General features: G+C 37.6%; 11 protein-coding genes across 12 annotated transcripts; 5 read left to right on the forward strand and 6 right to left on the reverse strand.

Annotated features, from left to right (window-relative positions):
- The first annotated feature begins 11740 nt into the window (after positions 1 to 11740).
- Positions 11741 to 12886, forward strand: LOC125231034 (39S ribosomal protein L4, mitochondrial). The gene is made up of 2 exons (XM_048136378.1): positions 11741 to 12506; positions 12625 to 12886. Exons 1-2 carry the CDS (start codon positions 11866 to 11868, stop codon positions 12839 to 12841), a joined length of 858 nt encoding a protein of 285 aa, XP_047992335.1. The 5' UTR covers positions 11741 to 11865; the 3' UTR covers positions 12842 to 12886.
- On the reverse strand, positions 12885 to 15035 carry LOC125231044. Its single transcript, XM_048136390.1, has 5 exons — positions 14793 to 15035; positions 14353 to 14694; positions 13802 to 13989; positions 13474 to 13597; positions 12885 to 13201 (listed from the first exon to the last, which is right to left on the reverse strand). The coding sequence occupies exons 1-4, from the start codon at positions 14908 to 14910 to the stop codon at positions 13565 to 13567; spliced, it is 681 nt and encodes a 226-aa protein (XP_047992347.1). The 5' UTR covers positions 14911 to 15035; the 3' UTR covers positions 12885 to 13201; positions 13474 to 13564.
- Positions 15036 to 15041: 6 nt separating this feature from the next.
- Positions 15042 to 18743, reverse strand: LOC125231054. Its single transcript, XM_048136400.1, has 2 exons — positions 17625 to 18743; positions 15042 to 15491 (listed from the first exon to the last, which is right to left on the reverse strand). The coding sequence occupies exons 1-2, from the start codon at positions 18610 to 18612 to the stop codon at positions 15394 to 15396; spliced, it is 1086 nt and encodes a 361-aa protein (XP_047992357.1). The 5' UTR covers positions 18613 to 18743; the 3' UTR covers positions 15042 to 15393.
- A 10497-nt stretch (positions 18744 to 29240) lies between these two features.
- Positions 29241 to 45026, forward strand: LOC125229746 (aminoacylase-1-like). The gene is made up of 10 exons (XM_048134680.1): positions 29241 to 29317; positions 29598 to 29718; positions 33898 to 34067; positions 35718 to 35889; positions 40205 to 40351; positions 40668 to 40738; positions 41009 to 41125; positions 42346 to 42441; positions 42992 to 43125; positions 43574 to 45026. Exons 2-10 carry the CDS (start codon positions 29637 to 29639, stop codon positions 43776 to 43778), a joined length of 1194 nt encoding a protein of 397 aa, XP_047990637.1. The 5' UTR covers positions 29241 to 29317; positions 29598 to 29636; the 3' UTR covers positions 43779 to 45026.
- Positions 45027 to 48305: 3279 nt separating this feature from the next.
- LOC125226309 (U4/U6.U5 tri-snRNP-associated protein 1) lies at positions 48306 to 65126 on the forward strand. The gene is made up of 17 exons (XM_048130251.1): positions 48306 to 48439; positions 48633 to 48684; positions 53346 to 53477; positions 55611 to 55783; positions 56138 to 56270; positions 57269 to 57374; positions 57781 to 57915; positions 59040 to 59153; positions 59747 to 59872; positions 60235 to 60312; positions 60978 to 61106; positions 61451 to 61538; positions 61952 to 62085; positions 62599 to 62757; positions 63548 to 63837; positions 64221 to 64452; positions 64732 to 65126. Exons 4-17 carry the CDS (start codon positions 55681 to 55683, stop codon positions 64855 to 64857), a joined length of 1953 nt encoding a protein of 650 aa, XP_047986208.1. The 5' UTR covers positions 48306 to 48439; positions 48633 to 48684; positions 53346 to 53477; positions 55611 to 55680; the 3' UTR covers positions 64858 to 65126.
- A 941-nt stretch (positions 65127 to 66067) lies between these two features.
- On the forward strand, positions 66068 to 69701 carry LOC125226051 (PGA biosynthesis protein CapA-like). Its single transcript, XM_048129884.1, has 2 exons — positions 66068 to 67615; positions 68873 to 69701. Exons 1-2 carry the CDS (start codon positions 66728 to 66730, stop codon positions 69047 to 69049), a joined length of 1065 nt encoding a protein of 354 aa, XP_047985841.1. The 5' UTR covers positions 66068 to 66727; the 3' UTR covers positions 69050 to 69701.
- Positions 69702 to 69847: 146 nt separating this feature from the next.
- On the reverse strand, positions 69848 to 72731 carry LOC125226067 (ubiquitin-like-conjugating enzyme ATG10). The gene is made up of 2 exons (XM_048129908.1): positions 72103 to 72731; positions 69848 to 70330 (listed from the first exon to the last, which is right to left on the reverse strand). The coding sequence occupies exons 1-2, from the start codon at positions 72399 to 72401 to the stop codon at positions 70129 to 70131; spliced, it is 501 nt and encodes a 166-aa protein (XP_047985865.1). The 5' UTR covers positions 72402 to 72731; the 3' UTR covers positions 69848 to 70128.
- Positions 72732 to 72853: 122 nt separating this feature from the next.
- On the forward strand, positions 72854 to 76784 carry LOC125226058 (spermidine synthase). Its single transcript, XM_048129896.1, has 5 exons — positions 72854 to 72991; positions 73190 to 73411; positions 73555 to 73680; positions 74998 to 75296; positions 75479 to 76784. The coding sequence occupies exons 2-5, from the start codon at positions 73208 to 73210 to the stop codon at positions 75711 to 75713; spliced, it is 864 nt and encodes a 287-aa protein (XP_047985853.1). The 5' UTR covers positions 72854 to 72991; positions 73190 to 73207; the 3' UTR covers positions 75714 to 76784.
- Positions 76785 to 76898: 114 nt separating this feature from the next.
- On the reverse strand, positions 76899 to 80700 carry LOC125226041 (interleukin-1 receptor-associated kinase 4). Its single transcript, XM_048129873.1, has 4 exons — positions 80330 to 80700; positions 80024 to 80190; positions 78974 to 79929; positions 76899 to 78702 (listed from the first exon to the last, which is right to left on the reverse strand). The coding sequence occupies exons 1-4, from the start codon at positions 80491 to 80493 to the stop codon at positions 78319 to 78321; spliced, it is 1671 nt and encodes a 556-aa protein (XP_047985830.1). The 5' UTR covers positions 80494 to 80700; the 3' UTR covers positions 76899 to 78318.
- Positions 80701 to 98405: 17705 nt separating this feature from the next.
- On the reverse strand, positions 98406 to 103953 carry LOC125227820. Its single transcript, XM_048132179.1, has 2 exons — positions 103759 to 103953; positions 98406 to 99003 (listed from the first exon to the last, which is right to left on the reverse strand). The coding sequence occupies exon 2, from the start codon at positions 98978 to 98980 to the stop codon at positions 98732 to 98734; it is 249 nt and encodes an 82-aa protein (XP_047988136.1). The 5' UTR covers positions 98981 to 99003; positions 103759 to 103953; the 3' UTR covers positions 98406 to 98731.
- A 16255-nt stretch (positions 103954 to 120208) lies between these two features.
- LOC125228748 (protein apnoia) lies at positions 120209 to 137270 on the reverse strand. 2 transcript variants are annotated; one of them, XM_048133425.1, is made up of 4 exons: positions 137090 to 137270; positions 127232 to 127407; positions 121536 to 121623; positions 120209 to 121505 (listed from the first exon to the last, which is right to left on the reverse strand). In XM_048133425.1, the coding sequence occupies exons 1-4, from the start codon at positions 137193 to 137195 to the stop codon at positions 121462 to 121464; spliced, it is 414 nt and encodes a 137-aa protein (XP_047989382.1). In that variant the 5' UTR covers positions 137196 to 137270; the 3' UTR covers positions 120209 to 121461. The 2 variants fall into 2 exon arrangements, with proteins under 2 accessions (XP_047989382.1, XP_047989375.1); XM_048133418.1 differs by having other exon boundaries at positions 120209 to 121623.
- Between the last annotated feature and the right edge of the window lie 6909 nt (positions 137271 to 144179).

Raw genomic sequence — 144179 nt, forward strand, 5'->3', positions numbered from 1 at the left:
ATATTCGATTTGTTAGGATTACGAAAACTATGAAATAAAATTTCTAATTCTTCGTAGTAAAATAAGTATTTTCATATTTATGCAAACTCTACCATTTTAGAACGATTGCATTTGTTTAACCTATGTTACGTGCCTTGAAGAAACCCTCACGACGCTCAATATTCCATATTCGGAACAGCGTAATAGCGAGTGCGCTACGCTCGCAAATCAATAGGTAGGTATTGAAAATTTTCGGTTGCCCCTTGTTAAACAAATAACTACCTATAATCATTTGTATCAGCTTAACCCTTAATTGCACGATTTTTTCTTTTTTTTAACAATTTATAGATATATGTACTAGCTTTTGCCAGCGGCTTCGCTCGCGTTAGAAAGAGACAAAAAGAGCCTATGTCACTCTCCATCCCTTAAAGTATATTATCCACTTAAAAAATCACGTCAATTCGTCGATCTGTTTTGCCGAGCACTGGAAAAATAATGAATAAAATCTATGCCCATTTTTAGGGTGCCATACCAAAAAGGTACAAAAGGAACCCGTCTGTCTGTCTGTCTGTGTATCACATTATTAAATATCTCGAGAACTACTTATGCTAACGCTTTGAAATTTGGAATACCTAATTATGAACATCGTTAACCTCTACAAACGGAAAGTATTATTTTTTTAAATTCATTAATATTAATTACAGAAAATGGCCAAAATGAAAATGTAAATTTTAAGTTACTAAATAGGTCAAGTGGGGTTTCGTTAGAAATAACTCAAACTGTACATGGGCGTTTTCCAAAACAAATCTCGAATATCGAATTTCACCAGATCTGAACGTGTTTGGGCTCATTCTTCTCAGAATCACGAGCTGATTCGATCCCGACGATAATAGTTATTTGTTATACAAGGGAGCAAAGTTGTATTTTAACCGAGTGTGGAATTGCAACACGAACTAGCGAATGAATTCTAGGGTTGAACTACGAGCTAGCGAATGGATTCCTGAGCGAAGCGAGTAGTTCAAAAATAGAATCCTGAGCGTAGAGAGTGTTGCAATACACACGAGGTAAAATAACTTTGCATCCCGTGTGTAACACATAACTTTTCACCTCACTAAAGCGAGGAAACACGCAATATAACCACAAAATTAAAATTTTGAAAAACCCCCGACCGCGATATTGTGGACCGATTTTAATGAAACATGGCTAAGAACACTCCCGAGTAACTCAGCTTTCAGAAAAAAAAACTAAATCAAAATCGGTTCAACACACACACACACACACACACACACACACACACACACACACACACACACACACACACACACACACACACACACACACACACACACACACACACACACACACACACACACACACACACACACACACACACACACACACACACACACACACACACACACACACACACACACACACACACACACACACACACACACACACACACACACACACACACACACACACACACACACACACACACACACACACACACACACACACACACACACACACACACACACACACACACACACACACACACACACACACACACACACACACACACACACACACACACACACACACACACACACACACACACACACACACACACACACACACACACACACACACACACACACACACACACACACACACACACACACACACACACACACACACACACACACACACACACACACACACACACACACACACACACACACACACACACACACACACACACACACACACACACACACACACACACACACACACACACACACACACACACACACACACACACACACACACACACACACACACACACACACACACACACACACACACACACACACACACACACACACACACACACACACACACACACACACACACACACACACACACACACACACACACACACACACACACACACACACACACACACACACACACACACACACACAGACAGACAGACAGACAGACAGACAGACAGACAGACAGACAGACAGACAGACAGACAGACAGACAGACAGACAGACAGACAGACAGACAGACAGACAGACAGACAGACAGACAGACAGACAGACAGACAGACAGACAGACAGACAGACAGACAGACAGACAGACAGACAGACAGACAGACAGACAGACAGACAGACAGACAGACAGACAGACAGACAGACAGACAGACAGACAGACAGAGACAGACAGACAGACAGACAGACAGACAGACAGACAGACAGACAGACAGACAGACAGACAGACAGACAGACAGACAGACAGACAGACAGACAGACAGACAGACAGACAGACAGACAGACAGACAGACAGACAGACAGACAGACAGACAGACAGACAGACAGACAGACAGACAGACAGACAGACAGACAGACAGACAGACAGACAGACATACACACAGACAGACATGCTATTATTAATTGCACAGAAATAAGTCAACTTGCGTTTATTACAATTTCCACTATGCACCCACCGACACCACAAAAGTTTCAAATTAAGGCTGGCAACAGACAGTCTTAATTTTCATAATCTTAAAAAAAGATTTGTATGCAAACTGACACTGACAAATTTGTACACACACTCGATCATGTACTGCGGGGCCATCGCGGCGTGCCGTGTTGCTCGAGTCAAGTTTCCAGACGCTGACCGTGCACCTAGGACCGTCGGAGGTGTCCCTGCATGGCAAGTACGGATCGAGCGTCGTATCAGCTCGTTTAGGACTCTCATTGCAAAGCTGATTTGCTTCAGGGGGGGTAAGAATCGCCCCCGAGTAATGCGCTTTGTGAACCAGGCGTTCGCGGGGACGGACATATGCCCCCGCGACTATTTGGCCAATGTCACAGAGCGCATCGACTTTCTGAAGCAGTTTATGCATGGGCAAACCGTATTCGCCGCTACAGAAAGCGTGTGGACCGATTCCAGCAGAATCGTCTTTTCCAAAGCGACCAAAGGAAGGTATACCGAAGGTGGGAGGAAACCGACAATCGTGTGTCCGACGTGCGGCTGCCGGATGCTACTGCCATGTCTGATTTCAGGCCTAGCATATGGTCGGTGCCCGTCGAGCATACGGAGGGCGAGTGGATGACCGTTGTCGAACGTGAGTGCGAGAACATCGAACCTATGGGGGCTATCACCATCAGCCCCGACGACGTAAGTTGTGCCATCCGTACAGCCCAGAACTGGAAAAGCCCTGGGCCGGACGGATTGCACAACTTCTGGCTAAAATGGTTTCGATGCTCGCACTCGCGGTTGGCAACGCAATTCCAACAAGCCCTCGAGCTTGGTTCTCTCCCACCTTCCTTAACAACTGGTGTTACCTTCCTGCTCCATAAGTCCGGTAGTACCACGGAAGCAAAAAACTACAGACCCATTACATGCTTGCCTACACTGTACAAGCTCCTTACATCCATTTTGAGAGCAAAAATTAATGCGCATATTGTCGCTAACAACATTTTGGCCACCGCTCAAAATGGATGTGTCAAATCGCCCAGGAAAAGCAATAAATCTGTGAGAACCTTAACATTTACCTTCCACCGAGTGAACGTACAGAATGAAAATAAATCGCACCTAATTCGGAGCCAAATCGGCGAGATAAAATTGAAATTGAGATTGGGCTGTGTAATGGCGCCATATACCTATTTAAGGCGGTGCTACACGCGAATTATAACGGTTTGCCACTCGATTCAATCGTAATTTGTACGATCATAAAAGATTTTGTGTTTTAACTATGTTCTTTTCACAGGGCGGGCAGTCTTCTTATTCCTTTCACCATATAACTCGAATTCCATCATACCTACATATATGAAACACAAGTGCAGCGCTACGCTATACACAACCATTTTTAGGGTTCCGTACCAAAAAGGTACAGTCAACCAATTGGAACCCTAGCCACTGTAGAACTATGTCATAGTGACGTTATAAATCAGATTGTAAGAAATCTCTTACTGCTTGTCATTTTGACATGGTTGTAGAGTGGCCTAGGGTTCCAATTGGTTGACCGTACAAAAGGAACCCTTATGGCGCCGCTCTGTCTGTCCGTCTGTCTGTCTGTCTGTCCGTCTGTCACATTACTAAATATCTCGAGAACTAGTTCAGCAGTTCTCGAAAAGTTTGTACAAAAATTAAGGAAGAAGTTAAATTTGTTTTTTTATATTCCTTTTTTGTTACCAAGATTTATTTCATGAATTGAGATTTCAGCAAGTTTTATTTGGTCATTCAGGTTCTCTAGGACCTATATTTTCTAAGGTTCACCCTGTTGTGGCATAATTTTTTTATGAATAATTCTATTGTGCATAATCGATTTAGTCATAATAGGCTTTGTGCATAAACTGCTATGGCATAGTCAAGTTTAGCATAATCTGTTTAGGTAGTCAGGGACCAAACGACCTCTTTTACAAAAAGTCGTCGACATCTCTTCTAAATACCTAAAACAGGTATGGATGTGTTCCTCGTTCTCTCCAGATTACGAATTGACCTGTTTTAGTTTAAGGAGGGGGGGACGGGTTGAGAAAAAGGGGGGAGAAAGATGGCGGCCGACCATCATAGATATTTATTCACATCTCGAGTCCTATGGCATCAATCTGTTCGTGCAAGGTGTCGTTTGAAAGCTTATTAAATCTACTTTAATTGTTTTTAAATAACTATACTCATAAAAGTAACCGTTTAAGAAATATTTGAAAATATGTGTTTTTTATCGCGCATGAATTGCACAAGTACTAGAACAAAAGCGTCTAACTCAATAAACAATAACTTTACCGCAATTGATGTCATTATAAAATTTTCGCGTCTATTCATGCTCTTTCTAAAAATATAAGTTTCATTGGTATATGATAATATATAACCATGTAATTACGAATTTGGCTTAGCAGGAGTCACTCTGCCCGGTCGCAGAAATGGGCGCTGACCGTAGTAAAGTATTCAATATTTTTGAGGTCCTATTTTACGGATCCATATGCGAGAGGTATCGTTTCAAAGCTAATTAAACCTACTATATTTTTTTATAAATAACTATAATCATAAAGGTAGCTGTTTAGAAGATATTTGAAAATATTTGTTTTATAGACCATGAGTCGCACAAGTACCTACTGGTAAAAAATGCTTCTTAATCAATAAACAACAACTTTTCCGGAATTGATGTTAGTATAAGATTTACGCGGAATTTCGTGCGCTTTCTAATAACATACGTTTTATTGGTGTATGATATTATATAACCAAGTAATTACAAATATGGTTAAGTAGGGGCCACAGCGCCCGGCCACGTATGGATGCTGACCGTCGCCAAATTTTCTATATTTTTCAGATCCTATTTTATTTAACAGGAATCTTTTGAAAGCATATTATGCGTACTATCATTAGTTCTCAATAATTTTAGTTGTAACTGTAGTAGCTAACAAAATATTTGAAAATATGCATTGGAACCGATGTGAGTAAAACATGCTTCTAGCTCAATGAATTATATTTTTTCCGCAATTGATATAATAACAAAATAAACGGCGAAATGTATGACCTTTTCAAATAACAAGTTTTGTCAGTATTGCATAAACAATTAATGTTAATTTATCCATCATACTCACTGCGCACCGTCATATAGGTACATGGATGACCATTTTCGTTGCCGTTTTCATAATTTTTAAGATTGTATCTTGGTGCATGACCAATAAACAATAACTTTACCGCAAATAATGTTATGATAAGATTTACAGGACATTTCATATGCTTTCTAAAAATATAAGTTTTATTGATGTATGATGTTTACAACCAAGTAATTACGAATTTGGTTTAGCAGGTGTCACTGCACCCCCGTGACGTAAATAGGTGCTAACCGTCGCCTAATTTTATGTATTTCTCAGATCCTATTTTAGCGATCAATTTGTGAGAGGTATCATTTGAAAGCATATTATGCGTACTATCGTTACTTTTTAATAATTTTAGTCGTAATTGTAAAAGTTTACAAAATATTTGACAATATGTGTATTTTCACTGTAGTATATGAATAGCATTCGCACTGATACGAGTGAAACATGCTTCTAGCTCAATAAATTATATTTTTCCGCAATTGCTATAATAACGAAATGAACCGCAAAATGTATGGCTTTTACAAAAAATGAGTTTTGTTAGTTTTGCTTAAACAATTAATGTTAATTTGTCCACCATACCCACTGCGCACGGTCAATCGTCATATAAACGGATGCCCACCGCCGTTGCCTTAATTTTTTCATCATTTTACAGATTTTATTTTACTGATCAATTAAGTATATAAGTAAATTCGATACGTGATAGATTATATTTATTATGAATATACGATTAGTGAAATAAAATATGAAAAATCATAAAAAAAAGGCAACAACGGTGGACATCCATTTATATGATGGTGCGCAGTAGGTGAGCTGAACAAATTCAAATTAATTGTTTATGCAATACAAACTAAACTTATTTTTTGTGTAAGTCATACATTTTCCGTTTATTTTGTTATTATTTCAATTGCGGAAAACTATAATTTATTGAGCAAGAAGCGTGTCTTATCAATGCTAATGCTATTCATGCACAGTAAATTACACATATTACTAATCAAATATTTTGTAAACTTCTACAGTTTCGACTTGAAATATTAGAAATAAAGATAGTACGCATAATATGCTTTCAAATGATACCTCTAACAAATTTATCACTAAAATAGGATCTGAGTAACGTAGAAAATTTGGCGACGGTCAGTCAGCACCCAATATCGTGACAGGGCGCAGTGACCCCTGCTAAACCAAATTCGTAATTACTTGGTCATATATTATCATACACCAATAAAACTTATATTTTTAGAAAGCGCATGAAATTTCGCGTAAATTTTATAATAACATTAATTGCGGTAAAGTTATGGTTTATTAAGTTAGAAGCATTTTTTATCGGTATATGTGCAACTCGTGCTCGAAAAAAAAACTCATGTTTTCAAATATTTTATAAACAGCTACCTTTATAACTATAGTTATTCAAAAATAATTATAGTAGGTTTAATTTGCTTTCAAATGATACCTCTTACATATGGATCCGTAAAATAAGAACTTAAAAATATTGAATACTTTACTACGGTCAGCGCTCATTTTTATGCGACCGGCGGAGTGACCACTACGAAACAAAATTCGTAATTTAATGGTTATATTATCACTTACCAATAAAACTTATATTTTTGGAAATCTCATGAATAGTCGCGTAAATTTTATAATAACATCAATTCCGGTAACGTTCTTGTTTATTGACTTAGAAGCATTTTTTACCAGTACTTGTGCGATTCATGCTCGATAAAAAACACATATTTTCTAATATTATGTAAACAGCTACCTTTAATACTATAGTTATGTGTAAACAATTATAGTAGGTTTAATTATCTTTCATACGATACCTCTCACATATGGATCCGTAAAATAAGACCTCAAAAATATTGAATACTTTACTACGGTCAGCGCCCGTTTATGCGACCTGGAGGATAACCCCTGCCAAACAAAATTCTTAATTACATGGTTATATATTATCATATACCAATGAAACTTATATTTTTAGAAAGAGCATGAATAGACGCGAAAATTTTATAATAACATCAATTGCGGTAAAGTTATTGTTTATTGAGTTAGACGCATTTTTTACTAGTACTTGTGCAATTCATGTGCGATAAAAAAACACATATTTTCAAATATTTCCTAAACGGTTACTTTTATGAGCATAGTTGTTTGAAAACAATTAAAGTAGATTTAATAAGCTTTCAAATGACACCTCGCACGAACAGATTGGTGCCATAGGACTCGAGATGTGAATAAATATCTATGATGGTCGGTCGCCATCTTTCCCCCCCTTTTTCTCGACCCGTCCCCCCCTCCTTAAACTAAAACAGGTCAATTCGTAATCTGGAGAGAACGAGGAACATATCCATACCTGTTTTAGGTATTTAGAAGAGATGTCGACGAAAATCGTGAAGGAGACGACTTGTGGCCAAATTGGCTCTAGACTATGGAAAATGTAAAAAAAATACCGCCCCCTCCCCCCCCCCTTGTCTCCGAAGTTTGCCGACGAAAAATTATGAAAACTTTACGAAACATTTTGGAAACTTTTTTTTTAATTAACAAAAAACTTTTCAGATTTTAAATTTCAATTTAGGCGTCATCCATATATTACGTCACAGTGTAAGGGGGGGGGGGGGGTCATACTAAATGTGACAATCCCTGTTAAAGGGATACAAAAAAGCGTGACATAGGGGGGGGAGGGGTCCAAAAACCTGAAATTTGGTGTGACGTAATATGTGGATGATCCCTTACCCACCCTTACCTGTATATCGTTCTTGAAAATTTTACGTAAAATATCTTCTTTAAAATAAAATAAAAACTGCCGAAATCGGTTAACATTATAAAGAATTACCCCTGAAAAACCAACATACTATACAGGATGCGCAAATTAGTTAGCGAATTCACCGAGAGATGGCGTTGTACACATTAATACTCATCATTAGTACATACTGTATACAGTCTTTAGTTATCTGAGAAACTTGAGATTTTAACTATTGAAAGTTTGTACGGATCCCTCGGTGGGCGAGACTGACTCGCACTTGGCCGGTTTTTTTTACTATAATGCAAAAAAATGTGGATTATTTTAGGACTTTTTTTATGCTGAATTTTTGTTGACCTAAACTTCAAAGTCCCAAAAAAGGGAGCTATAGCCGATCAACCCAGTTTGTTACAACTTACAAGAAAAGAAAGCAAACTCTCTATGGGACGATTAACATTAGGTTTATTCGTTGTCTGAGTACCCACAACACAAGCCTTCTTGAGCTTACCGTGGGCCTCAGTCAATCTGTGTAAGAATGTCCTATAATATTTATTTTCTTTGTATGTCTTTCCCATCACGGAACAATGGTATTCCGGACCTTTGGAAGGCGTGCGCGGGGCCGAAGCCAACGCGTAGAGGCCCTTTCGACACTTTAATGAAATGTAAGGGGTACACCGAGCGAATGTTGCCCTTGCCCGTATCATGGGACACACACAGAGGCAACACCCGCCAGGGTGTAAGGACTATTTGAGAGTTAATGGAATCTAAAATGAACTGGTCTATTTTGATGAAAGTGATGGACTAAATACTAGGCTATGGATAAAAAACCGGACGCCTGCCTAATAAAACGGTATCCAATTTTATTTCTGGCAGACGGTGACTCGTCCCCACAAGATGGGCCCCCACAAAAAGCGACATCCAAGATGGCTCAAGGGCAACACCGGTGTGAGAACTCAAGGGTGTCGAGAGGTGTACACCGCTTTCTGCCCAGTGGCTGTTAAGCCACTGTACCAACTCGCGTCTTATGCAAATTTTCACTTCCACCCCTGGGGCATGTATAGCCCTAACGACTCCACTCTGGACGGCCAGCCAAGGCAAGCCAGAGGTAGAGAGTACTGTCCCACCCACCCGCCTTACGGGTAACAGAACTCCCCAGGAGCACTCGGGTACGTGGGGTCGCTGTTCCCCAACAGCTCGCCACAAGCTGCCCTGCGTTGACTGATTGCACTGGTAAAACCAATGGGCGATGGGGTCGTCACATCCCTACGCCTATATTTATTATTATTATTTATTATTCGCGCCTGCATTTTTTTCATTTAGGTACCGCTTTTTACTAGGAACGCAAATGGTTATTTAGACAGACTTATGTTGGACAGCAGTATCATTCTAAAAGATTACATTTTAATAACAACAACAACAACCTTACCTAAGCTAACTTACCTTGTCAAATAATATTATCTTCCCAGCTTTATCAAAAGATTCAGAAGTGTGTGAAAAATAATATCACGTACCCGACTGTTTTCTACAATTCTTTAGCATCGTGTAGCCGCATCTTAAGGCGGAGGGAGTTCTACGGCCGGGAATGCCGTAATTAATGCCTCCACGCGACTGCTATGCGCACATTTCGCCGATACAAAAAATACCCCAGTCCTATAAACGGGAGAGGAAATTGCCATTTCTTTATCCGTATTATATATCCGGAAGCCATCGTATTTGCCACGGGCCGCGGCCGGCTCAATCTATTCCATGAAAGGTGTTTCGTAAGTAGGTTTTTACCTGTAACAAGAAAAATTGTTTTCCATTTACTTTAAATAGGTACATGTAAAACTAAGCATGTAAAGTAGGTATACTTACCTAATTTATGTAACACAACACATAGTTTAAGATAACGGTAGGTAGTAAAACTTCAATAAATGCACATATACATAAAACACTTCAAACAAACCATTGAATGTTTAGCTTTTTAATTAATAATCACCCATTCACCCTACGTATCAAACGTTCTTTAATATGGAGATTAGAGAATAGAATTTCTACATTCCATAGTTTTTTTTTCTCTTGTTTTTCAAACATTTTTTATTTTATAATTTTCGGCCTATGCCTGCCAGTGCCATTTTTCGACTAACGTTCATAAATTCATTCACAATTTACAAGTTGTTTATTATAATTAAATTAGTTTTTGAACTTAATAAATTACATTATGAATGAACCAAACGTAAACATGGAATTCAAGTGAACATGATTGAGTGATTAAAGTAGGTAGTTCTTTAAAACCTTGGTAAAGTTTCTTTACTACAAAATTTATAAAGCAAATAAAAATAATTAAACCCCTGTTTACTTTGGGTTTCGGTGTATTGTACTGAAACCAAATTTCATTCGTCGTGCACGAAAGCAAATAACTCGAATCCAAATTAATTAATCACGTCTCCTGTATCGGGGCTACACCTACTGGGCTACAACAGGCATCGGGAAAGCGCTTGTGTGCTTTGATCAGACAATTTGTGGAATTTTCCCAATTGAATTCGAACTATAAAGCGCTTTCGTGTGCGTATCGCAGCGCGAAGCCACGAACGCAAATCTGGCGTTGATTCGCAGATTGCTTACGGCAATGTTCAAAGTGCTAACATGAGACCCCACCGCACCGCGACCTTGTTATTTGTTTTCGCTCTCAATTACGTGAAAAAATTCCAAGGTGCGGTGCGGTCGTATGTTAGCTACTTTCATACACTTTGCCAATGGTAAAAGTGACACTTGGTTAACACACGACCACAGAATTACAGTTAAACCAGAATGAGTAGTTAGGTCAAAAAGTGTGTCCACATGAGAGGTCATTGTTTGGGCTGGTGTCCCTCTCGCACTTACTGACAATGTCAACATTATTCAGTGACGTCATCACTGTCATACATTGGGGATACCAGTCAATTTTCAAAGTTACTACCAAATCTACTAATACCCATTTGAACATATTTTTTAATTATACAAATCTTTGATTTATTGGCATCAAAATAATTACATTATAATTATTTTCCAATTCTTTGAAATATATCGAAACCCTAGTTTGAATATAACACTAAAATAATATAAGAAGTTATAAAGTCAGGTAATATACAGATAAAAATACTACTACTATGGTAACCTCATTAACACTGGCCACACGTGCGAGAGGGACACCAGCCCAAACAATGCCCTCTCATGTGGACCGTTTTCGCTAGTCTGATACGATCACCTTTCTGTCTCAGTGATAAGGTTCAATTTAGTATGGCAAAAAATGTGATTCCACAATCTAGTTTAATACTTCTAAATCTATGCACACGACCGGCTCCGCACCACGGTCGTCCACATACTATCCCTGGCAACACTGACATTGTCGTTTGGCTTAAAAGCCTCGTAGCCAGCCAGGCCGTAAAAAAAAATACTGACATTTGGTGTTGAGGTTATGTTATTCAATTCAATAATTTCTTTAATTTTTATTAAAAACGAATATGATCTATGAATTCTGATTTAACGCGCCTATAAACTTATTCGTCGTTGAAACTTAAAATGACTTCTATATTGTTAAATGCATTTAAAAACCTACATATTACAATTAAGCCTCAAATAAGAACGTTTGCTACAGCAAATGCTTCCATTATAACATCTAAGGATAATTCATTGACGGTGAGCAAAAAAGAGTGGAAGGTTTCCCCTCAGTACACTAAACCTCGTGAAGTATGGATTGAAAACTTGGATACAATCGAGGAACAGAAATTGGGATTGTTCGAATTACACCCGTCGGTATATGCAACCATGCCTAGAATAGATATAATTCAACGTAATGTAGTGTGGCAGAGGAAGTACCGGTGGGTGTCGTGGGCCCATACGAAGACTAGAGCAGAGGTGCGTGGTGGAGGGAGAAAACCGTGGCCTCAGAAAGGTCTAGGCAGAGCCAGACACGGTTCAATTCGCTCACCTCTGTGGCGTGGAGGTGGTGTAGTCCATGGTCCCCGCTCAGGCACAACCCACTTCTATATGTTGCCTTTCCATCTCAGACTACATGGTCTGACATCTACACTATCTGCTAAATTTGCTCAAGATGACTTACACATAGTCAAAGATCTGGAACTGCCCACAGATGAACCAGAATATTTTGCAGAGCTTATTCAGCAAAGAAATTGGGGACCATCTGTCCTCATTGTTGATGAGTAAGTTCATCTTTAATATTTATTTTAATAAATATTATCACAATATAAAGAGTATGAACTTGGGTGTATGAACGGTTGCATTCTTATAAATAAATAATATCTGTTTCTTTTTTTCCAGTACTGATTATGTATCAAGAAATATAACAGTGGCCACCGATGTCATGCCACATGTCAATATTATGCCAGTTTATGGGTTGAATGTGTACTCCATGTTGAAACATGACACATTAATTCTGACTATGTCTGCGGCGGAAAGAATTGAAGATCGGATTCTCACTCACTTGCATGGCATTACCACGGAGAGGCAGTCCCAGTATAAATTAGATCAGGTTTAAATACTATAGGTAAAATGTTAGTATAGAAATAAAAATATACAAATATATGGTATTTTTTATTTAATTCATACAATTTTACTAGCCTCTCTTAAAATACATTATTTTTATTATCTGATATTGTTTACCTTTACATGCCTTTAGCTTTACCTGCCAGTTAATGAGAATATTGACAGAAACCCGTCTATGCGCATTTTAAATGTAAGCAGAATTTTTATACATTTAGTCACATTTTTATATTAAAATAAGGCACTTTTATCATAACAATATACTTAAATTTTCTCAATGAATGTATCATCAATCACTAACTCCTTAGTTAGCTATTTACATACATATTTATTAAATACTTAACCTGAACTCAATAGGCTAGTTTCCCATACTTAAAATAAAATATTGTATGCAGTGCACGAAATAAAGCACCACATAATTAGAAGAAAAATATGGACAGTAGTTATATTTCTAAACAAAATTTATATTTAATAAGTTCAAAGTTTTTGAAAAAATATATAAAGTAAATGAATTGACCGTGACGTCACACCTCAGTATTTCAAATAAGGCATTCCATATTAGAAAACTTAAATTTTGACAGTTCTTAAAAAGAAGTTAGCTATTTTACTATTAGGAAACTAACCTATTGTTAAGAAAATAACTGGATGTCATTCCCAATTTCATTTATCCATAACTCTAAACTGTTATCCTCAGATAAATTAGTGTCAAAGATATTTGTCATTTATCCAATGCTTTAGGATTTTCCGGGATCTAGAACAAGACAAATAATATACAATATTATAATGTAATAAATAAACAATATTGTATATTGTTACGCTGAAATAAATCACTATTGTTGGGTCAGTTATGTTCCAAAGCGTGAAATATTCACCAGTAATTTACGATAATTGTGAATAGTACATTTGGAAAGCTATATTGCAAAAGACATGCCATTCCCAAAAAAAATTGTCTCACCTTGCTTATTTTATTCTGTGTTTGGATGGCACTACCAGCCATTTTCTGTCTTACACTCCACCTCAAGTCGGACCAGTTATTTTCACCGGGAACATTGGGCTTGTATTTCTCCCAAAGTGACGTGTAATAATGATATAGGGAGACAGGATCACATTTCTTCTTAGCTGGTTGTTTTGCTACTCTAATTACTGAAATTAACAAATTTGATGTTATTAAAAGTTAGGTTGATATTTGAAATTTTCATCTTAGTTCTAATAACTTAGACCTGACCGGCAAGCTTGGTATCATGATTACATTGCATCATTTTGTGCATCATTTTAGCACTCAAGCAAGAAAGTGCAAAAAGGACACATTGCCCCAAAAAAGCTACATTATCCCGTTTGCAGCCTGATCAAAGTCTAAGTCCAGTTCAGATGCTTCAAAATATTATTTGGAAAAGATAGTAGCTATTCTCATCCTTATGGTAAGTAACAAAGTGGTACCTTTGACACATATTTTAGAAGTTATATTTTTTGAAGTTATCATAGCACATTATTTATTACACAACTCACTATTATTGTTTGAGGTGGTAGCATTGGTTTTCATTTGGCTAGTAGTAGATTCCTTCTTCTCAACTCTGACACAAGAGCAAGCCCTTCTTAATGGTTTCTCCTCTGGCATTGTTTGCCGAATGTTTGGAGCAGACTGTATATTACGTACGTGCAATGCCTTCCTTCTAACCTGGCAGTCTCTATTACATTTCAAGTCTGCGCTGTCTGCTGTTCGAGATCTAATCCTGGATGAAAATGTACTAGCACTGTGTAGCCTTTCTGGACCTTGTGTCGGAATGTTTTCATGATCAGAAAAATTTGCATATTTCTGCTGAAGATCATATTTGATTAGTTTTTTTAAATCTGTAGAAGTAACAAAGAATGAGTATTAGTCAATATCATATAAATAAAAAAACAAAACCACTCATTTACTAGCAAAGATATAATAGCATCCACAATACCTGTGATAAAGTGTTTCAAAACTTCTCCGCTTATGTTTTGAATTCCTAGGTGATTAAGGTATTGCAGTACTTCCCTAGCGTCAAGTTCCGCCGTCAGCTTATGATATTCGTCGCCCATAACAGAAACGCTATTACTAGTTACTACGCTTTAATCAGTGCGTTAATTTTACAAATAACTATCCTCTTAATTCACAAAACAATATGAGCTGCATTATTTAACTGCAACGGTTATAAACACGTAACGCATTCTTTTTTTTTTTTTTTTTTGGGAATGGCAGCCTCGAGGGCCTTTGCCAAAGTCAGTTGAGGCGTTTTTAGTTATTCGGGTATTAACAGGAATGCCAACAGCAAGTTATAAATAAGAAATACGGAATTATGAAGAACTATTATCTCCTGTTTTGTTATTAGGATATATATATATATATATATATGTATAATTATAATTTAATGTTATTATGACTGATAAAATGACATAAAATGGAAATGAACGGTGTAAAGACTAATCGAAGTAAAGATGTGATATTCGTCGGGCGAGGTATAAATGGAGGGAGCAAATCGTACAAAGAAGAGGTTAATTTGTTACATTCAAAAAATATGTGATCTAGATTACCCTCATCCAATCCACATTCACACACCGACGTATCCTTAATACGACGTTTACATAATAATACCGGGTAACACGCATGACCCAAACGTAACCTGCAAATAGTAGAAGTAACTTTCTATTAGCATTACGATATCGAAAAAACCAGGGTTTTACGGGGATTCTTTCTTGAATTTCGGGGTAATGTGATTTTATGGATTGGCTAGATCGAGACCACTCAACAAGCCATGCATCATTAAGACTATCTTTAGCTATCGAGAGTAAATCATGTGTATAAGACCTAAATGATGAAAGACATCCATTGATTATTGCATCCTTAGCGCTCCGATCGACCATTTCATTTCCTGGAATTCCAGCGTGACTAGGTATCCAAACTAATACAACCATGATACCTTTATGAAAAAGCGACAACAAGAGGCGTTTTATCTCTAAAATAACCGGGAATTTCATTTTAGATCTAAACTGATTGGCTAAAATAGCCTGCAAAGTGCTTTTAGAGTCAGTGAATATGACACATTTATTTAAATTATGAGATTCTATATATTTAAGAGATTCCAAGATAGCTACTGCTTCACCTGTGAAGATAGACGAGTAAGTAGGTAATTTAAAATTCAGGATAACATTAAACCTAGGAATCCACACAGCAGATCCTACATAACCATGAACCGACAATCGGGAAGCATCTGTGTAAATGGTGACCCAGTTGGGCCAATACTCAGCGATAGCTTTATTTAACTGTGAGAGTGGAGCCGTCGTATTTTTATCAATTCCAATGTCAAGTAATATAATGGGTTTAAATATGATTGCATTATAAGGGGTTTCAAAGATTGGATTACGAATACACTGAAAAACGGGACAAGGGAGGTGAGTAAATTTGAGATAACTTTTTATTAAACAAGGAGGATCTTTGTGAGACCAGAACTTAGATGATTTAATTAACTCAGAAAGAACATGCAGTTTTGAAAGGAGAGGATGAGCAGACGATTGCATTATTTTAAAGAGGAATCTATCTGAGAGGTACTGTCTTCTTAAATGAAGAGGTGGATCAACACATTCAACTTGAAGGGCTATAATAGGAGAAGATTGCATTGCACCAATAACAATACGAAGGCTTTTGGATTGAATTTTGTCCAAAGAGTTTAATGCAACTTTATTACAAGGTTCAAGGAGAAAAGACCCGTAATCAAGATTACTACGCACTAGCGCATTATAAACTAATTTTTGACAGTAAGGATGTGAACCCCACCAGACACCAGAAAGGGAGCGTATAATGTTAATACTCTTCTCACACTTTTTAACTGTATAATTAATATGATGGATTCCAGTAAGCTTTGTATCAAAAATTAAACCTAGAAATTTAACTTTATCTGACTGAGGAATTGGAATTCCGTTACAAGCGATTGTAAAATCTGGAATACGTAACTTACGGGTAAAAGGAACAACTGTACTCTTAGTAATAGAGAGGGATAACCCATGATCTTCTAGCCAAATATGTAGATAACTTAAAGCTGAATTAAGTAAAGGAACCACATCTAGGATATTGGGAGCTGAAGCATACAAACATATATCATCAGCATACTGTAACACATTACAAAACGAATTAACTGAGAGTTCTAAATCATAAGTATAAATACTGTACAACAGTGGACTTAAGACCGAACCCTGGGGAAGTCCCTTCCATACTAACCTAGGAGAAAGACATATATTTTTTGAACTAACAAGAATGGATCTACATAAAAGATAATTTATTGTAAAATTTACAAGCCTTTCTGGAAAGTGTAAATCATGTAGCTTTTGCCTAAGACGAGGGAGAAGTACATTATCATAGGCAGATGCTACATCCAAAAAGACCCCCACCACGGAATGGCATTCGGAAAATGCAATTCGAATGTCAGTTGAAAATATGGCAAGACTATCCAACGTGCCGAGACCTTTGCGGAAACCAAACTGACTTTTAGGCAACAATCCTCTGCTCTCCGCCAACCATTCCAATCGGTTTTTTATAAGATGCTCAAGAATTTTAGCCAACGTTGATGAAAGAGCAATAGGACGATACCCAGATGGATCGTTGCTTAACTTTCCTGGCTTAAGTATAGGAACTATAATCTGAGTCTTCCAATCATCTGGAGGAATGCCTGATAAGAATATTTTATTAAGAATTTCCAAAAAGAACTGTTTTGAATCTGGACTGGCATGCAAGATGAAGGAATAAGGAATTCCATCCACACCAGGAGAGGAGTCCTTAAGATGACTAATGGCCGTCAAAAATTCTTCATAAGAAAAAGGTTCATCAAATTGATTATTTGAAGTGGACTGTAGAGAAGGGAGAACAGGTGAAACTTCTTCCAGAATAGGAACCGAGGGAGGAGCAAGCTTATCTGCAAATGGTTCGACCCACTCCGAAGGATCGTTTGATTGCACTTTTGATTCGGATGCAAAAGCACCGCGAAATCGGTTCAACTTTCTCCATACTGAGGAAGACGAAGTAGACGGAGAAAGACTTTCACAGAACGATTGCCATCCTTTTTGTTTTTTAACTAAGAGAAATTTAGAACAATCATCAGCAATCTTTAAGTAATTATCGTAGTTCTCCCTAGAAAAATTTAATGTTAGTAATTGCTCTGCACTTTTCCGTTTTCCTACAGCTTCAGAACATTCCGAGTCCCACCACGGAGGATAAGGAGTTTTCCTAGGACACTGTCTCTTTTGTGGAATAGAGCCATTAGCTGCTAAGATAATCGCATTCTTAAATTTGTTGTATCTAGCAGCAGCGTCCTCGTTACCATGATCATAAATTCGAGCAATTTCATTATCCAACAATAAACTGTACATAGGCCAGTCAGCCTTTGCTGTTTGGTATTTAAATCTAGGAGAGAAAGAAATAGAAGGCACAGGATCAGGGAAAGATAACAGGACAGGAAAATGGTCACTTCCAAAAGAATATGGAAGAACACGCCACGAGAGTCTAGATGAAAGTGAAGAAGAAGAAACAGAAATATCCACAGCGCTACTAGGATTCTGTGAAAAAGACACACGTCTTGTAGGGGAGCCATCATTAAGAACACATAAATTCAGAGAGTCAAATAGATGTAGAAAATGATGAGAAACAGAGTCACAATGATGAGAACCCCAAGACGTATGGTGAACATTAAAGTCACCAAGTATTACTAAAGGGGAAGGAACTGATGATAAGATATGCAAAAGTTCAGGAATCATAGCAGGGTGTGGATCAGGAATATAAACTGAGAGAAATGAAATGTTATTCACCCTCACAGCCACCACATTCAAGTAGTTACTATGAGAGGGAATAAGAAGTTGAGAAAATTTTACGGACCGTGCAACTAAGATAGCTGCACCACCATGCCCATCATTCCTGTCATCACGAAGACATGCGAAGCCCGAAACTCTAAAAATAGAACCAGGCTTCAACCATGTCTCCTGAACAGCAAAAAGAAATGGGTTAAATTTATTAACAAGATAAGCTATATCAGATTTTTTATTACGGATGCTGCGACAGTTCCATTGAACTATCGTGGTTAGAGCCATTATCTGAGAAAAATAGAGATATGAGATTAAATAACTTTTGACGCATGATGTTCGGTTCAACAGAGTTCGAATTGTTAACGACAATATCAACGAGAGAAAATACGAATTTAATTAAATTATCGTTTTTATTAACATGTTCATTGTTTAATGCACATCCATTAGGTTGCGAAGATACAGGTTCCCTAACAATGTAGTCATGGGCCCTCCTGTCGAAACCAGGGCTGGGCACAGATGGAGGTTTACGCGGCAAAAAAACAGTTTTGCGGTAAGATTGAGATATATTTTGATTGGAAGACGCACCAGGAACAGAAGTCGAATGTTGAGATACAGAAATACCATCAGACTGAACAACAGGGGAAGGAGAAAGAGAAACATCAGCAAATGATTTTCGTACATTTGGGTAACGGGCAGCAGCTTCCAGATAGGGCAAATTTTCCTGAGACATGGCTAATTTTATGTTACGTTGTCTATGATGCTCTGGGCAAATTTGATTTGTAGCACAGTGGTCCCCTGAACAAAATAGGCAAGTAAAGGTAGATTTATTACACGTTGCTCCTTCATGGTCTCCTGCGCATTTAAAACAACGAGATTTTGAACGGCACTGGACCTGAACATGTCCAAAACGACAGCAATTATTGCATTGGATTGTAGGATACAAATAGCACTCAACTGGAAGGCTATTATAAAAACAGTATACATGTGGCGGCAATGAACGGCCAGAAAATGTTACCACCGCAGACTGAGTAGGAATCCACTGAGGGACATTATTTTCACCAATGACCTTCCTACTCAATCGGCGAGCCTTAATTACTCGCCCAAAACCAGTAGGCACTTGAATGTTATTCACTACCTCCTCCATTGTCCAATCTGTTGCCAAATTCCGAATAATACCCATCCTCGTAAGATAGAATGACGGTATAATAGCCGAATAATTTGCTCTCGCTAACGCCGGATGCAACAAGCAATCGTTTGCATGCTGAGCAGAATCGAATTCAACCGAGAATCGATTACGGCCAATTCGCTTGACTCCATCCTTCACTACCCCGGAAATATTATTTTTAAATAAAAAATGTCCGAAGTTAATCGCTTTTAAAACAACGCCTGAGGCAGGGTCATTAACATTTTTTTGGATATGCAAAACAAATGGAGCAATATCAGTATCCGAGAATTTACTTCTTACAGTTTCAAAATCTGGGTGCGTGTATGTGGACTGGATAGAATCAGACGGTTGATTCATAGGGGCCTTTTTGATATTAGAATTTTCGACATTTAAAGTTATGTCAGCCCCACGTTTCAAAGAACGCGTTACACCACCATTATAAACGCCTGCATTATTTACTCCACCGCTTAAAGATACCGGCGAAGTATCCATGGCATCAACATCAAAAATGCCCCCGCCAGGGTCCGGCGGGTCGTTACTCATTTTTGAAAACTATAAAAACTTACCCTATATACAGGATCTAATAAATATATTATGATAACTAGATAGAATTAATGAAAAACTAAATAAATTATACAACAAAACAGGTCTGAAACAAAATAAAACAATTAATTAATTTAAATTTCCCGGACTTGCTACCAACAAAACCAAGATGGCGAACCCCATCATAACGCATTCAATTCAACGCAACCAAACGGCAGTGCGCTTGTATGACATTGACATTGACAGTTAACTTGACAGTTGTTAAGGCGTGTATGGGTGGAATGATGAAATTGACATTTTAACCTGAAAAAAATTGGTTGTCTGTAAAGTCGGTTTACGGACGGTAGTTTAACGTGATAACGTCAAACATTACAGTAGTATAGACAGGGGCGGTCAGAGTATAGCAAAAGGGGCCCGATTCTGGGACTTTTTTCACATTTTTTGACGTGACAACGTCTAATAACTCGTTACTATGGGCTGCATGCACGAAAAAGATGACGTCATTGTCCCGTTCCGCAAGCGAGAGCGCGGCACGAACGAGAGAGAGGCATGATCGGCTCGAGCGATCGGCTCATTTCGGTTCGTGCTGCATCTATCTCCCTTCCACTCGATCAGCCTAGCATAAAATATACACGTGAACTTAAATGTTTATAAAGTGAAGTGAAATGTTATTGTGATTTTCATGTGTGTTCAATACAATTGCGGCAATATAGAGGTAGGTAAATAATTCTTGCATTTGAAAATCTCAAGCTAGGAACACACTACGCGGACGTCCGTCGTAAATCGACCGCGGACGGGAATCTGGACAATGGAAATACACATAACCGTGCAAACTATCGGTCGACGGACGCGGACGTGGCCTTGAGCGCACGGACGTCCGATCGAAATCTGGCTTCCTGGATGTTTTGTTCCGTCAGGTCGCGGTCGCGGTCGTTTTAACGGACGTCCGCGTAGTGTGTTCCGTTCAATCTATACTACGGTAATGTTTGACGTTGTCACGTCAAACTACCGTCCGTAAAACGACTTTACAGACAACCAATTTTTTTGTTCTTATTTGAAAGAATGCATTAAAATAAGCATCTTTTATAAATTAAAGTTTTTTTAAAAAACCTACTAATTTAGGAGTTACAGCGGTGCAAAGTTGCAAAATTTTCCCGTAGCATTACTAAGGCGCCAGAGACAGAAAGCGATATCGACGGAGCCCCGCTTACGCGGGGCTCGTTTTCTGTGCAGTTTGGCCTTCGGCAGTTTGAAGATATCTAACGAACCTAACCTATACCTATATAAAAGTCGTCATTTTGTATCCTAGACCGTTTGCGAGACACGCGTTAATTTTATTAAAGTGCTAGTGCCATTTACTAATCTTAGAACTGAAAAACCGGCCAAGTGCGAGTCGGGCTCGCGCACAAAGGGTTCCGTAGCAGCAAATATAATAAACCAATAACTTAACCAAAATTACAGTTAAATCAACCTATCTCAAAAACTATAAGAGATACTTTGATCAAACCAAAAATCGTTGAAAGAGTTAATTAGCATGCATCACCTCTATTTTTTTTAGAATTTTATACCCCGTAGTTATAAAAATAGAGGGGGGGGGACATACTTTTTACGACTTTGAGAGCTGATATCTCAAAAACCGTTCACTTTAAGAAAAATGTTTTTTAGAAAACTTTATATCATTTTAAAAGACCTTTCCATTGATACCCCACACGGGTATGTACATCGAAAAAAAATTTTCATCCCTCAGTTACATGTATGGGGGCCCCACCCCCAATTCTTTTTTTTACTATTTAGTGTCATAATTTTGTAGCGGTTCATACAACACATATTCCCATCAAATTTCATCACTGTAGTACTTATAGTTTCCGAGTAAATCGGCTGTGACAGACGGACAGACGGACAGACGGACAGACGGACAGACGGACATGACGAAACTATAAGGGTTCCGTTTTTGCCATTTTGGCTACGGAACCCTAAAAAGTGCGAAATTTCACTTGATATTTGCCAATCGCTTATCGGTGAAGGAAAACATCGTGAGGAAACCAGGGACCGGAAAACCCCTTTTTAGGCTTAACTTCATCAATTTGCTTACCCAATCAATTTTCTTACTAAATAAAACGGTAAGCTTTTTTAAAGGTAACCTTTTAAAACGGTAAGCTTATTGAATCTGTTACTATGAGGTTACCATAACTACTAACTAAGTTAACTCCGAAACCCTATCGCGATAGGGTTTTTAAAACCTGTTTTCATTGAGTTATGGTAAGCTTTATCCGTTCCTTGTTGTCTTTCTACATTTAAACTGGTTTGCTATAGATAGAGCTTGTCTCAGACGCATGCACTCGAATTTGCGTAGTTATTACCATTTGACATGTACGTCATTTAGTTTCTGTATTTGATAGTACAATTATTGACCTACTCGTACTCATCAGTATATTATAAGGGAATAAAATGAAGTAGGTTTTTACAGCAAGCAAGGTTTTGTACCTACTTTTAGGGTTCCGTAGTCAACTAGGAACCCTTATAGTTTCGCCAATGTTCGCCATGTCTGTCTGTCTGTCCGTCCGTCCGTCCGTCCGTCCGTCCGTCCGTCCACGGATAATCTCAGTAACCGTTAGCACTAGACAGCTGAAATTTGGTACCAATATGTATATTAATCACGCCAACAAAGTTCAAAAATAAAAAATGGAAAAAAATGTTTTATTGGGGTACCCCCCCTACATGTAAAGTGGGGGCTGAATTTTTTTTTTATTCCAACCCCAACGTATGATATATTTTTGGATAGGTATTTAAAAATGAATAAGGGTTTACTAAGATCGTTTTTTGATAATATTAAAATTTTTGGAAATAATCGCTCCTAAAGGAAAAAAAAATGCGTCCCCCCCCTCTAACTTTTGAACCATATGTTTAAAAAATATGAAAAAAATCACAAATGTAGAACTTTATAAAGACTTTCTAGGAAAATTGTTTTGAACTTGATAGGTTCAGTAGTTTTTGAGAAAAATACGGAAAACTACGGAACCCTACACTGAGCGTGGCCCGACACGCTCTTGGCCGGTTTTTTACTTTTAATTTTTATTTATTTTGAACTTCACTATCAGTCTCATAAAAATAACTATAACAATGCATGTGCTCAAAAAGTGCGTTTACAATGCATGTGCTCGAAAAGTACGTTTTTTACGAAGCAAAATCGTGCAGCAAGTAGTAGGTACTTTTAAAGTAGTACTTTTCCACACTAGTTCTTTTTACTTTAAATTTTGAACTTCACTATCACTCCCATAAAAATAAAATAGCTATAACAATGTATGTCCTCGAAAAGTGCGTTTTCTATAAAACAAAATTATGCGGAAAGTAGTACTTTTCCGCACTAGTGTTTTTTACATTCCAATTTTATTTAAATTTTGAAGGCCACCATCCGTCCCAGAAAAATCGTTCGGAAAGTTGTACATTTTCGCACTAGGGTTTTTTACTTTTTTTTTTTTTAATTATGAACTTCGCTATCAGTCCCGTAAAAATAGCTATTATAATGTATGTGCTCGGAAAGTGCGATTTCTATGTAGCAACATTGTGCGGAAAGTAGTTCTTTTCCGCACTAGCGCTTTTTACTTTTCAAATGTTTTTAAATTTTGAACTTCACTATACGTCCCAGAAAAATCGTGTGGAAAGTAGTACTTTTTCAAACTAGTGCTCTTTACTTTAATTTTTTTTTATTATGAACTTCGCTATGAGTCTCATAAAAATAGCTATTATAATGTATGTGTGCTCGAGAAGTGCGTTTCCTATGAAACAAAATCGTGCGGAAAGTAATACTTTTCCACACTAGTGCTTTTTACTTTTCTTTTTTTTTACATTTTGAACTTCACTATCCGTCCCCGGAAAATCGTGCGGAAAGTAGTACTTTTCCGCACTAGTGTTTTTTACTTTTAATTTTGAACTTCACTATCAGTCCCATAAAAATAGGTATTACAAAAGTGCGTTTTCTATAAAGTAAGATCGTGCGGAAAGTAGAGTACTTTTTGGCACTGGTACTTTTTACTTTTTTATTTTATTTAGGACTTCACTATCAGTCCCATAAAAATAGCTATTACAATGTATGTGCTCGAAAAGTGCGTATTCTATGAAGCAAAATTGTGCGGATAGTAGTACCTACTTTTCCGCACTAGTCACTAGTGCTTTTTACTTTTAATTTTTTTTTAAATTTTGAACTTCACTGTCTATCCCAGAAAAATCGTGCGGAAAGTAGTACTTTTCCGTACTAGTGTTTTTTACTTTTCATTTTTCTTTAAAAAATAGCACTGTATGTGCTCGAAAAGTGCGTTTTCTATGAAGCAAAATCGTGCGGAAAGTACTTTTCCGCACTAGTGTTTTTTACTTTTCATTTTTCTTTAAATTTTGAACTTCACTATTAGTCCCATAAAAATAGCTATTAGAATGTATGTGCTCGAAAAGTGTGTTTTCTATGAAGCAAAATTGTGCGGAAAGAAGTAGGTACTTTTCCACAATATTCACTGGTGCTTTTAACATTTTTTTTTTTTTTGCTTTTAACTTTAACTTAACTGATGACTGGGACTGATAGTGAAGTTAAACTTAACTTCAACTTCACTATCAGTCCCATAAAATTCGTGTGGAAAGTAATACTTTTCCGCACTAGTGCTTTTTAATTTTCAATTTATTTTATTTTATTTTGAACTTTACTATTATAAGTCCCATAAAACCAATGTCTTTCAAATTCGAAAATTGTACTAACATAACTTTTAATTTTAATAATTACTAAAGTATTTTGTCTTATTATGTTTTTTTATTTACTCGCACAATGCAAAGTAAAGGATTGTTTGAAAACTTTGAAACATGTGCGCAAAGATGATTTCCGAAATTCCGACTCGTATCGGCTTATATGACACTCATCAGAAATCACCTACTTTCCGCACTTGTTGCATAAATAGCTATTTTGACATTTTTAACAAAGCCCAATTGAGAGGATGTTTTCAATTATCTAATCGTAAGATATCGATATAATTATTTGCTTTGTTCTTTCACAATATTTTTTTTAGTTAGTTCTTTACTAAAATTTGCTCTCGAGTATGAGCGTCTTTGCTGAGATGGTCCGACGGCCAAACAAAAGGTTGATCTTTAAAAAGCTAAAACTAGAGGTTATTTAAGTTAACTGTATCAGGCGGTAAAAGGGGTGATGTTGTTCCCTTTACCGAGCGCAGACTAATTGGGTTGAGGGTCCCAATAAGTCGACACTCTTATAAGATGGTGAGGGTTCAGGCCTGGCTTAACAGAACAACAACAACGATTCCAATTGGATTTATTTAGACAACACAAGAGTTACACGCAAGTTTACACAAATAGTCTTATACAATGTAGTCTAGTAACACTAAGTAACACGAATGCCGTGAGTGGTATATCTAGCACTGTACACTGTTGCTTTCACTGAACTTCACTTTGACTATGGACGCGACGGTAGCGGGTGTACCGAAAAGAGGTGACGTGACGAGACGTACTCCGAACCGGGCTCACGCCTTGCTAGTAGAAGACTCTCCGTGTGTGATCGGAATTGCGACCTTACGCCAAACGCAGGGGTTTACGCAATGTGTGATCGGAACGAGCTTTCTCCGTACTTAGCAAGGAGCTAGCTTAGGCCTAGAGTAAGGTCCTAGTTAGGAGCAGACTGGGATGTCAACTGATTTGGGATGTGCCCCGGCGGGCTTTTATACCACCCGACGGCGTGGGTGAAAGCGACGCTTCCTTCCTTCCTGCGGCGTGGCGTCACCCCGCGTGGAGGGGGTGTAACGGGAGTAACGGGACGCTGGACCCGCGCATCTGCAGTGGCCGGCCATCGCAATGTAGAAAAAATGGTGCGGTACCGTTGGAATCGGAAGGGCCGGCGGAACCTTCTACCTGCGTTACGCGTGGGAAACTTGGTCGTGCTACAGTCTCCCCCTCTGGATCCGACGACGTCCCGGCGAGGAGCCAGCACGAGGTAGCACTTCTTCTTTTCCATCGATTTTGCTTTTACATGCCCCTTGGGCTTCTTAGTCTTCTTCTTGAAGTTTTTGAGTGGCTGGAGTGGTGGTTCCGTAGGGGCCACCACCTCTTCATGATATAGCGCAAACGCTGCATCTTGGGGAGGTTTAATCTTCTCCGGACAGTCACTATTCCGAGTGACTATGCATGATGCGAGCTGACATTGTGACTTTACGTCAGAGCTATCTTGTTTTGGTGCAAGTTTAGCACGCTCAGCATGAGCTGGAATGACCACTGCTGGATCACGTGGCTGCAACTTCAAAGCTTCCTGACTATTCTTGTCTAATGCTTCTTTTCTTATTTCCTCTCTTTCTTCCGTAGAGGGAACTTGTGTACAGCCTACTTGAAGTTTTGCTGTAGGGCTTGGCCCTATTTCACCAGGTACGCTTGGGGCCCAAGAATATAGGCCAACGCTCTGGTCTCCTGGATTTGCATTTCTGCAGCAATTAGGACACTTGCTGCGAACGACGCCGGGTCTGCCGCATCCGTAGCAACTGATGCTAACCGGTGCTGATGGAGCAACCTTGCTCACATCTCCCCCTGCAGTTGAGCTCATCTCTTGTTGTTGCCGCTTCTTTGTGCGACAATCTGCTTCGGCGTGCCCGTTCTTATCGCAGTACTCGCAGCGTTGTCGGCCTGAAGTGTTCCGTTTATTGTTTGAAGGTACTGAGGCAACATTTTCTTCCCAGCTCGTCATCTTTTCCAATAGGATTTCTTCAGCGCTCCGTGCGAGTTTCAGAAGTTCGTCGATCGATTTGAAAGCGCTTCTTGGCACCATTTCCCGTATATTCAAGTGGAGCTGACCATAAATCATATGGAGTTGATGGGTCTCCGGTGGGATTGGTGCAGGCAGCTGGGCTATGAGTGCCCTCTTCTTTGCGACGAACTTCTCAGTGGGGGTTTTCGCATCCTGCTTGAGTTCTATTATCCTCTGATACAGGATGTCCGCTGGTATTTTCGGGGCGAATGCGTGCCGAAGCCGATTCTCAAAATCCGTCCAGGACTTGACGTCTGACTTGGCACCTTCCCACCAGACAGCGGCGTCTCCTTTTAAAAGGAGGGTAAGCCCTTCGAGAGCATTCTCGTCGTCAATGTTCTCGATTTTCTTGTACACGTTGATAGCTGCGAGAAAAGTCTCTGCAGCCTCGTTTTCGCCGGTCCCGTCGTATACTGCGTTGCATCGTGCGAATGACCCTTGTCTGCTTGCCGGTGCCAGAGCTGCGATGATGCGCTGGAGCTGTTCTTCGGTCATCGTGAGGGCCATCTTCGCTCTGTGTTGTGCTCGTGTTCTAGGTTCTGAAGCCAGGGCCACTTAGTTGGGCGCCAGTTGTAAAAGGCGGTAAAAGGGGTGATGTTGTTCCCTTTACCGAGCGCAGACTAATTGGGTTGAGGGTCCCAATAAGTCGACACTCTTATAAGATGGTGAGGGTTCAGGCCTGGCTTAACAGAACAACAACAACGATTCCAATTGGATTTATTTAGACAACACAAGAGTTACACGCAAGTTTACACAAATAGTCTTATACAATGTAGTCTAGTAACACTAAGTAACACGAATGCCGTGAGTGGTATATCTAGCACTGTACACTGTTGCTTTCACTGAACTTCAATTTGACTATGGACGCGACGGTAGCGGGTGTACCGAAAAGAGGTGACGTGACGAGACGTACTCCGAACCGGGCTCACGCCTTGCTAGTAGAAGACTCTCCGTGTGTGATCGGAATTGCGACCTTACGCCAAACGCAGGGGTTTACGCAATGTGTGATCGGAACGGGCTTTCTCCGTACTTAGCAAGGAGCTAGCTTAGGCCTAGAGTAAGGTCCTAGTTAGGAGCAGACTGGGATGTCAACTGATTTGGGATGTGCCCCGGCGGGCTTTTATACCACCCGACGGCGTGGGTGAAAGCGACGCTTCCTTCCTTCCTGCGGCGTGGCGTCACCCCGCGTGGAGGGGGTGTAACGGGAGTAAAGGGACGCTGGACCCGCGCATCTGCAGTGGCCGGCCATCGCAATGTAGAAAAAATGGTGCGGTACCGTTGGAATCGGAAGGGCCGGCGGAACCTTCTACCTGCGTTACGCGTGGGAAACTTGGTCGTGCTACAGAACCCTAATATCTCAGTAAATATTAATGGAAAAGAAAAAGTTTATATAACAAACATCCTTATTTAAACGTGTTCTATATGATTTATCACTATTAACATAGGTTATATTGTTAAAAAATCATCGTAAATGTTCTAAGTCTCTGGCGCCTTAGTAAATACTATGGGAAAATTCGCAACTTCGTACTGCTCTAACTCCTAAATAAGTAGGTTTTTCAAACAACTTCATTCTATAAAAGATGCTTATTTTAATGCAATCTTTCATGTTTTTAAATTACAAACACTTAAAAATGATAAATGAAAATTTTTAACAAAAATTTTCTGTCCTAAAATCGGGCCCCTTTTGCTTATACCCCAACCGTCCATACACAAACCACTTGCTCTTGCTTGGTGGCCTTGAGGAACGGGACAATGACGTCATCTTTTTCGTGCATGCAGCCCGTAGTAACGAGTTATTAGACGTTATCACGTCAAAAAAAAATCTCACTTCACCTCAAAGAATATAATACTCACCTTCACCTGCTTCACTGGTTTTCTTCAAAGAAAATATGTTATATAAATTCTCAAGACCGTTTAACCGGGTAAGTAAGTTTTCACATTAACCGATCCGATATCGGAAGTAGGACCGATATCCCATACATTGGAGGCGCCATCTTGGATTTTTTCCATTGAAATCCTTCCGATATCGGATCGGATAATGTGAAATGAAAACGGACTAAGGCTGGCCTTAAAACTGTCAATGTCAAATGTCTTGTTAGCTTGTTACGTCAAAAATCTAGCTAGATTCATCAAAGATTCATGAATTTGATACATTTATTTTAGAAAAAGTAAGTAAAATAATAAAGTCTATACTTTAATTTTATTTACAAATATTTATTCAATAAAAAGTGACAAGTTTTCTAAAAAAGTGGTTATTGTATTGTAGAAATTGTATTAAAATGAGTATTTCCATGTCACTGATATTAGTTTTAATCATGTTTTAATGGAACATAACACGAAACAAACAATACATTTATCACAGAGAGAAGCGTAGCTAATTTGTTATCTCTGAAGATGACGTGGGTATATAAGTTGCGGAGTGTGAATTTGCTATCATTTCTGCCCTAGGCCTCTGAATGAACACATTAACGCTACTCGGCTACAATCATGTCATACGCCAGTAACCCGGCCATCGCAAACTTTGTGGAATATCTGCAGATACCGAGTGTGCAGCCAAACATTAATTATGGTAAGTTACAAATATCACGTTATTTATTTAGAATGCAAACAGAACAAAATGTAAAGATATATCTTACACTTGTAACCTCCTTATCAGGAGAGAAGAAGCTCATTTTATGTTATTATTTTATATTGAGACAAAATGTACGACATTCTTATAAGTATTTGAAATAGGTGCAGGATGACAGAATACTTTTAATCTTATCAAATATTATTATCAATGTTTAATGTAAACTGTCTTCATACAGGTAATAAAATTACAGTTAATATATTTTAGTGCAGCATTGGAGGAGGATGAAACATTACTTAGTCAATTTATTTTTTTAATCAGTGATTGGGAATTTGGTTGCAAGTTGGGCAGAACTGCCTAATTCTTTGTTATTGTATGATATTGTATAAAAATATGACATACTGTCACATATAAATATTTTCTAGCAGCTTCAAAGGCAACACTCTAATTGTATCAACATGATATATCAACTTGATATATTGCGGTGGTCGCTCTCTTCAGCAAGAGCTCAGGGTGTTAGGGATGGGTTGGGAGGAGGTTACCCAAACTGCCCGAGACCGGAGTAAATGGAGAAATACGATTCCAGCCCTACACCCCATCAGAGGGTAACAAGATGAAAAGAAGAAGATTTGTGGTTGTCCAACCAAAACCCCGATCACTGTTTATAACAATAATCTTTCAATTGATAATTCTACAAGATCAGTGCTCTGTCCAGCTGTCTGTTGTGATTTTTCATAAGAGTCCATAATGGTTATTGACCAAAAGCTATTGAATGAAAAGACTAAATGTTCTATAGTGACTAACATCATCTAACATACAAAAAAATATTCCTAGTAAAAGATTTATTCTCATTAAAATGTTAACTATTTATTTTCTAATTTATACAATTAGACTGTTGAATGGTTGTCTTATTCCAGCTGTGTCAGATGGACAATACTGTTTTCAAAGTTGTATCATTGCCACACAAAGTAATAAATATTGGGTTGGTAAGAAAGTAATGAGCGAATCATAACCAATATTGTAATTTTTATTTAATTTATTATTTTAATCATTTATCAAAAATATAACGGCCTTCGTTATCTACTACTTGTCTCCATCGTTCTGGTAAAGAATGAATAGCATCGGCGAAGAAGTTCTTAGGTTTAGATTCAAAAAACTCAGCTATGTACTGTCGTAGATGGGCTTGATCATCGAACTTTTTTTCATTCAAGGCATTGCTTAGCGATCTGAACAATGCGTAATCCGTAGGTGCCAAGTCTGGAGAGTACGGTGGATGAGGTATCACTTTCCAACCTAGCTCCAATAGCTTTAGCCGAGTCACTTTTGCAATGTGTGGGCGAGCATTGTCGTGTAAGAAAAAAACTTTAGCATGCTGTGGACGATTCTGACAGATTTTTTGGTTTAAATTTTCAAGCTGATTACAGTATACTGATGCGGTAACAGTCATTCCACTTGGTAGGAGTTCCCAGTGAATAATACCATGAATATCCCACCAAACGGACAGCATAACTTTTTTCGGGTGAGGCTCTGTTTTTGGTGCCTCTATTCCTTTTTCGTTTGGAGCTAGCCACTGACGTTTGCGTGTGTGATTTATATATAAGACCCATTTTTCATCTCCAGTGATAAGATGGTCCAACCAGTTGAATGTGCGGCGAAAAGACAGAAGTTGTATGCAGATATCGGCACGGCGGTTTAGTTGATCTCTATCAAGTTCGTGCGGTATCCAAACACTGTATTTGTAGTTTTTTCCCAACTCGTGTAAATGTGTTTCTATGGTGACATGAGAGCAGCCAAACTCGGTAGCAAGAGTACGACTCGTTAGCCTCGGACACAGTATAAAACCAGTAATAACTCTTCTTATAAACTTCACGCCGCGCGGTGTGTCCCCCTCCCTCCCCTCGCATGCGGCGAAAACATGCGAAACTGGTGATTATTGGGCTGGACAGTCGGGGCCGCGTTTGCGCGCTGTGTTGACGTGTTGAGTTCGGGAGAAAATGACGTCAGCACCGAAGACATATTTTCGTTACTGTAGTGTTTATGGGTGTATGGAAAGTTCTCAAAATGCGGAAATGTCATTCTTTAGAATTCCTAGACACCCAGAAAAGTAAGTGGTTGTTATATATTTGCAGTGTTAGGTACATTATTGCTTACGTAAATGGCGTAAAAGTGAGATTTAAAGCTAGAATGACACATTAAAATCAATAAGGATTTATCTGTAACGACATTTAGGTAGATGCTGCGATCTATCTAGCTCGAAAGTTTGGTACCTACTTAAATATTGTGCAAACATCTATTCAAACATTTTATGTAAATATGATTTCGTCAGTATTTAAGAAACAAATACGTACTTGAATCTTTATTAGATAAAAAGGTAGAAAGAGCGTTGGTACTAGCATAGCGCCATACACAGTTACTAATACGAGTAGGACAGTAGGTACCTACGTTTCTAGTTCAAACGAATCTTTTTTTTATTGTGATGGATTGGGTGTATTCTAGAGAAAACATATAAAATGAACACTTAAATTAACGCTTTTGCAATTATTGTTACACAATCTACTATTGCGCGTATGAGAGTAATATATTTATAATGATTTTTTGTATCTTCAATACTGACTAATGTGGTGTCATGACGTGGTATTGTTATACTAAAACCTACTTACAGTTAATAGTACCTATTAGATTTACAACAACTTACATTGTACGAAGTCGATTATAGTAACGTTGTACAACCCTGCGTGACCTTGCGCAGTAGTAACGACCGCGCCGCCGCTGCCGGAGATTAACTACTGATATATCCTTATACTGTGCCTCGGATCTCCTTCAATTAAGGTTTTTAATTTGGCTACATCAATCTTCACCGGTCGACCAGACTTAGGTTGATCTGATAATGAAAAGTCGCCACTACGAAACCGCTGGAACCATCGTTTCGCCGTGGCCTCAGACACAACTTCAGGAGCAACACGCTGACATATATTACGCACTGCTTCGGCGGCTGAATGGCCAGACTGAAATTCATATAATAGTAAGCAATGCCTTACATGCACTTTTAATTCGTCCATTTTCTTCCTTATATTAGCTCGGCGACAGCTAGTGAATGACTGACGAGAAACTGTGCGACTCGCCCTTTATATATTTTCGACCATAGAAGATTCTAGAACTCTCTCAAAAATTTTATGTGGAATTCAATCGATCGCTCATTACTTTCTTACCAACCCAATAAATAAAAAAAATATATATATAGGACATTCTTACACAGATTGACTGAGGCCCACGGTAAGCTCAAGAAGGCTTGTGTTGTGGGTACTCAGACAACGATATAATATAATATATAATATATAAATACTTATATACATAGAAAACATCCATGACTCAGGAACATCTGTGCTCATCACACGAATAAATGCCCTTACCGGGATTCGAACCCGGGACCGCGGCGTAGCAGGCAGGGTCACTACCGACTGCGCCAGACCGGTCGTAAAGTTTATTTTTTTACTTATTTATACAAAACCATACACCAACGAAATACAGAACAGGACAGACAGCTATATAGATATATCTTATTTATTCCTGTCAATGATCAAGACCTAATTAGGTGGCGGTAACCCTCAGGATGTGCACCATTTGGCGTGAAGATAGGGCCAACATGCAACCAATTGAGTCTATCCTGGCACAATTGAATAATGAGAATAGTACTCACATTTGATAGTGTTAAGATAACTATCTCAATGTTCTAATACTCTATACTACTTCGCAATCGGCGATGTTTACAATTTTGTCACCTTCTTCTTATATTTCACATTCCCTGCCAGAGTTTGTGGCTTAGAAGTGATGGTGTTTGTGATATTTGTGGATTATAAAAGATCATGATTAAAATGTATCGGACCCAAAGAACAATCATTTTTAGATCTATGGAAGACCATATATTTTAAGTTCTTTCGTCGTTGTTAATCGATATATTATAAGTTCCTTCTCAGATTCGAATTGTTTCTGGCCCTTTCTGAAAGACGCCAACACGAAAGCTCTTCTTATTGACTTTACTTAGTTCTATTTTTGCGGCGTTTACCTATGTCTTGCCGGCAGCTTACCTTTACCTACTGTGTTATGTAGCGCCCCACACTATCGTCTTCCAAGCATCTGCTGGCTGTTTTATATATACCACGCTTCATAATCTTAATTCAGATGCCTGCGTCAGTTTCCTGAAAAAGCATGCGTCGTCGCTCGGCCTGGAATTTTTAGTTCACGAGGTCGTACCGAAGAAGCCAATCGTCATTCTAACATGGCGAGGCTCGGACCCGGCTCGTCCTTCGATACTGCTCAACTCTCACATGGATGTAGTTCCTGTGTTTGAAGTTAGTATTTATTTTCATATATTTTATGTGTTTTTTCGTTTTCTTTTAACCCCTTATTTGCCAAGAGTGACCCTGAAGCTTTAGTAGTTTCATGTGCTCTGCCTACCCCTTTATGGGATACAGGCGTGATTGTATGTATGTATGTATATTTTATGTATTCACCACCTTTTTTACGCTAGATATCTAAATTTTCCATATAAAAAAAGTAGGTCATGAATTGAAATTAGGCAAAACTTGTATTTTTAGTTGTCATTTCGGCGCCCAATACGCGTTCATAATACATAGTACTAAACGCCACTAAGAAAGGTATTTTCGAAAATTCCAACAAAAAATCTGATATAAAACTGCTTATTGCTCATAAGTTTACTTTTTTTCTAATTGATTTTTGATTCTCTTTGCGTCGTCCCATAAATCAGAACTCTGAAAAGATAACTTAATCTATGGTAAATGTGCATAATTATGACCATCGGAAGACAGGGAGAAAAACTGTGTCATGCTTCATGAGTTGATATGACCTTCCCAAGGGACGATAACCTCCCGGCTTACCTTGCCTACATTATCGCGATACGTGCTATTATTTATTCCGTGGCGGTACTTACTATGATTCCGAACCTAAGAGTATTATTTTTCCTCTCACTAGCTCGGAAACACGTGTTTTGTCCTTTAATACAAGCGGGTAAAAACGCATTTTATCCACTAGTGGGTAAAGTAATTTGACCTTGAATAACTTCAAATTAACTGCTTTAAAATTTATTAAAGTAGGTGAATCTAGTAATAAAGATGATTTACCACCTGTGGAACTACTGGAAGCAGTGATAAACGCATTTTTTGCGTTGTAGTTTCCTCGCTATAGTGAGGGGAAAAGTTTTGTGTTACACTCGGGTGCAAATGTATTTTACTTCTCGTGTGTTAAAAAACTCACAAGTTCAGGATTCTATTCTCGAACCACTCGCTTCGCTCGTGGTTCAACTATAGAGTCCTTTCACTTGCTCGTTTTTCAATTCCACACTCGGCGTTAAAATACAACTTTGCCCCCTTGTATAACAAATAACTATTATTATGCTCTATTGAGCATTTCATGAAATTATAGGACCGCGATTTTTTTTAATGAACAGTAGTAACATTATCGCCTGCTTTAAACGCCAGATACAAACGTGGCAACATTGGCAACTTATGAAATAAAATATTTTTCCCCTCACTAGCTCGGAAACACGTGTTTTGTCCTTCAATACCAGCGGGTAAAAACGTATTTTATCCACTAGTGGGTAAAGTAATTTGACCTTGAATAAAGTCTGCTTTAAAATTGATAAAAGTAGGTGAATCTAGTAATAAAGATGATTTACCACCTGTGGAACTACTGGAAGCAGTGATAAACGCATTTTTTGCGTTGTAGTTTCCTCGCTATAGTGAGGGGAAAAGTTTTGTGTTACACTCGGGTGCAAATGTATTTTACTTCTCGTGTGTTAAAAAACTCGCATGTTCAGGATTCTATTCTCGAACCACTCGCTTCGCTCGTGGTTCAATTATAGAATCCTTTCACTTGCTCGTTTTTCAATTCCACACTCGGCGTTAAAATACAACTTTGCCCCCTTGTATAACAAATAACTAGTGTTATACTTTTATATCAGGTAGCCAATGTTGTAATTGCAGAAAAGTTGGTCATACCCGCCCTTCAGTGCCCACATCGATAAGGATGGAAAAATCTTTGCCCGTGGCTCTCAAGACATGAAATGCGTTGGTATACAATACCTAGAGGCTGTTCGTAAACTGAAGGCTGCTGGGGTGCAGTTGAAGAGGACCCTTCACATTACATTCGTTCCAGGTGAGATCTTAATAAATAAACCCAACTGTACTATTTACTGTAGGTATGAAGGACCTCGTAAAAATTAGAAAAGTAAGACATTGATCTCGTTTCTGTAATAAAGTAGTAATATGTTGTATCATTTCTGCATGACAATTGTAAAAGCACAGGCTTCGTCAAATATAGTATATCTGTCAAGTAGGTTATTAACATATACTCATTAAACTCAAGTCATTTCCCTAACAACTGGTGTTACTTTCCTGCTCTACAAGTCCGGTAGTACCACGGAAGCAAAAAACTACAGACCCATCACGTGCTTGCCTACACTCTACAAGCTCCTTACATCCATTTTGAGAGCAAAAATTAACGCGCATATTGTCGCTAACAACATTCTGGCCCCCGCTCAAAATGGATGTAGGGTTGGGTCCCGTGGTACTAAAGAGCTCCTCCTCATAGACATGACCATTTGCCAACAAGTTCGGCGGAACAAGGGGGCCATCTCGGCCGCTTGGATTGACTATAAGAAGGCCTTTGATTCAGTGCCTCATTCATGGCTGGGAAGGGTATTGGAGCTGTATAAACTTGATGCAGCTTTAATATCCTTCCTGGCTGCATGTATGAGGCAGTGGACCACAGTCCTTCGTCAACCAGGAGGCAGAGATGACCCCACTGGCCCGCAGGACTTCATAAGGATTGAGCGAGGAATATTCCAGGGTGACAGTCTGAGTCCATTATGGTTCTGCCTAGCTCTGAATCCCCTCAGCACCCTGCTGAAGGATTCAGGGCTAGGTTGCCGGCTTCGGAGAGAGGGTGAAGTCATCTCTCACCTTCTGTACATGGACGATCTCAAACTATTTGCACCGAACACCCAAGACCTGATGGTGCTATTGAAAACCACAGAAGTTTTCAGTACCGCCATCAGAATGGAGTTTGGTGTCGATAAGTGTGCGGTTATGCATGTACAGCGGGGGAGGTTGTAAATTCAGAAAATTTACAACTTTCTGAGACGATGTCGTTCAGATCTATCTCTGAATCAGAAACCTATAAGTACCTTGGTATGTCACAGTCGTTGGGTATTGAGGATGTTGGCATTAGACGGTCGGTGAAGGAGCGCTTTTTCAGTCGGCTGACAAAAGTCCTTAACAGTCTTTTGTCAGGAGGCAACAAAGTGCGCGCCTTTAACGCCTGGGTAATGCCTCTACTCACATACTCCTTTGGCATACTAAGGTGGACACAGACCGAGCTGGACGCCCTGGATCGGAGGGTCCGGTCACTGCTTATTATGTATAGAGGACACAGTTCAGATAAGAAAGCACATCAAATATTTTATATTTTATGTTGTGTAGGTAAATTACATATTTAATGATATTGAGATTCATATTATCTTTTTCTTCTATGACAATTTGATATGTTTTCTCTGAAGAAGAACGACGTATTATTAAGCAATAATATAATTTATTGAAATTGATTTCCATAGAGTACCTAGTCTGTTCATATTCTTTGATGAATACTTTTGCATGTTAAATTGTATGTTGTTATTTAATGCATGTTAATTATAAGATGTAATGTTTTGAAAAGAAGTTGCCCGCCGAGTTTCTTGCCGGTCCCATAGTGGATACCCCCCTCCCAACTGAGGGGGGACTGAAATCTTCTCGAGGCTGAGGCGTAGGGTTAGAGCCGGCGTAGCTTTATTTGACGTTCATATGCGCATTGTAATATGCCTACTTGAAAAATAAATATTTCATTTTCATTTCATTTTCATTTTCACTTACCACACACCGTATGTTACACCCGCGCTCGTCTGTTATGAGATTGTACATCCCACGGAAGTGCGGAGGTCGAGGCTTCCTAAACGCCAAAAATCTCCACAACCGTGAGGTGTACAATCTCAGGAATTACTTCCTTAACAACGAGTGTGGGATGCATCGTGATGTGGTGGCAGTGGACGGAAACCTCACGCCGCTCTCCTTGGCGAAAGAGAACTGGCGCAAACCTGTGGTACTAAGTGCTGCGGACCGCAAGGCGGTATGGGAGAGCAAGCAGCTACACGGGCGGTTCTACAAGGCCCTCACGGGACCCGATGTAGACCTGCTCGCATCGGTGAACTGGTTACGATTCGGGGACCTCTTCGGAGAAACTGAGGGTTTTGCCTGTGCAATTGCGGACGAAGTTATGATGACGAACAACTACCGGAAATATATCCTGAAGGACGGCACGGTCGACATTTGTCGGGCATGCCGCCGTCCCGAAGAATCACTCAGGCATATCATTTCCGGTTGTTCTCATCTTGCTAACGGTGAGTACTTGCACAGGCATAATCTCGTAGCCCGGATCATTCACCAGCAGCTTGCTCTTCAATACGGCCTTGTGGACCGCGAAGTACCGTACTACAAGTACTTACCTGCGCCAGTTCTTGAAAATGGCCGTGCCACGCTCTATTGGGATCGATCTATTATCACTGACAGGACTATTGTAGCCAATAAGCCTGACATTGTGATAATAGATCGACCGCAACGCCGGGCCGTGCTCGTTGACATCACCATCCCCCATGATGAGAATCTCGTGAAAGCCGAGAAGGACAAGTCCAGTAAGTACCTAGACTTGGCTCACGAGATAACCACCATGTGGGATGTTGATTCAACGATCATTGTCCCGATAGTCGTTTCAGCGAACGGTCTCATAGCGAAGAGTCTCGACCAACATCTTAAGAGACTCTCGCTCGGTGGTTGGATCAAGGGTCAGATGCAGAAGGCGGTGATTTTGGACACAGCACGGATAGTCCGACGGTTCCTCTCTCTGCAGCCCTAACCACCGGCAGCTTGGGCCCTGCCCCGCTGCTGGCGGCACCCTAGGTTAGGTTTTTTATAATATGTTTATATTTTTTTATTGTTTTGTGAGTGGTTTTGTATTTTACTTTTATATTCGTATTATAAATAACCTAGCCTAAGATTTGAAAGAAATAAAGAGGAATAAAAAAGAACACAACTAAATCTAAAATAACTGTCCCTGGATCGTACCTGGCTCAAAAGTCCCAATTACTCCCGCTGCATTTCCCCGCTGAACTGCAATGGAGACCTGTTCGAGAGATCGCAGCCCCTCTCCCGCAAACGACGCACTATTAGTTCCCTGCCACACACACATTAGACATTGATTGTTTTGCTTACCCAGCTACAATCCACAACAGGTTCTACTACCACATAAAATTGACTTTTCAGTTTATTTAATCTTCTCGGTAATTTTTAATAGTTATTTGTTATACAAGGGGGCAAAGTTGTATTTTAACGCCGAGTGTGGAATTGAAAAACGAGCAAGTGAAAGGATTCCACAGTTGAACCACGAGCGAAGCGAGTGGTTCAGAATAGAATCCTGAACTTGCGAGTTTTTTAACACACGAGAAGTAGAATACATTTGCACTCGAGTGTAACACGAAACTTTTCCCCTCACTATAGCGAGGAAACTACAACGCAAAAAATGCGTTTTTCACTGCTTCCAGTAGTTCCACAGGTGGTAAATCATCTTTATTACTAGATTCACCTACTTTTATCAATTTTAAAGCAATTAATTTGACTTTCTTCAAGGTCAAATTACTTTACCCACTAGTGGATAAAATGCGTTTTTACCCGCTGGTATTAAAGGACAAAACACGTGTTTCCGAGCTAGTGAGGGGAAAAAGTTGTTTCAAGTAACTATAAAAGTACCGAGTTGAGTTCCTCCTTCATTTACAACATACATATAAAGGAAGCTATATATTATCTACATACCTAATTAAGATACCGCCTCTGGATATTTATTTTACAGAGCAATGATTAACTGCGTACTTTCATTGTTTGGAGAACAAATATTGTATCTTCGAAGATTAATAATTTGTCTTCGAGAAGAGCACCGTTTTGAGTATTGTAACTTTGTATAAATCTATATGTCAATCTTAGTACAGATGTAGTGCGAAAAGATTTGACTTCGTATTGTTACGGAAAAGTACGAACGTGTCATGCTATTTCAATCAGTGTCAGTACAAGATGACTGGTGGTGGTGGTGGTACTGACATTGACTGAACTAGCATGACAAATACGAACGTTTCCGAAGGAAACCCTTTACGCACTACATCTGTATATCTTGTATACATTTGGTAAATAAGTATTCACCTTGGTTTTGTAAATTTATCTATGATGTCATTATCTTTGTCTCTGTTAGTTATTAATTTCTCCTGCACCAACATACGAGTATATCATGTCTCTATTTGACGCTAGTTGCTTGGTATGCCTTTTGGAATTATGCCCGCTATTTGTACCTTTTTCTTTTTTAGTTGAAATAAAATTTAACTAAATAACTTTCGCAGATGAAGAAATTGGAGGTCACGATGGCATGATGAAATTCGTGCATACGGCCGAGTTTAAGGCTTTGAACGTGGGGTTCGGGCTGGACGAAGGCATCGCGAGCCCTGAAGAGGAATTCATCGTGTTCTACGGCGAGCGAAGCATTTGGCGTAAGGTTTTTAAGTTCTAACATATAAGTTGTCATAGAAACTATGCGAAAATAAAAGAGTCATGTAATATTACCGAAGGGAACTAGATTAATACATTCTGTTATTCTCTCATTTCTCACGTAATACGGTTGCGATGAAGATTTTAGAAGTGTAGTAGGTTATGCTCATACTCAATCACGGATTGCTGTGTACCTACAGCTTTTAGATTCTCTCAATTGTAGGAGAAATACGTAGTCTGTATTAAACCCTTGCAAAGCCTGTCGAATTAAAGCTGATTTTATTCACTTTAACAAAGTGTTTGCCTAATGTTTTTCAGAAATTCACGTTCATTGCCCTGGAACACCCGGACATGGCTCTCTCATTCTTCCGAACACGGCTGGTGAAAAGGTGAGAATGAATCATTTTTATTCAACTAGTCATGTTGTCCAGTTACCTGCAATAATTTCTCTCACTCTTATGGGAAATGAGATCGTGTCAGATACATTTGCGACATTCGTTGTGTTTGTGTCACACATTATTGCAGATTGTCCATCTCTGAAATGTATTGTCAAACAAGTAGAAATAGGCCCGATATTTATTTTTTCTATGCGATCATAAACCTTCGCATACATTTTTTGTTGAAACGGCTTGATATAATTTATTTCTTGTATTTTACAGCTAAGGTACATCATTGACAAGTTCATGGATCTGCGGGAACAACAAAAACGTATCCTGGAAAGTGACCCCAAACTGACAACAGGGGATGTGACCACGATAAATCTGACACAGATTTCTGTAAGTCTAATTTACAACTATCGTGTAGTCACAAATCAACTTTAATTACTTTAATTAGGCAGAAAAAACAAATGAACGGAATATAATACTGATATTTTAATTATATTATTATTTAATTACGTTTTGACCCGTTATACCTAGTCTTATGCTGGAGATTTTGAAGGTTATTTGGCCAATTTTTTTTATTGAATCGTTTTTATCAAAACTTTTAAAAAGTTATTGAGCAACATGCGATTTATTTTCAAGCTGACCACTTAATTGAAAATGGTAAGTGGGCAGAGGCTATTAGCTATCTAATAAAAGTAAAAAATTGAAACTCCTTTTAATGCTAATAAAATTGCACTCTTTTTGAGCACTTTTATTTTCATCTAGGCATTTTAGGTACTTGGGTGAATCAACTTTTTTTTGCCTGTTATTGCCACGGTTACGGTCCCCTGAGTAACGCTGGTTGATTATGCTACTGAAATTATGCAAGCATGCATGTAGTCCATGTTTGTAGGTGGCAAATTAAGGAAAGGGCTTGTTAACACCAGAAAAATGCATATTTGCATAGTTTAAATAGCATAATTTTGCATAAAACCAGCGTGACTCAGAGGACCGTAACCATGGCAATAACAGGCAAGAAAAAGTTAAAAGTAATAGTGTTTATTTGCTTTAAGTGTAGTACAATCATGGTGTTACAATATAATGGTTAATATGTGCGAACATTCAGACAAAAAGTCATGCAAATTTTTCCTTAATAACTAAGTTGTATCTTGACACAATGTTACTATAATTAACTAGGTACAGTAGATACTTACTAAGATAACATGCCAATAAACAAGATGACATAGTCCAGCAAATTACATTACAAATGATATTATTAAAATAGAAAAATGAAATGTCAGAAATTTGTACTATTATTAAACAATATCAATTATGCGAAACTAGATCAGTAATGGATTATTAATTCAAATATGTTTACAATTTTATCCAATAAGGTAATTATATTTACTAATCTTACTAGTTTTAATTTTAGGCAAGACTAATCTATTTGGGTATCTTGTGTTGAAGTGTGTTATTTCGCTTTTTTTTTAAACAAGTCCGGATGCTGTTTTACTAAAACACATACTTCAAAAATATAAAGTTGATTCACCCAAGTCTAAAATGCCTAGAATTTCTCTATATTACATTTGTCTTGTTACTTTCATAAGATGGCCAAATTACCTTTTCTTCTACAGGGTGGTGTGCAATCGAACGTCGTTCCCGAAAAACTGACTGTGGTGTTCGATATGAGGCTCGCTAATACTGTCGACCACGTGCAATTCGAGAATATGGTAAGATAACGACTGTTTATTTTTCAAGTAGGCATTTTACACAAGCTAAGTTGTTCCTTAACCTATGCCACTGGTCGAGCGAGGTTTAATCTCTCCTCAATCAATAGAATTAGACTAGAAAATATACTAAATTTGAATACAAATTCAATGCACATAATTAATAATTATGCTACAAAAATACTCGTTGCTACGTCACTATTTCTATAAATTTTCTCTTAAAATTTTTAGACCTCATTTAGATGACAAAACTGCAATGTAGTTTTTTTTTTATACCACGTCGGTCCGCCTGATGGAAAGCGGTCATCGTAACCCATGGACGCCTGCAACTCAAGGAGTGTCACATGCGCGTTGTCGACCCATTAGAAATTGTACTCCTTTTTTGAAGAACCCCATACTGTAGTTCATCGGAAATACCTTGGCATGAGCTCATTCCACAGCCGAAGCGTCCGCGGGAGGAAATTCCTTACATGCGAGTTCTTGCACCAACTAAATAAGCTACGGAAGCCTGTAGAAATAAAGTGTCTAAATACGAATGTCGGTTGTTCCTTAGATCAAACAATGGTGTAAAGAGGCCGGTGAGGGCGTGACCTACGAGTTTGAACAGAAAAATGACAAGGTGGAGTCGACCAAACTTGACGCCAGCAACCCTTACTGGGTGGCTTTCAAGGCTGCCGCCGATGAGATGTAAGTTTGCCAATGTTTTCATTTTTTCTTGCACTAGATGTGTCACTAAAATCGCTATACAATACAATACAAATACTTTTTATTGCACATCTCAATACAGGAACCAACATAGTAATATAGATCATACGTTTATTTATTAATATTTAAGTAGGTACAAATTAGTTTAGCATCTTATCTTATCTTAAATTTGCGGTGGCCCTTACGGATTCACTTCGATCCATTGGGATCTTTTGTGCTATTACCCCCTACGATCCTAAGATCCTTCAGCTATGATGGGCAGCAACAGCAACACGCTGAGATGAGGCCATTTCATGGCACTTCATTCCTTTTTGTTTGTGTTGTTATGTGTGATTAAGTAGTCCTGACTGTGCTCACGAATAAATTCTATTCTGTTCGGTCGATCACAGCACTCACTTCTAAATAATTAAATTTATGCTTTAAATTTCAGCAATATTAAACTGGACTGCAGAATCTTCCCCGCTGCTACGGACAGTAGGTACGTCCGCAAAGTTGGTATCCCTGCGCTCGGGTTCTCTCCCATGAACTTCACTCCAGTGCTGCTACATGACCACGACGAGTTTCTTAAAGCCGACACATTTTTGAAGGGCATTGACATCTATGTCAAGCTTATATCAGCTGTCGCTAACCAGTAAAACTACTATTTTCTTTGATACGCAAATGTTAATTTTATTGGCATGTACGTCCTGGCAAAAAAGAGTTGAAATTAAATGGCAACATCGTCGTGTCGTCTCGTTTTCTCACATAGATTATTAAGAAAGGAATGACACGACGATGTAGCCTTTTTTAATTTCTATTAATTTTTGCCAAGCTGTATTAAGGTTCATGTCACAATCAGTACACTGTCACAATCGAAGAGAAAAAATGCGTCTAGCAGATATTTCATAGATATCTTTGCTATGGGGTTATAATGTTTACAACGTGCCTTATTATTATATATTATAAATGTTATATCATTATTGGACTACTTATATTGTAGTAACTTATTTACATATTGACGAAATATTATTTGTTATTTTTAAAGTCGATGAGAAATTATAAGTTATGTAAGTTGAAAATGTTTTTACTCTATATTAATGATTGATTTCGTGCAAGATAATATTAAATTTAAAACTGACGAAGTATACATAATTGTGTATTCAGGAATATCAGGAATCACTAAATCTTGGAGCCGTTGACCGGAACATGTCAATCCGGCCCGCTAAAATGCCAAATTGTATACCTATATTTTATATTCGGGCCCATTAAGGGGGTGCGCGCGCACACGGGCGACTTTTTTGTCGCTCACCGCATCGGTCTGTGGGCTAGTATGAAAGTGCGCCCACGATGCGACGCAACTTTTCATAGAAACACACCGATGAAACAAAAAAGTCGCCCGTGTGCGCACTCTCTAAAACGAACAGTAGCCTAAACTGAGCTCTGCCCCCTGATGTTGAATTATTATTGTGGTTCATCACAAAGGGGTAAGGACAACATCTTCAAGTGACAGTTCTTTTCATTTCAAATTATAACAAGAAAAGGAAAAAAGTTCCTTATTTGTACTCTGGGTTTGACGAGACCTTTCTCTGTTGGAAAGCCACAGTTATACTCGACGTTTTATGTTTGTAGTCGTAAGAAAAAGTCTATTTTTTTAATGTAATTAAAAGCATTTATAATTATATTTTTGTACATTTTAAATTTGACAATAATACTGAGTTAATTGAAACCTTAATAACCATTTTAATTGATCGAAATGAAACTGCGCTGTTAAGTTATTTATTAATATATTTTTCACTGGTCTTCCATATAAGTATAACGAATTTTGTTCATATCATATTTAATGTTTTTGCAAGTATTTTATTTGTTACTGGTTTTAAATTTTATTAAACGATTTATACACCGTCTTTACATGAGTTTGATTTCACATAATTAACTTAATAATTATTAGGGATGTACCGACTAGTGATTTTGCCGACTAGGCCGACTACCGACTAGTCGGCGCTTGGGTGGCCGATTAGTCGGCCGATTAGACGGCTAGTCGGCCAGAACATAATTATCGACTAATTTCACCAGAATTTTTGAAATGTCATTTTTTGGGTTCTATCGCGCTTTTCATATTTTGTTCAGGTTTAATTCAATTCAATAATTTTATTTCGGAAAAAATCCATAGTGTTGGTGTACATTCCCTTAAACCTATGTTAGTTACATTTACATATTATTTATTATATCTAAAAAACTAAAACTATAATAAATTAAAATTATACACTATGGGGTCTGGATTCCATACGTACACTATCCCAGTGTCTCCAGGCAGGCAATTATGGTCGCTCTATAAATGATAAAACATCTGACCGTCCCTATCGCACTTACTAATAGTGCGATAGGGACGGCCTGATATTTTATCGTCTATCGCGCGACCATGCTACCCGTGCAGATAGCACAAGCAGGCGATTCCAACACTAGGCGCACAAGGCTGTTGGAGCTGTCTCGCGCGCGACGCATCAAAAATTAAAAAATGTCTTTAAATGTCTATGATAATAGTTATACACATTTTCCATTTTAGTAGTGGTCCCGCCTATGAAACCGATAGTCTTAGGTAGGTCATTAATTACTGTGATGATTACAGATATTTGTTCTTTTGACTAACAAAGGCATAACGAATACGTACATAATACGGCCATAAATCATCCGATAATTTATTTTTGTACTATTTTCCTATCATTTATCAAGCGCCGACTAATCGGCCTTTTTTGCCGACTACAAATGTGGCCGGATAGTCGGCTTTCCCGACTAGTCGGTACATCCCTAATAATCTTATACTTTTAAACGAGCAATTCTTGTATGTTTATTTATTTATATATACCGACGATCTCGGAAACCGCTCTAACGATTTCGCTGAAATTTGTTATGTGGGGGTTTTCGGGGGTGAAAAATCGATCTAGCGTAGCCTTAGATCCCGGAAAACGCGAATTTTCGAGTTTTCATGAGTTTTTCTTTCGCGTTAGTAAACGTAAAATATGGTCGTTAATTTCGCCGCGCGCGCATCGATTCCGCTTAGCTCAGTCGTACGAGGTCGGTACTCGGTCTAATGTACGCAGATAGATCGTAGGTGTCAGGGTTTCGAATCCCGGCCAGAAATTAAGTTTTTGTTTTTCGTCTTTTTTTTTGTTTTTGTATTTATAAGAGTTTTTTTTTATCTAAAGACGTGATATATTAAAAAAATAGAACCGAGCGAAGCTCGGTTGCCCAGATATTTATATAAATATAAAGTAGCATTGACAGAGGATTCAATGCATTTTTAGGCCACTCAAAACATTACATATAATAATAGATTTTAAAGGATTTAGTGCTTAGAATGAGACTTGAACTCGCGACTTCGAGATCATGAGTTGACTCCTTACAGCCTGGCAAAAAAGTAAAGCCTGACCAGAAATATGTGACTACGCGCCATATTGCGGAATTTAATTGAAATTATTTTCTTCGTACGATACTGAATAACAGCGCCCTCTCTTGACAATAGTCATATATTATGTACTAGCGACCCGCCCCGGCTTTGCACGGGTACTATACCTACATGTAAACCTTCCTCTAGAATCACTCTATCTATTAAAATAAACCGCATCAAAATCCGTTGCGTAGTTTTAAAGATTTAAGCATACATAGGGACATAGGGACAGAGAAAGCGACTTTGTTTTATACTATGTAGTGATAGTGATTTCTGGTCGGGCTTTATCAAAGAGCATTGAATCACTACGTTTGGGCTTTATGATGCTCCCATGTTTTAGTTATACTTCCGTGCTCCCACATAACCCAGACTATACGATCCATACTTACTAATATTATAAATGGGAAAGTGTGTGTGTCTGTTTGTTTGTCCGTCTTTCACGGCAAAAGAGCGAAGCCGCGGGCAAAAGCTAGTATGTGATAAAACATCCAGGCTACTAGACTAACACTTTTTAATTTCTATTATTTTATCGCCAGGATTTATTTAATTCTCTATTTGAAATTGCCTGATAAAGTCAGATGGTGGTGTGGAATGATGGTGGAATGCGATTTTTTTTGTTTCATTTCAGTCGATATTATAATATCGACATGCCTAATCGGTATTATATTATCGATAATCAGTCGAACTGGCCCGGCCCTTATTCCGCCATAGATTTAGAATTATTAAACTAGATTGTTTAGTTAGGTCAAAAAGTGTGTCCACATGAGAGGTAATTGTTTGGGCTGGTGTCCCTCTCGCACTTGCTGACAAGTTCAACATTATTCAGTGACGTCATCACTGTCATAAATTGGGGATACCAGTCAATTTTCAAAGTTACTACTAAATCTACTAACACCCAATTGAAAGTATTTTTTAATTATACAAATCTTTGATTTACTGACATCAAAATAATTATATTATAATTATTTTCAAATTTTTTGAAATATATCGAAACCCTAGTTAGAATATAACATTAAAATAAAATAAGAAGTTATAAAGTCAGGTAATATACAGATAAAAATACTACTAAAATGGGAACCTCATTAACACTGGCAACACGTGCGAGAGGGACACCAGCCCAAACAATGCTCTCTCATGTGGACCGTTTTCGCTAGTCTGATACGATCGACTTTCTGTTTCAGTAATAAGGTTTAATTTCGTATGGCAAAAAATGTGATAGAGCTGTCCCCTGTAAAAGGTCTTTGTATTCCGCTCTTCCGCTCCTTTCATGTACCATGGAAAATAGAGGTAAGGAGGAGGCTAACGCCGTGTCTTGCGTGGGCGACGGTCGCGCGACCGTCGCGGTCGCGTCTCATACTTCCATATCGACAAGGTTTGATTTCGTATACGTCGCATCGCCGTCGCGCGACCATCGCGCGACCGTCGCCCACGCAAGCCACGGCGTAAAAGATTGTTAAACCCTAAAACGGTTAAGAATTTAAAAAAAAAATTAAAAAAGATTGTACCTGCGATTGCAGCGACACCTATCTTTTCTTTTGTATGTGCACTTTTGATACATAAAGAGGTTGCTCCTTATCTCTATTCTTCATGCTCAGTACAAAATATACAACATGGCGTCGTTGTATTTGACAGATCAAACGTGTTGAAGTGTTGTGTTTGAGGCAAGTTATTTAATTTAGTGTTATTATCAGGCAATAATTAACGGATTGTTTATTTAAATCAAACAATTCAATATGGGTTCTAAAAAACATAAGAAGGAATCAAAAAAGAAGAAGCACAGGAGTCGGTCGCGGTCTCCTTTGGAAGGCGAGGAACGTGAACGTAAAAGGCACAGAAAACACAAGGATCGCAAAAAGGACCGCTCTCCAGACGGTTAGTTTCACTTCCACTATTTTATTTTAATGCGTCTTACGCCTTTGATCATCTCTTGTGCAGGACCAATAAAATTGTTATTGCGTTTCGAGATTAGAGATTCGTTTTTAGGTTGATTCTGTTCAGAGATGATAATTGGCGGGACGGCTTCCCCGTTTGACTTGATAATGGCATTGTCTGCTCATTATTTCAGACTCGGTGGCATTCGCGTCGGGCCCCTGCGCCCCGAGTGCCGGTGCCGGCAGGTGGGTACTGTAATATAGTTGTATTTTCTCTAATGTTCTTGAACTAGTAGTTCGTTATGTCCAAAATTACATAAACAGTTCATAGTTATGCAGCCCAATATAAATAAATATACCAGAGACTGGAATGAATGACATGACTAGTATGATTTATTTTCCAGTGAATGTAAACTTTGTCTGGAAGCTGAACTAGTCGCAATAAGAGATTGAAAAGCTTCATTAAGCAAGTATGCAGTATCATTAAATGGATTCTGGAATTCTTCAGAATGGTTCTTTCGACCTTTATAGACAAACCAGTCCTGTTTAGGTAATAAGCTAGGTTTAAATATTTAAATATTAGTCAAATGGACACAAACTGGTGCAGGCAGAAACTAGCACACTAACCGTAATATTATTTATTCTGTCTGTGGTTAAGTGTTGGTGAAACACCTCATATACGTTTCGGAAAGTAAAAGTAATATATTTTTTATTGCACCACTAAATGAAACTGATTTACAATGTTGATATAGTACCTAGATAAAGGCAGCCTTATTCCCCATAAAAGGTCTCTTCAACATTATGGTAGGGTAGAAAAATAAAATAAGTAGCAAAAAACTTTTGATGTTTATGAATTTTTTTGTAGACTTATCTTTCTCATGGTTAATAACCTGAGATACTCAATTTGGTTAACACTTAAGATTTACTTCAATACTGACTTTGCCATACAAATATTAGTCCAAATATTTGGTTCAGATGTTACCAAACTCAACTTCTGTTAAATATTCAGTAGCACAATAATTTGAAAGCTAAATTATTGTTGATGGTTATTATGGATTCTAATGATCCCATCATTAGTGGATAACTGAAGAAGGAGAAGCATTTGTTTGCATGGTTCATGGTTTTATGCATTGGCAGTTTCCAGTTTTTTACTAAACTGAACCTCTGCATGTAACATTTTTTGATGTTGAAACCATAAAACCATTGCTTGAATTCTCATTTGGCAACTAAAACACAGCAAGACATGTCGAAAAGTAATGTACTCACCTGGCTAATGTCCAGGCACAGAACACCCCACTAGAAGCCAAATGCAAGCGATATTGTTCGAGACGCAAATCACCAATCCTTGCGGATGGGACATGTCTATTATAGACAATGGTACCGGTACCAGTACTGTGGTGAATTTGTTTTGCAACAAATTATAATATTATAATTAAATTATAATAAGGCCTAGTTACCCTTCGGGTTGGAAGGTCAGATGGCAGTCGCTTTCATAAAACTAGTGCCTACGCCAAATCTTGGTAGTAGTTTCCAAAGCGGACCCCAGGCTCCCATGAGCCGTGGCGAATGCCGATGCCGGGATAACGCAAGGAGGATGATAATTGTGATAGCATCTCAATAAAAATCATTCTAGTAACTAATAACTAAACTGTGCATTTTTACTTACATTTACTAAGTTAAATAACCAACTAAATATTCTAAACTAATCAATGAACTAAATACCACTACAGACTCTACAGATTCTAGATAATTATTCACTATTACAAATCTGCTTTCTTTTATATTTCATAAAATGGTAGCACATGGTACGAACGGCAGTACGAAGTTCCCGCAACAGACATAAACTAACATAATAAACAATATTCAACAAAATAATTAATTTGACTTAACTGTGGAATGTTATTCCATCTTTTTTACATGTAGAAGTGTTAGAAGACTTGCCACACCACTTTATGCTGTAAGAGACCATTGTTTGCAACCAAAATTGATTATTTAAGATTTTTCCCGAGCGGACACGGACACTGTTAGCGGGTCGTATACTTGGGCGCTACTGATCGGTGTCGCACGCGTTCAAACTTTTATAAACCTGATTTGTCGTATGCTTGGTGACCGCGAGTCGCCCTGTAAGGGCCATCTTGTTGTATTGATCTGTGTGTCCAGGTGATTAGGCACTATGCCTGTCAAACTTACACTTAGTGCCCCAAACTGAGAAGACACCACCACTTTTCTCGGTCCTGCCCTACCTCTCGCCAATTCTTGACTTGGAGTTGGCACAGATCTGTCTCCACCATGTCTCTCTAACAATACCTGGGACGTCCAGCAGGTCAGCCTGCTCTTTTCACATTTTGATCCTCATCCATCCTCTCAAGATGGCCCAACCAACAGAGTCTTTAGTCTCTCCTATTATGTTAGGTTCAGCCACTAGGTCTTCGATTTGACTGTTCCTGAGGATTCTCCAGCTTCCATCCAGGTCTTTGTTTGGGGCCCAATATTTTTCGTAGGAAACCAATACAAGAAGAGACATGTCTTCATTAGATACTTGCTATGAGAAGTGAGAACCCACCTAATCACTGTTCATAACAACAAGACTTAATGAAGTAAAAAACATTTTCAATGCTGTAAAGGACATCATGATCAACCTGACAATAACAATGTTGCAGTTCCTTAAAAATAAGGTCTTTGCCTTTAATTATATAAGTAAATATAAATATGAACCAAAAGACTCACCATGCTGACTTGCTGAGCAACAAAAACAAATGAAGCAATTTATTACTCATATGGCAAGTTTACACTGTGTTTTATATTCAATGAGATGCAGCCTAAAAATGATTTGATGAAATGTGAGTTGACCCTCTCAAAAACTTATAGAAACCTACAGCCACCATCAAATATATTCTAGCTGCCCAGGTGCTCACATTCTCAGACAGTTAAATGAAAACATTAATTAAGTTTTTTTCGAAAACCTGTTATGAAATAACAATTGAATCATTTGTCCTGGCGTTTTGGCTGCACTCTTTGGAGCTTGGGTTTCTGGGCCTATATGGCAACTAAATTATTGAAGAACAAACCGTTGTTGTAAATCTTTTTTTGCCAAAATATTGAGAGCTGATCAAGCCAATGATGTGACAACAAAGATTTGAACACTGGTCTGGCCTAGAGACTGCATTGCGGAATTTACTGCGGAAAAATCTCTTCACAACACTGACTTCTATCTACCTAATGTCAATGTTAAAATATGCCGTATAACGGCTCTAAGACAGTGTAGATAACAACAATTCCGACTCATAAAAGGGAGGGGGGGGCGTGCGAACTCGCATGCGATTTTACTTACATTGCGGACTGTTGAGGTTACATAATTTTGCACAGCCATCAAATATCGCAATGTAATAAAACTCGTATGCGAGTTCTCTTCCGTCTAAATGGGCCCTATGGCTATGATTTCAAAATGACGGGCGTTTTTCCGAGCGCTGGTATTTGATTATTCTTCGATACAGTAACCCTATCAAAGTCTTACATTGGTTACCCTATTGATATGGAAACCCCACTCTGAATAGGCTTCATCCTTTTCATTGTGGTTTCCAAATATAATGTGGCGAAGATAGCTTGAATATTTACCGCTTACCATTTAATAGGACGTTCATATGTGCATTGTAATATGCCTACATGAAAATTATTTTTTATTTCTTTCTTACGTTTTTTTTTATCGTCAACACGACCCGACGCGCTCGAATTACTTTGTGTGTGTACGACTGTACGAGCAGCCATGTTTTTACCTATTCGCTCGTAAGGTGCTGCAATATTTATTTAATAACCCTAAGGACTACAAAAATCGTAGCGAAACCTTATTCAGGGTTTTTGATTATGGTTAGCGCTTATCCGTCTTCGAATTGATAGGTTTTTATTAAGAAAAACTATAAATACCCTAGCCACTACCCACTTGAGCCATTTTATTGGTCCGGTTCCGGTCCCTGCTCGGTAGTTATCGGGTTCGAATCCCGTTAGGCGGTAAGGGCATCTATTTGTGTGAGCATATCGTACATTATTTATTTATTCCTATTAATTGAATGGAAATAGTTTTATCACACTGAGTGTGACAGTCAAAGCCAGATTTCCGAGCCTGTGATTGGGAGATTGCTTGGACCAATCCTCTTTAAGCCACACAGAGAACGAAACTAGATCGCAAAACCCTATTATGCTGTCCATCTATACAAATCTTTGGCAGTTGACAACCATCCCCATTAAAGAAATTAAACGGGGACCTGTACAACAAGGTATACTAATTTATTATTTGAAAATTTATTTATTTATTTTTTATTCAAAACATGCTATTAATATAAATTATATTAAATGTCTGACCCCATAAAAGTATACCTATGGATCCATAAGAAAAACCTTTATACCAAAAACAACCTTCAAGAGATCCGCGCAACGGTTTTATTTTAAATTCTTCTTTCTCGGATCCTCATGGCTGAGGCTCGCGACCACATGAGGTCGTTGTTTAGTGCTCCAGAGCTCTCAGCTCTGGCAGAACCTAGTAAGGAAACTGAGTGGACTCCCGAACGGGGCATGCGGTATGTGTGGTGGATCCGATGCCAGCTGCGTTGCCTGAAACTCGTAGTTTCTCCTTTTACCTACTAAACATAAAATAGCGGGTGGCTAGCATCGAATGTGTTGTTCACACTGTTCTGCACACCGCACGCTTCGACGCAGAACTCAAGGGCCCATTTACTTGGTGCGAAAACTCACATGCCCTTTTCATTACATTGCGGTATTCGATTGGTGTGTTTAATTGTAACCTCAACATCCGCAATGTAACTAAAATCACATGCAAGTTCACGCTTATCAGCTTTAATACTGAATTAATTTGCTGCAGACTATATTCTTAATGCAATGTTTATTTGTTGCAGTTGAAGAAGTGCCAGTGGACTCTCACTTGACGGAGCGGTACGAGCCGGGCTTCGAGTCGTCGCCTAGCAGCAATGGCGAGCGAGAGCGAGAGCGCAGTTTGCGGAGGAGCGCGTGCGTGATGATCTCGTCAGGTATTATGTTGATACTTTCTCAGTCTTTTATGTCTCTTGTCTTTTAAAAAGGGTTTCTCGATAGTTTATCTATCTTGTCTCCTATGCGGATGCGCACCGCCAACGGGTGTAATGTTAAAACTAAAGAGAGTTAATAAGACATGAATACGTATGTGGATTAAATAATCTGATTAACTCAACAGGACACACTGACAATAAGGACTGTATCGTTAATTATAGGGACACAACAAACCTCGTCTAAATGTTGACATGTGCATAATTTTGTATTATTATGGTCCGAGAGTATGATCTGAAGGTATTGGTAAGTACTATTTGATATAAGAAGGTCTGATATTTTTTTTATTTTAGGGACTTTATGGTACTTTCATTAAGGTCTAGCAAATACATTTCGGACAACCCCTAATGTGGCTTAATTTGAGAATATCTCAAAGACTTTTTGTACGATTTCGACAAACAAAGGTTAATATGCTGCCAAAATATATTTTTTAAGAGTCCTCTTCATGGTTGTTCAATTGGGTACTTGCAGAATAAATGCGGTGAATTTATATAATTTAAAAAAACGCATTTTTGAGCAACGTTCCGGTTTGCCGTAAATTTTTGATACAAGCAGGATGAGAGAAATAGATAAAAAAATTAGGCATAGGCCAATGTCTAATAGACATTCATGGTGTTTGAACAGTGCCTAAACCAGATCGATATTAAACAGTGTATGATAGTTAAATTCGACATCAAAGTCGGAGTTAGCGTAAGCACCATGCCACATTCTCTAAATGGCCGCCATACACAGATCATGAACTTTATTTTTTTTAAATAACAGTGGCTAGACTATGTCTAGATATTCTGCTTTGTGGATCATGTGTCGTTGAGGTTCGCACTGTACAATTTTTTTTCGCAATTGTGTCGTCTTGTACGCACTTTGTGAATTTCTAGTAGCATTTGTCCGAAATCGTAATTGGTACTCGGGAGGATTAAGTCAATGCTGTCTAAACCACATGCTTTACGTCGAGTTTCTAGGACAAAATGCGTACCTTATTATGTGCCTTATTAAGCCCATGTCTTGTTATAAGAAAAAAATATAATAGCAAATAAATACGGCTACTCAAAGTTGTCCCCATATTTAACGATACAGTCCTTATCAGTCTAGCAATCCTACCGAGTCGTATTTTTAACCGCCTTCCAAATCTCAAGGGAAGGGGTTCTCAATTCGTCTGTATTTTTTTTTATTTTTTTTAATGTTTGTTCCTCGATATCTCCGTCGTTACTGGACCGATTTTAAAAATTTTTTTGATTGAATGTATATGCATACAGATTGGTCCCATTTTTCTCAGAACCCAGTTCTGATGATGGGATCCTGGAGAAATCGAGGGAACTCCTCAAATCTGAAAGGCATACATATGGTGATTTTTGTGGTTTTAAAGGAACAACATGCATTTACGTACGGAACAGTGACATTTGGTGCAGAGGAACACCTGATGATGGTCAGAATGGAACTCCTCAAATCTGAACGGCACACTTATAGTGACTTCGGTATTTTTATAAGAACAGCATGCACTTACGTCCAGAACAGTGACATTTGGTGCAGTGGAACTGCTGATGATGGTCAGAACGGAACTCCTCAAATCTGAACGGCACACTTATAGTGACTTTGGTATTTTTATAAGAACAGCATGCACTTACGTCCAGAACAGTGACATTTGGTGCAGTGGAACTGCTGATGAAGAGTGAGCCGCCCCTGGTTAGAGTTCCGCTCTGATAATCATTCTCATCTGTAAGTACTTCAGAATCATCCAAATTTCAAAATTGGTTCAGAAATGACGGAGATATCGAATAACAAACATTAAAAAATATACAGACGAATTGATAACATAATCCAACATTTGAAAGTATTTATCACCAGAACCCCAAAGGAAGGTGGTTTTTTTTTCTTAAAAATTATGTATGAACTAAGAGCTAGATACCTTGGAGCATTCATAAAAGGCCGCTTGAGGCGTTGCCCGCGGTAGTCTACTCCAAACTCTCAGTACCTTGCCTTGGCAGTCACGACGGCCGAATATCCGTTATCCCGCCAAACCACTATATCCGTTGCATCTCATCTCGATCTTTATATATTCTCGATATTCCCATTTTTTCTAGCACCCGCGAAGTCAGTTACCCGCGAGACAGTTTCTCGCGCGAGTCATCACCTCGCGCGGGCGGGAGCGCTATGGAGAGCGCCGGCGCCGGCGAGAGCCTCTCCATCGAAGATACTAACAGATTGCGAGCCAAGCTCGGCCTGAAGCCTCTAGAAGTTCAGGAGAAGCCAGATGGTAAGTACTAAGTAGTGGTAGCAACTGGGCTAGCAACAATATCCATTGGCAAGAGTGACTTAAGTTTTTTTAAAAAGTCTAAAGTACCAAAAGAAAGAAAGGCGACTGCATTCTTATCTCATATGGCTCTATAAAAATGGCTGATGGTTCCATCTTGCGGGCAAGCTTACCATCATGGCCGCCAGTTCCCTTAAGATCAATTCCCTTATGCTGTGGATCATTGGGCCCTCTACACGATCTGGATCACCTGCAGATACTCATTATGGCCTGTGCTGTAGAACTGTAGATGCTTAAGCCTTAAGATAGCGGCCGACCGACAAAACCAAACCTATACCGAGGAATGCTCTTTCACAGATGACGGCAAGTTCAAAGATGACTTGGGCGAGTTCTACCACAAGCCGGCCGCGAACCTCGCGCAGCAGCGGCGCACGGAGAAACTGCGCGAACGCCTGGAGGAGCGCAAAGAGAAAAGACAAATGGAAATGAAGTAAGTGCTTTAGTTATTTCCAAAGACATATGTAACTCCGTAAAGACAGATAAAGTCTAAAAAAAACGTAACTCAGAACCACACAGAAAAAGGTACGGTGGCCTAGATGGCGTTACACCTTTGGGGGACGCTCAGCTAGATGACGCTAATATTAATATTTGGCATTCTAACACATTACACTGTGATTACACATTTTACTTTGATAGTAACTCTCTATAATACTCGATCCTCCTTGGTTATTTCTAAGGATCAGGCAAGCACATGGCGGTTTAGCACAGCTTGCGTACTCGCGCGCGAATTCATACATCTAGCGCGACTTCTAGTATGTACTCGCGCACGAGAGCGCAAGTTGTGCTGAACCGCATGACCATTTATCTTGCGAGCGAGATAGACCCATGGCTCTATCGCCCATCGTGTTTTTCCTGCTAAATTGTTTTGAGTCAATTAAGTGGTTGTTCCAATGAAAACGAAAGCAGAGAAATAATGAAATATGACCCAAAAATCATTTTCATTTGTGTACTGCCATTTGTATATCTTTTCTGTAAGTTTTGATATACAGGCTGTATTTTGATAGCGGGTCAGTAAGGGCAGCTATGAGATCCCATAGTCCTACCTGAAAATGGTCTAAGGAGACCATCCATCGATATCAAATTGATGAAAAATGCCATTTACTGATTTTGGAAAAAACATACAGGGTGCGAGAAAAAGGGCATTTCAAATAACACCATACAAATTATATGGGAAAAGTTTTCCGCGATTTGTGACTTTTCTAGCCGGAATTTTTTTTGGTCCCATACTTTTGATCCTGGATAGGAATGGGATCGATTGGCGTCAAAAAAAAAAAGTTTGTCAAAAATGCCCTTTTCTCGCACCCTGTATGTTCTTTCCAAAATCTGTAAATGCCATTTATCATCAATTTGAAATCGATGGATCTCTCATAGCTGCCCTTACTGACCCGCTATCAAAATACACCCTGTATTTAATAAATTTATTTTCAGACTGCAAACAACACTGCTGGCAGCCGGCTCCGACGAAGAAGACGCGTCGGCCTGGGTGAACAAGTCTCGCGACATCGAGAAACAGAAACAGGAGGCTGCTAAGAGAGTAAGCAAAGCTTTCATTTCATGCTGTATACTTGGTTTTCAGCTTAAGATGTCCGAATAGTAAGAATAACTGTTGAAAATATTCAAACATCAGTAAAAGTCAAATCAACGGGAAACTCCCTATGTTTCGGAAATCGACGAACAGAACCAGTCTAGCTAGTCGCTGGCAGTAAATGTGTTAAGATTCACATAAATTAAAAAAAAAAATTATCGCTCATTTTTACCATGAACTCTCAAGAAGGGACGATGTTGTAACTTCACTTGCTAATATGCAGAGTATATTAATCTACCATGTCTAAATAAGCCTTGCCTCTACATAAAATAAGCCATCTCTAAATTAGCCACTAGAAATAATATTCGTTTTAAATTCCGAAGAAAATTGTAAAATAATTGTTTATTGTCACCAGGCGGCTATGCTGGACGAGATGGACGCGATATTCGGTGTGTCAGCCCTGGTTGAAGAGGAGGAGCGTGCTGACCGCTCTCAGGCATACAGTGCCTCTGCGCTAACGGGGCTGCGGGTCGCGCACGACCTTAACTCTGTGAGTATATGGGCCATTACTGCTATATTATTTGATTGGTTTACTGCTTTGTTGCAAATCTGGAGCCATAGGTTGGCAAATTCGTATTACCATTAGATTTATATGGACCGGGATAACCATAATTACCTTTTTGATTTTTTTTGTTTGTTTGTGTAAAAAATCGAGTGTGAATGCGACCAGTAGTAACGCTGAAAGCGAACGCAGCCGACGCGCGCGAAGGAGGGTAGATTGCGCGCTGTCTACGCAACTTTGACATCCACTCGCCTTCGTCAGTTTTCCGTGATCATGATGCACGCAACTGCGTCGAAATATCGGGAGCTCGACAAAAATCAACAAGGTAATCACGGTCTATATCCCGGTCAATATAAGTCTAATGAAAATAACCGTGAATCATTCAAAACTCTTAAATTCGTTTTTTTTAGTTTTGTTACCCTCTCGAGGAAAGGCTGCTAAATTACATCTACATGTAACCTCAAATCGCATGAGAGTTTGCACACTGTCTATATCAGCCTTATATTTCTGGTCGAGAAGTGTGAACTGCTTTCCAAGGCGCATAGCTCACTGGATCTATTTCGTACGTCGTTCTTGGGCAAGACAACGCTTCTTATAGCGACATCCCTCTCAAACTTCGGACGCATGCAGTGACGCCTAACTAGTGACGAGCCGTTTATAAATTTACATAATGTATAATGTTTTCTCAAACATGCCACACTCAACAAGCCCAGCATGTTTTGACGACCGGTCTGGCTCAGTCGGTAGTAACCCTGCCTGCTATAAGCCGCGGTCCTGGGTTCGAATCCCGGTAAGGGCATTTATTTGTGTGATGAACACAGATATTTGTTCCTGAGTCATGGATGTTTTCTGTGTATATAAGTATGTATTTATCTATTTAAGTATGTATATCGTCGCTTAGCACCCATAGTACAAGCTATGCTTAGTTTGGGGCTAAGTTGATCCGTGTAAGGTGTCCCCAATATTTATTTATTTATTTTCACAAGTTGTAAAGGAAGTTTTCAACATACCCATTTGTAAGACCATAAATTGATTTATAAAGTTTTGTAAATGTTATAAAATTATAAAAAATAATCTTAAACTGTAAATAATATAATATATTTGTTGAACAGTTGGCCGACGAACGCGACACCGTGCTGACTTTGGCCGACAAGGACGTGCTGGCCGAGGACGCGGAGGACGTGCTCGTCAACGTCAATATTGTGGACGACGAGCGCTACAAGAAGGTACAGCCGAGGAATAAATAATTATACTACTGTATATAAGACACTTCCTACTAAACGGGAGTTTGACAGCGATTCAGGGATGAATCTTCTTGTCCCTTCCAATGCATTGCACTGTCCCTTTCAGCTACTTCAGGTGGTCAAGTATTTGAATTGTCTGTGGTTGTGCATGTTGTGTTGTTTAACAATGAAGGTCGAGTTATGTTAACTTTTGTAATTGCTACGTAGCAATGCTGAGACGCACGGAGCCTGAAGCGAATAGTTACGCCCCACTGACGATACATTCCTGTATACGCTACGTTGAATTCTCTAATAAATGGAAACCCCAGCAAAAAAATATGTTAATAAAAAATTAAGCCAATATACGACCCACCCCACAGCTGGGCACAAGTCTCCTCACATGCATGAGAGAGATCGGGTTATAGTTCTCACGCTAGGCCAATGTGGAGTTTCGAAAAACTCATTGGTATGAGCCACCTCCATGACCTCCGCATCGAAAGTCGGGCGTCATATCCACTTGGCCAGTACCGCTTTTAATGTATATATTTTTATTTTATTCTTACACAAACGTATGAGCATGATTTTTCCATTCTCAGAACATCGAGTCCCGCAAGAAGGCCAAGACTGGTTACCAGGCGTACGACGACGAAGCCGACTTGGAGGCCGCTTTCTTGGGCCATCAGAAACCCGTGCTCTCCAAATACGACGAGGAATTGGATAAGGTAACCAAAACGATACTTATTTATATGTAGATTGATGATGATGATGATAGATGGAGCCATAAGTCTATAGTAATAAATGCATATAGTTGGCAAGAACCGATCTATGTGGCTGAATGTCTCATCTTCGATTCCAGGCCGTTTTTACTTATTTATTCTGTGTCGGGATGTACTATAAGTTCATTATACGCGATATAATCCAGTTTTATTTCATGAGTAACTATCGCGCTAACCGAAGACAGTATTGTTCTATGTTACTTATTTCATTTTATTAGATAAAGAATTTCCACTGAACACCAAAAGTTCACTAAACTATCGTTTTCTGTAACCAAAATTGTCAGTTTATAGTGTGTATTATTTCATAGGAAGCGGCAGAAAAACGTCGCGGTTTCGTTCTTGGCGACCACGCGGGCATCGAGGCGCAGCGTTTCAGAGACATGATGGTGAGTCGCTATTATATTATAATAATGCTTTTATTGACTTCGTGTAAAAGTCACTGTCGACGACTCATTTGAGAGTCGACAGATTTACATAATAATTTGTGTCTTATACGGAAGAAGTAAATGGAGTGCCGTAAATGGACATACTCGCAAGTTTGTTGACAAGGCCTGCTTCGCGGCACTTGCGGGCAAAAGGGATAGGAGGTACATAAGTAAACGTCGCAATCTGTTGCGAGCTTCCCTTGTCAACTCAAGTGGCAAAGTATATTAGCCACACACTTGACGAGCGGCGTGGGAAGTAGGCAGAAGCATAGTGTGGCCACGCTACTCGTCATGCCGTTCGTCATGCTCCTCGTAATGCCCACCGCTCCCTATTTTGTCGGTTTTTTGGCGCGAGTCAAAGGGCCGGTAACAACCTAGTGCGATTAATCGCGCGAGTAGGGCAGTGTGTGGCCGGAGAGGTCAACATCGCGGCAGCGCGAGGGGTATAGTGTGGCAGAGGTATATCGCTGTAAACATTGGTCTGTTTGTCTACTAAAAATGTAGCTTCTTTAATGTGAACTTCGCCTTACGAACTATGCTATAGTAGATGTGTAAAATTACATTTGACTTGCGAATATGGCTTGGTCACTTAGATTTAAAGAAGTAACGGCTAATCATTATTCTAGCGGGAAGAACGGCTGCGCGGCGGGCCCGACAAGAGGCTGGAGACACTCAAACTGCCCGAACTCAAGCTTGCCTCCGACTACCTTAGTGAGGCCGAGTTAAACGCCAAGTTCAAGAAGACCAAGCGCAAGGTAAGTGCTTTTTGTAAAGTCACTGTCGACATTTGTAAAGTTCTTAAGTAAAAGGTACCCACAACATATTAACAACGAAACTATTTGACTAACACTCACTTTGCTAAAATTAGCGAGGAGTAAAAAACGATGATAGAGAGAAAAAAGTAAATCCTGATGTTTTATAAAAACACGTTCGACACCAAGAACCCGCATACGTCAGTGTGCCCACCAGGGCACTCGTAAACTTTGCTCAGATGCCAGAGAACGGAGATGACGGAGAAAAAAAAATCACGACCGGTTTCTGACGTAGAGCGCCATTCCTTGTGAATGTGTCAATAAACGTGTTATTTGTGTTTCTGCAGGGTAAGATACGCAAGAAGGCGAAGGAGGAACCGATCGATGTCGATGATTATGACGCTTCCGCTGCACCACTCGAAACCGACGACACAGGTAAATAATGATATCAATTTTACTTTGACAACACTTACCTACATATTTGAGAATGTTCTAAAATCTAGTGTAATCTATTTACACGCTTCGAGAATTTGCTCGCGAGTTTGATTACATTTCGTATTTTATTGGTATGGTGAATTTTATGTAACCGTAACAGTCTGCAATATAACTAAAGTCGCACGCTAGTTCGCCCGTTCCTGATATTTTCACTACTTGGCGTTAAAAGGCATGTTGACTGTGAAAATAGCACGTGATTGTGATTGGTCTGAATAGGGTTACGCGGCGTGATGGACGGTCTAATGTTGACAATAACAATAACAAAGTTGTATAGCTGATCCAGTTAGTCTCCTATAAAGTTATTTCATAGTTTAAATACTTGATTTCTAGTATAATGTTGTTTGACCTTGCAGAAGTAAAGGTGGAGCAGCTGAAAAGTTCGCTAGTGATCGACGAAGACGAGGTGGAAGTAGACTCCGAGTTACAAACGGCGTTGGCTCGCGCGCGCCGCCTGCGCCAGGCCGAACACACGCCCATCGTGCCCAAGGTTAGCCACTTCTTCTTTCTAGCGCTATTCTAGAGAACCTGGGGTCCGCTGTGACAGCTAATTCGATAATATAGACGAATACACTACTAAAGCGACTGCCATCTGACCTTCCAACCCGGGTAAACTAGGTTCTTGGTGGAATTAGTCCCATTTCTTCGCGTCGGGTTTCTTCACCAAAACCGACTGGTAATATGTATATAAATGCTATCTCTCTTCCATATTAGTGCGACAGAGCGTCGATCGGTGTCTAGCGTCAACTATTGTCATTTCTACTATGCTGCCAGTTCTCTATTATTCCCTTTTCCGTTATAAAATTACTAGCTTTTGCCCGCGGCTTCGCTCGCGTTAGAAAGAGACAAAAAGTAGCCTATGTCACTCTCCATCCCTTCAACTATCTCCACTTAAAAAATCACGTCAATTCGTCGCTCCGTTTTGCCGTGAAAGACGGACAAACAAACAGACACACACACTTTCCCATTTATAATATTAGTATGGATACGACATTGTTCTCAGGTGGAGGAAATCCTGGAACAAGTAAAGGATGAGCCTGAAGAACAGGAGCCAGTGGACGGGGCCATGGTTCTCGACGCCTGCGCCGAGTTCTGTCGCACGCTTGGCGATATACCCACATACGGCCAGGCCGGCAACCGCGATCAGACGCAGGAGATCATGGTGAGTACCAAGACAACATAAGATGAAAGATGAGCTCGAAGAACTGGTGCCAGTCGACGGGGCCATGGTTCTGGACGCCTGCGCAGAGTTCTGTCGCATGCTCGGCGACATCCTCACCTGCGGCCAGGCCGGCAACCGTGACCAGACGCAAGAGATCATGGTAAGTACAAGACATATTAGGGTGAGGGAAAAACTGTAGGCGAGGAGACTCTTGGCGATATTTCCGCCTACGATCAGGCAAGCAACCGCGACCAGATATGCAAAAATGAGCCTAAAGAAGAGGAGCCAGTCAACGGGGCTATGGTTCTGGATGTCTGCGCAAAGTTCTGCCGCACACTCGGCGATATTCCCACTTACGGCCAAGCCAGCAACTCCGACGAGACGCAGGAGATCATGGTAAGTGCATGGCGACATAAGGTGACAGATGGGCTAGCTGACAGGGCCATGGTTCTGACGCCTGCATAGAGTTCTGTCGCACGCTCAGTGACATCCCCGCCTACTGCCTGGTACGCTACAAGTTCAATGAGACAGTTCAATTTTTAATCAAACTTACATTTTTCACATATGTAACTGAAAGTACTTGTAGTTTCAAATGAAAAAGTGTGATACGTAAGTCCGTTTTCACATTATTCGATCCGATATCGGAAGGATTTCAATGGAAAAAATCCAAGATGGCGCCTGTAATGTATGGGATATCGGTCCGACATCGGATCGGATAATGTGAAAACGCACTAACGGTTGTCTCGGTAATTTTCCGATCCGTCCAGTCAGTCAAGTCCATTCTCCCCAGGACTTCGAGCGTGAGGAAGCGGAGCCGGAGGCTGTTGGCGGCTCGGACGCGGGCGCGGGCGCGGGCGCGTGGAGCCGCGTGGACCTGGCCGACGAGGCGCCCGCCGACCTGCTGGCCGGCAGCGCGGCGCTGGCCGCCGAGCCCGCGCTGGGCCACGGCGTGGCGGGCGCGCTGCAGCTGGCGCTCAGCAAGGGCTACCTCGAGCGCGCCGGGCCCGCGCCCGCGCCCCGCTCCGCGCTCGCGCACCTGCTGCAGGCCCGACACTACTCCATCGAGGATAAGACGCAAGGGTAATTATTCGCTTTCATAATATGCGAAATTTCTAGAGACTTATGGGTTTTAATTGGAATTGTGCAAACCCACATAACTAATAAATACTACTTGTACTTAATAATGTTTGTGTATTCGCACAATAGAATACTTTAGGTACAGGAAAGAGATAAAACGCTGTAAGTTCTTACCACCCGATGTACGCTGAGATTAAATTTGCTTATTATTATTCCACTGAACAGTTGACGTGACAGAGTTGCCCTTTTCTAATTTCTACTCTTTTTTGCCAAGTTGTCATGCCGTGTCAATCACTCGCAATGTTTGAAATACTTAAATATCTACTCCGACGATTAAGATCCACGCCAAATAGGTATAGCTATTTACCAATAAAACATGTGTACAGAGACGACGACAAGCACGGGCGGCGCGAGCGCGGCGGCGGCGGCGGCGGGCCGCTGACCGAGTTCCGCGAGAAGTCCTCGTTCCGGCCGCGCATCAAGCTCGAGTACGCGGACGACGACGGCCGCCCGCTGGCGCCCAAGGAGGCCTTCCGCTACCTCTCGCACAAGTTCCACGGCAAGGGGCCCGGCAAGAACAAGCAGGAGAAGCGCATCAAGAAACAGCTGCAGGAGGGGGTCAGTATCACCATAGTCACACTTCAAACCCGTTACCAATACCCATTCTAAATTCAAAATTTCGAACGAGCGTTTTCTCTCCGTAGTCTAACTTCAAACATTATAGTACGTGTACTCTTTATGCCTGAATGCTGAAGTCCTGGAGAGCGCTTCCCATTCAGTGCTAATGGCACATGGCCGTTTTGCCTTTAAAAAGCTCTAGATACCATAGAACAATCTTATAGATTCATGTAAACTCATATAAAGCATTCTGTATTAAATAACCGTTTTTGCTTGCAGCTGATGAAGAAGATGAGCTCAACAGACACGCCGCTAGGCACTCTTCAGATGCTTCAGGATAAACAGAAGGAGACAAAATCACCGTACGTCCTGCTCTCGGGCGCCAAGCGCGACCCGCCGCGCTAACTAATCATCAGATATCGGTAACTTTGGCTAATTTTTCCATACTTGTGTATATCAAATATAACAATCAATCCATACATGTCGAATGTTCTATCAGAGCTCCAAACTATACCATTAATAAATTGCTTAATAACTCATATGTACTAAAGTTACTGGCATTTTAGGAAAATGCAAAAATAATTTTACATAATAAACCAAATTTGTTTCACTGCGTAGTGCAAAAATATTACCATTGTGATGAGTTTTCTGGAAATAAATTTGTTTAGACAATGTGTGTCTGTTTACTTTTACTTTAACTCATCCACACAAACCTTTGAGAGCGAGCGAATCGAACGCGGGACTGAATCGCGAGAATCATACCGCGTGGGATATCAAATGAATGTACTTAGTAAGTAGTTTGTAAAATATAAAAAATACTATAGCAATTTTAGTAAACGTAGATTACTACCAAAATAACTTCGACGTTTAGAAGATTTTCGGAGAAATATCACTTGTTTCGAGCATTTTCAAGACAAAATTTAGTTGGTTGGTTTATATTGTTTATAGTTGGTTTAAATTCAAGTACATAATCTTGTCAAGTATGGCCAACCCACAGACCAACCCCTATAGACATCCATTACAAGACGACTCGCGGTCACCAGCCTTACTTGTATTTGCCATGATATAAGCGCGGGCGCTCGCCGTGCCCGATCAGTAGCGACCAAGTAACCGACCCGAAAGCAGCGTGTGTTTTCGCAATAAAAAAATTGAAAAAGGGTATTTTGATGCCTTAAAGATATCCACCTGTATTGTGAAATGGTGTGGAAAGGTAACAACAAGCTCAAATTTAAAAACAGACGGCATTACATTCCACAAATAAGTCATATTTATAATTTATTCAGAGCCGGCATAGGTCAACTTACACTGGCTACTTACGCGACAGTAGATGGACAGTCATACTTCTGTCCCTTTTCATCTGGCGCGACTGCCCGCTAAACACGTTCCCCTCCCGCTCCTCGCGCCCCAAGCACTGGTGATTTGTACCGCGCACAAAATTTACAATATTCGTACTCTATAGGAGGATCTCTGTGGGCCAACCTCAATTGCTACATCATACCAATGCGAGCCGAACTTAACCAGAATCGCCCGATCGGGATCGAGCGCTAGCCGCTGGTATCACCGACGTAAGCGCGCCACGCCTGCATAGTAGTGAAACTATTTAAGGTATTTATTTGCGAATTTCATGTCGTGTTGGTATTTATAGGTTGACTTCGGCATCGTCATTAATTACATCTGGCAAGATTAAAAAGGAAAATTGAATTATGGACAATCTAGTAACTCAAATTCTTGATATCCACAACATAAAAAAAATGTTGGTAGACATTCAATTTGATGAGGTGGCAAAAAATCTTCAGCTGGTTGCGACCGGGGAACTTCCCCTCCCAGAATGCCTATCTGTAGAGGAGATCAGAAATGTGAGGATTATTTATGGCTGGATTTGTGAAGTTGGCCCGCAGGAAATTCTTAAAATGCTGGACTCCATCTTTACAACACATTCGTTCAGTGCCACCATTCCGGAGCCGAATTCAAATGGACATGAAATTGAGGCAATTGACAAGCTAATCCTCGCGGACTTGAGAATAAAACAACGGTTTGTTGTGTTGCTGTTGAGCTATATCTTTTACGAAGAATTTCATTATCCGCAGCCAGAAACAGGCGTTTACAATATCGCAGGCAATATATTCGAGATGACTAAGTGGATTTATCGCTACTGGTTCAACCAGCTTGAAGTTCCTGAAAAAGGGTCTGAACTGCAATCATATTTTGCCGCTCAAAAAATAAATATGAAGGCGAAGGAGGCGCCATCAATAGTGGTTCCCCTATTCCGCATGAAATGTGGAAAAGGTCACTTTCCTTGTCCTGCGGCGGAGATTTGCTGGCTGTAGATGTACTTACACCAAAGAACACAACACGGTTATTCGACGATATTACCGATTTCTACAGTAGTGCTGATATTGTCAGTGCCAATTTAGAATCAACGATTGATGACGATGCACCATTCGGTCGCATACCGGTCAAAGGGATGCCTTTCAAAATGAATACCCATAAAGCCATGTTTGATAAATTTCGCAATGACGCTAAGATTAATTTCTTTAGCACCGCTACCAACCACGCTATGGATTTAGGAGAGGATGGTGTACTCAAAACATTGAGTGTCCTTAAAAAATCTGGAGCCTACCATTCTGGAACAGCTGCCAGTAAAGTGGAGCAGGAGGATATCGTAGTTATCGAGAAAAACGGACTTAAAGTTGCATTGCTTGCCTTCACCTTCGATTTGAACGGGTATAAAGTGCCTGCCAATGCGCCATACGTGGTAAATGTGGTTCGTTTTAACGACGTATGTCCATGTCCAGACTATTCACTGATAGAGGATCAGGTGGCTATAGCTAAGGCAAAAGGAGCGGACCATATTGTTGCTTATTGCCACTGGGGATGGGAGTTTGAAATGTACCCGCATGTCAATATCGTCAAAGCCGCCCACAAAGTTATTGAATGCGGCGTTGATACGATACTCGGCAATCATCCACATGTCAGCCAACCAGCTGAAATTATTGAGCGACCTAACATGCCACCCGCGTTGGTCATTTACGCGTTTGGCGATTTCGTAAGTTACCATCCGGAGAGCAGAAATTCGAAACTTTCCTATCTTGTGAAGTTTGACATTGTAAGTTACTTTGGCGCAAAAGCAGCTGTGACAAATGTCAAAGCTTTGCCGATCTATATAGTGGATTCCGGTTCGTTCCAGCCAAATATCATAATAACGTGTACCTAGAATACCAGAATGTCAAAACAGATTATTCTCATAATGTCTAAAGTTCGAAATGACTTAAGCCTACTTCTCATATTACCGTATTTTTAATATGACTATAATTCATTAAGACTCTATCGCGTTTTGATAAATGTTCTTTCTTACCATTTCCCAAAATGTCTAAAACTTGACTTGATCATGTTTTGATGAATTTTCAATTATACCATTTCCCAAAATGTCTAAAACTCAAATTAACTTAATTTATCGCCACTCGTTTCGAGCATCCTTTTTAGGGTTCCGTAGTAAACAAGGAACCCTTATAGTTTCGCTCTGTCTGTCCGTTTGTCCGTCCGCGGTTAATCTCAGTAACCGTTAGCACTAGAAAGCTGAAATTTGGTACACGGATGTATATCAATCACGCCGACAAAGTGCACAAATAAAAAGTGGATTTTTTTTATTAGGGTACCTCCCCTATATGTAAATTGGGGGGTAATATTTTTTTTACTTTCAACCCTAACGTTTGATACATCGTTGGATAGGTATTTAAAAATCAATAGGTGTTTACAAAGATCATTTTTTGATAATGTTAATAATTTCGGAAATAATCGATTCGGAAGCAAAAAAAAATGCGTCCCCCCCCTCTAACTTTTGAACCATAAGTTTTAAAAATATGAAAAAAATCTGGAAACTAGAACTTTATAAAAACTTTCAAGGAAAATTATTTTGAACTTGATAGGTTTTATAGTTTTTGAAAAAAAAAACATAAACTACGGAACCCTACACTGAGCGTGGCCCGACACGCTCTTGGCCGGTTTTTTTCACTTTCAGCACTTGATAGCAAAAAAATGGCCGTCGGGCCGAACTAGAAAATATGCAGACATTTAACGTCGATACGAACTCTACATTATCCCAAAGTTTCATCCTTGAGAATAGTCTGGGCTCTTAGTCTATTACCACAAAATTTATTTTCTTTATTTTAGGTATTATGAGACAGTGCCATTTGGAACGTTCACCAAATTGAATTTTGGTGATTATGAAACTAATATATTTTGACTTTCAGTCTAAATAATAGTTCGGTATTTGTAGTAATTGTTTATTTTACCAACTATACAATTTGGATATTAGGTGTAATGTGTACATGGTATTATGACATTTTATTGCAATGAAAATAAGTCAATTTGGGAATTAAGGCATTATGGAACTAAGACAATTTGAGATTTCCGGAATCATATAGTGAACGCTCACCTGGGCGGCGACAGATATGATTGCCGCATAGTAAAATTTGAGAATGTGCTCAATAACCCGGACGGCTATTGGCTGACCGAGCTGGAAAGGAACCAGCTGCCGCATCTGCGTGACAAAGTGTGGAATGAAATTCTTTCGCCATTGGCAGCCGTGAGTCAATAAATATCTTACAAGCAAGACATTAAAATTTATGCAGGGATTACCTGTATTTGGCATACCTTTTCGTCTGAAACATAAAGAGGACTTTTTCTGTAGATGCAACAGGAGGGGTCATTTCTCCATACAAAATATCTCAACTGTTTCCTCCCTGGTTTTTGGCAGCATTTTTTATAGTAGGTACATATGGTGCTGCTGTACCGCACTAGTGCTCAAAGTGGTTTATGTACCTATGTCGAAACTTTATAGGGACATAATACCACAGAATATATAATAATACAAGTACAGAAGGCTCACTCCTTTGATGTTCACAAAATGTCGCCATTCTAAATTCTTACCTACATTAACAAACGGACCGCACGCGAGCAGCCAACATTGAATTTTATTGCGCCGCGCGAAGGTCGTCGCCAATGAATGGGCCGCGAACTCGCGGCCGCTGACATGTACTTGTAGCGCGGCGATAGAATCGCGGAGTGAGCCGCCCCTGATAATACGTACATACCTACTGTAAAACTTCGTCGATGCACAAAAGAAGAGGTAATTTGCAACTTCTGTTGATATATTTTATTTTGAATTGCCTCTTTTCCGCACTTGTGTCGTAATGTACTATTTCAACACAGATTAAATAAATAAAATAATAAATAAATATTGTAGGACATTCTTACATAGATTGACTGAGGCCCACGGTAAGCTCAAGAAGGCTTGTGTTGTGGGTACTCATACAACGATATATATAATATATAAATACTTATATACATAGAAAACATCCATGACTCAGGTACAAATTATATCTGTGCTCATCACACAAATAAATGACCTTGCCAGGATTCGAACCCGGGACCGTGGCGTAGCAGGCAGGGTCACTACCGACTGCGCCAGACCGGTCGTCAAATCAGTCAGATTTTAATATTATCAATATCTGTCATTTATTTACAGGTCCTTCCAAACCAAAGTGCCCTGATTGATTACATAGTAATGTTCTAGCAGCTTCAAACGACACATTAGGACACGGTGCTATGTTCAAAATTACATACAAAAACTTACCATAGGTATGATCTAGTACAAAATGCATGTTAAAACAAATTTCACAAGCCATATTCTAATGGTAAATCTAATTTTATCAATGGAGTTATTAATCCTAGAAATGTCACAATAATGTTCTTTGATTTGTTTTTTAAACCCAAGAGCAGTTCCTCTGTGTGGCAAGGGTGCATCATGAAATATGGGCGAAAAAATAATGGGTGCTCCTGTTGAGTAATAACGGAGTAGAAGTCTTTTTCACTGATCCTGAAACCAATATGGAAAATCATGAGAGAACCTAAAATGTAGAGGGAAAATTAGACAGGAGTTGTGGACAGAATAGCTTGAATAGACATATGTATACAAAAAACCACAATAAAATGTAAAAAAAATATCTAAGAGTGCAGGCAAGCAAGCAAGCATGGTTACGCGATAAATGATAAAACGTCAGGCCGTCCTTTTTGCACTATTTGTAAGTGCAATAGGGACGACCAATGTGATAAAGTTTATTGAACTCGTGGGCTGTGCCCACTGGAAAAGATATTTTTTCTACTCGTCAACATCAATCTGTCAATTAGGACACCACAGACTAAACTATAAGTGCTAGCTTTTCAGTGTTGGATACTCTATGGCAGTTCCGACTCAACTATAATATCTCATTATAGTTGACTTTAGTTAACTGTAATAATTGACAACATTTCATATTTTTGAGTACTACTTTTTATTGTTTGGTTTGAAAGAACTCAATACTAAAAGATACACATATTTTTTTATTTTTCCAAAAACTGCTATTTTAATGAGAAATTCCCTTTTTATTACTGCTTCGAGCAGAAAGAGCGTAAGTTACAAACGTCAAGACACAGCTTCGTGACGTCACATGTGTTGTTTCATACACCTAAGAAAACGACAAAATCATTCCTAAAAAAAAAGATTTAACAGTCAGCTTAAACAGTGCGGTATGTCTGACTGTCAAGTGTCACTGTCACCCACTAGTGAATGACTTCGAATCATAGACTAAGCCATGATTTTTTTAATATCTTTGCTACGAACTGTGATAAGTTTCACTGTCAAACTCAAGTGACATCCCAACTGGAAGATTTTTTTGATATAGTGGCAGCTCTAAATCAGCTATTTGACGTCACTTCTCCTTTAAACTATTTTTAAGATTTTTTATACTAAAAATGCGGAAAAAAAAAATAAAAAAATGATTTATGTGATCTACAAGCGTATATCTCGAAATGGTTTTCGATTTAGGGACATTGAAAATTTTGAAACGTTGTCAATTTCAAAAATAGAACTTCATACAATTTCTATACTAATTTGCGATACCTGGCAAATTTTTCTGCATCTGAAACACATTTTTTTTAATCTATCGCATTATCGACCAATCAGAGATGGTTATTATAAACAATTGGTTGCTAAGTAATTCGATGTTGATACAATGGTGAACGACGCTATTAACATTAATTTTAACTTGAATGATGATATTTTTCGTCCATTGATGATGAAAATGATGACTCAATAGTGATATAATTAAGCTTTTCACTCTCGTACCGTAATATTAGGCCACCCAGCAAGCTTCGCGGCCTAAACATGGTACTCGACTGAAAAGCTTTGTATTATATCATGATTGTATAAAATACTATTAAGATACCATTTTATGTTGATGTTTGATTGGGTTTTGTAATTTCAATAGTATTCTGTTTTGTTCCTAAAGTAATTATTATTAATTTGTGAAATGGCAAGTGTTATTTGAACAATAAATAAAAGTATTATAAAGAAAAATATTGTGCAATTTGTTTTGACTATTTAACACTTTGGGGCCCATGGTTCTAAAGACCATTCCATATCAAATTCGACGAGCCCGCAAACGCCCCGTACACACCTGGAGCATTGAAAACAAGCTGAGGGAATATGGACTGAGCTGGAACGAGGCCAAGGCGGTGGCTCAAGATAGAAAGGCGTGGAAGGATCTTGTGGAGGCCCTATGCACCTATGGGGTGCCTTAGAACATTCAACATATCAAATTATTGATTTACCTGATAAAAGACATATGTCTTATTTTCTCCAAAGGCAATAGGCATCCAGTTGAGTTCCACACATTGAAACTGAATGAAGGTACACAATAACTGTGGTTGTAAAATATTACATATTCAGTTTTTACAAGAGCAGAATCTTCAGCTGTTCCTTCACATGTTTTAAAGCTCTCTTTCTTGAGATATGTCTTTTTTTTATCTTCTTGTATTTGCGACAGTTGCCATCCGTCGTTTATCTTTTGCGATATTTTTAAAAACTCTTCAGCAGCATTGATAAAGTCCTGGTAAGATATTGCACTCATACTGAACTGTGCTGTGTAAATATGTTAGTTATCTTTATAAAGAATAAGAGTTATTCGTTGATCAAAACAAAAGCTGCTAAATTGTAAGAAAACATTGACATTTAATTTAAATGACAGTAACAACATTGGTAACAACTAACAAGTCGGAGATGTTTGAGATGTTCAGTGATTAAAATATGTCTACCCTATTTTAATAATTTTGAACTGACCATGTTCTGGTACCTACCAGTAGTTTACCAAGGCTTTGCAGTTTTCATTGAATGCTTTAAAGTTCCTTTTGTTTAATTGTACAGTGTAATAGCGGTATACATGCGTTAGTGTTATTTTCGTTAAAGTGGTTGAATCTGTATCTCAAATAATTTTGTGCATTGGATTAATGCGATCAGCTGACATATGGCAGACATGTGTCTGTCAAGTTGTCAGTGTCACTGTCAATGTCAAGCTAAACTATAGTGGATGCGCACGACCCGATATAAGTTACATAGTTGATCGTAGTCTGATTAAACTGGTAGCTGGGGTTTCAACGCAATCTGTCGCAGATATATTTGTTAATTCATTTTTGTGCTCCGACTGTGTTGGTGTATCAAAAAGTAAGTCTTCGTATTTTATTTCAACCGTAATGAATTATCGTCTTCGTACAGTCTCGTCTGAAATATCTCGAAACATCTTTTAACCTTTAAATAAATAATATATTTTCCTCAACTGCTAAAGTCTAATAAGAATATTAGTATTTTTCAAAATCTTCGTTTTGGAGACTTAAGTTTTCATGCAATAATTATTATTTCCAGAAAAAATAATTTCTCAGAATGGACTCTCTTAAAAAGAACTGGTTTACTGAGGCATGCGAATTATGGCCTGGAGGCACGTTTTCGTTCGAAGTGAAGGAGGTGCTTTGTGATGAGAAGTCTGAATACCAACATGTTCAAGTTTTTGATACTACAAGTTTAGGCAAAGTTTTGGTACTGGATGGGATTATACAGTGTACTGAAAAAGATGAATTCTCTTATCAAGTAAGTTTCCCTGTTTTTTTTGTAATTTTGTTAGCTAATTCATTTAATTAACACATTTACTGCCACCAATGCATATATGCATTCACCATCATACAAGTTTGTTTATGAATGACATTTTACAATTACTTATTGTTTATTTAAAGGAAATGATATCTTTCCTGCCACTCTGCTGCCATAAAAATCCTGAAAAGGTGCTAATTGTGGGCGGAGGTGATGGTGGAGTAGCCAGAGAAGTGGCCAAGCATCCCAAAGTAAAGCAAATTGTTCAGGTAAGTTTTATAATATAGTATGAAAAGAATCTAAGAGTGAATCGAATTTTGAAAATTGTGGACATTTTCTCAGCCACAATTTACAGAGTTTGGGCTATGAGGTAGGTCCTCTGCTGACTGTCCTACCAGCTTATTGTATTGTCATCTGTATATATAATTGGTATGGTTTCAAATTGGTACTAGAGCTAGCCAAATTCAACTATTACAATATAATGCTAAATTTCCCCATAGGCAAGTAATTACCAATTTGTATGAAATGAAGCACAAAATAATGTACACACAAAAATATAATTAGTATATACACTTATATAAATTACATATATATAATATATTATATAATATATATAATATATTTAAAGTTATATATTATTCATTAGTATATCCTCGACCTGGCACAGAACCGCCACATATAAAACGGAATGGAAATCCATGAAAGAGGCATATGTTCAGCAGTGAACGCAAATATGCCGAGAAGAAGATTCATTAGTATTTAAATATAAAAAAAACATTGTTTGGATGTTCATTCATTTTCCTCCTAAATAAAATTTGACAAATAAGTCATGTTATAACCCATTAAGTAGTAATCACATTAACTTAATTAAAAATGGCTGTATCGAAAATTATTTAAGCACTAATTAAAATGTAAATTCAGATAAGGGTAATGACTATACTAACTTTGTTAGTAACAAGCATAGAGTATTAGTTTGCTTAGACTGATAGTTAACTGTGTTGTTATCTGAACTTGGAATTGGGAAGGTCAGTTAGTTATCATTGTTATCAGTACCGCATGCTGACCCGGTGACAGGATGTTACATGTGTTGTTTTATGCCTAAAGGTTCCTTATGTTTTATCTGTAGGTACTTATTATTAGTTATTAATGTTATTATATTTGAAGCATAAGGTCCCTTCCCTTTTGTATGGCGCTCCTCAATACATATGTACAAAATTACAAATATCTACTTGCAAGCAGCAAATGCCGATACAAGCGTCAGCACAAAGAGTGTGACTTGCTCGCTTCTGCTGACGTTTTCTGGCGTGACGACGTCTTTTCCGCTATGTTTCTGTATGAGTCGAATCTACCGACGATTGTTGATACAGATTGTTGTTCGTAAACCTCATGCTCTGCTGTTATATGATATGATATATACTCATGTGAATTTGTACTTCTCTTTTGAGCGTCACTGCAGGACCTATACTCATATTAGATACTCGTATACTTATAGCGATCTCCTGCTTGCACACCGGTGCTGCGTGCAATTGAATTATTGCTGATACATTAACAAGTAAACATATGTAATTATAAACTCTAATTTCCAGGTGGAAATAGACGCAAAAGTGATTGAAGTATCAAAAAAACACCTCCCCTTCATGGCTGTAGGCTTCGACAGTCCAAAGCTGACGCTGCACGTCGGCGACGGGTTCGAGTTCATGAAGCAGCATAGTGCAGAGTTCGACGTGATCATCACGGACAGCAGCGACCCCGTCGGCCCGGCTGTCAGCCTGTTCCAAGAGAACTACTTTAGCTTGATGAAGAGCGCACTAAGGGAGGGCGGTATTGTGTGCTCGCAGGCGGGCACAATTTGGAATGACTTGCAACTCGTCAGGAGTACATTAAGGTATTAATAGTTTACTTAATTCTATAAGCTTTGTAATAAGATCACAGCCGACATAAGGATTCCGTTTTTGTACATAGATGTGTGCTAAGATCACACAAAAATTCGAAAACCTTTAGATTAGGCAGCATAAAATTGCAGTTATGTTTGCGAAAGTTACGTTTTAACAAAGACTTTTTTTACAGCCATTGCAGAAAGCAATTCCCATCAGCGGCCTACGCATACGCGTCAGTCCCGACCTACCCGTCCGGCCAGATCGGTTTTGTGATTGGCTCTCTCACCCCCAACGCGCGGTTCGACGTCCCCACTATTACGTTTACTAAAGACGAGGAAGCCGCCATGAAACTGAGGTACTACAACTCGGAAGTGCACAAGGCTGCATTCGTACTGCCGACTTTTGTGAAATATCAGCTCGCGTAGGTACTTAACTCGGAACCTATACACGTCACATTTAAGCATAAGTGGTTTATGTATAAGGTAGACTTAGGTAAGATCGGATGGTGGATAAGATAGTATGAACGTCTCGTCTCACATTTGTAGTAATCGCTAGTGTCACACTACTAGTGTGATATAGTTTTTCATAAAAAGACCGGAAACTTTCAACGAGTGCAATTTCTTGCCTTAGAGTTGAAATTAGCTTGTAGTTCGAGAAGGTTATTCGTTTTAGGATCTGGAACTAATTCTTAAGTGTACATTATTCCAAATTAAATTATTTTTATTAACCGACAATATAATCATATATAGATATTTCTAATTGGGAACATAATTTTTCATGCAAATATGCATTAAAAATTATGTTCCCAATTAGAAATAAGTATCTATTTAAAGAACCATTTTTTTGCGTTCTTCGAACTCGCCGAAAAAAATCCGGTCTTACCCATCCTGGTAAACCTTAATAAATTTAGTAATATAGGTACGTTAAGTTGCGCTAGAACAGTTTTATTAGAACAAAATCAAATGTGAAATACCCTAGTTGTTATATCTATCGGGTTATAATAAATGCATTATGGTAAAGCATCTCGTTCTGTTGTCGTTTTTAAGTATTTTCATTGTTGGCTAATTGTTAATTTTTATTTATTTGTTAACACATTCCACGTTTTTTATAAATTTTATATCTAAAAAAATATTTTTATATAACTATTCCAAATTGCACCTTATCTTTAAATAAAATTGAAGTTATCGAAATGTTTTAATAAAACTTTGGTTATAATATAAGGCAAGACTGAATCATAAGGACACATATACCTATTTGTATGCTTTGATACTTATCCCATTGTTGACATTCCATGTGTTTATTACCTAAACATAACGTACAAGAATAAGTATAATAGGTACCTACATAATAAGGTTGTTTAAGATGCATTTACACAATTATGAAAGATTTGCTCAGAATATGTGTAATATATTTTATATATGATATTTTTATACATACATTTTGTACATTTATAAGCATGTAAAAGTTATATCGATGACAATAAATTATGTTTTTTATTATGTATTTTTTTTGCCAGTAATGTGCCTGAAGGTCAACCCCCTGTGCTTGAGGTTTTTTTGTCCCCCAGGCTGCTTAATTGCTTATGTTACCTTATCTGATCTCAGATAGTGATCAGTGATCTGCAATGGTTTTGTTTCTCCAAAGAGAATCCAGTAAGGCACAGCGGGGTAATTTGGACTGGGGGACAAATGCAACTGATCCATTTTAAATTGAGTGTCCACTGGTTATATGTATATGGCACGCGTGTTCAGTGGATACCTACATGTGGAACTCAACTTAATAGTGTAATAATGGAAAAATGGATCAGTTATAACTTATAATTGCCCCCCACCCATTGTCTTTGTCCAAGACGAGTCTAAGATACCTAAATGACACACCTATTAAACCTATTTGTTTATAACCATGAATAAAGAATAATTTGTTAATGTCAGTCAGTGTCATGGGACTAGAAATAATATTTGGTGTCAGTTTATTTAATGTTATGGTTGTATAATTATTATTCTTGTGCTATGCTTGCGTGTTTAGTGAGTGATTGTGGACATTTTGGAACTGAGGCATCAGAGTTTTATGCGTAAGTATTTATTTTTCTATTTCATTTAATTCTATTTTTAGTCTCAATATCCGTACTGGCAAATTATTGTCGGAAAATCATAGAATTCATAGGTAGGAAGTATATAGACACTATTTATTTTTGATGATGTATTTTGAAACCGTTACATTAAGATTTATCGTTAGGCTACCAATGCCTTCTTAACTACCAACAGTACCAACCCTGTCGGCTGTCGGTAACGCTAGAGAGCGTGCATAAACTGTAGGGGGCAGCACAGGAGCCAGTTTATTGGCTTGAAGTGCAAATGTCATGTTTATGCTCACAATGTGACCCAAAAGATGGCAACACTGTTACCTGTTTCAATAGAACTGTGTACGTTTTGATAGTGATTGCTGAATGGATGCGCCGCCGTGGTGTCCCGATGAGGCATGGCCACAGAACACAGTAGGCATAACCCTAAAGTATAAGTGATATCAAGCCCCGTAGCCGAATGGCATTTCTACGACGCGAAACGAAAACGAAACGCCGCGAAAGGTAGTCTGGCTCTGTCGCGCCGATACGCAAGAGCGATAGAGATAGATATCTACAAGCGTTTTGTTTCGTAAGCGTTTGTGCCATTCGGCTACGCATACTGGGATTGGTAACTAGTTTTCTCCACTGTTCAAATTTTTTGCCAAGCTGAGTATTAAAAAATACTTACGTATTAAAACCAATATTTAACTATAATAAATCCTAATTTATTTTCAACTAGGTCCACTTTATTATAAAATAATCTGAAATTCCTTGTAAGCTCTTATTTCACCCTTAAACAAATTAAATGTGTTATTATACCTATAAATATTAAAACACTTGTATACATATTATAAATATTGAAATACCGTATAAATAGAGGTCTGTTAAACTTTAGTCAGCTCCTGCACCTACCAAGACATAACTAATAAAATATATACTCCTCATTCAGGTCTCATTGCTCACAGTTATCATTTTAAGGTGTTCAGTATATTACATATAGCTTCACTTGTCGGCCGGTCATGCCTGTTGTACTCCAGACATTTCTTAACCAACACGAAAATATCTCCTGCCTTGGTCCATTGAGTAGACTGGTCCAAAAAATCAGAAATACTTTTTGCACTACTCAATCCTTCATAAATGTAAGTCTTGATATCTACTTTCGTGTTGTCTGTTACTACAAAAGGTTTGAGGCCAGTTAAGAGTTCTAGTAGGACGATTCCGTAGCTGAATATGTCTGATTTGGGAGTGACGGTGCCTTGCATTGCTTCCGGTGCCATGTATACTTGAGTTCCAAATGTTGTAGGCATGATGAATGTTTCCTCGTACGGTTTTGTTAGGCCGAAGTCACACAGCTGTAACAAAAAACTTTTGGTTCTAACTGAAATTGAGTAATACAAGGAATGAAAAAAGCGTCGAGGCACATGGTCATAAAATAAAACCTTTAAAGTTGTTTATGACAAATTACAGAAATCATGAAAATACGCGTCGGACCGGGAACAGAGAAAATCCTTCCTAAGAGTCCTATGCCTCTGATGAGGGACAACAGGATATAATCATCATCATTAGAAAAATATTAAAGAGTCTTCATCAATAATATAAACAGAAATAATTTGCAACACAAACCTTGGGGACAAAGTCTTTTGTAAGCAAGATGTTTGCACTTTTGACGTCACCATGGACAAAATGAAGTCTGGAGACATTCTGTGCACTGGGGTCTGTTGCAGATGGCGTGGTGGGATGGCCTGTGTGGTTGCTGTGCAGGTAGCGGAGCCCCTCTGCTGTTCCCTGCATGATAGCTATTCTTTGCCTCTCATTTAATACTTTAGCAGATATTTTCTCAGTCAAAGAACCACCTTCAATAAATTCACAAACAATACAAGGCACTGGGCCATTTTTAGAAAATCCCAATATTGGAACTATATTCATGTGACGAAACTGCGATAGATATCTTACTTCAGAATTAAATGTTCTCATCACTTCTGCTTGGTTAGGCTGGTTATGAGTTTTCTTGACTGCAAGCAGGCCGTGTCCTGGGTGGGGAGCTTTGAACACAACCCCAAACCCACCAGATCCTACTTTACAAATATCAGAAAAATTATTTGTAGCAGTTTGCAATTCCTCATAATCAAAGTGAATCAAATCTGGGTCTTGGAGGATTGATGAATCAATTTTACTACTCATTGTCAGCCCTTCAGTTGTACCTAGAAATATAGGAATATTGGGCACAGAAGTCTGAAATTGCTGATATTCAGACTCATAATCTACTTGACCTGAAGGCTGGATATTAAGTTGCTGAAGATAAGGTACTTGTTCATTTGATTGTTCACTAATCTGTTGATTGCTGGATTCTTGTTTATAGGACTCATCAGTATCAACAGACTTAGCTATAAGTTTAAAATTAGGCATGTTATATACTTGTTCAGTACTCTGTCCTTGTATGTCATTATTAGTTTCATTATTTTCAGACTTCATTTGAGCAGTTGTATCCCTTATTTCCGAGCTGGTCTCATTCAGTAAAAGTGTAATGTTGTCAGTTACAGGAGCTCCTGGTCCTTGTGTAGGCCGTGGGGGATGTGGTTCTGTAAAAGTTCAACCATTTTTATTGAAAATATCATTGAATTACACATATAAAACAAAATAAATGATGTTCAAGTATTTTATTTTTATATTTACCTCCCAGAATGTCAGCTATTTCATCTGCAAGTCGCATCATCTCTGCTTTTAATGCAATGTGCTGAACAGTCTTCAGTGTGGGTCTTATTTGACCTGAGGTTCCCCATTCGTCAAACAAAATCTTTGCACATTTTTCATTGACAACCTTGGAATGCTCCTCAATCAATCTGCAGAAAAAGTGAAAAATGGGGAAAATACATAAATTACATAATAATATTCAACAACACACAACATTTATACTTAACACAATTTGTTTACCAATCCCAATATTACCTATATTCGAATTAAATTCAGGTTGTAACTCACCTTATGTGCTCACCATTGTATTTACGATCCGAGTTTTCCTTCTGGGGGTCCATGGGTATGAACGCCATGAATTTCTTCCAATCGTCTTCTACAATATGCAAAATTTTCACTATCGTGTCGAGGGTGCCCTCTTTTAAATTGCGAATTTCTGTATTGGCCGACATGATCCTTAAGAAAACACTATTTTATTTTGAAAACTTAGCGAACTCCACTTTTTGAATAGTTTTAATTCACACACTACACAGTAGTTATTATTAATGTTTGGATATAAAAAGGGTAAAACCCAGCGTAAATCCAGTAAAAGTAAACGTACAAACTTCAGCATCAGCACAACCCGGTCAACGAAATCAACATCAATTACATCAAATCAACCCATATTTGTCAATTTTGATTTTGACATTTTGGCGAATTTGACATTGACGTACGGCAACAGAAGGGCTCTACATACGTCATACATGCAAGCGCATGCGATTTACGAAAGGCCATTTCAAGGCCATAGAGTTATATTCTTAGTTCTTACCCCCTTATTCATAAACGTTCACTAAAGTTATCAAGCCGATAAAGTTCTTTTGTCCCTTTCCGCCGTATTGGTGTGATAGAAAGGGACAAACGAACTTTATCGGCTTGATAACTTTAGTGAACGTTTATGAATAAGGGGGTTATTCTTTTTATTTAACTACAATAGACCTTTTCTTGCCACAGTAAATTGAATCTTATTACCGAACCTGAATCGGTCCAAACATAAACGGTCAATCAAATCTTGGTGCTAAAAACTAAAAAGCCAAAAATAATAAACCTTTCAATTCAGATTTCTTATCGTATTGCAATAAGCTAAACATCCAAATTATAAACAAATCAATTATTTTTGTAGTCGGTACCAGACCTGTTCGTCGCCTTGCTATTGCCTGTTTGCCCTACCCAACCATACACAGGCTGGTACCGACTCCAAAAATAATTGATTTGTTTATAATTTGGATGTTTAGCTTATTGCAATACGATAAGAAATCTGAATTGAAAGGTTTATTATTTTTGGCTTTTTAGTTTCTCCGTGTTTTGTAACGCGCTTATTTTTGAAGGCGGTTTTATTTTTTGTTAAAAAGTTTATTTATTTGTTGATTTTTAGTGGTTCCTAGTGATATTATATGTATCAGTCCGAATACATGTACAGTAGTGAAAGAATTATCCTTTAACTCCTAACCATTGAGGAGTTGACCTTCCATCATCAGCTCAGTTGATTTTTAGTGGTTCCTAGTGATATTATATGTATCAGTCCGAATACATGTACAGTAGTGAAAGAATTATCCTTAAACTCCTAACCATTGAGGAGTTGACCTTCCATCATCAGCTCAGCCACATAAAATTATTACCATCAGACGTAAATACTGGTGTACCTTTGAAAAATAGACTAAAAACATTACATGTGCCTATAACATTTGAAGAGTTCCCTCGATTTCTCCAGGATCCCATCATCAGACCCTGACTTGGTGCCAATGGGACCATCTCGGGGTTATACCGGTTCGATTAAAAAAAAATTTTGAAAATCGGTCCACGATTCTCGGAGATATCGAGTAACATACATACAAAAAAAAAATAAAAAAAAAATAAAAAAAAAAAAACATTCAGTCGAATTGAGAACCTCCTCCTTTTTTGAAGTCGGTTAAAAAACTGAACTGTTACAATTTCAATCAGTTTTTGTTATGGGTCGTTGAAAATTTTAGCACCGTCACGGTTTAAATAAAAAATAAATAAATAAAATGCATTTATTTCAGACAAACAAGGTCCATATTTTGTTAGTATAACTTAACCTAAAACATAAAACTATGGTTAACTTATAAATAATCTTAAATAACTAATTTAGGTACTAGAGATAAGTGGAGAGAGGACCAGTGCTTAATGAGGCCACTGTCTCATCTCTCAGTAACTACGCTCAGGAGGCTGTGGCGGCTGTCACGCATCCTGCGCAGCGTCGCGGCGCAGCGCTTACGCAGTGTCGCATGGAACCCGTCCATATGCGCGTCCGCGAACATGCCGGACGCGCTGCAATGCCGCGGCAGCCGCAACAACATCCTGAACGCGTTATTGTATTGTACGCGCATGGCGTTAAACGTCCTTTGCGTGTACCGAGTCCAAAGGCTGCAGGTGTACAGCGATGTACAGAAAGCTCGAAATAATGTGATTTTTACTTGCGCTGTACACCTGCTAAACCTGCGAGCTATCATGTTGGCCCTGGCGGCCAACGCTCTCCTCTCCCTCTCAATGTCCGCGTCATCACGGAAATCGTCGGTTACCAAGTGCCCAAGGTATTTAAATGATGAAACCCTTTTTAGCTGCATGCCATTCAAACGAATGGGTGGGATGTGTGATGGGCACTTGCTTCCCGCTTTGAACACCATAAATTCGCTTTTGCTCACATTATATTTAAGGTTATGCGCACGGGCATATAACTCACACCTCTCAATAAGCAATCTCAGACCCCCAATCGATGGGCTCAACAGTACCATGTCATCGGCATAGCTAATGTTATTGAAACAAACCCGATCTATATGACAACTGACACGTTTACTGCTGAGCTCACCAATCAGGGCATCGATATACAAATTGAAAAGCTTAGGTGAGGTTAGCCCCCCCCCCTGCTGCACCCCGCACTCCAGACCATACTCGTCCGACAACTCACTACCCCAGCGAATACATTTTCGCTGGCCATCATACCAACACCTGAATATGCGCGTAAGTTCCAAAGGAAAATGCACTTCGTCAAGCTTCTTCCACAATAAATCATAGTTAATAAGATCGAAGGCTTTAGATAGATCGAGGAAACACGCATATACAGGTGTCTTTCTTCGTGTGTAGTACTCAACGGCCTGCTTTAGACAGATGATGGCACTTTCGGTAGATAAACCAAGTCGAAAGCCGAACTGAGCATCATGTAACTTTACACATTTGTCCAATTGTACATTGAGCAAGCAGTCGAGCACCCTAGCCACTATTGTCGCTAACGACATGGGCCTGCAGTTAGCCTTATTAGATATGTCACCCGTTTTATTTTTGACAATAGGCACACCAATGGGTGTGATACTATACAGCACGACCACGGATGATTTTATTAATTCTGATGCGGTACAAATTCACGAAAAAAATTGTACTTTTTTGTACTGACGTTTAAAAAAAATGTAACCTTATGATTTTGGAGTTTCGACATAGGGCCCGGGGTCGTGCTAGGTAGGTACTCCCTGGCACGACCACACTATATTTAATGAGATTTTAAATTTCTGTTGCAGTACAAATTCACGAAAAAAATGTACTTTTTTGTACTTACCTTTTAAAAAAAAATACCCTCATGGTTTCAGAGTTTTGACATGGGGTGTGGTCGTGCTAGATAGGTGGTACTTCCTGGCACGACCACACTATATTTATGTTTAATTTGATGGTCAAATGAATACTAAACAAGTGTTTTGAAATTGTACTATGTAAATTACTTCAAAAACTTAGTGCGGTCGTGCCAGGGAGTACCTATCGAGCACGATCACAACCCATGTCGAAACTCCGAAACCATGAGGGTACTTTTTATAAAAAGGTAAGTACAGAAAAGTACATTTTTTTTCGTGAATTTGTACCACTACAGAAATTTAAAATCTCATTAAATATAGTGTGGTCGTGCCAGGGAGTACCTACCTAGCACGACCACGGACCCTATGTCGAAACTCCAAAATCATAAGGGTACATTTTTTTTAAACGTCAGTACAAAAAAGTACATTTTTTTTCGTGAATTTGTACCGCATCAGAATTAATAAAATCATCCGTGGTCGTGCTGTATAGTATCATACACCAATGGTATTGGTCAAATCAGATGGCAAGTACGAGTGACATATACAAAGGTTAAAGAACATTGCTAGTATGCGGGGCAGGTGAGGTCCAGCAAACAGCAGATGCTCGATACTTAAGTTATCATGACCGGACGACTTTCCCCTTTTCATATCTTTTATTATTTTTCTTACGTCATCTGCAGTAAAATGGACTTGAAAGTCACTCCCCTCCGATACCCCAAAATCGTGCAGCCGCTGCCGCCGGGCCCCGGTTGATACAGCGGGTGTAACCAAGCGCGGATCCAGCTTCGTGCCCAGGGGGGGGGGTCACGTGGTAAAGGCCCGGGGCCCCAGAGGGGGGGGGTCACGTGGTCTATTTGTATGGCCAACTTAGGCTCCAGGGGGGGTCATGACCCCCATGACCCCCCCTGGATCCGCGCATGGGTGTAACGCTGAAATAATATTTAAATATATTCGGAATGCCCTTGGGGTCTGAAACTCCGTTTAGAAGTTTGCGTTTCCGTTTAGAGTTTCCGTTTAGAAAGGCACTCGCTATGAACACAATTTGGCCGGTGGGCCCTAATTTTTTTAAATTTGCTGCCTTTTTTAGTACCAAGATTTGGTTGACCATCTATAGTTTACCGTATATGATGACTAGATGGCATTAGTAGTACTAGGAGGTTGAATAGCGTGAAAAGTGCTAATTGACAGACAAGACACATTTTAGGCTAGTTTCCTACTAGTCAAATCAGCTTATTTTTATAAACTGTCAAAACAATTTGCTAATATGGAATTAGTACTATGAAATATTGAGGAGTGACGTCACGGTCAATTCATTTACTTATTACCTTTCTCTTTGACTTATTAAATAGAAATTATGTTTAAAAATAACTACTGTCCACATTTTTCTTCTAATTATGTGGCGATTTATTTCGTGCACTGCATAAAATATTTTATTTTAATTATAGGAAACTAGCCTATTATAGACTGTCAACCAAATCTTGGCACTAAAAATATTGCGAAAGTCAAATTTTCTATGGGAATTAAACCACCTCGCCTCTACATTTTTCAATTCCTTTCATTTTGCCTCCTTTTTTAGTGGCAAGATTTGTTCTTTGTGTAATTTGACATAATTTACGTGCAAACATAGGCAGGCAATGAAGATCGTAAAAAGGTGATGAAAATTCAATTTTATTCTGTGCTTAGCGCTCTCCACACTCGCGCGCGTGGATACGACACGCAGAAAGTTCCACACTCATACGCGATACGCGCGTGAGTGTGGAGTGCGCTTTAGGAATTGAAAACTATAAACCAACGTGATAATTTTTAAGAAAAAAAACCGCCGCTTTTGGGGTTCTGTTCTGGAGATAGGTACTTGCGAATGTTGGATTACTTATGTAGAAATGTGAAGGTATTTAAAAAATGCTTTTAATGTAAATCTTTGATTATTTGATGAAAACACAAATGAATATACGTATACCGTTAAGGTTTGAGGAGTTTCCTCAATTCCTCATGAATCCAATATGCGATTATAAGAAATCGAGCTTGAAAAAATTTGACTCAAAATGCTTCACAAACATAACAAAGAGCACAATCTCCTAACATGTAATTCAAATAAATGTCTGTTCTAAATGTAAATGCAAGCTGTTCTTATAAAAATGCCAAAGTCACTAATAAGTGTGCCGTTCAGATTTGAAGAGTTGCGTCCTGATCATCATCAGCGGTTCCATAGGGCATGCAGAACCGGTCCCGGTTCCCGATTTTTGATACCCGGTTCTGGGATGCATAAAGAACCGGGGGAACCGGTTCCACCGGTTCTGGGTGATTAATTTGGATAATTTTTTTTTAGAGTAATAAAATAAGTAAGTAACTTAATTGGACAGTGTTATGGAATAAGCGATCAAGCGACAGTTAGTTGAAATCGAGAAAATGAGCTAGAAAGATTTGAAATTTGAATCAGTTGTTGTAAGTTCATTTATAAAGCAAAAAAGTTAATTTTGACATTGAACCTATAAAAGTGTTCATAATTTAAATTGATAAAAAAAATAACACCATACCTATTCAAGTTTCGAAGTTATTAACGTTTTTCCGCTTGATTCTTTATTGAACTAATACTGCGATGAGGTTAATTTATTTCGCCGTAGCGTACTATGAGACATATTTTGTCGCTTGATTCTTTAATGCAAATTGTTAGAGGTAAAGTGAATACTGGAATAAAATAAAATTCCATATATTTGAGTAAATAGTGCTATTGTAAATAAATTAACAACAATGTTTTCCTCCACAATGATTAGGACTAATCCGTCTAACAATTTAGTTTTGTTCTGCAATCAACTTTTTTAATAAATGTCATAAAAATCAGCATATATGGCAAAATTGGCATTGTAACTAATAATAATTCATTAGTACTAGCCAGGATTACACACATAAGATATTATGATATAACAAAACCTCTTGATACTTAGTTCTCATTAAGCGAAATATCCTGCAATTTCAAATATGTAACAACGAATTAAACGACACCAATAGGGCGGTTAAATCGATATTGCGTTTATAAATCATCAAAACTTTAAACCAAAACGAATTAATAACATCTTTATGGCGTTTAACTCGATTTTGCGATTTAGAATATACGCTTATTATAATTTGTAAAAGTAAATTTGGCGTTCAATTCGTTTTTACGTAACGACTTAGTACACAGGGCCATACAAATTTTAACGTGTCGCTTGATTCTACCCCTTAAAATAAGGCTGTAAGCATGATTTTTCAACAAAGAAATAATCAATACTATAGATTATCACATTTATATCCGAACTGCATTCATAACTTTTTTTTCGGATTTTGGCGCTTAGTTCGCTATTCCATAACACCGTCCAATTATAGAGTATTTAACAGGTTGAAGCACTATTATGAGAAAAATGAAATGAAAAAGTTTATAAATTATATAATCAACATTTATTTGCTTAAAATATCTATTTCTTTTTAAAGAAATATGAATAAGTAACAAAGAACACAACGAATCAGTTTTATCATCGTAATCGTAATATCACAAAAGTAAAAAAACCGGCCAAGAGCGTGTCGGGCCACGCTCAGTGTAGGGTTCCGTAGTTTATTTCAGAACCGGGTAGAACCGGGTGCATGCCCTAGTTCCACTGCACCCAATGACACTGTTCTGAACGTAAACGCATGCTGTTCTTATAAAAACACATATCACTATAAGTATGCCTTTAAGATTTGAGGAGTTCCCTCGATTTCTCCAGGATCCCATCCCATCATCAGATGTGGGTTTTGATGAAAATGGGACCAATTTGTATGTAAGTATATATACATTCAATCAAAAAAAATTTTTTCTAAATCAGTCCTAATGAGGGAGATATCGAATAACAAACATTAAAAAATACAGACGAATTTAGAACCCCCTTCCTTGAGATTTGGGGCGGCCGTTAAAAATGAAAGAGAAGCGATTTCAGCGTTTCTCGATTTTAGTTTCTAATGAAGTTTGTAGTAGATAATTAGGTATGGTGATCAAATTTTACTTTGAGTTAGGAACTTGAAATTTGCTAAAAAGAAGTAGGTAGGTGTAGTAATAAGAAGAGGAGATAAGTGAGGAGATTTGAGCATTTTTGGATATTCGTCCAAGGGCCACTTGCACCAACGAAAATGGAGGGTTAACTCGAAGGTTAACCCACCATTTTAAATGGAATTTGACAGACGACAGCCCACTTACCCTGAGTTAAGTAGTTGGTGCAAGAGGGCCTGGGGGGTATAAATATAAAGGGGCATTTTAAAGTTTGTAGTAAATTCTAAATTAATTCATCCAATTTAGGAAATAAATTCATTTTGTAAAATAAATCCACCAGAACGAGTCGTGGACAGCAGCTCGTAATATAATAAAATACTAGCTATAGTCGGGTTTCCTCACGATGTTTTTTTTTTCGACGGAAACTCAATTGCTCTAAAATTTTCAATGGACTCTATTGTCAAATAAAATAAAGGTGACAACTGGTACCTACTTAACTAGAGCTACTAAAAGCAACTGAGTGGCTACTAAGTACATAACTATATTAAAATAAAACTCTTCCTTTAAACGGACACAATTCTATTATCGGCACGATCGACACGATGCTGGCCTAGTCGAAGTGACAATCGTTCACGATACGTGGCGATCGAAAATGCAGTCTTTCTCTATCGCGCCACTACAGAAGAGCGATAACGAGAACTACTCAGCTAAAATACGTTTACGATTGTAAGCGATTGTGACGTTGCACGTTGGCTAGGTTCCCTAATCAATATCCTATTTTACGCGACTCGACACAAGCGTAGGCAAATTCTTGTCTCGGTACGAATTTATGAATTCAAAAGGACTTCCAATTTGGTATAATTAACTTCCGAATTCAATAAAATTGTAAATTTTGCCGGCAGAACTGTCGATTTGTCTCAAATGTATCAGTAATTAAAAAACCCGATAAGGTAGTTATTTATAAAGTTGTTATAACTATTTTGTTATACAAGGGTGCAAAGTTGTATTTTAACGCCGAGTGTGGAATTGTAAAACGAGCAAGTGAAAGGAATCTATAGTTCGAGAATAGAATCCTGAACTTAGCGAGTTTTTCAATACACGAGAAGTAAAATACAATTGCACCCGTGTGTAACACAAAACTTTTCCCCTCGCTATAGCGAGGAAACTACAACGCAAAAAATGCGGTTATCACTGCTTCCAGTAGTTCCACAGGTGGTAAATCATCTTCATTACTAGATTGTATGAAGTGTAAAGAGCGCAAAGATGTTGTAAAATATTCCATAGAAAGAACTATAGAAATTTGTTTTCAATGTAATTCTTAATCAATTTAATAACAATTTCAAAGTGAAATCTATTAGTGGGTCAAAAGTTAAAACAAAGTTTAGTGAATGGGCTACTGTAGGTATTCGCAAAAGTAGAAAAATACTTTATGAACTTTATGGTGAGAGAGAGCTGAACAAGAATTCAGAATTCCTGGACTATGTAAGAAACTACTCAAGAATCTTCAAGAAAGTGTGTTTAACTGCCAAGAAAAACTTTATTAGTTCTAAATTGAAAGTGTCGGACAACAAAGTGAAAACAACTTGGAGTATTATAAATAAAGAAGCTGGTAAATGTAAATCACGCGATTGTCAAGTCAACATTGTATCAGATAATCAACAAATAGTGTCGAACAGCGATGTTGCCTCGGCATTCGAAGATTATTTCTCAAATATAGCCGTTAACACCACAAAATGTTTACATTCTTCTGCGGCTCAAGCCCATTCATTACTTTGTGCTAATGTTAAGAAATGTAATAATTCATTTGAATTTAGTCAAGTAGACTCTGTAAATATTGTTAAAACATTCAAGTCACTCAATTTAAAGAAAACGGAAGACTTATGGGGAACATCAGTTAAAGTAATTAGTCATGTCATAGATATAATAGCACCTTACTTGGCCGTAATATATAATATTTCAATTTCACAAGGCACCTTTCCAGATCTTATGAAATGTAGCAAAGTCATACCGCTTTTTAAATCGGGTGATTCGAGTGATATAACCAATTTCCGTCCCATATCAATACTTCCTGTACTAAGTAAAGTCTTTGAGAAGCTAATGTTAAATGATCTACTGGGACACTTCAACAGACATAGATTACTTACAAGCAAACAGTTCGGTTTCACAAGGGGCCGTTCCACGACCGATGCTGCTTCGGTACTCATTAAACATATATATAATTTTTGGGAAAATTCTTGTGATGCAATTGGCATATTTTGTGATCTTTCAAAAGCCTTTGATTGTGTGGATCATGGAACGCTCATTTTGAAATTAGAACACTATGGTTTGTCTATAAATGCCCTAAACTTTATGTCTTCTTACCTTAGCAATAGAACACAAACAGTAGTTGTTAACAAAACTCGCTCTAGCGGGACTGTAGTCCAATTAGGAGTGCCACAAGGCTCAATTTTAGGTCCATTCCTGTTTTTGGTTTATATAAATGATTTGCCATGTATAGTGAAAAACTTTTGTGAAATAGTACTTTTTGCTGATGATACATCACTGCTTTTTAATGTTGACCGAAAATCTACGGATTACAATGTAATTAATAGCACGTTAGCTGATGTACTGCAGTGGTTTACTGTCAACAATTTACTTCTTAATTCTAAGAAAACCAAATGTATTCGATTTTCTCTGCCGAATGTTAAACCAATCGATACAAAAATACTTTTGAATGATGAATGCTTAGAGATGGTAGATACAACACTGTTTCTTGGTTTAACATTGGACAAAAATCTACAATGGAGTCCTCATATAAAGAAACTAGCAAGCAAATTAAGTTCAGCCGCATACGCCGTTAGGAGAATCAGGCAACTGACTAATGTTGAGACAGCTCGCCTAGTCGAGTCTAGTTATTTTCACAGTGTAATGTCATACGGTATTCTGGTTTGGGGCAAAGCAACTGACATACAGACTATCTTTGTATTACAAAAGAGAGCCATTCGTTCTATTTACAACTTAGGAACACGTGAATCAGTAAGAGAACTCTTCAAAGAAATTAATATCTTAACTGTAGCTTCCCAATACATTTATGATAGTATAATTTATGTTGTTAAGAATTTAGACTGTTTCACTAAGAATTCTGATATCCATAATTATAACACTAGAAACAAAAATAAGCTTGCCATAAAGAAGTTTCGTGTCCGTAAAGTACAGAAGTCATTTGTTGGGCAATGCATTCATTTTTATAATAAGTTACCTGACACTGCTTTGAGATTACCCCTCCCAGCTCTTAAGAACTACTTAAAAAAATCATTGATGTTAAAGGCTTATTACAGAGTCGAGGACTATTTGACAGACAAACATGCATGGCCCGAACCAGAAACTACAAAAAACGAATAGCAATTAAAATAATTGTATTATGTATAGAGGACACAGTTCAGATAAGAAAGCACATCAAATATTTTATATTTTATGTTGTGTAGGTAAATTACATATTTAATGATATTGAGATTCCTATTATCTTTTTCTTCTATGACAATTTGATATGTTTTCTCTGAAGAAGAACGACGTATTATTAAGCAATAATATAATTTATTGAAATTGATTTCCATAGAGTACCTAGTCTGTTCATATTCTTTGATGAATACTTTTGCATGTTAAATTGTATGTTGTTATTTAATGCATGTTAATTATAAGATGTAATGTTTTGAAAAGAAGTTGCCCGCCGAGTTTCTTGCCGGTCCCATAGTGGATACCCCCCTCCCAACTGAGGGGGGACTGAAATCTTCTCGAGGCTGAGGCGTAGGGTTAGAGCCGGCGTAGCTTTATTTGACGTTCATATGCGCATTGTAATATGCCTACTTGAAAAATAAATATTTCATTTTCATTTCATTTCATTCATTTTCATTCACCTACTTTTATAAATTTTAAAGCAGGTAATTTGACTATATTCAAGGTCAAATTACTTTACCCACTAGTGGATAAAATGCGTTTTTACCCGCTGGCATTAAAGGATAAAACACGTGTTTCCGAGCTAGTGAGGGGAAAAACTATTTTCACCACACCAACTGGTAAAGGCTTCCTTTGCTATTCGAAAACAGATAGCAAAATTGCATTTTATCCACAAGGGGGCAAAGTAATTTCATACAAATTTTAACTCGTTGTCTTAATCTGGCTGGTAGATTTTACCTGTAAATGATGATTTTGAATAATAAATATTGAATAAATTGATGGATTTGATTTATTTTGATGTTTTATAGTCAGTATTTTGTTCGTGTTGGTGTGGTGAAAAATGTTGTGTTTCACTCGGTGACAAAGTTTGTTTAACCTTCGTGCCTTGATACCCTCGCAACGCTCAAGATTCCACTTTTTGAACCACTCGTCGCGCTCGTGGTTCAATATTGGAATCTTTCGCTTGCTCGGGTATCAATATTGGCACGTGCGGTTAAACAACAACTTTGCCCCCTTGTAAAACAAATAACTATTATTTACTTCATTTTTATCATTCTCGTTATAGTTAGATATATAGATACTCGTTATCTCTCCAAACAAAAGAGAAAACAGTCATGTAGGTGAAATAAATCTTGAAATTTTAAAGTTGTAACCTTATCTAACGAGTATCTACGCATCACGAGGATAGATCGCATAGACTGCACTCTTGGCTCGCATTGAATTTGCGCTGTGCTGACATTGGCATTATATTTAGTGATACGTGTATGCTACATCCTAGAAATGTAAATGGTTGAAGATAGCTATAATGTTTGTATTTAATGACTGACTGACTACGGCTGCATGATTTATCTTTACCTGAGTACAAACCCTCCAATACTGCGACTATATGGTCCACAATTTCAAAAAGAATTTAAGAATCATTATTATCAATGGGTCTTTTCGATGAGTCCCAGTATTTTCATCTATTTATTTAATTAGTCAGCCTACAAATGATGTAGGTAATAAAAGCCACACCTGAACGAAATATTTACAGTTCATTTTGGACCAGTTAGGGGGTTTTACGGTACCCTCCCGACGAAACCTAGGTTACAGGTATTTTTTTTATGTTGCATGTTTTTAACGATTTGTGTAGGTGTGGTGTACCTAATAGGCTACTTGACCCTTTTTTAATGTTTGTATTATATTATTACTTACTGTCCAATTAACCGAAAAAAAATATCACTATATTTTATTATGACTTATAAACCGCAAAAAATATTTTTAAAGAATACTTCTACGTTATCAGACAAAAACAACATCAGCCATGTCATCTATAGATTTTCTGTGAATGAAGTCATTCAGTACGAAAACAACACTTTCTGACACTTTAAGTACGAGACATAAAGGTCATTATGTCAGTGATTGATTTGACATGAATTCTATGACGTCACTATACTCCTATTTTTAATTAGCCGGAATTATTGTAAACAAAAGTGTGGCCGGTGCTATAAAAAATTTGCACCATTCGAGGTATTAAAATTGCCGATATTTTACAGGTTTAATAAAAATCTTTACATGTTCCACTACACAAATAATGACTCTTTTTAAACGAAAATATATTGAAACACTAAACGTTTTGGTATATTTATTGAAATTAAAAAGCCGTTTTTGTCGGGTAGTTTGTATATTGCACTGGTATTACTGTGGAAATGTACCTGGGCGACCAAGTAGCGGGCCGCTAAACATTATTTTTTAGCAACTTTTGAGACTAGGTGGCAGTGATTTTTAATTACTAATTAAAACCGTCTTCTTCAAATGCGATGGTGGTAATAAGGTGGTTATAAATTAAATTATTGGTTTTGTGAGTATCTGATATGACAGGACATCGTCTATTTTGGACCGATTTCTATATTGACTTGCATTGGATCATAACATAATATAACAGTCATTGTGTTCGATCGCTTCACGATTTTTTAGTATGTAATAGAGTGATCGTTAATTACTAGTTGAAAGTAATTTGATTTTCTCTCAGCCCTTACTTTGAGAACCCCTGACTTGAGCTGCACGTGTTACTTTGACAGTGACAGCAGTTTGTTTACGTTTATTCCGTTCAATTCGGGTCTATATTAATTCGCATAACTGAATACTCCTAATATGAATTGGCATACCGTTTATTACGCATAACGTTTAATACGCATATCATTATTTCGCATAACAGATTTCGTATAATGCTAATGCGCATAATGTAAATTGTTATAACGATGAATTGGTATAAGTATAATAAGCATAACTTTGTTTCGTAGAATGTTTAAATGGCATACAAGAAAATTATATTTTCACCGCACTAACGGGTAACGGGTTACTTTTCTGTTCAAAAACAGATAGCAAAATTGCATTTTATCCACAAGAGTGCAAAGTAATTTCATACAAATTTTAACTTGATGTCTTAAGCTAGCTGATAGAATAGCTGTTGATTTTTAGTAGGTTAACACACACACAAACATTTTCTCTAACATAGTTTCTGTATAAGTGATCATACGTTCTGTTTAGTTATAAGACCTAGTTATTAATTTTCTGGGTGCCCTGAAAACCAGTGCCGCGTCTATAAGACACGGTATTCGCTGAGTGGCATCCTATTTGGTGTACTAGTTATTAAATATTATGTACTTGTTTTTATTATGTATCTGTATGCCAAATAAATATTTTCTATTCTATTCTATTTTGAATCATAAATATTGAAATCGATGGATTTGATTTAGTTTTATGTTTTATAGTCAGTATTTTGTTCGTGTTGGGGTGGTGAAAAATTTTGTGTTTCAAATTCGGTGGCAATGTTTAACGTGCCGTACCTGCCTTGAAACCCTCGCAACGCTAAGATTCCACTTTTTGAACCACTCGCTACGTTCGCGGTTCAATATTGGAATCTTCCGCTTGCTCAGGTATCAGTATTAGCATGTGCGATCTGCGAAAATCTGAACGATGAAATAATATTATTTAAATACTATCCATTTTCAATTTCTTTAGTAAGGTACAGCGGGGCAAATCTAGACTAAAAGGCAATTGTAACTAATCCATTTTTTCCATTATTACACTATTTCCATTATTCCATTATTACATGTACCCACTGAACACGTTTACTACATAACTGGTAGACACTCTATTTTCTGAAAAACACTTATGAAAAACGAAAAAACTTAATAAGTAATGTATAAATAAAATAAAGACTCCTTAACTCAAATAATCTTTTTAATTTAAGATTAGCAGATAAGTTCATAAATGCATGTATGTTTCTTAAAAATAAACAGTTTTTTTTAATAATGCAAACATTGTAAAACATGGAAGAAATTGACCACAGTTACATTTGCCCCCCACTCGAGATTTGCCCCGCTGTACCTTACTTACCCCTATTTTTTTCATGCTTAATAAGTGAGACAGTATAAAATTAAACACTCAAAATCGAGCGCTCGAAATTGGAAAATCAGCCCCTGATTGATCCAATCGCTTGCTCTATACAGTTAGTAAGTATGGCAATTCATTTTAGGATAATTAAAATTATACGAAATAATAGTATGCAAATTTCAATTATGCAGATTCATTGTTATGCGAAATAAGAATTATGCATTTTTAATATTATGCTTATTCAATGTTATGAACAATTATGTTATGCCAAATCTGTTATGCGAATTCAAATTATGCGAATTAATGATAGGCGAAATAAAGGGCACCCGTTCAATTCGTAATGGGACTATACATGGCCGACAGCGTTTTCGGTGGCCAAAATTAAAAAAAAATATATTCACATTTTTGAATTAAAAATACGTAGTCATCGTACACATTTAATACCCAAAATCATTAAATATTAGTTTTTTATGTCTAATATTACAGAAGACAATCATTTATTGTGCCAAATTAGATATGAGTCTAGTAGCCTATTAACAAAAAATATATAGGTAGTTCACCCTTTAAGAAAAAAAAACACTATAACGTTTCTTAACATTTTATTTGAAACAAATAACAATAAATAACTCAACTATTTACAACAATAATAATCAACAGCAATAATTTAAAAGTCTCATGATTTATTTCCTTCAGGTACTGATCGGCAATGATTGGATAATACAGTTTACATACACCCACATCACATCACAAGTGGATTGAAAAATTGAGACGGCAAACATTAGATCAGACAACACTAAACTTTAAGTTTAGTTACCTATTTACCTACGATGCAGGTAAGAAAAGTAGAAAATTACCTATTCGTACGTGTATTGTACCTACAACGTTTTACGGTAGGTACCTACATTATGGTTCTTAAAAGCTTCGACATGCTGAATACCTACGTCTATGAGAAAATGTGACGTTTCTATCAAAAGATACCACCATCAGTACCATTTTGATGGAAAATGGCACAAATATAAAAGCCGCATTTTTTATGTAAGTACTAACATGCATAACTTCATTCTTTGGACCACCTTTGGACCTTTCACCTTTTGATTTCAATTTCGGAATTTGAGTTAAATATGCTAGTGTTATTAAGTAGATTTATCGAAAAATGTTGTCCATTCAGAACAACTCAGTTAGAAGATATTGCGAAAATTTCTTTAAAATCAAGGTTCCGCTCTCGACTGTTTCCTCCTTCAAAACTTAATTAATCGTAACGAAATTTGAGAATCTGAATATCAATGAAATAATCTGTGTCGGACCGTTTAGTTTTTTGGCTAATTGTTACCAATTTTGAATACCACACCTTTTTTTGCGCCATAATCAATAAGGCCGTTTTTGGAAATTTTTGATGGGCTCTAGCGTCTTTAAAAATAACAATATCAAAAAAATCAAAACAGTCCGACACAGATAAAAATAATAATAATTTGTGTTGAAAAAAATCATTGCTCTATCTTCAAAAACCAGGGAGGAAATAACCTCCTGTATCGTCTTAATTATAAATAAATAATAATACAAAATATTGTTCAATTGCGTACGCAGTTTGCATTCAGAAAATAACAAAAAGACATTGAGTTTTACTGATAGAGATTTTATTCTTGGACTTTTTCTACTGAGCAAAGTGGAACGGAGAGCAATCGAGACGCGATCTTACTTCCTTTTACAATAACAGTAACTATCTGATTTTCACTGTTTGAATGTCGAAGAAAGTACAGGGATTTTTTTTGTCACATTTAATGCGCGTACTTACCTACAAGTACATAATAACATACCTCCTTGCTGCTATTTTTAAAATAAGAAAAAAATGTGCAATTTAAATGAATTGTATTGTCTGTAATAAATAACAATGATGGCCAATCTCCGCAAAATTTCTCCGGTCTAATGTGATTCTTTATTTTTAGAAAGTTATAGGTATACTGGCTAATGTCTGTTACACAAATATGTATGTACTCGTACGCTGAGAAACAGTCTATAAATTAGTCTATTTTAATCTATGAATAATTTAATACTTACTTAGAAATAAATACATATTTACATATTAACTGAGATAATGACATAGTTCATTAAAGCATTTCCATCTCGATGGCGGTTTTCGCACCTAATTATTGTTTTTTTTATATCGAGATCCCCAAAAATATATTGGAACAGGACATTTTTTTTAATGTTCAATATCATTGAAAATTATTCTCTTGTTTCTGTTTCTTCTCTACTAAGTCTTCATTGGTTGATAAAGTCGGTTTAATATGTAGATACCGTCCGTTTAATATTGGTTTGATATCTACTAAAAAAACTCAGTTTATAATCACTATGTGCGCTGTAGTCTGTAGTGATGGAATAAATGAAAACCACGAATACCTTACATAACTCTGTCCTTTTGTTGGAAATAAGAAATGTAATAGAAATTCCCCGGAAAGTTTTCTGAGTAAACAACGCAACGGTTGGAGCCTATAGAAAAATGTGTAAAAATTTAACTTTATGTTGTACTCCTGAGACTACGTTACTGTGTTTGGCAGCTATTTAAAATAATACGAGTTTTATTTATCATCATGGATTCATTAACATTGTTTTGAATTTGTTATTGTTGAAACTTTGAAGCGTGAGAAGCAACGTCTATAAAGGCGTACATTAAAGATGATTTAATGATGATAATGATAAACAATAATTTACGCTTCGTAAAACTAAAGAGAGCTTGATATTAAAATTATAAAATGAAAGCGCAAGTGGTGCTTGACCGCTTGATGATTCTTTTTCCTATTAAAACAACACATTTTCGATACAGTTCGACGTAACCTATATCACTTACAGTTATAGTATTTTTATGCAACTGGTGGTTAAAAGAGGTCAAAAAAGGTGAGTGGCGTGGGTAACAATTTGAGGCGAAGCCGAAAATTGTTAATAAAGACGCCACGAGCATTTTTTGACTCAGTTAAACACCGTTGCATACAATACTTTTTCTACGACCAAGCACTTATTTTGAAAGAAAATTATAAATCAACAAATACCTACTTTCAGTCATCTTAGTTATCTAGTGGACCGCCTACCATTTTGAATATGCAGTTTCAGTGCAAACATGAAAATAAAACTGTCTATGGTATGGTTCTTTGAAGCCTGGCCACTAAGACGAATCGAGCCGAGTTGAATCGAGTTCTCATACATTTGAATGCGATTCGACGCGTCGCCAATGAAGGCAGCAGAAAACGAAGGAGTCTCGACTCTGCGAATTGGTTTGTTAAGTTGGTAGCAATGTATTTACTGAACTGTAACAGCTATATCGTGCTACTTCTACTAAATGTTTTCAGGGTATAGAGTAGATAGACTTGTCCTGACATCTTTTATGTAGGGTTTTTAAGTTCTATGCACGACCTTGTAACACACGAATAACAGTACGGGAGTAGAAAAATTAATTTAACGACATGGTTGATGCACGTAACATGCAAAGCGCGCGGTCGTCACATGCCTGAAAAGTGATGTTTTTCAACTCTAAACTTCACTTTTGACATTAACAGTACCTAGGCTTAGCATGTGATTGCCGCGAGAGTATGCCGTCGCGAGATAGATGACACGTCTTCTTCTAACTGTATAAGGATGGGTAGTCTATCTCGCGGCGACATATTCTCGCGGTAATCATGTGCTAGGCTTACTGGTCGGTATTGTACCGCAGTAATATCGCAGTGATCTCTTAGCAGCATTATTGCACGGCCGTTAGCCAAAGATTCCAACATCCCATTAATTGATATAAGCTCCGTATTCTTCCATTTGGCCGTGATAGCCGTAGTGAACATCAGCTATCTGCTCCTCTTTCCTTCCTTTGAATGTGTTGTGGTTTCTGAACGCGTTGAAGATGACCAACGCCAACGCCAACTTGCCGACCATCATGGACTTGAATAGCATGAACTTGAGCACGCTGAGGAACATGGGCACTATGGTGGACTGGATGAGGAACGGCATGATGAACATCGGCAAGATGCGCTCCATCAACTTCTTCTGCTTACCGCGACCTGGAAACATTAAACTCTTGTACGCTTTGTCATAACATAAACCGGTGTTTTTCAAAAAATGTTCTGAATATAGAATTTCACCAGATCTGGACGTGTTTGGTTGGGCTCATTCTTGTCAGAATCACGAGCTGATTCGATTCCGACAGTAAAAAATGTGTCCCAAATTTTCCATTCAAAATTCGAGTTTCCAATACGTCACGCTCGTAGTTTGTTCATAGGTACAGTCGCCATCAGATATATAAAGACTGTATCGTTAAGTATGAAGACAACTTTGAGTAGCCGTATTTATTTGCTATTATATTTTTTTCTTATAACAAGCCATGGGCTTAATAAGGCACATAATAAGGTACACATTTTGTCCTAGAAACTCGACGTAAAGCATATGGTTTAGACAGTATTGACTTAATCCTCCCGAGTACCAATTACGATTCCGGACAAATGCTACTAGAAAATTCACAAAGTGCGTAAAAGACGATACGATTGCGAAAAAAAATTGTATGGTGCGAACCTCAACGACACATGATCCACAAAGCAGAATATCTGGACATAGTCTAGCCACTGTTATTTAAAAAATATAGTTCAGGATCTGTGTATGGCGGCCATTTAGAGAATGTGGCATGGTGCTTACTCTAACTCCGACTTTGATGTCGAATTTGACTATCATACATTGTTTATATCGATCTGGTTTAAGCACTGTTCAAACACCATGAATGTCAATTAGACTTTGGCCTATGGCTAATTTTTTTATCTGTTTCTCTCATCCTGCTAGCATCAAAAATTTACGGCAATCCGGAACGTTGCTCAAAATTGCGTTTTTTTAAATTATATAAATTCGCCGCATTTATTCTACAAGTACCCAATTGGAAAAACCATGGAGACGACTCTTAAAGAATATATTTTGGCAGCATATTAACCTTTGTTTGTTGAAATCGTACAAAGAGTCATTGAAATATTCTCAAATTAAGCCAGATAGGGGTTGTCCGAAATTTATTTGCTAGACCTTAATGAAAGTACCATAAAGTCCCTAAAATAAAAAAAAATATCAGACCTTCTTATATCAAATAGTACTTACCAATACCTTAAGATCATACTCTCGGAACATAATAATACAAAATTATGCACATGTCAACATTTAGACGAGGTTTGTTTTGTCCTTATACTTAACGATACAGTCCTTAATTAAGAGCGCCCGAGGTACTCAAAAATATCTGAACACGCCTCTAACGCCTCTATTGCCTAGGCGTTAGAGGCGTGTTCAGATATTTTTGAGTACCTCGGGCGCTCTTATATATCTGATGGCGACTGTACTAAAATTGTGACGTAGAGGAAAAAAATGAGGACACATTTTTTTATCGTCGAGATCGAATCAGCTCGTGATTCTGAGAAGAATGAGCCCAAACACGTCCAGCGTGCGTAGCCGAATGCACAAACGCTCATGAAACGCTCACGAAACGAAACGCTCGTAGATATCTATCTTTATCGCTCTTTCGTATTGGCGCGACAGAGCCAGACGGACCTTTCGCGGCGTGTCCATTTCGTTTCGAGTCGTAGAAATGCCATTCGGCTACGGGGCCTGATCTGGTGAAATTCGACATTCGGAACATTTTTTGAAAAACACCCACAAATATCTCTCAGACGCCGAGCTCCAAGCGCAAGCAATCTCATATGAAATTTACTTGAAAGTTTCAAAGTTAGGTACTTTGATAGCGTTTACCAAAACATCCTAGATAGGGGGGATACCCCCATTTGCCAGAATTTCATTTGCCATAATTTTATTTGCCATCCTATTCAACAATCATAATATTGTTTCTCATAACATCTTATGCCATAATCATTGTTTACTATATTAATCTAGTGCCAGAAACTTTGTTTCCCATAAAGTCAGTTTCCATAATGTCATTTGTCAGAATCATCGAAATCCGTAATTACCACATTCCATACCATCATTTGTCATACAAATTAGCGTCCAGAAAAGTCAATTTCCATAATGTGCTTTGGCAGAATCGAAAACTACTATAATAGGTACTAGAAGGACTAGAGAATGAAACTGCTATCAGAAAGTAGGTTAGGTTAGGTTAGAACTGTGAACCTCTGGAAAAGGAAACTGCTTGAAAAGTAGGTTAGGTTAGGTTAGAACTGTGAACCTCTGGAAAAGGAAACTGCTTGAAAAGTAGGTTAGGTTAGGTTAGAACTGTGACCTCCCGGAAAATGAAAATACTATCAGACAGTAGGTTAGGTTAGGTTAGAACTGCGACCCCCTGGAAAATGAAACTGCTATCAGAAAGTAGGTTAGGTTAGAACTGTGACCCCCTGGAGAATGAAACTGCTGGAAAAGTAGGTTAGGTTAGGTTAGAACTGTGACCCCTGGAAAATGAAACTGCTATCAGAAAGTAGGTTAGGTTAGGTAATAATATGGGCAACAATTAATATGGCAATAATTGCTTATGGCGTTTGAATATTCTATGAAACCATATTATTGCACTTAATAATATGGCTAACAAATAGTATGGCATTGTATGATTATGGAAGGTAATATTCGGATAAACAACGAGTATGTCATATGATTTTTATGGTAAACAAATCATTCGGACAAATGAAATTCAGGCAAGTGAGATTCGGGCAAATGAATATTATGTTAAATGACTGTCGGGCAAACAATAGACAACCTAGATAGGGTCTTATTGGCGCGATGGGTAAGACTTTAACAGCGACACGTTTAGTGTTTTTGAAATTCCAATGATAGAAACGTTTGATACGAGTATTTCTTTAGTAGCTTATAAGTACTAAAATTAATGTGCAATAATTAAAAATAAAATATATTAATGGGTTATCAAAAATAAATAGTTTCTTTCTATGGCTTGAAATGCTATGTATCAAATCTAATAAATAACCTGTAACATACAGGTTCATTATGAAATTGGTATAATAATTGTTAGGTATAATACGAACTTGTTATGTACTTCTATAAATTTAAATAGATATCATACACGAAAGAAAAAACCGACAGGGCCCACTGGTGGCCGAGCCGGAAATCGAACCCGCTTCAGCTTCAGCTTACGCGGCTAATATGGCTAATATGTACTTCTAATTGTTTATTTTTGATCTAAATTAAGATACTTCTATTAAAGTATGCCCATGAAAGGAATACGTATAGCTTTTATGTATAAGAGTTTCTAGCTAGGATAAGTGCTTGCCTCAATAGTATGTAAATTTTGTTGTTTATATTCTTGTTCCACTTCGCACTCTTGTTCCTTTGGTGTATTTCGATTCATTTTACCTCATCACTGCGTGTTGGTACGGGAAACGAAATTACATAGACTTTACGAAATGTAAAATACAAAACGAAATTTTACATGAAAAACAAACGATGCCTTGTAAATGAGAAGTTATACATAACAAGAAAGTGTTAAAGAGTTATTTACTAACGTAATTACATATATGAGTGTCATAATTATAAAAACGCAGTGGCAAAAAATGGAATGCCATGTGCATTTCACTTTCTTTTCAGTTGGTTGATCGATTTAATGAAGGCGGCAAGGCGGTCGCGACAGGCGCTCTGATTATTATACACGTCAGCCTCGAAAGGCAATTTCTACTTTCTCGTGGCCAAATTTCGTGGCAGGTTTACAAAGGACGTTATTGTGAAAAGTTCTTTCCGTGATTCCAGTGTTTTTTGACTTTCAATCTTTAAAATGGACTTTTATTGTTTATACAGACAAGGTACTTATTAAATATATATGGGGATAAAGTGCTAAAAGCGTATCCACAAATTTAACGAATAAGCAATAAAGTCGTGTTTACAAATTTTTTACACGTTGTTCGCATCTATATTTAATACCTTGACTGTACTATCACCGGCACAAATATGTGATGATTCCTATACCGTGTCACATTAACGTCTTGTTTGAAATGTCATACGAAATTGTCATCTAATGTTTTTGAATCAGATGCGTTTTCTACTTATATACGAGTATGTGGTACGACACGTGTGTGGTGGGTGGCATAATTAAGTTAACCGAGCAGAGCTTAAGAAATCGAATATGAGATGTAACTGTTGTGGTACCTAATTAGCGGATTTTTTTATTCTATTTCTGGTACTTCACGTGCACGTTGTTTGTAAACATTGAAAATATTAACATATATGAGTTATCTAAAGTTTCATACAATTCCAGATGTAGGTAACCATGGTAGTGATGTTACCTACCATAGGCATTCTATATGTAAAATCTGCTTTTGAAACAAACAGTAAACTACGTGGAAAAGTTATTTTAAACATTCTGATTATAAAATTAAAATACAAAACCTAGATAATTATTATTATATTCATGTCATGTAATATTCATGTACCTAATTTTTTTTTTATTTATTTATTATTTTATAGGTATACATGAATATTTATTAAAAGCGAAAACGGCTGCAGTCGACGTTATTAAGCTTAGAGATTAGAGACAAGACAGTGAATTTTTCCACTTAAAGATGTTCTCGTGTAGACAGGTATAAACTTGATAAAGAGAAAAAAATATTATAGTATTAATAGCATTATCGTCTATAAAAGAGTTCATTATGTGCCCAAATTTGTTAAAAGGCTACTAATTACTAATTAGCCTCGTGTCAAATAAACTCGCTTTTCGTACTCTTTATTTATATTTAAATCCTCACTGACTAAGGTCAAACGAATGTTGTATTGAATTGAAATACAATTTTAATCATTAGCACGTGAAAGTAGGAATAATTTTAAATACTATTTCCACTCACCTTCCTGTAAGCTCCTTTTAGTGTCAATTTTAAAGGAGACAATTGCATTCTCAGTCCTGTTGGAAGTTTCGTGAGTCGGCAATGCATGGTGACTCCATCGAAGAGTTCGATATGTTTTTCGGCACGTGTAGGCACATCCTGCGGCAGGGCGCCGACGGCGGCGCGGGCGCAGGCCGCCAGCAGCGCGAGGCAGAGCAGCGTGCGCGGTGCGCCCATTCTGCCGGACACTTCAGCAGTGCACTGCCGCGCGCTATCCCCCCTAACAGACTTCCAACTGGATCATACTATCTCGAGCTCGCCCTGCATGGAAAATTTCGGAACTAGTTTGTATGACATAACATGCGTATCTTATTAAGAAAATTGCTATCACGTCACGGTGATATAACTTCAATGTCTTATGAATTATTCGCGTATCACACGCAGATGTTTTTACGCAATTGGGAATAAATTAATTGAACGTTCAATTTAATTTTCCAAATACATCGATAATGAATATAATGATGTACGGTATTTTCGCACAATAGAAAATAGTCTATTAGGTATCATTCAACATTCGTTTTCGATGTGAGCGCATGAAAATATTGACCATGTAGTAGATAGGTAGGCAATATTTAGTAGTCAAAGTCTAATGGGTCATAGGATATAATGCAGTACACACATGATGGGTGTTACACGTAGTTGATTAATTATAGAACCGTTATCTAATACCTACATAATGATAGTAGATGTTAATGGTAATGAATATTAGAAGAGCTTCGTTGTTATTATGCATATCCAATATTTCCGACACAACATCATCATAGCATTTAGCCAAGAAAATAGTTACTTCTTTTACAAGGGTGTTAGTTGTTGTGCTAATTTTGATACCCTTAGTAAGCAAACGACTCCAATATTGAACCACGAACGTAGCGAGTGGTTCGAAAAGTGGAAAAATATATATGTTCGAAGCCAACTGGAATACTTAATATGATAATCTAGTTAACAGTAAAATGAAATGAGCCTTAATTAATCGTGTACCTATTACAAAACACATGTATGATTTTTTTATTTCTACCATGCTGCACCGAAACTCCTGGAAAAGTTACGATGTCCGGTGATGAGCATAGAGGTTTGTTTCTGAGACATGGATGTTTTCTATGAGATTGAATTTTTACATTTAATTATGCATATTCCTTGTCTGAGTGTCCACCCACAACATAAGCCCGATAAGCCGTCTTCAGTTATATTCGATAACAAATATTTATAAATTTAATTACTTTTTTACCAAGTTGAACAGAGATAGCGGCTTAAATATTCAAACAACTTTCTCAATCCCTTAGTACAGCAATGGGTAAAGGTCGTCTTTAGGGAATGCATATGGAATTACGGAACCCGCCGGAACAACGCCCGGAACCAGTTAGAAACTGCGAATAAGCTTATATCTCGTCCATCGACCTCAATCGCTTCGCTTACTTGCTTTTCACCTGTTTAGCTAAGTATAAACAATTACAGTTTTATCGGAGGCCAGCAAGTGAAAAGACCGACGTTCTTCGAACATAAAACAGCGCGTGGTTTGTCTGAACGTAGGTGCCATTTTTTTTTCAAATGATAGCTTAATACCTACCTGAGGCTATACTTTTTATGCCCAAATAACGAAAGTAGCAAAACATGCAGCAGCACCTATACCTATAGCAATGATCTTTTTCCCACGCCACTGTTGTAGTATAGACACTATTATTTTTGGGGTTTGATAGTCTTGTCTTGATAGCCTTTAGTTTATCTAACGGGCTCATTAAACCATAGGTTTTTTTTTTATTACATAGACACTTATCATTGGCCATAGTTGGAGCTTATCTTATTACCTATCGGTTTCCTACCCTAAACTTTTGTAATTTAGTTTATGAAAAGAAAGTCCCTGGTAACAAAACCTACTACTGCACGGGAAGCATGGTCGCGCGATAAATGATAAAACATCTGGCCTTCCCTATCGCACTTACTAATAGTGCGATAGGGACGGCCTGATATTTTATCGTCTATCGCGCGACCATGCTTCCCTGCTGTTCACTTCCAACAGGCAGGCAATTATGGTCGCGCGTTAAATGATAAAACATCAGGCCGTCCCTATCGCACTAGTAGTAAGACGGCCCGATGTTTTATCATTTGTCACGTGACCATGATTGCCCTGCAGTTTTGGATATTTTATTATCATTATGACGACCGGTCTGGCCTAGCGCGCAGTGACCCTGCCTGCTACGCCGCGGTCCCGGGTTCGAATGAGCAAAGATATTTGTTCCTGAGTCATGGATGTTTTCTATGTATATAAGTATTTATTTATTATATACAGGGTGATTCATGAGTCGTGAGCAGGAGTGAACAGGGTACTGGGGAGGGTCACACTGAGCAACTTTCATAATGGGGCAACACTAAATTGTGATATTTTTTTTTTCTTAACTATGACTTAATTGATAGTTAATCATCAATTAAGTCATAATTAGAAAAATAATCACAATTCAGTGTTGCCCCATTATGAAAGTTAGCTACCCTCCCCAGTATAAATAAATAATAAATAAATATTATAGGACATTCTTACACAGATTGACTTACGGTAAGCTCAAGAGTTGTGGGTACTCAGCAACGATATATATAATATATAAATACTTATATACATAGAAAACATCCATGACTCAGGAACAAATATCTGTGCTCATCACACAAATAAATGCCCTTACCGGGATTCGAACCCGGGACCGCGGCGTAGCAGGCAGGGTCACTACCGACTGCGCCAGACCGGTCGTCAGTACCCTGTTCACTCCTGCTCACGACTCATGAATCACCCTGTATATCGTTGTATGAGTACCTGCAACACAAGCCTTCTTGAGCTTACCGTGGGACTCAGTCGATCTGTGTAAGAATGTCCTATAATATTTATTTATATTTATTTATTTATTTTTATTTATTATTGTTGTCTAACTCATTTCCCAATTTTTCCCCTTCGTCACATAGTTTTATTTTGCTGCTTATTCTTTGCTTACCTTCTAAACGTAAAAATGTGGATATCAATCGTTGTTATATTAAACATAGTAAGCTATGAGCTATCGGCTAAAAAACGGGATGAACTCCCGTTTAAATAAAAACGGCGATGTTGTCGAAATGAGGGTAGTTTCTTTTGTTCACCGCCCTTACTAGCTCGCGGTGCCGCCGACCCCGAAGTGAGGGTATTTCGCGCCGATCCTCGCAAACGGTCGCAGCGAGCTGCGGCCCGCAGTCTGCGTCGGGATACCATCGGCATCGCGCGTGCTCAGTGAAAATGCTCCTCGTTACGGAGCGAAACATGTCGAGCGACCTTAGACAATTTTACGTGAGTTACCCGATTTTACATATTTAATATGACAGTGTCTCACGGTAGTTTTATTATTAGAATCAATTGTTATTTGAAAAATTATGTGATAAAGACCAAAAGTTAGTGAATCAGTAGGACAACATTCGTAGGTATTATACTAAATTAACTAATGATTAATATTTAAACAAAATGGTTTGTTAAAAAACACGATTCCCTAATAAGAGCTCCGCTGGACGGAGCGGACGATGACCTTTAATTAAAACTAATGAAGGAAAAGATACTTAAGAATTTATTTCAAAGAAGTAATAAGTAAATTGAGAATATCTTAACTTGACAAGGAGAGAATTCCATAGTCGAGTGTCTTGACTAGTCTTGAGAAATAATATTTGTAAGTATTAACTTTTTGGAAGATGACGAAATATATTGGTTAATACAATAAATAATAATAAAAAGTATTATAAGCATTTAGTTTATATAAAGTAAATTAATTAGCTTATTATTAGCTTATTAATAATAAAAAAAAGAAATAGATATACCTATGTAAAATTTCTCTGAAAAATAGATTATTAAGACTGTTAGTTATGGAGGAGCGGGGCATCCCAATACAGGTCTACTTACCTAAAGGGAAGTCCCAACCACTGATGGCAATATTGTAAACCTTTTTCAAGGAAATAAAATATTTTTCATTTTCATTTTCATTTTCGTTTGTCCTTTTTTATGACACCAATGCATCGGAAAGGGACAAACGAACTTTATCGGCTTGATAACTTTAGAGTACGTTTATGAATAACGCCGCGTCTTGCGTGAGCGACGAACCCGCGACGGCGACGCGATGCGATGCGATGCGACGAAATCAAACCTTCTATCTCTATGGACTTGTCTTAGGTGGGCGACGGAACGCGACGGCGATGCGACGCGACGAACTAGCGATGAACATGCGAATGTTAAGCGACGCGATGCGATCAAACCGCTGTGTTCATATGGGAGTGTCTTGCGTAAGCGACGGCCCGCGACGGCCCGCGACGGCGATGCGACGCGATGCGATGGCGATGGGCGCGCGATCAAGCTATTTGATTTTTAGAAGCAAATTCAATACGTAGAGAGGTCGGACTAGAGAAATAACGATTGATTACTAGTCTCACATTTCATTCTTTATATTTTCTTATAATAAAAATTCAAAATATTCAAATTAACATAAGTTGACCAAAGGAGTAATGTGTCTAAAAAGTAAGGAAATTACAACTTTTGTAACTTGTATTGACAGCCTTTGATTATGTGCACGGTGATACGAGATTGTCTGCGTAAAATATTAAAATTTAAGTGTGAACTAAAAATATGAAACACTAGAGACTTTGGTGAATAGGATCACAAAATTAACTAGTTATTACAACGGGCTCGTAGCCTAGCGGTTTCGACGTCTGGACGCCGCGCCAGCACGCGCCAATAACATTAGCCGGGCCAATAACACATGTAATTTTTTGCACACAGCTCAGCTCTTTGAAACTGTTTATTTTAAGTTACTTACAATTAGTAGGTACCATATAATAATAATATATTCTTATCTCTTGTAAACTTTACAAAAAAGTTAACACATGAAACCAAAAGAATTGTTACTAGCAATTAAATTCAAAACTATCAAGATCATTCTTGCCTGTGTGTTGCGTTACCGGTGGCTCGCGTACCGAGCGCCAACGCCATCTATCAATGGCTATTTCACGAAATTGATGAACGCTCTAAGGAATAAGGGCTCTTAGTGTAGTGGTTATGCCAGTCGACACTAGATGGCAGCATTAAAAAACACTGGGTTACACTGTATGACATTTTTTCATTTCAACATTAAGTAAATAGCATTCGTTATAAGTAAATAGTATACGTTAATTCGTCGCTCAGTTTTGCCGTGAAGGACGGGCAAATAAATAGACACACACACACTTTCCCGTTTATAATATTAGTATGGATTAAAATAAACATTATAAAGTTAATAAAAACAAAATGCAGTATTATTGTGTGCTACTTAAAACTTTCCTTATTAGTATAAAACCCGGAGTTCTTAAAAAAAATAAGAAAGTAGAATCTTAGAGAAAGAAATAAGCAGGTAAACAAAATCAAATAATCCATACTGATTAAACTGGAAAGTGTGTGTGTGTCTGTTTGTTTGTTCGTCTTTCAAGAAGAAGCCGCGGGAAAAAGCTAGTAGAACATTTCTAATCACCAAAATGCTAGTGCCGAATTTAAACTATTGGAACGGATTATATCGCGTATAATGAATTTACAATACTTACATCGTGCGTTTTATTTATTGACGACATTTCACAACGATGATGTATTTCATGAGTAACTACTAACTATCGCCCGAACCGAAAACAAACTTAGAAGTTATAATCTTATAATACTGAAACTGCTTTCAAGAAATTTCAAATTACCTTACAAGAAAAAATCAAATTCTTTATATTTATAAATCTACTGAAACATTGTAAGTAGGTTCTATAGATATTTTAAAATAAATAAATATTTTTTTAATAAAATCAAGCCTATCTCTAAACTAAGCAAAGCTACTAGGCCACAAGGGTTCCAAGCGACAATATATTTAGACATACATATTTCCTTATTTATAGTAACTACACAAAACACACATAAATACATAGATAACACCCCAGATAACAATAAACCATCTGTACACATATAAATGTCCTAACATAGATTCGAACCCAGGACCATCAGTTTCACCTCAGGCACCGATAACAACTAGACCACCGGACGCGGCCGCAGTCGTGGTTCATGAGTTTAATGTTTACATCAAATATTCAAGCGGTATGTAAGTACATTACGGTCAGGTGCTAAATTAACATTTTCTATTGGGCGTTAAACGTTCGCCCATGCGTTTTTTAAATTTGCCGCCTTTTTATGCGCCAAGATTTGCTTGACCGTCTATACTATCAATATTTGCCTCTTTGAATATGGCTTGGATACGTATTTTTCACGCATGACGTGTTTGTTTGAAAAAACGTTATGTTGAAACGAACATTTCCATATCGTATTCAGAGCTCATTACATGTCTTAAGATTTTCAAAGTTCGAACCGCGCCGTACGTCTTTTTAGTAAGAACGGAGAGGTTTTGAGGGAATTCAGAAACGGCTTCGTTCTGCATGATACCTAAAGTAATACCTATTAAAGGGGTCCACCGAATACTCGATTGGAATGAGAATACGACTCACAGGACTCGATATCATTCATTCATTCATTCGACATGATTCGACTCGATAGTACAGTTAGCACAAGAGTATAATCATAAGAGTAGAATATAATCATGTCTGATAATATATATGTACCTACACGTTCAGATTGATAATGTACGGTCAACCAAATTGAATCCTAGGCCTCTCTAGGACCCGGTCTTATTGACACCGTGCTTTATTTGCCCTAGACGTCACTGCCAGTCTACAGTGGCCTAGCATTCAAATTGGTTATCTGAATCTACAAGCTACGACACTTATTGCCTGAACCACAGATTAATAATAAGTTACTAACGTAACCTGAACAAGCAAAATCGTGTGTAGTGTCTTCGATTCAGCTTGACTTAATCATATAGGTATACGTTGGTATACGTTGTTTGTCTGGCTACTTAGCGGGTTTCTCAGTCTTTCATTACATTTTTTAATTTTTGGTATAGCCTATTTATTTATTTTTATCAAATTAGTTTTACACATATGGATAAATCTATAAACTCAACTCAAAAGAATACCCCAAAAGTTAAGAGATATTGTTATTTGTTACATAATAAATATTTAATCGTGTTATAAAACCTCAACCTAGAGTGTTAGAGCAGGGACCAAGCTCCCGGCGGTCCCGGCTGCAGCTAGAGAAACCGTCGGACTATCCGCGCCGTGTCCAAGATCACCGCTTTCTATATTAATTTCATTCTAATTCATTCATTTCATTGTAAAACATAAATACTTATATCAAACTGGCTGTACTTATTGACTTAAGTCGCTGATTGTTGGCAGTTACAAAGCGAACAATATTTATACACATTGTTAACCAAGGAACGATACGGTGCCTTTCACCCGAGATAAACACTGCTTTTCATTTCGAATTCGAGGAAAATTAAAATTCACGTTTCAAAGTTTTTATTGTATATAAGAATCAGGTTACATTGCAGGTCGAAATATACAATTACACATTCAGTTAGACTGACTTTACCTTTTCAGGCATATATACATTTATAGCTAAACTTAAATAAAAAAATATTACGAGTAACTTAAATACTCATTGACTGAATAAAAACATTTCGATAAGCCACAGTTTTACGTTTGACTTAAATAATTTTATTTAATTTTTAAGTTTCGTTAATTAAAAATAAAATAAAATAAAAAAGTATAAACTAATACCAAAGTGTTGTGATTTATGAAATGGGAAGTTAAATATCGATATGAAATTTAATAATAAAATGATTGATAACAATCCAACATGTTTGATTTATTGTAAAAAAACAATACAAATACGTACTTGACGAATAGAAGTAAAACGCTCTCGTGCGGAAAGGGAACATAGATATGATTCATTGTACACTTTTTAGAACAACGATGACCCAATTTCAGTGCATCAGAAACCTAACCATATTTAAATAAGTATGTAGTACAAATGTGTGCGAAAAAATTTTTTTAGTTTTCTAAGTCTAGTATAATTTTAATAGTATAATTTGTACTATGTATTTCCTTCATTTAGTAATAAAAAAAAAAAAAAAACAGTATTACAGTAACGGAAAATAATGATAGATTATTTTCCGCTACTGTAAGTTAATAACTGTTTAAGTTTAGGATCTAAGTATAATTTATTAAGTTTATTAAGAATATTCATCAAATTCGGTTAAGATAAATGATTCTGTCCCTATAGGTAGGTACAAACCTATGCCTCTCTTTTTCACTTTATAATTATGCTTTATACACAATACGAGTACAATAATGATAATAGCTTCTTCATTAACTTTTACTTTGCTGTGAGACATGTGCCGAAGTTTTTATGCTTTAGATTAAATCATTAAATATTACGTTTCTAATCTGATGCACTAAAAACACTTACATTTGCACATAATTCTTGTTTTATAGGCCCTAAACAATAGAGAAACCGATCATTGTTCTTATTATATCTGGTTTCACTATCACTCGCTGAAGAAGTGTGTTTCACTTCATTACATAGAACAACGCAATTTTTGTGATTTGCATGATCTTTCACTTTCAATTTTTTGTGCAGTTACCACGTTACCAGTGACTAGCGAGCGATAAATATTGCACATCGGTCCGGTGAAAGAGGCATTTCTTGTTTACGACAATTTTTGAGGTTTGCTGACCGTCCATCAGACTGTAACGGGTCTCTATTGGTTCCCATATTTTTTGAAGTCCGATTTTTACTATGCATAACGTTTTCCGTCATAATTTTTCTTAGTCATATTATCACTAGTCATAAAATTAAACGTTAGAAACTGTAGTTCCGATTTTCGACAGCCATAATTATTGTCAGTCATAAAATGTATTAGCCATAATAATCAAAGTCCATAGTTATACAAATCCATAATGTTGAAGGAAATAAACTTATTCGGAATAATTGTTCTAAGGACTTTATCACAAGTCATAATGATTAATATAATAACCATGTGTTTCTTCACTAATAGGATTCAATTGGATCTCTATTGTTTCCCATAAAAAATGTAATGTTTTTTCGTCTGCATTTTCGTAAGTTGTAATTTGGCTTACTAACTTTCCCAGTATTTATTAAATTTTCATGGCACCTATTAAACCAATTGGTCTCGCCAAGGACCCGACGTTGACGAATTCTATATCTCTTAAGGATATAGCTTTTAAGGACAAAAGGTAACTAGCAAAAGGAAACTAACGAACCTACAAGAAGCAAAGGGTTACTTTTTGAAACAATTTTGTTCCGCCAATAAGTCGACGGAGCCCCGCTACGCGGGCCTCCTATTTCCGCTCTAAGGGACAAAAGGAAACTAACAAACCTACCTGAGGAATAGGGTTACTTTTTGTTTGGAAGTCATAAATAGTATTTTATGTCTAACATTTTTCTGTGTAATTGTATGTACTTATGTCTGAAAGAAGATAGGAATTTTAGACTTAATTATTAATCTATATGCAGAACAATCATTAGGGCGTTAAACTATATGGGCGTTAGCCTTATAATATTTCTAAATAATTATTGATATGCTTTAAAACATTATACACATCAACTTTATGACTTTTAAGGTTATGGTATCCAATATGATGGGTTGTTAATGTTAGAACCATTAAGCATTATTCGTAACAAAAATTATGACTAGTGTATTTATGACCACAAAATATATGAATAACGACGTCTGACTAACGAAATTATGAACAATAAGTTTATGGGAAAGAAAGGGATCCCGACTGTAACATGTTAATATTTTATGGTATACTTGGGTACTGTCGGATAGATGATAAGATGTTATACTTGCAATCATTCCCAAAATCTAAAATCACTATTAGAACAATACGCCTTTTCTCCATGTATTACTTACGGCTCAGCCAACATTGGTCTAAGCGGACAGCGGTGATCGGCGGCCATACATCGGACTGTAACATGTTATTCGCATATTTCACCGCTGTCGCGCTTAGACCAATGTCGTGGCCGGGCCGTTAAGTAGTAATCGCTCAGTCGTGTCTGTCATGTAATGACGACGTTGCAAGGGCCGACTTGCTCATGGGCAAATACTTCTCTATGGTAAGTCCCTATTTATGTTAAGTTAATTGCGTTATGTATCCCAGTTTCCAGAGGCTAGGTACTCTGCGTTCAGTATGATTTGCATTTGCTTTAATACAGTCAGACGTAAGGTCAGTGCGGGCAAGACCGGCATAGTTTATTTGAAATAAAGTTTGAGTGGATAAAACTCTATAATTAATGTAGTCTGGCGTAATGCGCATGGTCCTATGAGATAGCAAATATTATATTTTACAAAGGTTTTATAGCAAATATTATATTTTACACAAAGCGAAAGAATTCTCAGCCTTAACAACTACTCCACACGAGATGGCGCGCATTTCGCCACAAAAACTCAAATAGGTTTTTTCTATTCGTTATAATATTTTGGTGAAATAAGGTACTTTTAGACCGATTTTTCAAGTCATAAAAAATCACATTTTATAAGGCTCGGCGGGTTGACCGTCCCCCCGCGATAAGTACAGAAAGACCGTGCGTAGTGCTTGTTGTCGCGTAATTTCATATGAGACTAGGTTCCAAAATCATGATCATTATTATTTTACGTAATAACAGGGCAGAATGTGCTAGATATTAATAAAATAATGTTAAAATATTGAACATATAAGCATTTTTCTATTTATAAGGCAAGACCGGCATAAGTCCCGTAGATGGGGTTCATAACCTTTTCTTTTCAGGTCCTGGGTGCGTAGCCGAATGGCATTTCTCCGACGCCAAACGAAAACGAAACCTGTGACGAAACGCCGCGCCAGTTTGACTGGCTCTGTCGCGCCAATACGCACGAGCGATAGAGATAGATATCTACTAGCGTTTCGTTTCGTGAGCGTTTCGTGAGCGTTTGTGCCATTCGGCTACGCACCCTGATATTGCATAATACTGTTTTTCCAACGAACACCTGCGATACAATTTAGTCACGATATTACAGGCTCATATAAATCCAACTACTTATCTGTTTTTGAAACTTTTTTATTAAGAAAAGGTAATAGGATATTAAGATACGTGAATTGGTTTGGTAACATTTCTTAGCAATGCTTGGTTTTTCTATAGTTACTACCAGAGCTGAGCTATACCACCCCCGAAAACATATTGACGACACCCATGACGACTTTTTGTCAAAGTGACAGCCAGCAATGTCAATTAACGGTTGGGTAGCCGTAAAATAGTCGGTCAAAAGTGTCAAAACCATTTTAAAGGGTACCCATACGGTCCCTGTTGGGTAATGCTGATTATAAAAATAATGACCAACTGGAAACCCTACTCTCTTCTGAAATATTTGTCGCCGCATGTTGTACAATCTAAATATACTTAAACAAAAATAATAAAAAACGGTTAGAGCTTACGATAATTCTACCAACTTAAATATGATGATGAATAATGCAGTGTAGGCTTACTTCTGTTCACCTCTTATCATTCTTCAAAACCATGTCACATATATTTTATTTTTACTTAATACTTTCGAATGATTTTAGTAACACCATACGAATCATTATCAAAACTGTATTTCGAAGTTAAAATCAAAAACGGTACAACTATCATAAGCCAAAAACGTACCTATATATTGATATTGTTTACACTCGACTTATCCAATAAAGCCTAAAAACCGGCCAAGAGCGTGTCGGGCCGTCGGGCCACGCTCAGTGTAGGGTTCCGTAGTTTTTCGTATTTTTCTCAAAAACTACTGAACCTATCAAGTTCAAAACAATTTTCCTAGAAAGTCTTTATAAAGTTCTACTTTTGTGATTTTTTTCATATTTTTTAAACATATGGTTCAAAAGTTAGAGGGGGGGGGACGCACTTTTTTTTCCTTTAGGAATGATTATTTCCAAAAATATTGATATTATCAAAAAACGATCTTAGTAAACCCTTATTCATTTTTAAATACCTATCCAACAATATATCACACGTTGGGGTTGGAATGAAAAAAAAAATATCAGCCCCCACTTTACATGTATGGGGGGTACCCTAATAAAACATTTTTTTCCATTTTTTATTTTTGCACTTTGTTGGCGTGATTGATATACAATACATATTGGTACCAAATTTTAGCTTTCTAGTGTTTACGGTTACTGAGATTATCCGCGGACGGACGGACGGACGGACGGACGGACGGACGGACGGACGGACGGACGGACAGACGGACAGACAGACATGGCGAAACTATAAGGGTTCCTAGTTGACTACGGAACCCTAAAAAGGTTGGCAACTCCTTGTTTATCATATGCCGGTCTTGCCTTTCTCTTTTATGCCGGACTTTCTGACTAGGCACAATTTCTAAGTTACATATTTCAGAACATAAAACTAGAAATTGAGCGCGTTTTGAGTAGAATAATAGTACTAGTCAGAAATAACGGTTATTAAATGACTGCGTTACATGCATGATATACAAATATTCCGACTGCTTCTATTTTATTTTATTTTTTTGCGGAACCATGTTGAACTCGATGTTCGAGTTCGAAACGAGAAACAAGTTTATTGTTAACTAGTGTTCGTCCTAGGGATATGTATTGAAGACCAATGGATTAAGGATGAAAAACTGCTATACCTCCAGAGGTGTGAGAAGCGTAGATATATAAACAAAAAAGTTATAGTCAATAGTCAATACACTGACCTTAGACAGGTAATCTTCTGAATAATAAAATTGTTGTTGTTTTATTTTGTTGAAGATGGCATAACATCTGGATGCTGATAAGCAACAATGTGTCAACCCACACGCCAACCATTTTGAGAAAATGGCGTCTAAAGATTTTTTCCTATTTTTTTGTGTTTCTCTTTAAAAAAATAGTTTTTATTTAGATTGTTGTGTTTTTCAGCTATAATATGTTGACTAGTAGTGATTATTGTAGCTTAATTTCAAAACAAACTTCAATTTGACGAAATAATGCCCTTTTCTTTTATTGCGAATTGTTTGATGACGATAAACTTTTTCAAGACTGTGTTATGATACTTAACTCACTTTTGCTAATTGTTTAAAAATATTTATGAGACTTAAATAAACATGTTAAAGCACATGACTTGTTGTTGTGAAATACTCAACCTATGCACAAATTTAACTTTATACTTAAGTGTTAAGTAACATATCAGTCATCGTTATGTTATTAGGTATGTAGGAATCAAAACATTATTTGTTAATCAAACCTTGTAATGTTTTTTTCTACTCCCAAACTGTTATTCGACATTTACAGGGTCGTGTATAGATCTTTAAAACCCTTCATAAAAGTCTATTCCCCAAAGCCAGCGTCCACTGGCTTTCCGCGCGTGCGCTCAGTATCGAAAAATCTGCAAACACATTGTTTGGTTCTGTAACCATGGAAACGCATTGTTATAACGATACTGCGTGCGTGCGTGGGAAGGCTTTGGGCAGCTGAGCTGACAGTGCAAGCCTTTGCATCAAAATACAGGAAACAAGAAAACTATTAAAAACGAAGTGCATGGTAGTTGTAAAAGTATTGTATTGTATGCAATGATGTTTAACTGACTCAAAAATATTCGTGGCGTCTTAATAACAAATTTCGGCTTTGCCTCAAATTGTTACCCACGCCACTCTTTTTGACCTCCTTTAAACGCCTCTTGCATAAAATATTATAAATTAACTATTAGAGTAATGATCATTTCTAGACAGATATTTAAATTATCTGTGCTTTTTCAACAAAGAATCGTTACAAAAACTAAATAATCATCTTTTATCTAAAAAAAAATAAACTACTTATCAAAAATATTAATCAAAATATTTGTTTACGCTAAGAAATGGACTAAGTCATTTAAATCATGAATAACTCATGACTTGTACAAAAACAAAAAATAAAATATCTTTTAACAAAATAATAAACGACCATTTAGTAAGGAATAATCAAAACCTATGACTTTTTGACATTTTATGTTCATGGTGAATGTTACAGAATATGTATGAAAATATTAGTAAAAGTGCGTTTTGGCTTGGAGTGCTGTTCAATATTTCCATACATTTTCCGCAACCCTCACCGTGACAGTAAAATATCAAAAAGTCATGGTAACCGTCCTGGTAGCCACATAAAGGCACATAATCTATTTAGTAGCTTATATTAGTTTTTTATATAAACACGTAAGTATAGCAAAAATGTATGCAAATTATAATAACGGATATGTACATTCATGACTTAAAATGTTAAATTTCGTACTGAATTACCATTAATGTGCAAAAATATACTAACGGACTGAGTCATAACTTATTCAAACATAATTTAATATGATCAGTTATATTTTACAATATAGTGTCATGGTACTTACACCAAAAAACGAACAATTTATGACCCTAATATAATTTAACAATAATGACTTATGTTTTATAACACGAGTCGTAGCATAAAACAACGAATAAAATATCATTTTGCAATAATCATTCAAGTCTCATAGTGGGTAACTATGACATTTTTTGCGTTTTGCAGGAATGAGTCAAGTGTAAAACATTATTTAAAATCGTTTTAATTATAGAAATAACATTATTTTTGAATGTGAATACATGTAAATTATTGTATTTGGCATTTAAAATGAATACATGACAAAAAAAGACAGAAATAAGCTATTTTACTATATGTTTTTCGGAAAACTGACCTCAAAACGTATTCCGTAAAAAAAGTATGATTACACCTTATAAATACCGCATTTTTGTCACCAGTAGTATTTAACACTTGAAAACCGCAATAATGAATATATTTTTGCTGATAATTTGTTTAATTACTTATTATAAACACTATTTTTAGGAACACCTACCTTTACACCGTTTGTGCTAAAACAGAACTAGCGGAATGTGATTTTCGCAATAATGAGTCAACCCTCATAACACATTATTGTAATTTAAATATGTCTTCTGCCAATTACTATAATAAGTTAAGGTTCTTGACATCTTGACACATTAATGCAAAACAGGCAACACACGATAAAGGATTTGTGTTAACCTATTTTTTTACTTTTGGGATTGTGAAAATTTTCAAAACGAAAAGGTCATTTTTAGGGTTCCGTAGTCAACTAGGAACCCTTATAGTTTCGCCATGTCTGTCTGTCCGTCCGTCCGTCCGTCCGTCCGTCCGTCCGTCCGTCCGTCCGTCCGTCCGTCCGTCCGTCCGTCCGTCCGTCCGTCCGTCCGTCCATCCGTCCGTCCGTCCGCGGATAATCTCAGTAACCGTAAGCACTAGAAAGCTGAAAATTGGTACCAATATGTATATCAATCACGCCAACAAAGTGCAGAAATAGTTTTATAAGGGTACCCCCCCTACATGTAAAGTGGGGGCTGATATTTTTTTTCATTCCAACCCCAACGTGTGATATATTTTTGGATAGGTATTTAAAAATGAATAAGGGTTTACTAAGATCGTTTTTTGATAATATTAATATTCTCGGAAATAATCTCTCCTAAAGGAAAAAAAAGTGCGTCCCCCCCCTCTAGCTTTTGAACCATATGTTTAAAAAATATGACAAAAATCACAAAAGTAGAACTTTATAAAGACTTTCTAGGAAAATTGTTTTAAACTTGATAGGTTTAGTAGTTTTTGAGAAAAATACGAAAAACTACGGAACCCTACACTGAGCGTGGCCCGACACGCTCTTGGCCGGTTTTGCAAATTGAAGTTTAAAAATCCAGCTTTAACATGGCATTAAAATCTCATTTTTAGGGTTCCGTAGTCAACTAGGAACCCTTATAGTTTCGCCATGTCTGTCTGTCCGTCCGTCCGTCCGTCCGTCCGTCCGTCCGTCCGTCCGTCCGTCCGTCCGTCCGTCCGTCCGTCCGTCCGTCCGTCCGTCCGTCCGCGGATAATCTCAGTAACCGTTAGCACTAGAAAGCTGAAATTTGGTACCAATATGTATATCAATCACGCCAACAAAGTGCAAAAATAAAAAATGGAAAAAAATGTTTTATTAGGGTACCCCCCCTACATGTAAAGTGGGGGCTGATATTTTTTTTCATTCCAACCCCAACATGTGATATATTGTTGGATAGGTATTTAAAAATGAATAAAGGTTTACTAAGATCGTTTTTTGATAATATTAATATTTTCGGAAATGCGTCCCCCCCTTTCTAACTTTTGAACCATATGTTTAAAAAAAATGAAAAAAATCACAAAAGTAGAACTTTATAAAGACTTTCTAGGAAAATAGTTTTGAACTTGATAGGTTCAGTAGTTTTTGAGAAAAATACGGAAAACTACGGAACCCTACACTGAGCGTGGCCCGACACGCTCTTGGCCGGTTTTTTTTAGTTTTTGTGGGTTGACACATTATTGCTTATCACCATCCATCTCTGAATCTAACTGTTCTGTAACAATAAGAGGATAAGGACTCGGTAGAAATTTGATAAAAACCAACATATTTCATGTAAAGTTTTTTATTTAAAATATGCAATTCGATTTAATTAACATTCTTTCGTCGTCTATGCGCCACAAAGCGAGTTCGTGAGAGACAGACGATAATATTGTCAGAATATTCCAAGCCTAAATGCAAATAAATAAATAAATAAATTACTATTCTAACAAATGCAAATGTTTTAAAAGGTAAGTGGCGCTTATAACTATTGAGGTATGTATATTTGTATACGTACTTGAATTACATAACTGAGTACCAAATTAAGTAATCGTGTGTGTGTAGAATCAGGCACGCAAAGGTTTATTTAATAATTTTATATAACAAGTCCCCCCTTAAGACTTCTTAAATAGCGTCATTACATGGAAACATCCACGTGCTTGTGTAGAATAGTTAGGTACAGTCGAGTTCATAAACATGTGTACATTTCGTCATCTTAACTCGTTTCAATAAAGTGAAAAAGTGTACACAACTACATATACTTATTTATGAACTCGATTGTACCTAATAAATGTTTCTATTTACCTTCCTATTTCATTAAGAATAATTGGTTGATAAAAAAATATCTTCTGTTGTCTATTAGTCAATTCTTAATGAATAATTCAATTTATGTGAAGGATAATTAAGTTATTTCTGTTATTGCCTGTAGCGTTTGTGTAGAGCGTTTTCAGTTATTCGATTCCTGTCACTACCCATTTATACTTAATTTGATTCTCTGTCTAGTTTCAAGCATGGTCTCGTGAAATGGCCTATTGCGTAGGCCCGTCTTTCACTTTCTGCAAGTGCGAGGACGCACCGATGCGACAGGCTATATCACAAAAGCGGACTAGGCCCGCAGGCAAAGCTTTGAAATGTTAGAACCTTTCGTTTTAAGTGCGAAATCGCGTCAATAGAATTTTCATTGTTTTCAGGCGTACACTGACCTGTGACATGTGTTGCAGCTGTGATGGTTTCTATATGCAAAAACATAACTATTGTCAACGTGTAGGAGTGGCGCTGATTGTTACAAATACACGTAACCTTATGGACATAGGTATCAATTAATGCTAACGGCGGCTGTTGGTACTAATTTGCCTCCACAAAATTTAATATAGAAAATCCTACAAAATGAGAGTACCTAAGACCATTCGTGCACCTAGCTAATAGCTTGATAAAAAGCGTGGCGCTTCCATGGTTTGCGGGGAACGGGGGACGTAGGGCAATGGGTTCCCTGTCACCACGGGACCACTGAAGCGGCTCGCTCTGTCAAGGTAAAAGAAACTGTTATTAGTGTTTAGGTTTTAATATAATTTATGGGAGAAGGGTAGTGTTTAGTCGGAGATGGTAGCGCCGTTGTCGGAGCGGCCCCAGGGCGAGAGCAGGGGCCCGGGCGCGGGCCAGGGCGCCGCCACGGGCGCGGGCAGGAGCTCGGCGCGCGGGTGCAGGTGCACTAGCGGCGACGGAGCCGCTGACAGGAACAAGCGGGACACGGCCTGGAAACAGAAACCGGGGTTAGAGCCCATTTACACAATGTACTGAATCATCATCCTCCTTGCGTTATCATGGGAGCCTGCCGAGCCTGGGGACCTTCCAACCCGAAGGGTACGAGTAACTAAACCTTATCAGGATTAGTCCGGTTTTCTCACGATGTTTTCCTTCATCGAAAAACGACTGGTGAATACCTATCAAATGACATTTCGCACATAAGTTCCGAAAGACTCATTGGTAGGAGATGGGATTCGAAGTTTCGAACCCGCGACCTCCGAACTAAGACTATTGAGAGTCGCACGCTCTTACCGTTAGACTTAGTGCGTTTTCACATTATCCGATCCGATATAGGATGTCGGACCGATATCCCATACATTACAGGCGCCATCTTGGATTTTATCCATTGAAATCCTTCCGACATCCGATATCGGATCGGATAATGTGCTTATTAGTGCTGAATAGGGACGTTGACATGAATCGCGGATTACACGAAAGAACACGCGACCGAGCCCACTGGTGGCCGAGCCGGGGATCGAACCCGGATCTTCAGCTTACGCGGCGGGGGGTCTTGACATATTTTTGTATTGTAAATATGCGTAATAAATGAATTACAAATAATCAAAAATAGGTAAATGCCAATCAGAGCGCCACGTCACGCGCTCTGCATTTATGTGATACCTACTTGACATAATTGGCCCTTTATTGGTAGCGTGCGTGATAGAGTGGCGCTGATTGTCATAAATACACAACATCTTATGAGCATGTCCAACATTGGAACCTTGGAACTGATTTGACACCATACAATTTAATATGGAAAAGCCGACAAAATGAGGGCAGCACCGGTCAGTATTGCACGTAGCGAATAAACAATATTCTGACGACGCTGTGGCGTCATTAAAATCTTCCTTGAGCACTATTAACCTCTAAAACGCCCCATATAACCATAATCGGTCGCCGTTCCTACGCAAATCCTCCTATTTTGTGTACACACAGGTCTTCGGGTCTCAATGCTTAGTCGCAGTACGGTCGACGTTTAGTCTAGGCTTGTGTCGTTCACGAACTATGAACTGTTAGGAATAAAATCCCATCAATGACCGAAATGAACTGAATCTTTCCGTGCTCTGAGAATCGGTCTTTGCTCATTTAGTTCAGTACAGGATCGGCGAACGCGAGCGGTTTGGATCGAGAACGAATGTGTGACTGCGCCGACCGAGAGTGAGAGCTACTTAGCAGAGCAACAAAAAAAGTCAAGTTTTCATATTAAACTTCGGTTACTTACAACCTTTCGGCCCGGAATGTTACTATCTGTGGACTATTCGTATCATTTTGACACTATTCGATCCCATTCGTTCTGATCTTTCCGACCGCAACGGTCGCTGGTCTGGCTGAACTAAATGAGCAAAAGACCTAAAAGAGCGAACTAGTTCGTGTGAGCGACTGAACGAGATCGGAGCGCTCCGATCAACGAACGAAACGGCACAAGCCTAGTTTAGTCGCGGCGACCCAAATGGGGACGATTGGTAACAGGCACAAATGGTCACAGAAGTGACAGAAGTGTGCACTACGCGTGCACACATTGTTACCGTTTGGCGACTACTTTCCCAAAATCATTCGTTCATTTCATTCATTTCAAATGGCGACTGTCAGAGACGTCAAAGTAAAAAAGAAATAAAGTCATTTGACATTAAAATGTAATGGCGTAAGAATTTGTTAAAGATAAAATATTGTTTGCATTTGTAATATAATGTGGGCTAATTACCATGGCCAATTAAATTGCTCGAGTGATTTCATAAAATAAGTCTAAATTTATCAACGCGCCATCAATTTACCTCAGTTTAACCAGTAATAATATTATTGACTACTCGGTGTTTGCGTGTTATGTATATTGATTGGTGAAGTTTTAGTGCTCCGGTGCATATACTATACTGAAATAATAAAAATAATGCCTAGAAAACCAATAAAGTTGTTAAAATATGGATTAAGACGGTAATATTCCATGTAAAAAACAGTCGCCAAAAGGTCACCAAACGGTCGACAAACGGTCGCAAAATGGTCGCAGCGTACACGCGTGACCGAAAGCAGTGAATATTTATTATATTTTCAAAATGGCTTCATGTATTAATTTTTTTCCAGGTATCCTCAAACTTTATAAACAATTAAATATGCCGTCGTACTCAGTAGCCCTCACTAAAGAAGATTAAAAAAAATTGTAACGTGCGTACCGAGCTGCTGGGTTGTAAAGGATCGGGGATCATATTATTATGGTCTTCTATAGAGCAACTAGTATTTTGCGGCATTTCACAATTGACACTTGTTGAAGTAGTCGTCATTAATATTACTATCAACATTAATTTCAGCGATCTGTACTTCTTAAGTCAAGATTTTTGTATAGATAAGTGTCTACAAATTTGTAATGTTAAAGAGACATAAATAAAACGTAGTAGAGTAAATAATGTGTTTTTTTTTGTAACCCAAACAAAATACTTGTAGATACGAGTGCGGAAAAGAGGAAAATCGATACGAGTAGCGATAAATTAATACACGAACGAAGGGAGTGTTTTACTTCGACACGAGTTGTGAATGTCCTTTTCGCACGTGTATAGTACGACGACTTTCAGTACCTAAATCTAAGCTAAGAGTTTCGACCAGACAAGAAATGAATCATTGCTTGATTTACTCGCACTACTGCGTTAGAAAAAGCAGCATCTGTACTGAAAAAAAAAACTATCATTGCGCAATAGAAATTCTATTAATATCACAGTAAATACTCTATTTCATTTGATTCCTACTTTTATTGTGTAAAGCAACACTACTCTTCATTTTTATAAATAAGAATTAAAAATTATATATTTAATACATTAAGTAACTATAAAGTGCTTATCTATTTGTATTATCATTCTGCACTTTTCTTAACTTTCCCACATTTCTATAAAATGTCGAAGAGTGCTTAAATTGTCGTCGTCGTTTATTATTATTTAATTCGCTCATATTTAAATGATTCAAAGCAACCAGTCCACAACTTCACAAGACAGTTTGAGAAACCTTCGTATTTCAGATTGTCATTTGCGGATACAGTGGTTTAGGAGCAGTTCGGTAATCAGACCTACACATGTGTGTACAAATTCTGTCAATGTCACTGTCAGAAACCGTTCTGACAGTGACAATGACAGCCACAAATTCGTCCACATGTTGTTACCGTTATGTGTGCAAACGTCGACTAATAAAGTGTCGTTAAAAGTCATTCTGACAGTGACATTGACAGCCACAAATTCGTACACATTTTGTTACCGTAACGAGTGCACACGACGACTACATTTTGTTATTGTATCAATACGGTCGCATTGTTTGCACGACGTTACCACGCGTTATGTCACATTTGACAGTTAGATACTGATTTGAAGATTTTGCGACTGAAATGGTTGTATGGGCGCTGTCAGTCCAATGCAGATCTGTATATTATTGCGTGCTTAGGTTTCGTGTTTTTTGGTTGTTAATTCTGTTTAAACAGTTACCAATTAGATTATGACTGTTATGAGTGCTTTTACTTCTTCAATGAACAAGCAAGCTGAATTTGTGCGGAATAATGGGCGCGTTACGAGCCTATCATATTTGTAAGAATTATGATTGCGTCGTATCTTTCGCATTCCAAATTATCATAATTCATAATGCGCTTCGGGGATATTAAGCTTTGTGTTTAGTAAGAAAAACGAGATCAGCGGTGATAGGATAGTCGTATTTTTATCCCCTTTCACCATGCCTTTGCTGTTCTATCAAATGACGCATGATCCGAATTCCGATTGGAGAGGCCGCAAGTTCTTGACAAAGATTACGCCCAGCGTGAACATTACTGGCAAAGGCAGGATGTTGAAGACAGCCGTTTCAGCCCTAACGTGCGGCTCACTCTGCCTCGGCTAGAACTAAATGTTGTAATAGTATTGGGTTGGTAAGAAAGTAATGAGCGAATCATAACCAATATTGTAATTTTTATTTAATTTATTATTTTAATTATTTATCAAAAATATAACAGCCTTCGTTATCTACTACTTGTCTCCATCGTTCTGGTAAAGAATGAATAGCATCGGCGAAGAAGTTCTTAGGTTTAGATTCAAAAAACTCAGCTATGTACTGTCGTAGATGGGCTTGATCATCGAACTTTTTTTCATTCAAGGCATTGCTTAGCGATCTGAACAATGCGTAATCCGTAGGTGCCAAGTCTGGAGAGTACGGTGGATGAGGTATCACTTTCCAACCTAGCTCCAATAGCTTTAGCCGAGTCACTTTTGCAATGTGTGGGCGAGCATTGTCGTGTAAGAAAAAAACTTTAGCATGCTGTGGACGATTCTGACAGATTTTTTGGTTTAAATTTTCAAGCTGATTACAGTATACTGATGCGGTAACAGTCATTCCACTTGGTAGGAGTTCCCAGTGAATAATACCATGAATATCCCACCAAACGGACAGCATAACTTTTTTCGGGTGAGGCTCTGTTTTTGGTGCCTCTATTCCTTTTTCATTTGGAGCTAGCCACTGACGTTTGCGTGTGTGATTTATATATAAGACCCATTTTTCATCTCCAGTGATAAGATGGTCCAACCAGTTGAATGTGCGGCGAAAAGACAGAAGTTGTATGCAGATATCGGCACGGCGGTTTAGTTGATCTCTATCAAGTTCGTGCGGTATCCAAACACTGTATTTGTAGTTTTTTCCCAACTCGTGTAAATGTGTTTCTATGGTGACATGAGAGCAGCCTAACTCGGTAGCAAGAGTACGACTCGTTAGCCTCGGATCAATTAAGGTTTTTAATTTGGCTACATCAATCTTCACCGGTCGACCAGACTTAGGTTGATCTGATAATGAAAAGTCGCCACTACGAAACCGCTGGAACCATCGTTTCGCCGTGGCCTCAGACACAACTTCAGGAGCAACACGCTGACATATATTACGCACTGCTTCGGCGGCTGAATGGCTAAACTGAAATTCATATAGTAAGCAATGCCTTACATGCACTTTTAATTCGTCCATTTTCTTCCTTATATTAGCTCGGCGACAGCTAGTGAATGACTGACGAGAAACTGTGCGACTCGCCCTTTATATACTTTCGACCATAGAAGATTCTAGAACTCTCTCAAAAATTTTATGTGGAATTCAATCGATCGCTCATTACTTTCTTACCAACCCAATATATGTTGAGTATGCCTAAAGAGACTATGAGTAGCATGACGCCGACGGCCAAAAACAAAACAAAAGACACAAGTTTATCAAAGTATTCATATAAAAAAAAGGCAAAGGAAGTGTTGTTGTCTGCACTACAGGATTGATTTTGAACGGAAATGTAAGTCGGATCGGACACCTACCTAAACAATTTATTTTACGTAATAAACCAGTTAGAATAGCTTATAAATATAGGCTTAGTTACATGAGAGCATGTCTCCGCCAACAAACTGTTTTTACAGTTTGGCGGGCACTTTAATAAATGTAGCCAGGTTTTTTTTTTTTTTGACGGAGATGACGGCCAGCGCCATCAGCAGCGTGGAAATCACGCCAAGTGTGAACATCACCGGCAGAAAGATGATGACAGCCGCTTCATATCACGGCTATAAACACTGAGCATACCTGGCTGACGGAGACGATCAGCAGCATGACACCAATGGCCAAGTTCTTGACGGAGATGACGGCCAGCGCCATCAGCAGCGTGGAAATCACGCCAAGTGTGAACATCACCGGTAAGAAGATGAACGAGAGCCGCTTCAGCGCGTTGTGTCCGAATGTGCGGCCCACGCTCTCCTCGGCTATAAAAAAAACAAAAATGTGTGACAAAAATTGTGAAGGTCCTTTTCAGGGCATACATATTTGGTGTCGTGTTTTGTTGAGGAAAATGTAAACTTTTTTTTCTGGGATATAGGAGTCAAACGAGAAGACAGGTCGCCTGATGGTAAGCGATGTAACGTAAAAGAAAAAACCGGCCAAGAGCGTGTCGGGCCACGCTCAGTGTAGAGTTCCGTAGTTTCCCGTATTTTTCTCAAAAACTACTGAACCTATCAAGTTCAAAACAATTTTTCTAGAAAGTCTAAAGATCTACTTTTGTGATTTTTTCATATTTTTTAAACATATGGTTCAAAAGTTAGAGGGAGGGGGGGTACCCTAATAAAACATTTTTTTCACTTTTTATTTTACCACTTTGTCGGCGTGTTTGATATAGGTACATATTGGTACCAAATTTCAGCTTTCTAGTGCTAACGGTCACTGAGATTATCCGCGGACGGACAGACATGGCGAAACTATAAGGGTTCCTAGTAGAATACGAAACCCTAAAAAACCGTAGCGTGTCGTAGTTAAAAACCTCTCTCTATCGCTCTCTAGTACGACAATATTTGTACGACAGAGCCAGTTGCGTATCCTTCGCTACTCAGTCAGTCAGCATGCCACCCGGAATATTCCGTAAATTGAATCCCAACTAAGGTAACGGACCCAATCATGGACAGTTTAAGAAAAAATTTCGACTGTTTTTGATATTTCACTCATAAATGTACAAATTCTACCGCTAAGCGTCTTAAATCTTGAATGTACTATCCTTCTTTTACATTTCAAGCATATTGCAGAATAGATACTCCTATTAGTTTCTTCATAGTTAACAAATTAAAACTAGGTGTTTTTTCTCCAATTATGGACGGCAGTTCTCCAGTATTGGATCCCCCATTATGGACAGTGAAATAAGTTTAAAATTTTACTTTTAAAGCCAACTGATACTCAATGAGTCAATTTGATATACCATAAATACAATTAGTTTGAGTTATTTTAACATAAGATTGTTTCTTACAAATTTTGGTTTTGTAAATTGTTCCTTGTCCATAATAGGAGGTAGGCAGTTTTTCGGTTCCAGTAATGGAAACTCGCAAAATAACGTCATTTCTTTATATCTTTGGAGCAACAAACTAGTATGTTTTATTCATTATCTCATGCTTAATGCAGTAAGTAAAACGAATTCAAGTTTACACCAAGTATTATTTTTTTATTATTTTATACATGAACTCAACTCTCTTAGCAACATTACTAAGAATTCGTCTTGATATTTTTTTCAGAAAACTGGTGAATTTTATCTTGTCGCCAAATCCTTCAGAAATAACCGAATTTATTGAAACTTCAAAATGAAACGTCGTTTTACTTACTGCATTAAGCATGAGATAAGGTATAAAACATACTAGTTTGTTGCTCCAAAGATATAAAGAAATGGCGTTATTTGCGAGTGTCCATTACTGGAACCGAAAAACAGCGTACCTCCTATGATGGACAAGGAACAATTTACAAAACCAAAATTTACAAAAAACAATCCTATGTTAAAATAACCCAAATTAATTGTATTTATGGTATATAAAATTGACTCATTGAGTATAAGTTGGCTTTAAAAGTAAAATTTTAAACTTATTTCACTGTCCATAACGGGGGATCCATTACTGGAGAACTGCCGTCCATAATTGGAGAAAAAACACCTAGTTTTAATTTGTTAACTATGAAGAAACCAATAGGAATATCTATTCTGCAATACGCTTGAAATGTAAAAGAAGGATAGGACATTCAAGATTTAACACGCTTAGCGGTAGAATTTTTACATTTATCAGTGAAATATCAAAAATAGGCGAAAATTTTTCTTAAACTGTCCAAATAAAAACTGTAAAAAAAATAAAATGATTGGGTCCGTTACCTTAATATCAATATTCAGGGACGAAAATCATTAGTAAGTTTCTATGGAGATTCAACCGTCCCCTATTCTCTTAATTAAGGGCTGAAGTGGAGGATTGTAACAAATGGAAATCCGTGACAATTCGTCTGGAAATATTTCACTAAGTAAGGAATGATTATGTAATAAAATAAATAAATAACTAGCAGCCCGCCCGCTACGCACGGGGAATGTCATAAATATCTATTTATTGACAGTTATCCGCAAAAGATAAGTATACAATGTATGTATTTTTATACAATGTATGATTTTGCCCGACTCGATTAGCAAATATCGTCATATTTCAACCACTTCAAACAAAATCTCAAAAAATCAAAATTTAATCTTAAACACAGGAACTATTCTAGCTCATGCATTTGTATAAATTATCCCATATAAAATTCTTACCCCCTTATTCATAAACGTTCACTAAAGTTATCAAGCCGATAAATTTCGTTTGTCCCTTTCTGACGTATTGGTGTGATAGAAAGGGACAAACGAACTTTATCGGCTTGATAACTTTAGTGAACTTTAAGAATAAGGGGGTTAGTATTTAAGAGTAACCACTGTACAATTATGTTTTTATTAATACAGTATTTGTATTTCTTTGTATTTGTAATTATATACCTACCTAAACCTTCCTCAAGAATCAGAAACACAGACAGACGCGGCGGGACTTTGTTTTATAAGGTGTAGACTAATCACCACACCACACAAATCACATTTCACCTACTCAAAGGTTAGCTGGAAGCAATCCCTTAAAGGGTTAAGTTCTCATTTGTACTGTCTATCTTGTGTCATATTTGTGTTTTTTACAATAAAGAGTTTATACATACATACATAACGTAATAAAGTATAATTTAACCGCCACCAAATCGTGATATTTCAGTAGAAAATATTTTTGCAATCATAATTTCATATGTAAAATGATATGTGGTAAACATTCCATAGAAACAGCAGCAACGTCGATTACAAAAGATAAATGATGGCGTACCAATGTACCTACGCAACAATGAATTAAAAATAAATATTTGCTTATTGAAAACAATATTTAATCATACCAAGCTTATTAAATTTATTTTGATTTCTTTACTGTTCATTGCACATTAATTTTGCAAGCATTAAAATATGCGAAATAATATTCAACAGTTTGAATCCTGGAATGCGATATACATATGGGTTGTTTCTACAAGATACAGTAGATACAGTAGGATTAATAGATAGAGTGATTAATAACTGTTATTTGCTATATCTTAATTTGTATACATCACCAATTATTACAACCATATTTTCTATTGGGACCGTGCGCGATGACACGCCACGTGACAGGTGACCATTATGGACAACATTGTCGCCGCTGTCTAGCGAGAAGTAAGTAAACATTGTGAAAAAATTGATGAAATCTTGTGTTATTTTGCTATATTAGACAATTTTGGACGATAATGGTTACAACATTATCGCCAATAACATTAAAATTGTTGTTTTCAGTGAGAAATTAACAAACTGGTGACTAAAACGGGGTTTCGTGCCATCGCTCACGAAATCATTTTCCAACCTAAGACGATGAATAAAGACAAGAAATTGGTGCTAGCTGGGCATTTTCTACAGATTGAAGACTTTTTTCCACCATTTGTACCTATGTGCAATAAAGTATAATTATATCATTGGCTTTTGAAATTGTTGATCAGTTCACTGCTATGCTATGTCATTTTCATAGGCTAACTATAGGTTTTATAAATATCATTTACAGGGTACAGGGTTTATTGTAAAATAAAAACAAACTAGCTATAATAACTTTTAATTATACATAGTACCTATACATTACAAAAACTTGTTTCATTTACTTGAAAATATTAGAGGTTTACCAGATATCACATCAAATATGTAATCATCAGTGCGACAAAATAAGTTCTCAGGAATTTTATTTAAAATGTGATAAGCCTTCGGCGGATGGACTACTTCTGCTTTTATTGTTCTCGTGCTCCTTCGTCCGATTAAAACCTCGATATTTACGCATTTTTGTCAATCCGTTTCGATTTGTACACTGGAGCACACTTAAGGAAACAAATAAAATGATTTTGGAACATAACTGGGATTGGCTTCTAAGTCGGCTTTTCTAACGCTAATAAAATTTGCACTATAAATTCACCGTAAATTCAATTCAATACTTGTATCAAAAGATTACGCACTTTTAAGTAAAACTTCAGAGGTTGGACGACACTTTTCTTCTTACGGCAACTATTCACTTAAACGGTGGTTCCGTTTCCACCACGGTCTTGGAAATAGCTAAAATTTAGTTGATATTTTTCATGGAGTTATTAGAATTCACCATAACAAATTTTACTAGGCGCATATTAAATTTATCTCAAAAACGATATGAAAATGTTTACTGCAATATGGATTTGACAGCGTAAGTCAGCGACTAAGATGTCAATTTTGGCCGTAGTGAGCGCTGTGATCGTTTTAGCTACCCCCTCCACCCGCTTTGCACCCTGCCAATACTACAAGAAATCCTATATTTTATATTAAGTAGATTGAGTCCTTGAGCTTACGGTAAATTGACGACCGGTCTGGCTCAGTCGGTAGTGACCTTGCCTGCTGCGCCGCGGTCCTGGGTTCGAATTCCAGTAAGGGCATTTATTTGTGTGATGAACACAGATATTTGTTCCTGAGAAATGGATGTTTTCTATGTATATAAGTATGTATTTATCTATTTAAGTATGTATACCGTCGCTTAGCACCCATAGTACAAGCTTTGCTTAGTTTGGGGCTAAGTTGATCTGTGTAAGGTGTCCCCAATACTTATTTATTTATTTATTTATAATTACTCTACAAGACTCTATCTCTCTTTTATTTACATTTGTATGAAAGGCAATTTCGCGCTGACAGTCCATTTTCGTCTTAACTGACAACGTAACATAATTTATTCCGTATCTTTAGTAAAATCAACAAATAACTGTGTCTTGTGATATTATAAATGTTTTTGCTGTATACGTTTTAAAATAACGCAGATAAATATAGAGTTAAATGAAAATTTAATGAAATTATATTAACCTTTGAATCATTAAGTGGTGATGTTGCTCACCTTAACGACAGGCCACAGGGTTCTAACATTATCTTTGATAAAAATTACGAGTAATAATATTCAATTTACTCACAAGAGGGACTCGCATTCCTCATTTTATAGTAAAAGTATGAGAACTCTAAGGTTCTCCCATATTATAATAATAAAGGAACATTAAGCTAGGCTCATGCGAACATATCATTGCATATTCTAACTAACAATTTTCCCATATATTTAATGTATGACATTGTCTCGTGTTGTCGCTCATGCAAAGTAAAATTTAATACATACGAGGTTTGTGTGGTGATCTACGATGGTAACGTATGATTATTAGGGGCAAATTAAAGGTTGTCTGTTAACGGACAACAGCTAAGAGGCGTGCGCTGTGTAAATTAATATTTATTACGTAGCTTTTTAATTACGCGCCATGTTGTGCGAATAACGCTTTGAAACATCTCATTTACACGCTCGTTAGAATCGCTCTAGCTCTAGTCTAATATCTGGGTTGTCAAGTAAAATTAATTACATTAGCGACCTGAAATCTATTAAAAATACTAGCTTATGCCCGCGGCTTCGCTCGCGTTAGAAAGAGACAAAAAGTAGCCTATGTCACTCTCCATCGCTTCAACTATCTCCACTTAAAAAATCACGTCAATTCGTCGCTCCGTTTTGCCGTGAAAGACGGACAAACAAACAGACACACACACTTTCCCATTTATGATATTAGTATGGATAAACGTGGGGAGAGTAATTGAAAATCCAGGCCCTAATTAAGTGTATGCGGTTTATACCTCTAACTAAACAGAATAATAAAGCTGATTTTGTGATTTTTATAAAGTACGAGTAGTCGCACTAGTCTATCTATATATATATAAAAATGAAATGCGTTTGTTAGTTACCTATAAACTCGAGAACGGCTGGACCGATTTACGTAATTTTGGTATTGAAATGTTTGTATTAGACCGCAGAAGGTTTAGGCAGTGTAAAAACACGTAAATATTGTGATGATAATTAGAAAACAGTGATTCTTTTTTCCCATACAAATTGTTCCTACCTGACAACTTGACAATGACGTGACGTTAATGACAGGTGCGTTCCAAACGCATTGTGATTTTATTAATTTATCTTGGCAAAATAATAGTAATTATTCCGTTAAAGAAATAAGGAATGGCAAAATAATGTGAAAATTAGTAATTATTCCGTTAAAGAAATAAGAAATAATACTAAATCGGAACGCACACGTCTGTTACAGCTATTTTAAGTAGTCTATGAAGTTGTCATTGTCAAATTGCTTGCCAGATTTATAAATTTTCTCTAATAGCTGTAACAGACGGTTAGATTTGGTTCGGGCCGGACCGGTCGGATTTGGTCCGCGTGCTCTACAGACGGCCGGATATGGTTCGGAGCGAATTAAATCCGCTGTCCGACTCGAACCAAATCTGACAGTTTGTTACAGCTATTAATTTTATACTTCACAAAAGTAGTGAGTATTGTAGTCTACATATATAAAAATGAAATGCGTTTGTTAGTTACCTATAAACTCGAGAACGGCGGACCGATTTACGTAATTTTGGTATTGAAATGTTTGTATTAGACCGCAGAAGGTTTAGGCAGTGTAAAAACACGTAAATATTGTGATGATAATTAGAAAACAGTGATTCTTTTTTCCCATACAAATTGTTCCTACCTGACAACTTGACAATGACGTGACGTTAATGACAGGTGCGTTCCAAACGCATTGTGATTTTATTAATTTATCTTGGCAAAATAATAGTAATTATTCCGTTAAAGAAATAAGGAATGGCAAAATAATGTGAAAATTAGTAATTATTCCGTTAAAGAAATAAGAAATAATACTAAATCGGAACGCACACGTCTGTTACAGCTATTTTAAGTAGTCTATGCTTTATTGGTCTATAGTCTATGCTTGATTGGTCTATAGTCTGTGCTGTTTAGTATTTTAATTGTAAACTGTAAGAAATAATACTAAATCGGAAGGAACGCATACGTCTGGCAAATTTCACTTGATTTTGTGTGAAAATTGTTTTGTGGCTATGCCAAAGAAAAAACCAGATTTAGGTCGTCGAAGTAACACAAATGTTCAAAGAGCAAGCCAGCGTGCTAATCGCAGCGATGACCAACGAGAGGCAGCTAATGAAAACAGCCGCATTAGTATGTCACAATTGCGTTCGATCGTAATTTTGCTGCACTATTGCCATCAAAGAATATAATACTCACTAGGATTGATTGCCATTTGTAAACAGGTATTGGTAGGTGGTGTAAATAAATGTATTTTATAACAATTATGAGCATTTTTATTTCTTATAATTTTACTATAATATCTTTCAATCAATAAACATAATATAACACTTATTATACAATTCAATACAATAATAATTATGTAGGTGCCATCATTGCTTAGTGTTATTTTTTTTATTTTAAATTTGCTAGCACTTTTATTTACATAATATCTTTATATGTGAATACCCTATAATAAATGAATATAAGTGAAAAACAAAACTGTCCTAAGTTGGCTTTGATAATTGCTTAACCTACTATGTTTTTTTGTTCAACTTGGCCGCAACTAAGTGGAAATAATAATAAATGTATGGACAATTTCGTTATTTCCACTTACTTGCGGTGTTTTTGGGAAATCACAGATTTTTGAGATAACGCCTAAATAAACTGTCAGTCCGACCCGCTGTCTCCATTTGATTCGGAGCGACTGGGACTTCTCAGCAGCACTGGTGAACTTCGAGCGTCGTCGCAAATTGGTTCGGTGATTATTGGCTGCGAAACAGAATTCTTCTCCGTCTGCGGATGACTTATATTGGATTTTTGGCTCTCTTCTATTTCATCTAATTCTTCAAAACTTACTTCTAAAGCAGGAAAACCGCCGTCTTGCTCCACTTTCTGGGAATTCGCAGACATTTGTGGAAAAACTATTTTCGATTTAATTTTGTTGGTAAGGTTCTGTTTTTGTAATTCATTACGATATTTTATTTTGGTTCTGGATAAATTGTTACCACATTTCACGCAATAGTTGTATGAATCTGCAGTTATAATTCCACATTCGTCGCATTTTAGCAATCTCTTGGAGCATTTTGAACAGAAACTTTGTTTACTCTGCCTTTCCATCCATTTGCCGCAGAATGGACAATGCATATTTAAAATTTGCTGTTTCGCTGATAAGTTTTAGGTTTTAGTTCAAAAGTTCAAAACTCAACAATCTTTCAACAATGAAATGAAGTTGTCATTGTCAAATTGCTTGCCAGATTTATAATTTTTCTCTAATAGCTGTAACAGACTGTTAGATTTGGTTCGGGCCGGACCGGTCGGATTTGGTCCGCGTGCTCTACAGACGGCCGGATATGGTTCGGAGCGAATTAAATCCGCTGTCCGACTCGAACCAAATCTGACAGTTTGTTACAGCTATTAATTTTATACTTCACAAAAGCAATTTAAAGTATTACAGTTAGTAACTAAAACAACGCAATAACCGGATGATTGCCACAAGAGGAAAAAAGTAAGTCATCTTATCTCTTCAATAGGTATGTGTAATAGTGTATATTAAATAGACGGTACGCTATAATGTAATTAATGATGTAGCTACTTAATTGTGTCAAGTATAAATGGTCACTTTGCCTTGCCCCATGTTTTGCGCCTCCAAGTATAAGGCGATACGAAGTACGCCGGGCAGCTAGTATACTATATTAATTAGTTACTGAAATACATACCACACACTAAATAAAAAGCGATCAAGTACACAGGAGTTAGGCCGGGAATCGAACCCGTTTCGATTCATCATCATCATCATCATATCAGCCCTTTATCGCCCACTGCTGAGCATAGGCCTCTCTTCTAGTACGCCACTTCTCCCGGTCCTGGGGATCGATTTTTGAATTACGAACGCACGAATTCCCCGTTCAAAAGTCTGTGGAAAATGACGTAATGCTATTTTTGAAAAAAGGACGGCTAGTAATTTTAAAACTAGTGGTAATGACTGAACGAATTTTCGATTCTGTTAGTAGAATTTAAATCGCTAGTAGTGGAGATATTATTGAACGAATTTCACGAAATCGAATGGTCGAGATTCAAAAATCGGCCCCCTGGGCTAATCTCGATTAGGCACTGGTCCCACCGCGAGCTAGTAAGCTATGAGCTATCGGCTATAAAAACGAACAAAAGATATGCACTCCCGTGCAAATAAAAGAGACACGGCGATGTTTATAGTTACTCGCTCAGCGGTGAGCTATCAAAATCGCCGTGTCTCTTTTATTTGTACGGGAGTGCATATCTTTTGTTCGTTTTTATAGCCGATAGCTCATAGCTTACTAGCTCGCGATGGGACCAGTGCCTTACACATTATTATGTGTATAACTAAAACAAATAGATGATATGCAAGTCATTAAAAACTACTTAGGCAGTCATAAAAAACAAACGCAGACAAACAATAATAAGTTCAATAATGATAATGCTGTGACGTCGACAATTACATATAGAATGTCGTATAGGTAATATTTATTTTATCTAAAGAAAAAACTACTAAAAGCTCTTATGTAGATTTGTACGGCACCTCCTGTTTCATAGACAATATAAAATTGACTTGACTTGGAGGCCGTTAAGTTCAAGCAGATGATAAATTATACACCTAATTATACATTTTGACTTGGATAGAAGAAGATGTATTTACCATTGCTCAAAATTTCCGTAAAGTTTGTAGTATCTTCCTCACACTGCACTACGCTTACAAATATAGCCACGTAGGCCAGGGACAACACGGTGAATTTGTTACACATTTCGGCCGCTCACAACACTTTGCACTGCAATTAAAAGCAAGGACGATCGCCTGTTCGTCGCTAAAGTTTGACTGATTGTGTTTGTGACATGCAGTCAGGATATAAAGTGTCCTGCGAAGACAATGGTCGGCGAGACCAAAGTCACGATGGTCGAAGAAAGTACAGTGCGTGACTGTTGAAATTGGCCCCGATTCCCGGCCCTGATCGACTAATGTTGAATCATTAACGGGCCCAGTGCTCCCCATGGACATATTGGACATCGACAACGACTTCTGATCCTTATCGGCATAATTGAAAGTGAGAAACACGGACGCGTGAGTCCATGTCATTATCGCCGCCTCTACTTACATATTCATAAACGACCTCCATAATTATTCCATTCGGATTATACTGTTGCTGCTTGTTTTCTTTTGATCTAAAGCTTTAGATTTTAAGTAGGTACATTATTTAAGAAATTCGAGTATAAATTGTAATTTTAGGATTCGGCTTAATTAAAGTTTTCAGCGTACACTAATTGGATTTTCCAAATTCCTTTCCGACCCTTTACCGATTCTTGAACTAATCTCATTCACCTGGCTCTGCTAATCTCATTCTCCCGTCTATTAGCACAAACATGCTGTTAAATGTGAAATTGGGTGATATTCATGAAAACTTCAACCGGCGGAGGCCCTGAATTAATTTGATTGTTCTCCGATTGTGTCATTAGATAAACCTGAAATACTATAATTATTATATAGTATATACTTACTTACACATAGGTTTGACCACATATTTATTTATTTATTTATTTACAACAACGATACAACTACCATTACAGACATATGACTTAAAATATATAATTTCATGTATGTAAAACAATGAACGAATGAGATATATAGTTGTTATTCATGTCCTCCACGGGACAGGCGTCTGCCTAGTGTGGGGGTCAGTTAAATTGTATACTTGACTGTATTTTCTTGGAAATAAAATTTTATTTATTTTATTATTTTTATCTTTATTTTATTTTCTTAGATAGAAAACCACATGCTACATGTATCTAAAAAGGGATCCTTTTAATTTACCGAAGATTTTTTTGTCGAATTTCATTTCCCAAACGAATTTTGCCAACTACACGTTTGTCAACTCAATCTTTCCCATAATAACAATTGACAACGTTAAAATCCGTCAAATGATAATTTCCCAAACTGTTGTAATGCAACTTTTATAACCCCAACTGTTAATTTCGCAAATGTTTCACTTAGACTAGAAAAGTTTGCTCAACTTTACTTTCGTCAAATTAATTACTGGACAAAATTATTTTGTCAAACAATTTGTTTAGTAAAAAAATGTTTCTTTAAAAACACACCATGCAAAACCACTTTTTGACAAGAGTTTTAACATGATTGTTTTCATTTACCGAATTTCATTTCCCAAACAGATTTTAACAACTACTTGCACGTTTGCTTCCCACTAACACTTTTGACGAGAATGCCATAATTATGACGAGTCAAATAATCTTTAAAAACCTAAACAGCCTAAAAACCATAAAGTAGGTTTAGGTTAGGTTGGAACTGCGACCCCCACACAAAACTGTTGCTAAGAAAGTAGGTTAAGGTTAGGTTGGATTGGAACTGTGACCCCCCACACAAAACTGTTGCTAAAAAAGTAGGTTTAGGTTAGGTTGGAATTGGAACTGCGACCCCTACACAAAACTGTTGCTAAGAAAGTAGGTTTAGGTTAGGTTAGAACTGTGACCGTCACACAAAAATTCACAAAATGTTGCTAAGAAAGTAGGTTTAGGTTAGGTTGGAACTGCGACCTCACACGAAACTGTTGCTAAGAAAGTAGGTTTAGGTTAGGTTAGAACTGTGACCCCCACACAAAACTCTTGCTAAGAAAGTAGGTTTAGGTTAGGTTGGAACTGCGACCCTCGCACAAACTGTTGCTAAGAAAGTAGGTTTAGGTTAGGTTAGAACTGCGACCCCCACACAAAACTGTTGCTAAGAAAGTAGGTTTAGGTTAGGTAAGAACTGCGACCCTCACACAAAACTGTTGATAAGAAAGTAGGTTTAGGTTAGGTTAGAACTGCGACCCCCACACAAAACTGTTGCTAAGAAAGTAGGTTTAGGTTAGGTAAGAACTGCGACCCTCACACAAAACTGTTGATAAGAAAGTAGGTTTAGGTTAGGTTAGAACTGCGACCCCCACACAAAACTGTTGCTAAGAAAGTAGGTTTAGGTTAGGTTACAACTGCGACCCCCACACGAAATTGTTGCTAAGAAAATAGGTTTAGGTTAGGTTAGAACTGCGACCCCCACACAAAACTGTTGCTAAGAAAGTAGGTTTAGGTTAGGTTGGAACTGCGACCCCAATAAAACACTGTTGCTAAGAAAGTAGGTTTAGGTTAGGTTGGAACTGCGACCCCCACACAAAACTGTTGCTAAGAAAGTAGGTTTAGGTTAGGTGGAACTGCGACCCCCACACAAAACTGTTGCTAAGAAAGTAGGTTTAGGTTAGGTTAGAACTGCCACCCCCCACACAAAACTGTTGCTAAGAAAGTAGGTTTAGGTTAGGTTGGAACTGCGACCCCCACACAAAACTCTTGCTAAGAAAGTAGGTTTAGGTTAGGTTAGAACTGCCACCCCCCACACAAAACTGTTGCTAAAAAAGTAAGCAACTGTTACTAAAAAAGTAAGCAAGCCGAAGCTGTGAAGGCTCCCATTATTTCCTGCGCTTTGATACGCAAGGGCGAAGAGGCTGCTTTACCCGCAGCGCCGGAGCAGACGCGGATTCCGACTTGTCACTAGAGCCTGACTGTTTTTAGGGTTCCGTAGTCAACTAGGAACCCTTATAGTTTCGCCATGTCTGTCTGTCCGTCCGCGGATAATCTCAGTAACCGTAAGCACTAGAAAGCTGAAATTTGGTACCAATATGAATATCATTCACGCCAACAAAGTGCAAAAATAAAAAATGGAAAAAAAATGTTTTATTAGGGTACCCCCCCTACATGTAAAGTGGGTGCTGATATTTTTTTTCATTCCAACCCCAACGTGTGATATATTGTTGGATAGGTATTTAAAAATGAATAAGGGTTTACTTTGATCGGTTTTTGATAATATTAATATTTTCGGAAATAATCGCTCCTAAAGGAAAAAAAAGTGCGTCCCCCCCCTCTAACTTTTGAACCATATGTTTAAAAAATATGAAAAAAATCACAAAAGTAGAACTTTATAAAAACTTTCTAGGAAAATTGTTTTGAACTTGATAGGTTCAGTAGTTTTTGAGAAAAATACGGAAAACTACGGAACCCTACACTGAGCGTGGCCCGACACGCTCTTGGCCGGTTTTTTTTTCTATTTTTGTCAACTGCTCATTTTGAGTAAACGAGATTTGTTAAAATAAAAAATGCCCAAGAAATGTTTTACTAAATGTTATATTTGGCTTTTTTTCTTTTGGGATAATATTCGTTTTATAGAAACATAATAAATTGAAGCCTGACCAGAAATATAAATGACTATTGTCAAGAGGGCGCTGTTATTCTGATGGTGATGTATGCGGTGACAGTTGAAATTCTGCAACATTGGGCGTTGGCGATGCCAATTTTCATAAAACCTGACCATAAATACCGTATATGCCAAGTTGGCATATAATTGAAAAGTTTTCCCCAACTTAATACAAGCAATATACAACACCGGATGACAAATGTGATTAGTGGTATTGTTTTTTTTTTTAATTTAAGATTGCCTGTGTAATGTGTTTTGTAGTATTTGAATGAAATAAAAGAATTAAATAAAAGCTTGCAAAAACGCAAAAAAAAATACAACATATACAAATTCCCATAACATTGAAGCAGAGGATATAAAAATACATAATTATTTATTTACTAAATGATGATATAAAAAAGAAAATAACAAATACAAGAATCTTTTGGTGCCTAGATTCAATAATGTGCCGCTGCCGAGCTATGTCGTGCTTTAAAATCTAGTTAGTTTTTTTATTTTATAACTAGTATTAGTATGCCCGTATACTGGCCCTTATCATCTATCAGTTGAGTTACGAACTGAAATAATTAAACTGACGCAGCGTTTAAACTCCAATTGCTTATAAACTACAACTTCAAACATAATCTAATGAAAACTACAGTCTTTTGTTTCATTACGCCATCTTGGCCAGTAAAAGATAAGACTCCTTCTTATCAACAATTTCATAGGTACAGTAAATTCCGTAAAATATTGTCTATAAGAAATATAAATAAAATCTTTGAGAGATGGAGATGTGGGATGCTGAACAAAATTAGAACTACATTTATGGCTTTCCCATGAAATTCGTCGTCAGACAAAATACGTACTTTTATGCTTAAAGAAGGCCCGAGTGAAGATTTGTCTGCTAAATTGTCGTTAATTTGGTGCCGGATTTTTCTTAGAAATCAAACCCAGGATGACACTTTTTTTGGCTTTGTAATTAGTAACTTCCGACTGCAAAAAATATTAAGTCATTCGTCTCAATCACAAAAGAAGGAAAAGCTTTTAAATTACATTGTAATGGCATTTTCAGTTATTTGTAAATGATGAATGATAAAATTCTGGCATAACCTAAATGAAAATTAGACAACGAATAATATTGGTTAAAAGTAATAAGTACCTGACCTATTTAATTGATCGGTTCCATAATATGTATAAGCAACCACATTTATGCAATTAGCTAAACTTAAGTGGGACACTAAACTTAACAATTAGCTAGACTAACTAATTCAAGGGTCAACACTCAACACGCAGCTTCGTCTGGGCGAATGGACAGAAAAATTGAGTTTGTTTGTCAGTTTAGTTTATATACCTAGGTGAAATGAAATGAAATGAAATTCTTTATTCTTCAATTTAGGCATTAACATAATGCTCTTATGAAAGTCAAGGGTACATTTGTACAAACATAAATAAATAAATTAACCAATTATCCTAACTGAAAATACAATTTAAATTAAATAATTATGCATATAAAGCAAAATACATTATTTTGGTTTGTCACTTAAGTACATTTTCCATATATCCCGGTCTGTGATATAGTCCTTAACTTTATAGTATGCCCTAGCAATGAGCGCCCCTTTTACAACGGCTTTAAACTTTGCGTCTGTAAGATTACAAATTTCTAGTGGAATTTTATTGTAGAACTTTGTACAGTTTCCCAAGAAGGACTTTTTCGTTTTTACTAGTCTACAGGAAGAAACTTTAAGCTTACCCGAATTTCTGGTAACCTTTGCTTTCTCAGAGTTTGTTGGAAAAGCGTACAAATTTCTCCTGACATACATAATGACTTCGAAAATATATAGGGACGGCAACGTTAAAATGTCAATATTTTTAAAGATTTCTCTTAGTGAATCTCGTGTCTTTAAATTATAAATTGCTCTTAATGCTCGTTTTTGTAGTATAAATATTGTTTCTATATCGGCTGCAGAGCCCCACAATACAAGACCGTACGACATCAAACTATTAAAGTAGGCGAAGTAAACCAGTCGTGCCGTTTCTACATTAGTTAACTGTTTCATTTTTTTGACTGCAAAAGCAGCTGAGCTCAATCTATTTGCTAGTGTAGTTACATGAGATCCCCATTGTAATTTTGGGTCCAGCGTTATTCCTAAAAACACCGTTGTTTGCGCAAAGCCAAGAAGCTGACCATTAAGCTTGATATTCGAGACTAAATTTAGATTAGAACCAGTACATAAGGAGAATTTCATACACTTGGTTTTCTTTGGGTTCAACATTAAATTATTTACAGAAAACCAATGGCCTACCTCAGAGAGAGTGTTGTTCACCTCAACTAATTCGGTATCTCTTCTATTCACCTTAAAAAGTAAAGAAGTGTCATCGGCATACATGACAATGCCAGATTTTTGGCTCACCATATATGGCAGGTCATTCACATATACCAGAAACAGAAATGGGCCTAAAATCGAACCCTGTGGCACACCCATCTCTACCACTTTATCTGTTGAAAAAGCGCCATTTACAGTAACTCTTTGGCTTCTTTCTGATAGATACGAGTGTATGAGATTTAATGCTGGTCCTTGAATACCATAGAAACAGAGCTTGGAAATTAACGTTTTATGATCTACGCAATCAAAAGCTTTGGAAAGGTCGCAGAAAACTCCAATCACGTCCTGCGACTCTTCCCAAGCTTGCAAAATAAATTTGATTAGACTTATACCTGCGTCAGCAGTAGATTTATTTTTGGTAAAGCCAAATTGTTGTTCATGTAGAATTTTATTACGATTGAAATAGGAAATCAATTGATTAAGGATCATCTTTTCAAATATTTTACTGAATGCAGGCAATATAGACACTGGACGATAGTCAGTCGGATTATGGCTATCACCTGATTTGAAAATTGGTACTACTTTACTGAATTTCATTAAACTTGGGAATACACCGATATCTATACAATTGTTAAAAATTAATGCCAGAGTTGGTGCCACAATCTCCAAAATCGATTTCAGTACAATACAATACAATACTCTTTATTGCACACCTCACATAGTTTACAAGTAATACACAAGAAACAAAACAAATTAAACAGAGGTAACAACAGGCGGTCAGTACCTGGACCGAAACACCCCATAAATCTTCAGTTTTCTTTACTTGTAACATTTTAAACGTCTTCATTATGTCTAATGCGGAAACACACTGAAATTTAAAGTGACTTAAATTTTTAAGTTCTACATTTTGACGTAGCAAAGATTCAGCAACAGCTGTTGACGATGACAGAAATCTAGTTGTTTCTTTGGGTATTTCGGAAAAGAAAGCATTGAACTCATTTGCTACTTTAACGGGATCTGCTTCTAATTTACCATTGACTGTCAAGGTGATTGAAGGATTTCGTTTACTGTTTTGACCAGTTTCAGTGTTTATTATTTTCCAGACCGCTTTAGATTTACTTTTAGAGGTTTTTATTTTTTCTTTAAGATAAGCTGCTTTTGCTTTTTTGCATACTAGTTTAAAAACTTTTGAATAGTTT

Source organism: Leguminivora glycinivorella, chromosome 1, assembly GCF_023078275.1.
Source record: "Leguminivora glycinivorella isolate SPB_JAAS2020 chromosome 1, LegGlyc_1.1, whole genome shotgun sequence".
NCBI lineage: Eukaryota > Metazoa > Arthropoda > Insecta > Lepidoptera > Tortricidae > Leguminivora > Leguminivora glycinivorella.

Coding starts and splice junctions, on each gene's coding strand:
- LOC125231034 (XM_048136378.1), top strand. CDS start 11,866: ATGACTTCTATATTGTTAAATGCATTTAAAAACCTACATATTACAATT. Junction 12,507..12,624: donor TCTGTCCTCATTGTTGATGA/GTAAGTTCATCT, acceptor CTTTTTTTCCAG/TACTGATTATGTATCAAGAA.
- LOC125231044 (XM_048136390.1), bottom strand. CDS start 14,910: ATGGGCGACGAATATCATAAGCTGACGGCGGAACTTGACGCTAGGGAA. Junction 13,990..14,352: donor TACCACCTCAAACAATAATA/GTGAGTTGTGTA, acceptor TGTTAATTTCAG/TAATTAGAGTAGCAAAACAA. Junction 13,598..13,801: donor CACAGAATAAAATAAGCAAG/GTGAGACAATTT, acceptor GTCTTGTTCTAG/ATCCCGGAAAATCCTAAAGC.
- LOC125231054 (XM_048136400.1), bottom strand. CDS start 18,612: ATGATTCCTGAACTTTTGCATATCTTATCATCAGTTCCTTCCCCTTTA. Junction 15,492..17,624: donor TCTTAAGGACTCCTCTCCTG/GTGTGGATGGAA, acceptor TACTATTTGCAG/GTTACGTTTGGGTCATGCGT.
- LOC125229746 (XM_048134680.1), top strand. CDS start 29,637: ATGTCATACGCCAGTAACCCGGCCATCGCAAACTTTGTGGAATATCTG. Junction 29,719..33,897: donor GCAGCCAAACATTAATTATG/GTAAGTTACAAA, acceptor ATCTTAATTCAG/ATGCCTGCGTCAGTTTCCTG. Junction 40,352..40,667: donor CGGCGAGCGAAGCATTTGGC/GTAAGGTTTTTA, acceptor AATGTTTTTCAG/AAATTCACGTTCATTGCCCT.
- LOC125226309 (XM_048130251.1), top strand. CDS start 55,681: ATGGAGAGCGCCGGCGCCGGCGAGAGCCTCTCCATCGAAGATACTAAC. Junction 63,838..64,220: donor ATCGAGGATAAGACGCAAGG/GTAATTATTCGC, acceptor ACATGTGTACAG/AGACGACGACAAGCACGGGC. Junction 64,453..64,731: donor AGAAACAGCTGCAGGAGGGG/GTCAGTATCACC, acceptor TTTTGCTTGCAG/CTGATGAAGAAGATGAGCTC.
- LOC125226051 (XM_048129884.1), top strand. CDS start 66,728: ATGTGGAAAAGGTCACTTTCCTTGTCCTGCGGCGGAGATTTGCTGGCT. Junction 67,616..68,872: donor TCAAAGCTTTGCCGATCTAT/ATAGTGGATTCC, acceptor TTCCGGAATCAT/ATAGTGAACGCTCACCTGGG.
- LOC125226067 (XM_048129908.1), bottom strand. CDS start 72,401: ATGAGTGCAATATCTTACCAGGACTTTATCAATGCTGCTGAAGAGTTT. Junction 70,331..72,102: donor AGACATATGTCTTTTATCAG/GTAAATCAATAA, acceptor TATTGGTTTCAG/GATCAGTGAAAAAGACTTCT.
- LOC125226058 (XM_048129896.1), top strand. CDS start 73,208: ATGGACTCTCTTAAAAAGAACTGGTTTACTGAGGCATGCGAATTATGG. Junction 73,412..73,554: donor AAGATGAATTCTCTTATCAA/GTAAGTTTCCCT, acceptor GTTTATTTAAAG/GAAATGATATCTTTCCTGCC. Junction 73,681..74,997: donor AAGTAAAGCAAATTGTTCAG/GTAAGTTTTATA, acceptor TCTAATTTCCAG/GTGGAAATAGACGCAAAAGT.
- LOC125226041 (XM_048129873.1), bottom strand. CDS start 80,493: ATGTCGGCCAATACAGAAATTCGCAATTTAAAAGAGGGCACCCTCGAC. Junction 80,191..80,329: donor TACAATGGTGAGCACATAAG/GTGAGTTACAAC, acceptor CTTTTTCTGCAG/ATTGATTGAGGAGCATTCCA. Junction 79,930..80,023: donor AATAGCTGACATTCTGGGAG/GTAAATATAAAA, acceptor GAACTTTTACAG/AACCACATCCCCCACGGCCT.
- LOC125227820 (XM_048132179.1), bottom strand. CDS start 98,980: ATGGAGCGCATCTTGCCGATGTTCATCATGCCGTTCCTCATCCAGTCC.
- LOC125228748 (XM_048133418.1), bottom strand. CDS start 137,195: ATGTGTAACAAATTCACCGTGTTGTCCCTGGCCTACGTGGCTATATTT. Junction 127,408..137,089: donor TACGGAAATTTTGAGCAATG/GTAAATACATCT, acceptor TTTTTTTTATAG/CCGAGGAGAGCGTGGGCCGC. Junction 121,624..127,231: donor TGATCGTCTCCGTCAGCCAG/GTATGCTCAGTG, acceptor TTCTGTTTCCAG/GCCGTGTCCCGCTTGTTCCT.